The sequence below is a fragment of the Salvelinus namaycush genome, chromosome 11 (assembly GCF_016432855.1).
Source record: "Salvelinus namaycush isolate Seneca chromosome 11, SaNama_1.0, whole genome shotgun sequence".
NCBI lineage: Eukaryota > Metazoa > Chordata > Actinopteri > Salmoniformes > Salmonidae > Salvelinus > Salvelinus namaycush.
The window spans coordinates 32,469,417-32,581,734 of record NC_052317.1 but is presented as its reverse complement, the minus strand read 5'-3'; the positions used below and the strand labels follow the sequence as shown (position 1 = coordinate 32,581,734).

At 44.8% G+C, this 112,318-nt stretch overlaps 1 protein-coding gene and 1 long non-coding RNA gene across 2 annotated transcripts; one reads left to right on the top strand and one right to left on the bottom strand.

Annotated features, from left to right (window-relative positions):
• Positions 1–17,649: 17,649 nt before the first annotated feature.
• Positions 17,650–20,614, bottom strand: LOC120055615. The gene is made up of 4 exons (XR_005477705.1): positions 20,452–20,614; positions 19,595–19,789; positions 18,281–19,207; positions 17,650–18,206 (listed from the first exon to the last, which is right to left on the bottom strand). It is a non-coding gene; the product is annotated as an uncharacterized LOC120055615 (long non-coding RNA).
• Positions 20,615–22,827: 2,213 nt separating this feature from the next.
• LOC120055356 (semaphorin-6B-like) lies at positions 22,828–60,206 on the top strand. Its single transcript, XM_039003224.1, has 16 exons — positions 22,828–22,933; positions 27,867–27,978; positions 28,240–28,300; positions 28,642–28,704; positions 42,556–42,654; positions 42,741–42,831; positions 43,360–43,479; positions 47,395–47,483; positions 47,796–48,013; positions 48,224–48,355; positions 48,452–48,601; positions 48,751–48,930; positions 49,424–49,564; positions 49,642–49,719; positions 49,810–49,868; positions 59,194–60,206. Exons 1-16 carry the CDS (start codon positions 22,828–22,830, stop codon positions 60,204–60,206), a joined length of 2,712 nt encoding a protein of 903 aa, XP_038859152.1.
• The last annotated feature ends 52,112 nt before the right edge of the window (positions 60,207–112,318 follow it).

Here is a 112,318-nt window from a genome sequence, read left to right as displayed (position 1 = left end):
ATCTTTGAAATTGTTGCATGTTGCGTTTATATTTTTGTTCAGTGTAGTTCCAAAGGCTTATGAACCATCACATAACCTCTATTCCATCGTCCATTCTGAGGGTACCTTCTCCTAGGGGGATCAACGCCAATACACCCCACAATTTCCTGTAATCTCCCCTCCCCCTACATCATTCCCCTGTAATCTGGTGTCACTCTGATTGCTTTCGCTCTTTTGCTTGTCTTTCTGAGTTTACAATGTGTATGTGTGCATGCATCCAATAACTGCTTATTAACTTAGCAATGAATCAATGTACCTTTCAATGTTCCATACTGTCTCTCCAATTACTGTTTTTGAGGGAGGGTGGGGAATGGAGGTAGGGAGGAGAGAGGAGGAGGGGGGACATGATAGGGGAGAGAGGAGGGGGGACATGATAGGGGGATGGAGAACATGATAGTGGGAGGGAGGAAGGAGGGGGGGACATGTTAGGGGGATGGAGGACAGGAAGGGGGGGAGGAGGAGAGGGGGGGACATGATAGGGTGAGGGAGGAGGGGGGGGACGACAGGGAGGAGGGAGGAAGGGCGACACGATTGTGAGGAGGGAGGAGGGGGGATATGACAGGGAAGAGGGAGGAGGGGGGATATGACAGGGAGGAGGGAGGAGGGGGGATATGATAGGGAGGAGCGGGGAACATGATAGGGAGGAGGGGAGAGACATGATAGGGGGAAGGGGGATTACTGAGGTGAATCAATATGATTTGAACAACATAAATATTGTGCTCTTATAGACGGGTTGGTTGTTTAGCAACTATGAGGCAAAAATGACGGGGTTGGCTTAGACTGTAAACTATACTTTGTCTCTAAATGTTTATTGAAAACATAAATAAATTTGCACAATGAGCCCTTGTCTTTCAAATACATACTGTAGTTACAGTTGTTGGTTAGCTAACTAGCGAATATTTACCATATTAGCATAGACATGACATCAGTCAAAGCAACTCAACTCAAAACAAGACATTTACATTTACATTTTAGTCATTTAACAGACGCTGTTGTCCAGAGTGACTTACAGTTAGTGCAGTCATCTCTCTGGGATGTGTGGGACGCTAGCGTCGACAACAGCCAGTGAAATTGCAGGGCGCCAAATTCAAAACAACAGAAATCCCATAATTAAAATTCCTCAAACATACAGGTATTTTACACCATTTTAAAGATAAACTTCTTGTAAATCCAGCCACAGTGTCCGATTTCAAAGAGGCTTTACGGCAAAAGCACACCAAACGATTATGTTAGGTCAGCACCTAGTCACAGAAAACCATAAAGCCATTTTCCAGCCAAGGAGAGCCCTCACAAAAGTCAGAAATAGCGATTAAATTAATCACTAACCTTTGATGATCTTCATCAGATGGCACTCACAGGACTTCATGTTACACAATAAATGTGTGTTTTGTTCGATAAAGTTAATCTTTATGTCCAAAACCTCATTTGAAATTGGTGTGTTATGGTCAGAAATGCATTGTCTCAAACAAACATCCGGTGAAAGTGCAGAGAGCCACATCAAATTACAGAGATACTCATAATAAACATTGATAAAAGATACAAGTGTTATGCATGGAAATATAGATAAACTTCTCCTTAATGCCACCGCTGTGTCAGATTTCAAAAAGGCTTTACGGCGAAAGCACACCTTGCGATTATGTTAGGTCAGCACCTAGCCACAGAAAAACATACAGACATTTTCCAAAGAAGGAGAGGTGTCACAAAAGTCAGAAATAGCATTATAAATATTAACTTACCTTTGATGATCTTCATCAGAATGCACTCCCAGGAATCCCAGTTCCACAATAAATGTTTGTTTTGTTTGATAAAGGCCATCATTTATGTCCAAATACCTCCTTTTTGTTTACGCGTTTAATTCACAAATCCAAACTCACGAGGTGCGGGCAAGTCCAGGCGAAAGTTCAGACGAAAGTCATATTACAGTTGCCAGTCCGGGTCTCCGGCCCGGAGCCTCCAGAGTCGCCCTTCGGCCTGGAGCCTCCAGAGTCGCCCTCCAGCCCGGAGCCTCCAGCGAAGCCCTCCGGTCCGCAGCCTCCAGCGAAGCCCTCCGGTCCGCAGCCTCCAGAGTCGCCCTCCGGTCCGCAGCCTCCAGAGTCGCCCTCCGGTCCGGAGCTTCCAACAAGGGTCCCCAGTCCGGCCCCCACAACGAGGGTCCCCAGTCCGGCCCCCACAACGAGGGTCCCCAGTCCGGGGCCCGCTACGAGGGTCCCCGTCCCGCACTACGTCCCGCACCAGAGCCGCCACCGCGGTGAAATGCCCACCCAGACCCTCCCCTATAGGTTCAGGTTTTGCGGCCGGAGTCCGCACCTTTGGGGGGGGGGGGGGGGTACTGTCACGCCCTGACCTTAGAGATCCTTTTTATGTCTCTATTTTGGTTTGGTCAGGGCGTGAGTTGGGGTGGGCATTCTATGTTTTGTGTTCTATGTTTTCTATTTCTGTGTGTTTTGCCGGGTGTGGTTCTCAATCAGAGGCAGCTGTCTATCGTTGTCTCTGATTGAGAACCATACTTAGGTATCCTTTTCCCACCTGCGTTTTGTGGGTAGTTGTTTTCTGTTTTGTGTTTCTGCACCAGACAGAACTGTTTCGGTTTTGTTCGTTCTCTTTGTTGTTTTTGTTATTCAGTGTTCAGTTTTATTAATAAATCTTGAACACTTACCACGCTGCGCTTTGGTCCACTTCTTCATGCAACGATGGCCGTGACAGAACTACCCACCACCAAAAGAGGACCAAGCAGGTCAGGGCGTGACAACCTTATGATAAGTTGTAGACCCCACTATCAACCATGAGAGTTCTCATATATATTATTCGTAGCCGTCTATTTACCACCACAAACTGATGCTGGCACTAAGACCGCACTCAACAAGCTGTATAAGGCCATAAGCAAACAAGAAAATGCTCATCCAGAAGCGGTGCTCCTAGTGGCCGGGGACTTTAATGCAGGCAAACTTAAATCCGTTTTACCTCATTTCTACCAGCATCTCACATGGGCAACCAGAGGAAAAAAACTCTTGACCACCTTTACTCCACACACAGAGCTGCATACAAAGCTTTCCCTCGCCCTCCATTTGGCAAATCTGACCATAATTCTATCCTCCTGGTTCCTGTTTACAAGCAAACACTAAAGCAGGATGTACTAGTGACTCGCTCAATATGGAAGTGGTCAGATGACGCAGATGCTACGCTACAGGACTGTTTTGCTAGCACAGACTGGAATTTGTTCCGTGATCCATCCAATGGCATTGAGGAGTATATCACCTCATTCACCGGCTTCATAAATAAGTGCATTGACGACGTCGTCCCCACAGTGACAGTACGTACATATCCGGGACACTAATCCGGACGCTTATAAGAAATCCCACTATGCTCTTAGACGAACCATCGAACAGCCAAAGCGTCAGTACAGGACTAAGATTGAATCCTACTACACTAGCTCTGACGCTCGTTGGATGTGGCAGCGCTTGAAAACTATTATGGACTACAAAGGGAAACCCAGCCGGGAGCTGCCCAGTGACGCGAGCCTACCAGACGAGCTAAATGCCTTTTCTGCTCACTTCGAAGCAAGCAACACTGAAGCATGCATGAGAGCACCGGCTGTTCCGGACGACTGTTTGATCACGCTCTTCGTAGCCGATGTGAGCAAGACCTTTAAACAGGTCAACATTCACAAGGCCGCGGGACCAGACAGATTACCAGGACGTGTACTCAGAGCATTCGTGGACCAACTGGCAAGTGTCTTCACTGACATTTTCAACCTCTCCCTGACCGAATCTGTAATACCCACATGCTTCAAGCATGCGAAGGTAACCTGCCTAAATGACTACTGCACCGTAGCACTCACATTGGTAGCCATGAAGTGCTTTGAAAGGCAGTTCAATTTGCATACCGCCCCAAAAGATCCACAGATGACGCAATCACAGTCACAATCCATAGTGCCCTTTCCCACCTGGACAAAAGGAACACCTATGTGAGAATGCTGCTCATTGACTACAGCCTTCAACACCATAGTGCCCACAAAGCTCATTACGAAGCTAATGACCCTGGGACTAAACACATCCTTCTGCAGTTGGATCCTGGACTTCCTGATGGGCCGCCCTCAAGTGGTAAGGGTAGGTAACAACTCATCTGCCACACTGATCCTCAACACCGGGGCCCCTCAGGGGTGCATGCTTAGTCCCCTCCTGTACTCCTTGTTCACCCATGACTGCGTGGCCAAGCACGACACCAACACCATCATTAAGTTTGCTGACGACACAACAGTGGTAGGCCTGATCACGGACAACGATGAGACAGCCTATAGGGAGGTCAGAGACCTGGCAGTGTGGTTTCAGGACAACAACCTCGACCTCAATGTGAGCAAGACAAAGGAGATGATCGTAGACGACAGGAGATGGGGGGCCGAACAGGCCCCAATTAACATTGACGGGGCTGTAGTGGAGCGGTTTGAGAGTTTCAAGTTCCGTGGTGTCCACATCGCCAACAAACTATAATGGTCCAAACACACCAGAACAGTTGTGAAGAGCGCACGACAACACCTTTTCCCCCTCAGGAGACTGAAAAGATTTGGCATGGGTTCCCAGATCCTCAAAAAGTTCAACAGCTGCACCATCGAGAGCATTCTGACCCGGTTGCATCACTGCCTTATATAGCAAGAGTCAGAAGTGGAGCGGGGTCCACGTCCCTCACCGGAACCGCCACCGCGGAGTAATGCCCACCCAGACCCTCCCCTATAGGTTCAGGTTTTGCGGCCGGAGTCCGCACCTTTGGGGGGGGGGGGGGGGTACTGTCACGCCCTGACCATAGATTGCTTTGTATGTTTCTATTTTCTGTTTACTGTTTGTTGCACCTGTCAGAACTGTTCCGGTTATTCCTTTTGTTATTTCGTATTCAGTGTTCAGTTTCGAAAAAATAATATGCACCTTGGTCCTCACCTTCTTCCGATGAATGCCGTTACAAACAAACAATAGTTTTGGCAAGTCGGTAAGGACATCTACTTTGTGCATGACAAGTAATTTTTCCAACAATTGTTTACAGACAGATTATTTCACTTATAATTCACTGTATCACAATTCCAGTGGGTCAGAAGTTTACATACACTAAGTTGACTGTGCCTTTAAACAGCTTGAAGAATTCCAGAAAAGGATGTCATGGCTTTAGAATCTTCTGATGGGCTAATTGACATCATTTGAGTCAATTAGAGGTGTACCTGTGGATGTATTTCAAGGCCTACCGTGAGATGAACGTACTTTGTTGCAAAAAAGTGCAAATAAATCCCAGAACAACAGCAAAGGACCGTGTGAAGATTCTGGAGGAAACGAGTATGAAAGTATCTATATCCACAGTAAAACTAGTCCTATATCGACATAACCTGAAATGCTGCTCAGCAAGGAAGATGCCACTGCTCCAAAACCGCAATAAAAAAGCCAGACTACGATTTGTAACTGAACATGGGGACAAAGATCGCACTTTTTGGAGAAATGTCCTCTGGTCTGATGAAACAAAAATAGAACTGTTTGGCCATAATGACCATCGTTATGTTTGGAGGAGAAAGGGGGAGGCTTGCAAGCTAAAGAACACCATCCCAACCGAGAAGCACGGGGGTGGCAACATAATGTTGTGGGGGTGCTTTGCTGCAGGAGGGACTGGTGCACTTCACAAAATAGATGGCATCATGAGGTAGGAAAATTATGTGGATATATTGAAGCAACATCTTAAGACATCAGTCAGGAAGTTAAAGCTTGGTCGCAAATGGGTCTTCCAAATGGACAATGACCCCAAGCATACTTCCAAAGTTGTGGCAAAATGGCTTTAGGACAACAAAGTCAAGATATTGGAGTGGCCATCACAAAGCCCTGACCTCAATCCTATAGAAAATTTGTGGGCAGAACTGAAAAAGTGTGTGCAAGCAAGAAAGCCTACAAACCTGACTCAGTTACACCAGCTCTGTCAGGAAGAATGGTCCAAAATTCACCCAACTTATTGTGGGAAGCTTGTGGAAGGCTACCTGAAACGTTTGACCCAAGTTAAACAATTTAAAGGCAATGCTACCAAGTACTAACTGAGTGTACGTAAACTTCTGACCCACTGGGAATGTGATGAAAGACATAAAAGCTGAAATAAATCATTCTCTCTACTATTATTCTGACATTTCAAAATCTTAAAATGAAGTGGTGATCCTAACTGACCTAAGACAGGGAATTTGTACTAGGATTAAATGTCAGGAATTGTGAAAAACTGAATTTAAATGATTTTGGCTAAGGTGTATGTAAACTTCCGACTTCAACTGTAAAAGCTGGAAGTGGTCGCTTAAATATTGTTGTCCATTAGTTTACTCCAATTAGGGGAAGGGTGGTAGGGTTAGGGGAAAATAATAAATAATATATATAATTACAAAAAACTATGTATGGGGGATTGGTTAATGATGCAGACAGTTACATTGATAGAAGCCACAATCTATCTGCAATATTAAAGCTGATCTACCCCCTAAAAAAATAAAAAAATAAAAATACTAGACAACCAAATTATGAAAATGCAGATGGGTATGGTGGGCTTTTGGTGCTCAAGCTTAAACAATCTGAACGTCTAGCCTCTATCGACACCAGCAAAGGAACCTTATGCTCTTCACCCTCCCAAATGACAGTTAACAGGTGTTTTCTCAATGTTACTCTAATCTTTACAAACCCAAACCTTCTTTCCATCCTGATCTACTAACCTCTTATCTTAACTCCTTGAGAGTTATATATATATATATATCTCTCATCACAACAAGCCGAAAAACTTGAATGTCCCATGATTATCCATGAATTGAAATTGGCCGCCTTATCTACGCAGAAAGAATGTCCTCAGGCCTGGACGATATCCCGTCAGAACTCCTGTTAGCTCATTGGGATTTAATTGGCCCATTACTTTTAAATTCAATAAACTACTCTTTAAAAATTGTTTCTTTCCACCGGGACCAAAAAACAGTCCTAATTTCTCTTCTTCTTAAGAAGGATAAGGAACCTCTTGAATGCTCAAGCTATAGGCCTATAGCACTTTTGAACAGCGATTTTAAAATCTATTCCAAAGTCCTGGCAAAGAGATTGGAGAAGCATGTTTATGGTTTGGTCCATTTTGATAAGACAGGTTTCATGAGAAGCAGACTTGCCTCCGATAATATCCAAAGACCTTTTCTTATTATCGACTCAGCTCGGCGACCAAAGAATCATCAAAATCAAATCAAATGTATTTATATAGCCCTTGTTACATCAGCTGATATATCAAAGTGCTGTACAGAAACCCAGCCTAAAACCCCAAACAGCAAGCAATGCAGGTGTAGAAGCACGGTGGCTAGGAAAAACTCCCTAGAAAGGCCAAAACCTATGAAGAAACCTAGAGAGGAACCAGGCTATGAGGGGTGGCCAGTCCTCTTCTGACTGTGCCGGGTGGAGATTATAACAGAACACGGCCAAGATGTTCAAATGTTCACAAATTACCAGCATGGTCAAATAAAAGTAATCACAGTGAACAGGTCAGGGTTCCATAGCCGCAGGCAGAACAGTTGAAACTGGAGCAGCAGCACGGCCAGGTGGACTGGGAACAACAAGGAGTCATCATGCCAGGTAGTCCTGAGGCATGGTCCTAGGGCTCAGGTCCTCCGAGAGAGAGAAAGAAAGAAAGAGAGAAAGAGAGAATTAGAGAGAGCATACTTAAATTCACAAAGGACACCGGATAAGACAGGAGAAATACTCCAGATATAACAGACTGATCCTAGCCTCCGACACGAAAACTACTGCAGCATAAATACTGGAGGCTGAGACAGGAGGGGTCAGGAGACACTGTGGCCCCGTTCGATGATACCCCCAGACAGGGCCAAACAGGCAGGATATAACCCCACCCACTTTGCCAAAGCACAGCCCCCACACCACTAGAGGGATAACTTCAACCACCAACTTACCATCCTGAGACAAGGCCGAGTATAGCCCATAAAGATCTCCGCCACGGCACAACCCAAGGGGGGCGCCAACCCAGACAAGAAGACCACGTCAGTGACTCAACCCACTCAAGTGACGCACCCCTCCTAGGGACGGCATGGAAGAGCACCAATAAGCCAGTGACTCAGCCCCTGTAATAGGGTTAGAGGCAGAGAATCCCAGTGGAGAGAGGGGAACCGGCCAGGCAGAGACAACAAGGGCGGTTCGTTGCTCCAGTGCCTTTCCGTTCACCTTCCCACTCCTGGGCCAGACTACACTCAATCATAGGACCTACTGAAGAGATGAGTCTTCAATAAAGACTTTAAGGTTGAGACCGAGTCTGCGTCTCTCACATGGGTAGGCAGACCATTCCATAAAAATGGAGCTCTATAGGAGAAAGCCCTGCCTCCAGCTGTTTGCTTAGAAATTCTAGGGACAATTAGGAGGCCTGCGTCTTGTGACCGTAGCGTACGTGTAGGTATGTACGGCAGGACCAAATCGGAAAGATAGGTAGGAGCAAGCCCATGTAATGCTTTGTAGGTTAGCAGTAAAACCTTGAAATCACCCCTTGCCTTAACAGGAAGAATCTTCGTGCAGTGCTATCCCTTGATGCGGAAAATTTTGACATAGGAACTGCAATTTGAGTCCTAAGTCAATGGATACTGTAATGGCATTGAATAGAAAACTACAAAATCACCAAAAAAAACTACTTCCAGAATGGATTTTTCTCAGGTTTTCGCCTGCCAAATCAGTTCTGTTATACTCACAGACACTATTTTAACAGTTTTGGGAACTTTAGAGTGTTTTCTATCCAAATCTACCAGTTATATGCATATCATATCTTCTGGGCCCGAGAAGCAGGCAGTTTAATTTGGGCATGCTTTTCATCCAAAATTCCAAATGTTGCCCCCTACCCTAGAGAAGTTAAAGCGTTTTGGGTTTGGCTCCTCTTTCATTCACATGATTCAAACTCTCTACAATGAGCCTTTTTCTCAAGTTCTCACTGGTAACGATACTTCTCCGCAGTTTAGGGTGCAAAGAGGCTCAAGACAAGGTTGTCCCTTATCCCCAACTCTATTTGCCTTGTCTCTTGAGCCTCTTAGTCTAAGACTAAGTCCAGAGGTCTGTCCTATTAGTATTAAAGGTACTGCCCATCATATTTCCTTGTATACAGATGATGTTCTAATTTTCTTATCAGATACTTATAACTCTATACCTCATGCTCCTAAATTATTTGAGGCTTTTGGATTCTCTTTGGGATATAAGGTAAATTGGTCCAAGTCCATATTAATACCCCTAAATCCTGCAGCTGAGGAGTCTTCTCTCCTTACAACACTCACTCTCCAATCAAATCCAATGGGTTTCACCTAACTGGGGATCAAAATCCACCCAATTTTCCACCTAATGTAAAAGACAATTGCTCATCTGCTATTGGGAAAATTAAAGAGGACTTGGCCCATTTGTCTCCCTTACACATTACACTCCAGGGTAGAATTTTCAGTGACTGAGATGAACATTCTTCTTTGCTTACATTTTTTATATGCTTCCCATTTCCCCCCCTTTTTCAATATTTCAAAGAAATGTATACATTGTGCATGAAAGACAAATGACCCAGAACACCCTGCAGTGCCCTGACCCATTTGGTGGACTCGCTCTAAATCATTTTTAATCATATAACTTTTTTTTCAATTTGAGATTTCTGAAAATCTGTCTATATCCCACTAATCAGGCTGCATGGCATCCCATTGTTGAGGGTTTAATAAAACACAATCGTCTATCAGATTTCTTATTCTCTGGCTGTAAACAAAAATCTATACTGTGCATTCGGAAAGTATTCAGACCCCTTGACTTTTTCCACATTTTGTTACGTTACAGCCTTATTCTAAAATGTATTAAATATTTAAATATTTAAATTAAATATTACACAATACCCCATAATGACAAAGCGAAAACAGTTTTTTAGAATTTTTTGCTAATTTCTTACAAATAAAAATCATAAATACCTTATTTACATAAGTATTCAGACCCTCTTGCACTCTTGGTTCAGTCGGGACCTATGTACATATGTTTTGGGAATATCCAGTGGTCTCTGATCTCTGGACATTATTACACCTTTATTTCAACAAGGAACACAGACTGAGACCAAGGTCTATTTTACAGCTGGGCCCTGCGTATACATGTTTACACATACAATTTAGGTATAATGATTAAGAAACTACACAAGACAAACAAAACGATCACAGATCACACAAAAAATACAGCAGCAGATTGTTACATTTACACATAGGTTACTCCCCTAACAACACAAGAACTTGCAGTACCTGAAACCGTTACAAGCAATACAAAAATACAAATCCTCCAATAAATGTTTAAAATGGGAAAGGGGGACAAGTCTCAAGTTTAAATTTAGTCTGCAGGCTATTCCATAAGCAAGGAGCGTAACAGGAAAAGGCAGCCATACCCAACTCTGTGGAAATCGCATGGGCCTCAAGTGTAATCCATGTTGAGACCTAGTTTTAGGAATTATAATTCTAATATTGATGAGTGATGATAAATAAGAAGGTAGTTTATTCATACAGTACCAGTCAAAGGTTTGGATACACCTACTCATTCAAGGGTCATGAAGCTGGTTGAGAGAATGCCAAGAGTGTGCAAAGCTGTCATCAAGGCAAAGGGTGGCTACTTTGAAGAATCTCAAATATAAAATATATATACAGTGGGGAGAACAAGTATTTGATACACTGCCGATTTTGCAGGTTTTCCTACTTACAAAGCATGTAGAGGTCTGTCATTTTTATCATAGGTACACTTCAACTGTGAGAGACGGAATCTAAAACAAAAATCCAGAAAATCACATTGTATGATTTTTAAGTAATTAATTTGCATTTTATTGCATGACATAAGTATTTGATACATCAGAAAAGCAGAACTTAATATTTGGTACAGAAACCTTTGTTTGCAATTACAGAGATCATACGTTTCCTGTAGTTCTTGACCAGGTTTGCACACACTGCAGCAGGGATTTTGGCCCACTCCTCCATACAGACCTTCTCCAGATCCTTCAGGTTTCGGGGCTGTCGCTGGGCAATACAGACTTTCAGCTCCCTCCAAAGATTTTCTATTGGGATCAGGTCTGGAGACTGGCTAGGCCACTCCAGGACCTTGGGAAGCATCTCAAGGTCCTGTTTCTCCTATCTGCTGCCAAAAGGCAATTCTAAAAAATGTATTTGAATTCTTCCTGTAAAATTAACTTTTTGAACATTATTATTCTAGAGAAATCTACAGCTAAGCTGCATGGCACAACTATAAAACCTCTAGTGGGCTGGTCAAATGCCACCTCCACCATCAAAGACCTTTGTTAGGTACCCCTCATGTAATATTATTTCTTAATTGTTGTATCTTGAACTGCTGTATCAGTCCCCCCTTCTTGCTCATGTTTTGTTTGCTGTGCAAATCATGTGACTGCTATCTCTTGTTTGATTGACATTGATAGAAAAACCCAATATATACACTGAACAAAAATATATTTGCAACATGCAACAATTTCATAGTTGCAGTTCATGTAAGGAAATCAGTCAATTGAAATAAATAAATTAGGCCCTAATCTATGGGTTTCACATGACTGGGAATACAGATATGCATCTGTTGGTCACATATACCTTAAAAAAGTAGGGGTGTGGATCAGAAAACCAGTCAGTATACAGTGTGACCACCATTTTCCTCATGCAGCGCGATACATCTCATTCGCATAGAGTTGACCAGGCTGTTGATTGTGGCCTGTGGAAAGTTGCTGTATATTGTCTGGAACTGGAACACGCTGTCGTACACGTTGATCCAGAGCATCCCAAACATGCTCACTGGGTGATATGTCTGGTGAGTATGCAGGCCATGGAAGAACTGGAACATTTTCAGCTTCCAGGAATTGTGTACAGATCCTTGTGACATGGGGCCGTGCATTATCATGCTGAAACATGAGGTGATGGCGGCGTATGAATTCACCACAATGGGCCTCAGGATCTCGTCACGGTATCTCTGTGCAATCAAATTGCCATCGATAAAATGCAATTGTGTTCGTTGTCCGTAGCCCATACCATAACACACACTACCACCATGGAGCACTCTGTTCACAATGTTGAAATCAGCAAACCGCTCACACGACGCAGTTGAATCCAGGATTAATCCGTGAAGAGCACACTTTTTCAGCGTGCCAGTGGCCATTGAAGAGGAGCATTTGCACAGATCAAGGAGTCAGATCAAGACCCTGGTGAGCACGACGAGCACACAGATTAGTTTCTCTGAGAGGGTTTCAGAAAGTTTGTGCAGAAATACTTTGGTTGTGCAAACCCACAGTTTCATCAGCTGTCTGGGTGTCTGGTCTCACATGACCCAACAGGTGAAGAAGCCAGATGTGGAGGTCCTTGGCTGGCATGGTTACACGGTTGTGAAGAAGGTTGGACTTACTGTCAAATTTTCAAAAGCGACATTGGATGAAAATTATTAAAGAGAAATTAACATCAAATTCTCTGGCAACAACACTGGTGGACATTCCTGCAGTCAGCATGCCAATTGCATGCTCCCTCAAAACTTTAGATATCTGTGGTATTGTGTTGTGTGACAAAACTGCACATTTTAGAGTGTACTTTTATTGTCCCTAGCACAAGGTTCACCTGTGTAATGCTTATGCTGTTTAATCAGCTTCTTGATATGCCACACAGGTAGATGGATAATCTTGGCAAAGGAGAAATGCTCCTTGTAAACTAATTTGTTCACAACATTTGATAGGCATAAGCTTTTTGTGCATATGGAACATTTCTGATATATTTTCTTTCAGCTCATGAAACATGGGATCAACACTTTACATGTTGCGTTCATATGTTTGTTCAGTATACACACACACACACACACACACACACACACACACACGCACACACACACACACACACACACACACACACACACACACACACACACACACACACACACACACACACTGCATTCGGAAAGTATTCAGACACCTTGACTTTTTGTTACATTACAGCCTTATTCTAAAATGGATAAAAATATTTGTCCCCCTCATCAATCTACACACAATACCTCAATGACAAAGCAAAAACAGGTTTTCAGAAATGTTTGCAAATGTATAAAAAATAAAAAGCAGAAATATTACAGTTACATAAGTATTCAGACCCTGTACTCAGTACTGTGGTGAAGCACCTTTGACAGTGATTACAGCCTTGAGTCTTCTTGGGTATGACGCTACAAGCTTGGCACACCTGTATTTGGGGAGTTTCTCCCATTCTTCTCTGCAGATCCTCATAAGCTCTGTCAGGTTGGATGGGGAGAGTTGCTGCACAGATATTTTCAGGTCTCTCCAGAGATGTTAGATTGGGTTCAAGTCCGGGCTCTAGCTGGGCCACTCAAGAACATTCAGACACTTGTCCCGAAGTCACTCCTGCGTTGTCTTGGCTTTGTTCTTAGGGTCGTTGTCCTGTTGGAAGGTGAATCTTCGCCCCAGTCTAAGGTCCTGAGCGCTCTGGAGCAGGTTTTCATCATGGACCTCTCTGTACTTTGCTCCTTTCATCTTTCACTTGATCCTGACTAGTCTCTTGACTAGTCTTCCTCCCGACGTGACCCTTGGCATTCAGGCCAAAGAGTTCAATATTGGTTTCATCATTGTCCTTCTGGAAGGTTCTCCCATCTCCACAGAGGAACTCTAGAGCTCTGTCAGAGTGACCACTGGGTTTTTGGTCACCTCCCTGACCAAGGCCCTTCGCCCCCGAATGCTCAGTTTGGATGGGCGGCCAGCTCTAGGAAGAATGTTGGTGGTTCCAAACTTCTTCCATTTAAGAATGATGGAGGCCACTGTGTTCTTGGGGACCTTCCATTCTGCAGAAATGTTTTGGTACCCTTTCCCAGATCTGAGCCTCGACACAATCCTGTCTCGGGGCTGTACGGACAATTCCTTTCAACCTCATGGCTTGATTTTTGCTCTGAGATGCACTGTCAACTGTGGGACCTTATAGAGACAGGTGTGTGCATTTCCAAATCATGTCCAATCAATTGAATTTACCACAGGTGGACTCCAATCAAGTTGAAGAAACAGCTTAACTTCTCTGCACTACGGATCCCTTTTACGGGATAATTTTCCTAAACAACCGCTGAATTGCAGGGCGCAAAATATTACAAAAAATATTTGTAATCATGCAATCACAAGTGAAATATACCAAAACACAGCTTAGCTTGTTGTTAATCCACCTATCGTGTCAGATTTTGAAAATATGCTTGACAGAGAAAGAAATCCAAGCTTTTGTGAGTGTATCAATCAATGCTAGAACAGGTAGCCCCAAATTAGCATGGTCACGAAAGTCAGAATAGCAATAAAATTAATCGCTTACCTTTGATAATCTTCGGATGTTTGCACTCACGAGACTCCCAGTTACACAATAAATGTTCTTTTTGTTCGATAAATATTACTTTTATAACAAAAAAACGCCATTTGGGTTGCGCGTTATGTTCAGAAAACTACAGCCTCGTTCCGGTCCTGAAAGGCAGAAGAAAATTCCCAAACGTATCAGATTCAAAAATATTACTAAAAAGATTTATAATCATGCAATCACAAGTGAAATAGACCAAAACACAGTTTAGCTTGTTGTTAATCCACCTATCATGTCAGATTTTGAAAATATGCTTGACAGAGAAAGAAATCCAAGCTTTTGTGAGTGTATTAATCAATGCTAGAACAGGTAGCCCCAAATTAGCATGGTCACGAAAGTCAGAATAGCAATAAAATTAATCGCTTACCTTTGATAATCTTCGGATGTTTGCACTCACGAGACTCCCAGTTACACAATAAATGTTCTTTTTGTTCGATAAATATTACTTTTATAACAAAAAAACGCCATTTGGGTTGCGCGTTATGTTCAGAAAACTACAGCCTCGTTCCGGTCCTGAAAGGCAGAAGAAAATTCCCAAACGTATCAGATTCAAAAATATTACTAAAAATATTTATAATCATGCAATCACAAGTGAAATAGACCAAAACACAGCTTAGCTTGTTGTTAATCCACCTATCGTATCATATTTTGAAAATATGCTTTGCAACGAAAGCAATCTAAGCTTTTGTGAGTGTATCAATCAATGCTAGAACAGTTAGCCTTATATTAGCTTGGTTAGCTTGGTCACGAAAGTCAGAAAAGCAATAAAATTTATCGCTTACCTTTGATAATCTTCGGATGTTTGCACTCACGAGACTCTCAGTTACACAACAAATGTTATTTTTGTTCGATAAATATTACTTTTATAACAAAAAAACGCCATTTGGTTTGCGCGTTATGTTCAGAAAACCAAAGCCTCGTTCCGTTCGACGAAAATTCCAAAAAGTATCCGTAATGGTCGTAGAAACATGTGAAATGTTTTTTATAATCAATCCTCAGGTTGTTTTTAACAAACATAATCGATAATATTTCAACCGGACCGTAACCTATTCAATAAGAGAGAAAAAGAAAATGGAGAGCTACCCTCTCGCGCGCAGGAACTAATCAGAGGACACCTGACTAGTTTTGAAAAATCGCGCTCATTTTTCAAAATAAAAGCCTGAAACTATGTCTAAAGCCTGGTCACAGCCTGAGGAAGCCATTGGAAAAGGAATCTGGTTGATACCCCTTTAAATGGAAGAAAGACGGGCCAGGAAACACAGATTAAAAAATAAAAATCACTTCCGGGTTAGATTTTCTCAGGTTTTCGCCTGCAGAATCAGTTTTGTTATATGTTCTAGCATCTGTAAATTATATGCATATTCTACGATCTGGACCTGAGAAATAGTCCGTTTACCTTGGGAACGTTATTTTTAAAATTTAAAAAAATCTGACCCCTAGCATCAAGAGGTTTTAAGGATGATCAATGGAAACAGGATGCACCTGAGCTCAATTTCGAGTCTCATAGCAAAGGGTCTGAATACTCGTGTAAATAATGTTCTGGTTTTTATTTGAAATAAATTTGCAAACATTTCTAAAAATCGGTTTTTGCTTTGTCATTATGGGGTATTGTGTGTACATTGATGAGGGAAAAAATAATTTAATACATTTTAGAATAAGGCTTTAATGTAACAAAATGTGGAAAAAGTCAAGGTGTCTGAATACTTTCCAAATGCACTGTATAAAAATATGTTTTTAAAGAAACATATGAGCTGAAACGAGCCACCTACAATTCCCAACATGGCAGCTTCTTGTCATTGTTGCTAGTTATCTGACCGTTCTGGATCATAATAACGCACGCTTTCCGGCCACATCGATGCGCAGATCATTTTCCTGATGTTGTCAGCCAACCCGTTTATATGCCTCTTTTTCTTATCGTATCGCTCTATCCACACTTCCATCACGTTCTCATAAAAATTCAAGATATTTTCTACCCCCTCTCCTTCCCTCCACTCTTTTAATTTCCTTTGATGTCCTCTCTTTTCCTCTCCTCTACTCTTTTCTCTCCTTTAATTTCCTTTCCTCCCCTGTCCTCTCCTCACATCCTCCCTCCTCCCTCCATCTTCCTCCATCGTCCCTCCTATAGTGCCTTCAGAAAGTATTGATACCCCTTGACTTATCCCACATTTTGGAGTGTTACAGCCTGTTTTCAAAATGTATTAAATATATTAAATGTTTCACCAAACTACACACAATAGCCCATAATGACAAAGTAAAAACATATTTTTAGACAGTTTTGCAAATATATTGAAAATGAAATACAGAAATATCTCATTTACATACAGTACCAGTCAAAAGTTTGGAAACCCCTATTAGTTTTTCTTTATTTTAACTATTTTCTACATTGTAAAACTATGAAATAACACATATGGAATCACGTAGTAACCAAAAAAGTGTTAAACAAATCAAAATATATTTTATATTTGAGATTCTTCAAAGTAGCCACCCTTTCCCTTGATGACAGCTTTGCACACTCTATTGTCTGTAGGCTAGTGAGAGAAAAAAACTCAATTTAATCTATTTTAAATTCAGGCTGTAACACAACAAAATGTGTAAAAAGTCAAGGGGTATGATAACTTTCTGAAGGCGCTGTATATCCCTCAATTATTATCCCCAGACATAGAGAAGTTGTTATTTTCATAGCACTGAATCCTTGTCCAGTCATGGTACAGGCGTGAAACAGCCTGGTGAGAACTGTTGTAGAGTAAGTGGAGCTGTAGCTCTGTGCAGGGCTGGGGTCACCTTCATTACAATAGGCTCTATGCATTATACCGCCTCCAACGTTCTAATTTACTTCCGATCGGGTTGATGACTTCCGGAGCGAGTTCTGCTATTGTTTTTATCATTAGCTTACGAGCTATCATCGATGCATTTCTGACTGAAATAGTTCGCAATGACTACGTTTAAATTACAGCCCCGCAAAGGAGGTGCTAATGAACATTGTTCAGTGCCTCTGTGTTCAGTTCCTTCCAAATGTAATGGTATTGTGAGCTTCCATCGTTTCCCAGTTGATGTAGAGCTGAGAAAAAGGTGGTTGGTGGCAGTACGTCGTGACAACTTTTCTGTCACCAAACACACAAAGGTGTGTAGTACACATTTCGTCAAAAGTGACTTTGTTTAGGGAAAAATTGGGGGCGACAATACCTAAAAAGAGGTGTTGTTCCTACTGTCTTCGCGTGGAACTGGCACATTCAAAAGAGACCTGGTGTTTGGGAAAGAAGACTGAAACCTCCTGCTCCGACTGAGGGGGATGAAGAACAAGGTGCGCTGCCTATGGACTGTGCCGTCTCTGATCCGGTCCAGAGCATGGGCCAAGCCAGTGTAAATGTACATGTGTTTATTTGCTAGTAGCAAAATAATAATTTGTTTATCTACGACATGTATCAATCATTTGTGTTGTAGTGAATATCAGTTTGTGTGGAGCTTGTATTGGCTTTAATTAGGCACTGAGTAACAGGGGTGGGGTAAAGAAATCAAGTAAACACAGAATAGCCAGAATGCAAGATTGAATACAATGTAGAGATGTGTAATTGATTAACTGAACTGTTGAACATTTGCTGAAATATATATTTTTTCAACAAATCTATTCTACTGTAGATTTCTTCACAAGAACATCAATACTTGTTTTTCATAAAACCACTCAACTTGGCACCCATGCAGGGGATCCATTCAGGTGCGAGAGACACTTCTGCAAGTAGTGGTAAAAATAAAAGTGGTCAACCTTCTCTCTTATAGTTTTTGAAACCTGTAGATCTTTATATATCCTTTCAACTAGGATGTCCTCCTGTGCGCAGATGACAAAGTCACACCAGCTACAACCTGTAGATCTTTATATATCCTTTCAACTAGGATGTCCTCCTGTGCACAGATGACAAAGTCACACCAGCTACAACCTGTGAGAAGGATTTGACCTTGCACCTGCCAGTAGTAGGCATGAGATCTCTTCAACTTCAGCTCTCCATTCTGTATCTTCAGGTAAGGGCAGTCAACATAACTTGGTACATTTGGGCACTTGAGCTCTAAGAGTCCAAAGTGTGGTCTCACACTGGGATCAAATATGATGCCATCTGGAGAGGATCCTAACCACGGAGCATCTGGGTGCACTACGAAGCCACACGGAAAGAACTCAGTACTCCTGTACAGCCACTGGCTCCATGGCTAGCCCCCTCTTCATCTCCATGGTCTGCATACCAGATCCCTTGACCATCCGCTCAGCTAGGTGGTCAGCTGAGGTCTCTCCCCGGACATGGCAAACCTCTCGGAAACGAGAGGATGTTATTCTCATTTTCCTGAGCTGATGCCATTCCGGGCTGCTGCTCTGCTCCCTTGTAGCAACCTCGACTTTGTGTGACATCTCGTAGGTTGTCAGGAATGCCTTGAGGTGGAACTGCTCCTGATGGCTAAGGATGTAAGCACACTGGGAAGACTGAAGCCTTGCCATCTAATGGAAGTATTGGTGGAGAAGGGGCATCGGCAATCTTCACAATTTCACTGGTCTTTGTTCTGTGGAAGCTAATAGGACAGAACACTGCCGGCTTGCACTGGCCCAAAGGCGGACTCAACCAGGGCCACGTCAGCTGACAGAGAAAGAAATCCAAGCTTTTGTGAGTGTATCAATCAATGCTAGAACATTACATTGTTGTCACAAGAGGGGCAGTAAGTGAAGAAAAGTTGGCATACGTTTCTGAGACGCGGAGAAGGTCCATGTCAGGCATGTATCCACTGAGTGCTTTGTAGAGAGAACTTCTGCAAAGCATTTTAAAACCTTAACATCAGGTTGGAGAGATTACTATGACAAAGACTCATGTAACTTTTCCAGAAACAGCACAAGCCCGAAAGTTCAAATACAATTAATTAAAATATACAGATTTATAGATTATATATTTACCCCCAGTCTTTGTCCCAAAAATGTGTCATTATCATCTGGATACAATCACAAGAAAATGTTTTCTAAAATGTTCCCATTCTAGGAACCTCCAACTTTCCTTATTCCATCAGCACACGAGTTAGTAGGTTTACTGAACTCTATCCCATCAACCGGACCTGGTTTCACACCCTAATTAACAAGGATTTACTGTTACATAGGCTGGATACTTTTCAGGTGCATTTTTTTATGGATATTGATGGACTCACAAGTGTTCTTGGCTTGTGCCAACGCTGTTCTGTGTCTGTGCAGCTGTGAACTGGTGGTGCAGCAGGAATGTTTAGTTGAGAGTAGTGTGCTGTCTGGTAAAGAAGAGCCACCAGATGATTGCACAGAGCACTTCCTGCAACACAGGAGCAGTGGCTTTGGACCACTATCACTGGTACGGAGTGCTGAAACACCATCTGTGAAGATAAGTGTGATGAAAGACTGAAGTGAGAAACAAGAATGATGCGGCCCATAAATAACAATAAACATAGTAGTGTCTAGTCTTCTTAACTAGGGGCTCATTTAACTATACAGGAATACAATGTGTCTCAGTAACACAATTACCAAACACTGCATCAACAGATCTTTACCAAATAACCTGTTAACTGGGCAATTCTAAATTGGGATTGGGACCCATCATTAATATCTATCTACTGATAAGATTAAACGTTGACACTGTCTCCAACGCATTTTGACCATGATGACAGTGTCTCACAGGAGATGTTTAACAAGGTCCCTAGTAGCTATCTATAACCTTTCCCTACTCTCATGCTGTGCTGTGCGGCTTTTCACTCTTCCTCATGTACCTGTGACAGGCAGCCCTCACGGTGATCTCCCCTGTCAATGTATCTTTGTTAGATACTGTGTAGAAGACATGAATAACAATTATTTTTAGCTAGCAAATATAGCTAGCAAGCATAACTTAACCAAGCTAACGAAAATACACACATTCTCAGGTAGATTCTGTCAACGTTCCATCATTTTACGAAGTAACTAACTAGCTACAGTTAATAGTTAAATTAGCTAGCTAATGATTGTAGCTAGCTAACGTTATATCTGTCACTGACTTGGTACTCACCTTCATAGTTGTCTATGGAGCTTCCTATATACATCTTGAACCCCTTTTCATTCTTGCTAGCTGGAGTCTCGGAGGCTGAGTTAACAATTCGATGTACATCATTAATATTAATTTGAGGCAAGTCCTGAAGACACCACTGTGACATAGTGGTAGTAACGTTATATCGTCGATAACAACTAGACTGACCGGAAATTGCCACACCGATAGGAAGTGTGTTTAGAACGTTCGATCATGGAATGTGCATAAGGGCTATTAGAGAAAAATCATTCATGAAATTAAATGTCTCTACTATTTTCCCTCGATAAAGTTTTTCATAAAGAATTTCAATAAAATTCTTGAATTGACTGAGTTGAAATGGATCTGAGCCCAACCCTGCGCCCGATACCTTAGCTAAGAGAGTGTCAGCCAATCTCTCTCATTATTTATGTGTGGCAGTAAGTCAGCTCTTGTTTTATAAAGAGCAATCTGTTGATTGATGCATTGCTGGGTGGATGCCCACATTTCACTGTTTCACCCCTGCAGTGTGTGTGAGCGTGCGTGAGCGTGCGTGCGCATACGTGTATGTGAGAGAGACGGGAAAGAGAAGTTTGTCCGGATAAGAGCCTCAACTGAATGACTAGTATTGTTGTGCATTACCAAGCATTGGGCTCTATAGAATACATTACAAAGCATTGGGCTCTATAGAGTACATTACCAAACATTGGGCTCTATAGAGTACATTACCAAGCATTGGGCTCTATTGAATACAGTACAAAGCATTGGGCTCTATAGAGTACATTACCAAGCATTGGGCTCTATAGAGTACATTACCAAACATTGGGCTCTATAGAGTACATTACCAAGCATTGGGCTCTATTGAATACATTACCAAACATTGGGCTCTATAGAGTACATTACCAAGCATTGGGCTCTATTGAATACATGACAAAGCATTGGGCTCTATAGAGTACATTACCAAGCATTGGGCTCTATTGAATACATTACAAAGCATTGGGCTCTATAGAGTACATTACAAAGCATTGGGCTCTATAGAGTACATTACCAAACATTGGGCTCTATTGAATACATTACAAAGCATTGGGCTCTATAGAGTACATTACCAAGCATTGGGCTCTATTGAATACATTACAAAGCATTGGGCTCTATAGAGTACATTACCAAGCATTGGGCTCTATTGAATACATTACAAAGCATTGGGCTCTATAGAGTACATTACCAAGCATTGGGCTCTATTGAATACATTACAAAGCATTGGGCTCTATAGAGTACATTACCAAGCATTGGGCTCTATAGAATACATTACAAAGCATTGGGCTCTATAGAGTACATTACCAAGCATTGGGCTCTATTGAATACATTACAAAGCATTGTGCTCGATAGAGTACATTACCAAGCATTGGGCTCTATAGAATACATTACAAAGCATTGGGCTCTATAGAGTACATTACCAAGCATTGGACTCTATAGAGTACATTACCAAGCATTGGGCTCTATAGAATACATTACCAAGCATTGGGCTCTATAGAATACATTACAAAGCATTGGGCTCTATAGAGTACATTACCAAGCATTGGGCTCTATAGAATACATTACCAAGCATTGGGCTCTATAGAGTACATTACCAAGCATTGGGCTCTATAGAATACATTACCAAGCATTGGGCTCTATAGAGTACATTACCAAGCATTGGGCTCTATATAGTACATGGAGATATTGTCCAGCTTATCTGTGACTTCCCTCAGCTTGTCTGATGTTCTCCAGCTGCCTTCAGTCTTTCACCTTTTTGGAGGGTTTGCTATAGGGCCCAGCTTCTCTGTTATATAGGATGTTATGGTGTATGGCCCTGTAGGGATCCCTCTATAGCAGTAGCCTCTTCTCTCTATATAGGACTCTGGGGTGGTATATGGCTTAGGTCACCGTGTTAAGGTGTATGGCCCTGTAGGGATCCCTCTATAGCAGTAGCCTCTTCTCTCTATATAGGACTCTGGGGTGGTATATGGCTTAGGTCACCGTATTCAGCTGGAAATGCTCTACAATGTGTAGCCATTCTAAACAATAGGGCACATTGCATTTCATTTGGCACAATGGTCACTGCGCTAAAGCCAGATTGGTGGCATCATTTAGTCTCCTGCTCCTCTGATGCAGCCTTCTCCCCAGTCTACGCTGCTCTGTGGACCATACTTTAGTGCCAGGTCATTTGTGCCTGCCTGCATACATGTGTGTGTGCCCGTGTATGCAACCTATTGCAATCAATATCTCTCTACACCACCTATATAATGTACGGTGTGATTTGCAACTATAGGACTGGTCACTGATTATTCTCTCTTCTCTCTCTCCTCTCTTTCTTTCCCTTTCTAGTGCCCGTGCTGTGCTGCCATGACAACCATGGCCCCTCCCCTCACGTTTCTCCTCCTTCTCCTCCGATTGGCTCACAGTTCTTTCCCAGAGGAGCCCGGTCCGCTCAGCTACGCTCCCTTAGAGGGTATGTGTCCTTCTCATTGTGTGTGTGTGTGTGTGTGTGTGTGTGTGTGTGTGTGTGTGTGTGTGTGTGTGTGTGTGTGTGTGTGTGTGTGTGTGTGTGTGTGTGTGTGTGTGTGTGTGTGTGTGTGTGTGTGTGTGTGTGTGTGTGTGTGTGTGCGCACATGTATACTGAGTATACAAAACATTAAGGACACCTGCTCTTTCTATGACAGACTGACCAGGTGAATCCAGAAGGATTTTTAATCCTTGAGACAATTGAGACATAGATTGTGTATGTGTGACATTCAGAGGGTGAATGGGGAAGACAAAAAATGTAAGGGCCTTTGAACGGGGTATGGTGGTAGGTGCCAGACGCACCGGTTTGTGTCAAGAACTGCAACGCTTCTGGATTTTTCACGCTCAACAGTTTCCCGTGTGTATCAAGAATGGTCCACCACCCAAACGACATCCAGCCAGCTTGACACAACTGTGGGAAGCATTGGAGTCAACATGGTCCAGCTTCCCAGTGGAATGCTTTCGACACGTTGTACAGTCCATGCCTTGAAGAATTGAGGCTGTTCTGAGGGCAAAAGGAGGGGTGCAACCATAGCTGCGGGAAGTAGGGGTGCTGCAGGACCCTCTGAAAAAAATCGGAATTAAAAAATATTTACATTTTTTTCTCACAAAAGTGGTGTACTGGGCCTTTACTAGTATTAGCAGACCAATGTAGATGTCTGTAGTACGGGCCAAAACTATTTCTCAGCATCTCCGCTTTAGCAAGAAAGGTACTTGTATAATTAAGAACAGTATCTTGCAGGATTCAATAGTTGGAATTGTAAGAGTTGTTGCTATGTCCCTTTCTCTGTGATTCTGTCATTCTAATGGAATCCAGAAAGAACAAAACCCTGTTCTCAAACATTTACATCAAAAGGTGCAAATTTATGGGCAAAGACACAAAACATCCACATCAAATTAAATATTTTTCTTGATCAAATAATATGGAAAACAACCACTTTTTGTGCATTATTCATTTAGCGTCCTTACAAACCACTTAATGTAAATGTACATTACTGTATTGTACATAGGCTGGTCATCTAGGTTTGTACCTGTAGACTTTTCATCACCATGAAGAAATGACCAATACAGTAATTGAGTACATTGAGGCATCAAGTGGTTTGTGATGATATGAAATGTTGATATGGCTCAGTTGGTAGAGCATGGTGATTGCAATGCCAGGGGTGTGGGTTTGATTCCCACGAGGGAGAAGTATGAATATGTATGCACTCACTACCTTAAGATGCTCTGGATAAGTGTCTACTAAAAAGGAATGAATAGACCATTTCAGTTTTCACATAGAAATAAGTTCCATTTGCAAAGTATTTCAAGAAACTGGAAAACATATGAAGCAAGTATTTGTTAATTCCACAAGTATTATCAGATTAACTGTTTTGTACAGATAATTATCAAACTCAAATGACAAATGCTGGTAAACACTCAAATACATTTAGTTTTTTTTTAAATCCCAAAAGTGCTCTGGCCCTTTACTAGTCCTGAATTAGCGGAGCGATATAGACGTCTTCAGCACGGTCATTATTTTTTGCTCGTCCCCCCATCAAAAACAACGCAGCACCACCACCACCCAACTACGTCCTGCAGCTATGGATGCAACTCAATATTAGGAACGTGTTCTTCATTTTTCGGTATACTCAGTGTGTGTATGTGTTTCTTTGGCCTGCATGCGTTTGTGTATGTATGGTATCCGTGCTGAATGACCCTTGGTGGATCTCAGTATTCCATCAGGACAGAAAGGTCAGGGGTCACAGCCTTGGTCTGGAGCTGTTTTCACAAGAAACAACCGTGTCACAGAGATAGATTGCAGAAGCACTGGGAAATGTGTTTCTCCTTGAGTGTGTGAACAAAAGATGTAATGCTCTCCCCTCCTCCTCTCCTTTGATTTAATATTATGGAGCTGCGATCTGAGGTCATTGCTTTGTTTCTGTTTTACTGCATATCTGATTGAGCATCAACCTAGTTCAAGGGGAGGGGGGTGTGAGAGGTGGAGAGGGAGAGAGTGAGACATGGGAGGACAGAGAGAAAAAGAGAGCGATCGAAGGAGGGAGGAGGTTTGGAGATATGTAGATGGATGGATGTGTATTATGTCGCTCCCTGCAGTCAAGGACAATGAGAAAGGGATCCCACTCAATCTCCTGAAGAGGAGTCCGTATGGTGATGTCACTGTGTCCTCTCCACCTTCCCTGCAGTGTGTCCTGCCTGTCCTTCCATACTGTATGTGTCTGATCTTTCCTCTCCTCCCATCCCGCAGTGTGTCCTGCCTGTCCTTCCATACAGTATGTGTCTGATCTATCCTCTCCTCCCCTCCTGCAGTGTGTCCTGCCTGTCCTTCCATACTGTATGTGTCTGATCTATCCTCTCCTCCCCTCCTGCAGTGTGTCCTGCCTGTCCTTCCATACTGTATGTGTCTGATCTATCCTCTCCTCCCCTCATGCAGTGTGTCCTGCCTGTCCTTCCATACTGTATGTGTCTGATCTATCCCCTCTTCCCCTCCTGCAGTATATCTTGCCTGTCCTTCCATACTGTATGTGTCTGATCTATCCCCTCTTCCCCTCCTGCAGTGTGTCTTGCCTGTCCTTCCATACTGTATGTGTCTGATCTATCCCCTCTTCCCCTCCTGCAGTGTGTCCTGCCTGTCCTTCCATACTGTATGTGTCTGATCTATCCCCTCTTCCCCTCCTGCAGTGTGTCTTGCCTGTCCTTCCATACTGTATGTGTCTGATCTATCCCCTCTTCCCCTCCTGCAGTGTGTCTTGCCTGTCCTTCCATACTGTATGTGTCTGATCTTTCCTCTCCTCCCATCCCGCAGTGTGTCCTGCCTGTCCTTCCATACAGTATGTGTCTGATCTATCCCCTCTTCCCCTCCTGCAGTGTGTCCTGCCTGTCCTTCCATACTGTATGTGTCTGATCTATCCCCTCTTACCATCCTGCAGTGTGTCCTGCCTATCCTTCCATACAGTATGTGTCTGATCTATCCCCTCTTCCCCTCCTGCAGTGTGTCTTGCCTGTCCTTCCATACTGTATGTGTCTGATCTATCCCCTCTTCCCCTCCTGCAGTGTGTCCTGCCTGTCCTTCCATACTGTATGTGTCTGATCTATCCCCTCTTCCCCTCCTGCAGTGTGTCTTGCCTGTCCTTCCATACAGTATGTGTCTGATCTATCCCCTCTTCCCCTCCTGCAGTGTGTCCTGCCTGTCCTTCCATACTGTATGTGTCTGATCTATCCCCGCTTCCCCTCTTGCAGTATGTCTTGCCTGTCCTTCCATACTGTATGTGTCTGATCTATCCCCTCTTTCCCTTCTGCAGTGTGTCCTGCCTGTCCTTCCATACTGTATGTGTCTGATCTATCCCCTCTTCCCCTCCTGCAGTGTGTCTTGCCTGTCCTTCCATACAGTATGTGTCTGATCTATCCCCTCCTCCCCTCCTGCAGTGTGTCCTGCCTGTCCTTCCATACAGTATGTGTCTGATCTATCCCCTCTTCCCCTCCTGCAGTGTGTCTTGCCTGTCCTTCCATACTGTATGTGTCTGATCTTTCCCCTCTTCCCCTCCTGCAGTATGTCTTGCCTGTCCTTCCATACTGTATGTGTCTGATCTATCCCCTCTTCCCCTCCTGCAGTATGTCTTGCCTGTCCTTCCATACTGTATGTGTCTGATCTATCCCCTCTTCCCCTCCTGCAGTGTGTCCTGCCTGTCCTTCCATACAGTATGTGTCTGATCTATCCCCTCTTCCCCTCCTGCAGTGTGTCCTGCCTGTCCTTCCATACTGTATGTGTCTGATCTATCCCCTCTTCCCCTCTTGCAGTATGTCTTGCCTGTCCTTCCATACTGTATGTGTCTGATCTATCCCCTCTTCCCCTCCTGCAGTGTGTCCTGCCTGTCCTTCCATACAGTATGTGTCTGATCTATCCCCTCTTCCCCTCCTGCAGTGTGTCCTGCCTGTCCTTCCATACTGTATGTGTCTGATCTATCCCCTCTTCCCCTCCTGCAGTGTGTCCTGCCTGTCCTTCCATACTGTATGTGTCTGATCTATCACCTCCTCCCCTCCTGCAGTGTGTCCTGCCTGTCCTTCCATACAGTATGTGTCTGATCTATCCCCTCTTCCCCTCCTGCAGTGTGTCCTGCCTGTCCTTACATACTGTATGTGTCTGATCTATCCCCTCCATCCTCCTGCAGTGTGTCCTGCCTGTCCTTCCATACTGTATGTGTCTGATCTATCACCTCTTCCCCTCCTGCAGTGTGTCCTGCCTGTCCTTCCATACTGTATGTGTCTGATCTATCCCCTCATCCCCTCCTGCAGTGTGTCCTGCCTGTCCTTCCATACAGTATGTGTCTGATCTATCCCCTCTTCCCCTCCTGCAGTGTGTCCTGCCTGCCCTTCCATACTGTATGTGTCTGATCTATCCTCTCCTCCCCTCTTGCAGTGTGTCCTGCCTGTCCTTCCATACTGTATGTGTCTGATCTATCCCCTCTTCCCCTCCTGCAGTGTGTCCTGCCTGTCCTTCCATACTGTATGTGTCTGATCTATCCCCTCCTCCCCTCCTGCAGTGTGTCCTGCCTGTCCTTCCATACAGTATGTGTCTGATCTATCCCCTCGTCCCCTCCTGCAGTGTGTCCTGCCTGTCCTTACATACTGTATGTGTCTGATCTATCCCCTCTTCCCCTCCTGTATCACTATCCTTGTCTGTCTCCATCTTTCTGTCCATCTTACTATCCTTGTCTGTCGCCATCGCTCTGTTTCTCCCTCTTCCGCCTTTCTTACTTTTTCACTCTTCCCCGCCTTGCTTTTTTTCCCTCCATCGTTCCTGTCTTTCTCTCTCCGTCCCCTGTAATGTAATGATAGAGTATAAACAACCCTGTCTTTCGCTCTCTCATCCTTTTTCTCAGTGGTGAGGAGGTATCCTGTGTTTGTGGGTAGAGCTCATCATTCCTCTCAGAGACAGGAGCTGCACATTCAGACAGTGCTCCAGGTCAACCGCACTCTCTACATAGGAGCCAGGTAATAATCAGAAACTGCCTGTATCCTACCGCACAGACTATACACAATACCCTACCGCACACACTATACACAGTACCCTACCACACACACTATACACAGTACCCTACCACACACACTGTACACAGTACCCTACCACACACACTGTACACAGTACCCTACCACACACACTGTACACAGTATATAGTTGTTTCATGATCAGATACTCTGTAAAAGACTGAAAACGTCTTTGTTTTTCTCCTGTTGTCTGTGTTTGTAAAACAGAGATGATCTATACAGAGTGGAGCTGGACAATATGTCAGGGGATGAAATGTTCTACAGCAAGGTGAGACAGACAGACAGACAGACAGACAGACAGACAGACAGACAGACAGACAGACAGACAGACAGACAGACAGACAGACAGACAGACAGACAGACAGACAGACAGACAGACAGACAGACAGACAGACAGACAGACAGACAGACAGACAGACAGACAGACAGACAGACAGACAGACAGACAGACAGACAGACAGACAGACAGACAGACAGACAGACAGACAGACAGACAGACAGACAGACACTAAGTGTATGACCTCACTGATGTAACAAACACCTCTGATTAAATCAGATCCCAGTATGACTGTAACCCTGTGGTCATGTCATTTTGTGGTCCTCTGCTAGAAGCGGACGTGGGAATCCAATAAGAATGACATTCGAGTCTGCAGGATGAAGGGCAAACATGAGGTTAGTTCCCATCTCTAGCCCAGAGGGCAGCGTACGTCAGTGGTTACTCACAGAAAAAACAACTTTAGACTACAGTGTGTTGTTGGGTGTGCTGTGGGGTTATCCATTCTAGTAATCCCAATGACATGTTGTCCTGCAGTGAGAATGTGATACCTGCAACTGATCTGAGTGATGAGTAATATGGGGTGATACGATCAGTGAATAATGGAGGCCTAAGAGATAAAAGAGAGAGGGAGGATAGAGAGCGAAAGATTTTACTTTTATCTGTCTTATTGGCAGAGAGGGGAGAAAGAAAGAGAGTCAGGGGAAAGAGAAGAGAGAGATAGTGAGGGGAAGAGAAGACAGAGTGAGAGAGTGAGGGGAAGAGAAGAAGTGGGGGAGGAGGAGAGAGAAAATCGGGGAAGGAGAAAAGACAGCGAGAGAGAGATAATGAGATGGTGGTGTCACACAGCCCTGGGGTAGACCATGGAAATCAGGATGGAAGGGAGGGAGATAGGGAGAGAGCGATCAGTGGAGTAAGCAATTGAGATATATAAATAGAGGTAGAAGACCAAACAGTCACAGATAAAAGGAGAGATAGAGACAGATTGGAGGTAAAGAGGAAGAGCGTGGGAGAGAGAAAGAGTTGTGTGACATTAAGGTTGACAGATGAAAGGGAAAGAAAGAAAAAGAGAAAGTAACAACATCAAAGGTTTTTGACATCAAAAGTGGAGAGAGAGACAGACAGAGAGTTTTGAGTTTTTATAAAAACCTTTATTTTATACTTAATAATGAACACAAATAATGGCACACTGTGCCTTTTCAGAAATTAAGCAACAAATGTGTCATTCCTAAATAAAAATGTATTAAATAAAAAAAAAGATATATATATACGTTCAACTCATTTCATCGACAAAAAATGGTTTGCCCTCCTCCACAAAACAAACCGCTCCTTCATAAGCCCACTTCTCCTCAAACAATGGGAGATCTTTTACAGCCGAGAAGAACTCAAAATCCACTTTTATGCTCACTTTGACTAATCAGTTAAAAACACATCTTACAACCTGCTCATAACCCGTGTCTATCTTAAGTTTCCTACTCAGAACAATAGCCATCTTAGCTTGTCCCTGTCACGTGTGTTCCCTCTCCGGCCTCTAGGTCACCAGGCTGCTCGTTATGGCGCACACCTGTCACCATCGTTACCTGGACTCCATCACTTCCCTAATTACCTTCCCTATATATGTCACTCCCTTTGGTTCCTTCCCCATGCGTCATTGTTTCTGTTTCATGTCTGTGTGTTGTTCGTGTTTTCTTGTTTTGTATTATGTTCTGTTTATTTATTAAAACACTCACTCCCTGAACATGCTTCCCGACTCTTAGCTCACTCGTTACTCTTAGTCCCCCTGTTACGTTCGTTTAGAGATGGATTGGACCAAGGTGCAGCGTGGTAGGCGAACATCTTACTTTTAAAATGAACACTGAAAAAACAACAAAATACAAAACGAACGTAAAGTTCTGCAGGCTACACAGCAACTATACAAAATCAAGATCCCACACACTAAGGTGGAAAAAAGGCTGCCTAAGTATGATCCCCAATCAGAGACAACAATAGACAGCTGCCTCTGATTGGGAACCATACCAGGCCAACATAGAAATACAACATAGATTGCCCACCCTAGTCACACCCTGACCTAACCAAATAGAGAATAAAAAGGCTCTCTAACGTCAGGGCGTGACAGTACCCCCTCCCTCAAAGGTGTGGACTCCGGCCGCAAAACCTGACTCTAGAGGGGCGGGGGGGTATGCCTTATGATTAACGAGACGTGGTGTGATCATAACAACATACAGGAACTCAAGTCATTCTGTTCACCTGATCTAGAACTCCTCACAATCAAATGTCGACCGCATTATCTACCAAGGGAATTCTCTTCGATTATAATCACAGCCGTATATATCCCCCCCCCAAGCAGACACAACGATGGCCCTGAACGAACTTTATCTGACTCTTTGTAAACTGGAAACCACACACCCTGAGGCTGCATTCATCGTAGCTGGGGATTTTAACAAGGCCAATCTGAAAACAAAACTCCCTAAATTCTATCAGCATATCGATTGTGCTACCGGGGCTGGTAAAACCTTGGATCATTGTTACACTAATTTCCGCGACGCATATAAGGCCCTCCCCCGCCCTCCTTTCGGAAAAGCTGACCACGACTCCATTTTGTTGCTTCCAGCCTACAAACAGAAACTAAAACAACAAGCTCCCTCGCTCAGGTCTGTTCAACGCTGGTCCGACCAATCTGATTCCACGCTTCAAGACTGCTTCTATCACGCGGATTGGAATATGTTCCGCATTGCGTCCAACAACAACATTGACGAATATGCTGATTCGGTGAGCGAGTTCATTAGAAAGTGCATTGACGATGTCGTACCCACAGCAACGATTAAAACATTCCCAAACCAGAAACCGTGGATTGACGGCAGCATTCGCGTGAAACTGAAAGCGCGAACCACTGCTTTTAACCAGAGCAAGGTGACCGGAAACATGACCGAATACAAACAGTGTAGCTATTCTCTCCGCAAGGCAATCAAACTAGCTAAGTCCCAGTACAGAGACAAAATTTAGTCGCAATTCAACAGCTCAGACACAAGAGGTATGTGGCAGGGTCTACAGTCAATCACGGATTACAAAAAGAAAACCAGCCCCGTCGCGGACCAGGATGTCTTGCTCCCAGACAGGCTTAATAACTTTTTTGCTCGCTTTGAGGACAACCCACGGCCCGCTACCAAAACCTGCGGGCTCTCCTTCACTGCAGCCGCGGTGAGTAAAACATTTAAACGTGTTAACCCTCGCAAGGCTGCAGGCCCAGACGGCATTCCCAGCCGCGTCCTCAGAGCATGCGCAGACCAGCTGGCTGGTGTGTTTACGGACATATTCAATCAATCCTTATCCCAGTCTGCTGTTCCCACATGCTTCAAGAGGGCAACCATTGTTCCTGTTCCCAAGAAAGCTAAGGTAACTGAGCTAAACGACTACCGCCCCGTAGCACTCACTTCCGTCATCATGAAGTGCTTTGAGAGACTAGTCAAGGACCATATCACCTCCACCCTACCGGACACCCTAGACCCACTCCAATTTGCTTACCGACCCAATAGGTCCACAGACGACGCAATCGCAACCACACTGCGCACTGCCCTAACCCATCTGGACAAGAGGAATACCTATGTGAGAATGCTGTTCATCGACTACAGCTCAGCATTTAACACCATAGTACCCTCCAAACTCGTCATCAAGCTCGAGACCCTGGGTCTCGACCCCGCCCTGTGCAACTGGGTCCTGGACTTCCTGACAGGCCGCCCCCAGGTGGTGAGGGTAGGTAACAACATCTCCACCCCGCTGATCCTCAACACTGGGACCCCACAAGGGTGCGTTCTGAGCCCTCTCCTGTACTCCCTGTTCACCCACGACTGCGTGGCCATGCACGCCTCCAACTCAACTCGCCTCTTCAACCTCAGGAGGCTGAAGAAATTCGGCTTGTCACCAAAAGCACTCACAAACTTCTACAGATGCACAATCGAGAGCATCCTGTCGGGCTGTATCACCGCCTGGTACGGCAACTGCTCCGCCCACAACCGTAAGGCTCTCCAGAGTGTAGTGAGGTCTGCACAACGCATCACCGGGGGCAAACTACCTGCCCTCCAGGACACCTACACCACCCGATGTCACAGGAAGGCCATAAAGATCATCAAGGACAACAACCACCCAAGCCACTGCCTGTTCACCCCGCTATCATCCAGAAGGCGAGGTCAGTACAGGTGCATCAAAGCAGGGACCGAGAGACTGAAAAACAGCTTCTATCTCAAGGCCATCAGACTGTTAAACAGCCACCACTAACATTTAGCGGCCGCTGCCAACATACTGACTCAACTCCAGCCACTTTAATAATGGGAATTGATGGAAATTATGTAAAAATGTACCACTAGCCACTTTAAACAATGCCACTTAATATAATGTTTACATACCCTACATTACTCATCTCATATGTATATGTATATACTGTACTCTATATCATCTACTGCATCTTGCCATCTCTATGTAATACATGTATCACTAGCCACTTTAAACTATGCCACTTTATGTTTACATACCCTACATTACTCATCTCATATGTATATACTGTACTCTATACCATCTACTGCATCTTGCCTATGCCGTTCTGTACCATCACTCATTCATATATCTTTATGTACATATTCTTTATCCCTTTACACTTGTGTGTATAAGGTAGTAGTTGTGGAATTGTTAGGTTAGATTACTTGTTGGTTATTACTGCATTGTCGGAACTAGAAGCACAAGCATTTCGCTACACTCGCATTAACATCTGCTAACCATGTGTATGTGACAAATAAAATTTGATTTGATTTGATTTGGGGGAGGGTCCTAGTGGGCATCTAGCCTCGGTGGCGGCTCCGGTTGGGGACGTAGACCCCGCTCCACTTGCGGATCCCTCCGCTTCCGTGGAACCGGACCGTGGATCGCCGCCGGAGGCTCTGAACCGTGGATCGTCGCCGGAGGAACCGAACCGTGGATCGGCGCCGGAGGCTCCGGACCGTGGATCGTCGCCTGAGGCTCCGGACCGTGGATCGTCGCCTGAGGCTCCGGACCGTGGATCGTCGCCGGTGGCTCCGGACCGTGGATCGTCGCCGGGGACTCCGGACCGTAGATCGTCGCCGGGGACTCCGGACCGTAGATCGTCGCAGAGGGCTCCGGACTAGGAACCCCCGCTGGAGTCTCCGGACTGGGAACCGTCGCTGCAGGCTCCGGACTGCAGACCGTCGCTGGAGACTGGACTGCAGACCGTCGCTGGAGACTCTGGACTGCAGACCATCACTGGAGACTCCGGACCTTGGATTGTCTCTGGAGGCTCCGGGCCATGGATCATCACTGGAAGCTCCGGGGCATGGATCATCACTGGAGTCTCCGGGCCATGGCTCATCACTGGAGGCTCCGGGCCATGGATCATCACTGGAGGCTTCGGGCCATGGATCATCACTGGAGGCTCCGGGCCATGGATCATCACTGGAGGCTCCGGACCATGGATCATCACTGGAGGCTCCGGGCCATGGATCATCACTGGAGGCTTCGGGCCATGGATCATCACTGGAGGCTTCATGTGTGGAGCAGGCACAGGACGTACCAGGCTGGAGACACTCACTGGAGGCCGGGTGCATGGAACTGGCACAGGATATACTGGACCGTGGAGGCGCACTGGAGGTCTGGAGCATAGAGCTGGTACAACGCATCCTGGACAAAGGACCACCTTCGCATGGCAAGTGCGGGGAGCTGGCACAGGACGCACTGGGCTGTGGAGGCGCACTGGAGACACGGTGCGTAGAACCGGCACACATTGTACCGGAACGGTGACACACACCTCAGGGCGAGTGCGTGGAGGAGACACAGGACGTACCGGACTGGGGAGGCGCACTGGAGGCCAGATGCGTGAAACTGGTGCATATGACACCAGACTGGTGTCACGCTCCTCAGCACGCCTGCTCTGCAGCACTCTCAACGCCAAAACCTCTCTCCGGGAATCTTTCGTCGAGTTCCTCACTCGACTCCCTGACTGGCTCTGGTTCACCCCTCGGCTCCGCCGACCACTCCGTGTGCTGCCTCTCGGGCTTCCGTCGTGGTTGCGAACCCCGGAGTCGTCGTTGATCCTCCTTCGCTGCCTCCGCCTGCTTCCATGGCAGGGTTTTGTCCCCTGCCATAACCTCCTCCCATGTCCATGATGTCCTCCACTCCCTTTTCTCCCGGGCCCAGGATCCCTGCTCCTCCTGGCCACGCTGCTTGGTCCTTTGGTGGTGGGATCTTCTGTTTCGTTCGTTTAGAGATGGATTGGACCAAGGTGCAGCGTGGTAGGCGAACATCTTACTTTTATTAAAATGAACACTGAAAAAACAACAAAATACAAAACGAACGTAAAGTTCTGCAAGCTACACAGCAACTATACAAAATCAAGATCCCACACACTAAGGTGGAAAAAAGGCTGCCTAAGTATGATCCCCAATCAGAGACAACAATAGACAGCTGCCTCTGATTGGGAACCATACCAGGCCAACATAGAAATACAACATAGATTGCCCACCCTAGTCACACCCTGACCTAACCAAATAGAGAATAAAAAGGCTCTCTAACGTCAGGGTGTGACACCCCCAAAAATGTTTTAACAGTTGACATTTTATTTTCTGTTGCTTACTATAGTGAAACCCCAAAATAACAACAGTGTTATTGAAAATCTCCCCTACAGCTGTAAACAAAGACTCCAGTATTTCAAAGAGGCTTTATCCTCTCACACTCCATAAAACAGTGAAAAAGTGTTTCTCTTATGTTACTAAAAGGACATCCATCTCCAATATCTGAGTTAATAACAGATACAAAAGCATTAACTGCAATGATGCCATGCAAAACCCTCTATTGCATGTCACTAGTGGCCTTTTGTAACGGTGGCTTGTACAGTGCTCTCCATGCTGGCTTTACCTTGTCACCAATACCCAGTTTTACCCTCCAAGGAGTGTCTTTTCTATTCTTCAATTTATCTTTATTCAAATCCTTGACACACCCCCTATATAAGTCTGTCCTGTTCACCTCATCCAAACCCACCTCTTCCAACCCTCTCAAATCCAGCAATAACGCCTTTCTTTCTGACTCTGGGATATTGGGTGTAATCCCTAGTCTTGGAAATGGGATTTATTCATCTTGTGCCTTCTTCTTATGATTAAGCATACACCACTCTTCTACTGACAGAGCCTTCCTGCAGCTTTACAGCAGTTGTCCGACAATTCTTTCCGACCTCAACCCCAAATATTCAGCCACCCGTCAGCCCTCCATTAAGGTGGGCCCAGCCATGGCCATTAACTGTTTTAGGCTGAGGATTTTGCCCTTCACCAGAATCTTGGAGAAATGTGGAACAGCTGCAGTTGTACAATCCAGTCTTGCCCCATACACCAGAGGTTCCTCCAGCAGCCAATGCTGGAGTGCGTCTGAACTCCGTTATTATGCTCCAAACCCTAAGAAGGCCTTTGTAAAACAAAGGTACCCCCCCCCCCCCCCCCCCCCCCCCTTGAAATCTGGCTACTATCAACCTAAAATAAATCCTTCTTTAAACCTAATCCCCCGACCTGCTGTAATACAGGACCTGCCACCCCTCTCCAAACCACATTTTCCGGTCCATAAAGCAACCTTTGAATAAACTAAAACCGGAAAGCAGCAGCCCTCCTAGCAAGATGTACAAAACCTTGTCCCCCCCTCCTCTTTTGACAAATACAAAACACTTTGTGGAACCCATGATATTTATCCCAAAATAAATCTACAATAATTGCCTGTATCTTGGCCAGAAGGCCAGATGGTGTCTCTTAACATGACAACCGATGTCACGGTGCAGAGGCAACCACATTGTGAACAATAATAGTGCACCCCCTGTATGACATACGAGATAACAACCACAGCCATCTCCTCATCCTCCCTTCCACCATTTCAAGCACCCCATTCCAATGTGTTTCCATTGTCCCCTCATCCCCTATGTACACTCCAAGATACTTAAAACCTCCCTTACACCATTCCAGCCCCCCCTGGCAAAGCAATGATCCCTCCAGACCATTTTCGAATCTGTAAAGCTTTTTTTCCCAATTTACCAGAGGATATTCCCCTAAACCGATCAACCGATTTTCATTCCAGACTCACATTAAGCATCTCCAATCCAAAATTAAATCTAGAATCGGCTTCCTATTTCGCAACAAAGCATCCTTCACTCATGCTGCCAAACACACCCTCGTAAAAACTGACCATCCTACCAATCCTCGACTTCGGCGATGTCATTTATAAAATAGCCTCCAACACTCTCCTCAACAAATTGGATGCAGTCTATCACAGTGCCATCCGTTTTGTCACCAAAGCCCCATATATTACCCACCACTGCGACCTGTACGCTCTCGTTGGCTGGCCATCGCTTCATACTCGTCGACAAACCCACTGGCTCCAGGTCATCTACAAGTCTCTGCTAGGTAAAGCCCAGCCTTATCTCAGCTCACTGGTCACCATAGCAGCACCCACCCGTAGCACGCGCTCCAGCAGGTATATCTCACTGGTCACCCCCAAAGCCAATTCCTAATTTTCCTTCCAGTTCTCTACTGCCAATGACATTTACATTTACATTTAAGTCATTTAGCAGACGCTCTTATCCAGAGCGACTTACAAATTGGTGCATTCACCTTATGATATCCAGTGGAACAACCACTTTACAATAGTGCATCTAAATCTTTGAAACTGAAACGAACTGCAAAAACCACTGAAGCTGGAGACTCTTATCTCCCTCACTAGCTTTAAGCACCAGCTGTCAGAGCAGCTCACAGATCACTGCACCTGTACATAGCCCATCTGTAAACAGCCCATCCAACTACCTCATCCCCATACTGTATTTATTTATTTATCTTGCTCCTTTGCACCCCAGTATCTCTACTTGCACATTCATCTTCTGCACATCTACCATTCCAGTGTTTAATTGCTATATTGTAATTACTTCGCCACCATGGCCTATTTATTGCCTTGTATATAGACTTTTATTTTTCTTCTACTGTATTATTGACTGTATGTTTGTTTATTCCATGTGTAACTCTGTGTTGTTGTATGTGTCGAAGTGCTGTGCTTTATCTTGGCCAGGTCGCAGTTGCAAATGAGAACTTGTTCTCAACTAGCCTACCTGGTTAAATAAAGGTGAAAAAAACAACCACAAAAAAACATGAGACTCAAACTATCCACCTCTGCCTGATTTTTCAATAAAATAGCTACATCATCAGCATAGGCTGAGAGACGAATAGGAGGAATATCCTCTGAAAGGTACACCCTGTCACGGCCGTTGTGAGGAGGAGACCAAGGTGCAGCGTGGTATGCGTACCTTCTTCTTTATTTAAGAATGAACACTGAACAAACAAACAAAATAACAAAACGAACAGTGAAGCTAATATGAGTAGTGCAGACGGGCAACTAAACATAGAACAAGAACCCACAAACACCAAAGGGAAAATGGCTACCTAAATATGATCCCCAATCAGAGACAACGATAAACAGCTGCCTCTGATTGGGAACCATATCAGGCCACCATAGACATACAAATCACCTAGACCTACAAAAACCCTAGACATACAAAACACCCTAGACAATACAAAAACTAACGTACCCACCCTAGTCACACCCTGACCTAACCAAAATAAAAATAAAACAGAGATATCTCAGGTCAGGGCGTGACACACCTCTTCAATGCGATGTCTAATGCTATTTAGTAGTGGCTCTATAATGGTGGCATTTAACATTCCTGACAAAGAACACCCCTGCCTAAAATCTCTACATACTTTAAAAGGAGCACTCAAGCCACCGTTAAATTTCAGCACACTTTCAATGTCACCATATATCACCCTAATCATGGCAATAAAACCAGAGCTGAAACCAAATGCCTCAAAAGTGTGCCATAACTATTGATGTTCAACTCGGTCAAATGCCTTTTCCTGATCAATTAAAATTAGACCAGCATCCAACCCAATAGCCCTAGAGACGTCCCAAAAATCCAGAATCAGGGAATGTTATCTGCCTGCCGGGAACACAGTAGGACTGCTCGGCCTCCGACCGCAAGGCACTACAGAGGGTAGTGCGAACAGCCCAGTACATCACTGGGGCCAAGCTTCCTGCCAACCAGGACCTCTATACCAGGCGGTGTCAGAGGAAGGCCCTAAAAATTGTCAAAGACTCCAGCCACCCTAGTCATAAACTGTTCTCTCTGCTACCTTACGGCAAGTGGTACCGGAGCGCCATGTCTAGGTCCAAAAGGCTTCTAAACAGCTTCTACCCCCAAGCCATAAGACTCCTGAACATCTAGTCAAATGGCTACCCAGACTATTTGCATTGCCCTCCCCCCTCCATACCACTGCCACTCTCTGTTATCATCTATGCATAGTAACTGTAATAACTCTACCTACATGTACATACTACCTCAACTAACCGGTACCCCCTCTGTATATATTGTTATTTTACTGCTGCTCTTTAATTACTTGTTACTTTTATCTCTTATTCTTATCCATATTTTTTTTTACCTGCACTGTTGGTTAGGGGCTTGTAAGTAAGCATTTCACTGTAAGGTCTACACCTGTTATATTCGGCGCATGTGACTAATACAGTTTGATTTGATTTGATAAACAATGATCAGAACATCCCACTGGGGTTATTACACTTGATTTACAGACCTGAGATTGATGCTCAAAACAATAAAACCTATCTAACCTGGTCAGAGAGATGGTGTCTCTCACCTTAGACCATGTGTTCTGTCTCGTACCTCCATGTTGGCTCCAAACATCACACAGTGTTACAATAAAACCTATCTAACCTGTCCAGAGAGATGGTGTTCTCGCTCACATTAGACCATGTGTTCTGTCTCGTACCTCCATGTTGGCTCCAAACATCACACAGTGTACAATAAAACCTATCTAACCTGGTCAGAGAGATGGTGTTCTCTCTCACATTAGACCATGTGTTCTGTCTCGTACCTCCATGTTGGCTCCAAACATCACACAGTGTACAATAAAACCTATCTAACCTGTCCAGAGAGATGGTGTTCTCTCTCACATTAGACCATGTGTTCTGTCTCGTACCTCCATGTTGGCTCCAAACATCACACAGTGTTACAATAAAACCTATCTAACCTGTCCAGAGAGATGGTGTTCTCTCTCACATTAGACCATGTGTTCTGTCTCGTGCCTCCATGTTGGCTCCAAACATCACACAGTGTTACAATGAAACCTATCTAACCTCTAGATGGTGTTCTCTCTCACATTAGACCATGTGTTCTGTCTCGTGCCTCCATGTTGGCTCCAAACATCACACAGTGTTACAATGAAACCTATCTAACCTCTAGATGGTGTTCTCTCTCACATTAGACCATGTGTTTTGTCTCGTGCCTCCATGTTGGCTCCAAACATCACACAGTGTTACAATAAAACCTATCTAACCTGTCCAGAGAGATGGTGTTCTCTCTCACATTAGACCATGTGTTCTGTCTCGTACCTCCATGTTGGCTCTGCCAAATATCACACAGTTCATGCATTACAATAAGGCATTTTAAAAAAGTCCTTGAGGTTTTGTGGTTTCTATCTAAATCACTGACTGCAGTTAAAATCCCCAGCAAGAAATAAATTATCCTCAGTGTTACATTTCTCAATGGTATTTGATAATGTCTCTAAAAAAACATTCCCTCTCAACTGCCACCACTGGGGCATATAAATGTATTCAACACATAGTGATGTTTTCATACATAACCTTTAATAACCTCCCCTCAACTACCTCTTCAACCTCATATGACAAAGGCAAAAACCCTTTTGAGAACAGGATAGCCACAACCCCATTTTTTTTTTTTTAGCTTTTATGACTACACACCACTGCTCCCCCTCTACACACTCCTTTTGCCACATAACTTCATTTTCAATATTACTATGCGTTTCTTGTAGAAAACTTCCCTTACCCTTCATTAAGTCATACTGTCGCCCCATTTACATTTAAAGAAGAAATCTTAAAACTGCTCATGGCTGAGAGAAAAAAATACAGAGGAAGAGACAGAAAACATCTCTTTACAGAGTTAAGGCTGCGACTGAACTCTTTCGTTTCCTTTAGAATTTAAATCACTTGTCACTCTCGTGACAACTTTCTTGAGTGTAGCGATTTCAGGGCTTGTCAAACCCCCGTTATTTTTTTACATCAGAACGTTTGCTGATTCAATAAACAAATCACTTTCAGGAAGAAAAAAATATGTTACACTATAACCTGCATATATTTCTTCCCTTTTGTCAATTTCAGAAATGATTTTATCAATCCCATACCTCCCTTCCACCCCATTTATCTCGCTATTTTGTTGTGATGCGTAAAATGACTCACTCTCGCTACCCTCGTCAGAGGAAAACCCACCATCTCTACTATCTGTTTATCCTCAACTGATTTATCAATGTCTACCTTCAACACCCCTTAAATTCTTCCTCTTAATCCTGGGTACTTTGAAACATCTGCTCATTTTCCATTGTTTCAAACTCCTCTTGAACTCTACTTTCATTTTCCAGCACCGACTCAACGACCCCAGTCGCAGTCACACCGGCTTTTTACCCTCCCTCTTAACTCTGATCCACCACAATTTCCCGCATTAGCTGCACCAACGCTAGAGCTGCTACCGGGCTCTGCGCGATCGTTCTCGGGACAATAACGTACCAAATGCCCCTCTTCCGCAGCCAAAGCATTTCATTTATTTATAGAAGCTATAACACAATCAAATCTGTGAATATTAAAACTGAAAGCTAAATTCAGTTTGTCAGTATCCTTCTGTAAAAAGATTGTGCTCTTGTCTCCTATGAGACAAGACATCCCAAAATAACCTTTTTTTATTGTAGATACAAGTTGACCATGACGAGATAACTCGCTCCAACACTTAATCTCTAACAAATGGTGGCACGTTTGAAAGTATAACTTTCTTCGCCGGATTCATAAAATGAAATACCGACGTCTGTGTATCCCGCAATACAACACCACTCTCAACTATGGAATTCACCTTTTCAGTGGAATCTAAGAATATCACTACACTTGAGGCTGATTTTATGCTATTTTACCCAATGCTAGCGCCAACAGCTGAGCTACGTTCTTCCACCGAACATCCTACTGCCGTAGCAGGAATCTTTACTCCATGCCACCGACTAAGTTTTTCAAACCCCAACCCTCCGTGTGGCCATTGCAACCAGCCCCACACGCTGGTTTTGCATTCGAGAAAAACAACCTCAACGATCACACCACCCCTATACATGGACTGCTTAGTGACTGTGAGACAAAGATAACTTTAAAACAACTAAAGTAATCAATATATGTATACACACTGGGACGGCAGGTAGCCTAGTGCTTTGGGCTAGTAACCGAAAGGTTGCTGGATCGAATCCCAGAGCTGACAAGGTACAAATCTGTCATTCTGCCCTTGTGCAAGGCAGTTAACCCACTGTTCCCCGGGCGCCGTTGATGTCGATTATGGCAAGCCCCCCCACCTCTCTGATTCAGAGTGGTTGGGTTAAATGCAGAGAACACAATTCAGTTGTACAGTTGTGCATTCCCAATAGAGTGAAAAAAATAAATCAGTTGCTTCCTTGACTCATATAGCCATAATATGGCATTTGAAATGTCTATATTCTTTTGGATCTTCTGAGTGTAATGTTTACTGTTAACTTTTATTGTTTATTTCACTTTTGTTTATTATCTACTTCACTTGCTTTGGCAATGTTAACATATGTTTCCCATGCCAATAAAGCCCTTAAATTGAATTGAATTGAATTGAATTGAGAGAGAGAGAGAGAGAGAGAGAGAGAGAGAGAGAGAGAGAGAGAGAGAGAGAGAGAGAGAGAGAGAGAGAGAGAGAGAGAGAGAGAGAGAGAGAGCGAGAGAGAGAGAGAGAGAGAGAGACTAGAACATGGAGAGATTATTCTAGCTCCCATGATGATCCCCATGGGAACTGCTAAAGAGGGAATGTTGTGGTGAGTCATGCTAGAAGATGTGTAGAGTTATACAGTACCTCCCTTTTAAAACACAGAGATACAGCTGAACAGTGTGCTGTGTGTAATTTCCTTAAGGCTTTCCTGAGTGGTTATTGATGACTATTGTCATATGGATATGACATTAAACGTATTTCTCTGCCTAACCCTTTGAGGAGTGGGTTTGAAAGATAAACATACTTGTATGCACACACACACACTTACAGTACTTCTCTGACTCTCCCTTCATTTCTCATCCTTTCTTATCTCTTTCTTCAGGAGGAGTGTCGTAACTTCATCAAAGTGTTGTTGAGTCAACATGAAGGACTGTTTGTGTGTGGAACCAACGCCTTCAACCCTTTGTGTGCCAACTACACTGTGAGTATCTGTCTATTCAATTCAATTCAATTAAGCTTTATTGGCATGTGTGTACGTGTTCGTATGGACAATTGTGTGTGTTACAGAGAGACTCTTTGGAGATGGTGGGAGAGACGGTCAGTGGGATGGCTCGGTGCCCGTATGACCCCAGACACGCCAATGTGGCTCTGTTCGCAGGTACAGTAGTTTCTCTCTCTCTTTCTTTCTTTCTATCTTTCTTTCTTTCTTTCTAACTTTCATTATTTTTCAATATATTAGGAAGTAATGACATAGGTATTTATTAGGAAGTAATGACATAGGTACTAGGACTGTAATGTTCAGGGGAAATCATTCAGATGGAAAATCAATCTAGACTGGAGCTGTGAGGAGGAACTTGACTGTGCTTGTACTCATGAAAAATACATGTTCTGTATGTTCTCTCTTTCTCTCTCTGTCTCACTCTCTGTGTGTCTGTATGTCTCTCTCTCTTGCTCTCTGTCTCTCTCTCTTGCTCTCTCTGTCTCTTCCTCTCTTGCTCTCTCTGTCTCTCTCTCTCTTTCTATCTGTCTCTCTTTCTCTCTCTGTCTCTCTTTCTCTCTCTCGCTTTCTCTGTCTCTCTTTCTCTCTCTGTCTCTCTTTCTCTTTCTCTCTCTGTCTCTCTTTCTCTCTCTGTCTCTCTTTCTCTCTCTCTCTCTCGCTTTCCCTCTATCTCTTTCTCTCTCTCAGAGGGCAGTCTCTTCACTGGTACTGTAACAGACTTCCTGGCGATTGATGCTGTGATCTATCGTAGCCTAGGCGACAGCCCCGCTCTTCGCACCGTCAAACACGACTCCAAATGGTTCAGAGGTACACTGAGATGACGTGCTTGCATGTGAGTGAATGGGCCGAACACTTCTCCACAGGTGAAGAACTCACAATGTTTCCTTAGATCACATAAACACTGCGGGCTAACCCAAACACTCTACCTTTCCTATCTAAATCCTTATATTCTAGGATTGGATACATTAAAGCGGTATGGACTAGCTATACTTCAGCTGCGGGCCAATTGTTTCTTGAGTGGATGGTTGGGGGGCCGGAACATAATAAAATAAAAAATGTAGATTGCAAATTCACCGCAAGAAGGCCAAACAGATATAATTTCTGACAAAAACATAACAATTTCAAACCTTTCTTACATTTGTATACGATCACATACATTGCCTTCAGAAAGTATTCACACCTCTTGACTTATTCCACATTATGTTGTCTTACTGTCTGAATTAAAATAAATATTCTCACTCATCTACACACAATACACAATAAAGTGAAAACATGTTTTAGAAATGTTAGCAAAATAATAGAAAATTAATTACATAAATATCTCATTTACATACAGTTGAGGTCGAAAGTTTACATACACCTTAGCCAAATACATTTAAACTCAGTTTTTCACAATTCCTGACATTTAATCCTAGTAAAAATTCCCTGTCTTAGGTCAGTTAGGATCACCACTTTATTTTAAGAATGTGAAATTTCAGAATAATAGTAGAGAGAATGATTTATTTCAGCTTTTATTTCTTTCATCACATTCCCAGTGGGTCAGACGTTTACATACACTCAATTATTATTTGGTAGCATTGCCTTTAAATTGTTTAACTTGGGTAAAACGTTTCGGGTAGCCTTCCACAAGCTTCCCACAATAAGTTGGGTGAATTTTGGCCCATTCCTCCTGACAGAGCTGGTGTAACTGAGGCAGGTTTGTAGGCCTCCTTGCTCACACCCGCTTTTTCAGTTCTGCCCACACATTTTCTGTAGGATTTGAGGTCAGGGCTTTGTGATGGCCACTCCAATACCTTGACTTTGTTGTCCTTAAGCCATTTTGCCACAACTTTGGAAGTATGCTTGGGATCATTGTCCATTTGGAAGACCCATTTGCGACCAAGCTTTAACTTCCTGACTGATGTCTTGAGATGTTGCTTCAATATATCCACATAATTGTCCTACCTCATGATGTCATCTATTTTGTGAAGTGCATCAGTCCCTCCTGCAGCAATGCACCCCAATAACATGATGCTGCCACAGTGTGCTTCGCGGTTGGGATGGCGTTTTTTGGCTTGCAAGCCTTCCCCTTTTTCCTCTAAACATAACGATGGTCATTATGACCAAACAGTTCTATTTTTGTTTCATCAGACCAGAGGACTTTTCTCCAAAAGTACGATCTTTGTCCCCATGTGCAGTTGCAAAACCGTAGTCTGGCTTTTTATGGCGGTTTTGGACCTGTGGCTTCTTCCTTGCTGAGTGGCCTTTCAGGTTATGTCGATATAGGACTCGTTTGACTGTAGATATAGATACTTTGGTACCTGTTTCCTCCAGCATCTTCACAAGGTCCTTTGCTGTTGTTCTGGGATTGATTTGCACTTTTCGCACCAAAGTACGTTCATCTCTAGGAGACAGAACGCGTCTCCTTCCTGAGCGGTATGATGGCTGCGTGGTTCCATGGAGTTTATACTTGCGTACTATTGTTTGTACAGATGAACGTGGTACCTTCAGGCGTTTGGAAATTGCTCCCAAGGATGAACCAGACTTGTGGAGGTCTACAATTTTTTTTCTGAGGTCTTGGCTGATTTCTTTTGATTTTCCCATGATGTTAAGCAAAGAGGCACTGAGTTTGAAGGTTGGCCTTGAAATACATCCACAGGTACACCTCCTATTGACTCAAATTATGTCAATTAGCCTATCAGAAGCTTCTAAAGCCATGACATAATTTTCTGGAATTTTCCAAGCTGTTTGAAGGCACAGTCAACTTAGTGTATGTAAACTTCTGACCCACTGGAATTGTGATGCAGTGAATTATAAATTAAATAATCTGTCTGTAAACAGTTGTTGGAAGAATTACTCGTGTCATGCACAAAGTAGATGTCCTAACCGACTTGCCAAAACTATAGTTTGTTAACAAGAAATTTGTGTAGTGGTTGTAAAACGAGTTTTAATGACTCCAACCTAAGTGTATGTAAACTTCCGACTTCAACTGTAAGTATTCACATCCCTGAGTCAATACTTTGTAGAAGCACCTTTAGCAGAGATTACAGCTGTACCTTTTTCTGGGTAAATCTCTAAGGGCTTTTTACACCTGGAATGTGCCCAACATTTGCCAATTATTCATTTCAAATTCTTATCGTTCTTTAAAATTGGTTGTTGATCATTGCTAAACAACCATTTTCAGGTCTTGCCATAGATTTTCAAGCAGATTTAAGTCAAAACTACCACTCAGGAATATTCAGTGTCTTCTTGGTAAGGAACTCCAGTGTATATTTGGCCTAGTGTTTTAGGTTATTGTCCTGCTGAAAAGTGAATTCATCTCCCAGCGTCTGGAGGAAAGCAGACTGAACCAGGGTTTCTCTAGGATTTCCCCAAAACATAACCCTTTGTATTCAGGACAAAAAGCTAACTGCTTTGCCACATCTTTTGAAGTATTACTTTAGTGCCTTGTTGCAAACAGGATGCTTGTTTTTGAATTATTTTTTTCTGTTCAAGCTTCCTTCTTTTCACTCTGTAATTTAGGTTAGTAGTGTGGAGTAACTACAATGTTGTTGATCCATCCTCATTTTTCTCCTATCACAGCCATTAAACTCTGTAACCGCTTTAAAGTCACCATTGGCCTCTTGCTGAATTCCCTGAGCGGTTTCCTTCCTCTCCGGCAACTGAGTTAGGAAGGACGCCTGTATCTTTATGTAATTTATAACTTCACCATGCTCAAAGGAATATTCAATGTCTGCTTTATTATTTTTACCCATCTATCAGTAGCTTCTCTTCATTGCGAGGCATTGGAAAACCTCTGTGGTCTTTGCGGTTTTATCTGTGGTTGAAATGCACTGCTCAACGGAGGAGTACAGAGATGAGGCATTCATTCAAAAATCATGTTAAACACTATTATTACACACAGAGTGAGTCCATGCAATTTATTATGTGACTTGTTAAGCACATTTTTATTCCTGAACTTATTTAAGGTTAACATAACAAAGGGGTGCACTACTTATTCCCTCAAGACATTTCAGATTTTCATTTAATTTCATAATTCATTTTAGAAAATGTATGAAAATATGATTCCACTTTGACATTATGGGGTATTGTGTGTAGGCCAGTGACAAAAAAAACAAATCTAAATTTAATCAAGAAAATGTGGAAAAAGTCAAGGGGTATGAATACTTTCTTAAGGCACTGTACTATATGTCTCTCTCTATTATGCGTGGGAATACATGGGAACAGATTTCCTGGTGTTTTTACAGTATTTTATGTCCAACAATGATTATTATTATTTTAATAAAAAATTTATATAAAACCACCCGGGGGCCAAATTCGGGCTGCGGCCTGCCAGTTGGTGAACCCTGCTGTAGGTGCCAGGTTAGATGTACTGTTTTCTGTCAAATCAGAGAGGACGAGACCAACGGATCTAGGACATAAAATCTCCTTCAGAGTAAAACATAGTGTGGAACCCTGGAGGTCAGAGACAGAGACAGAGATTAATAAATAACTGCTCTGTCCTTGGCACTGATGATAAATTAAACAGGACATGAATGCTTAATGGCTGACCCCAGAGAGCGGCGACCATATTGATGTGCTGCTTGTTGGTACAGAGGTGTAAATATGGAGCTGTGTTGGTGCGCTCCCTGAGGGATTCATCTGTAGTATGTGTGGAAGGGGTGTGTGTGTGTCTGTGTGTAACGGTCTGTATGTGCGTGCGTGTATGTGTGTGTAACGGCATATCCCTGTTCTGTCTCTCAGAGCCCTTCTTTGTGAGTGCAGTTGAGTGGGGGCCTCACGTCTACTTCTTCTTCAGAGAAATGGCCATGGAGTTCCATCACCTGGAGAAGGTACACACACACACACACACACACACACACACACACACACACACACACACACACACACACACACACACACACACACACACACACACACACACACACACACACACACACACAGAATTCCACTTCCTTGAGGGGATAAGGTGGAGAGAATCCATGGGATTTGTACATTATACAGTGCATTGCCTCTTATTGTGTGTGTGTGTGTGTGTGTGTGTGTGTGTGTGTGTGTGTGTGTGTGTGTGTGTGTGTGTGTGTGTGTGTGTGTGTGTGTGTGTGTGTGTGTGTGTGTGTGTGTGTGTGTGTGTGTGTGTGCAGGTGATGGTATCTCGTGTGGCGCGGGTGTGCAAAGGGGACATGGGTGGCTCTCAGAGGGTGTTGGAGAAACAGTGGACATCGTTCCTGAAGGCCAGACTGAACTGTTCTGTCCCAGGAGACTCCCACTTCTACTTCAACCTGCTCCACACCACCAGCCCCATACTCAACATGAACGGCAGAGACGTCATACTGGGACTGTTCTCTACACCGCCCAACAGGTACACACACACGTGTGCACACGCACCCAGTCATGCATGAATGCACCCCCCCCCCCCCCCCCATTTTCTGATACGTATTTAATCATCTTTAACCCTGTCCCTCCTCTCTCTGTCTCTCTGTCTCTCTGTCTCTCTCTCTCTCTCTCTCTCTCTCTCTCTCTCTCTCTCTCTCTCTCTCTCTCTCTCTCTCTCTCTCTCTCTCTCTCTCAGTATCCCGGGGTCTGCAGTGTGTGTGTTTGACATGCAGCAGTTGGCCAGGGTGTTTGAGGGAAGATTCAAGGAGCAGAAATCTCCAGAATCCATCTGGACACCCGTGCCTGACGAGCTTGTGCCCAATCCCAGGTATGCAGTACATTGGACTTGTACTGATATTGATTGTGTAACTGACTGGTTCTTCCTGATTCTGATCCTTTTTTGGACTGTCTCCTCTCCCTGTAGGCCGGGTGGCTGTGCGGTGCAGGAGTCTCCGTTCAGCTCATCTAAATCTCTGCCAGATGAAGTGCTGAACTTTGTAAAGACTCATCCCTTGATGGACGAGACCATACCCTTGGTTGGGCACAGACCTTGGGTCGTCAAGACTATGGGCAGGTATGGCTAAGGATACCCATAGCTACCACTGATTGTTCACTGTTTGTCCTACGTTCTGAAATTGAGCTCCCCTCCCTCCCTCCCTCCCTCCCTCCCTCCCTCTCTATTTCTCTCTCTATTTCTCTCTCTCCGTCCGTCTCGCTCTCCAGGTACCAGTTGACCGCAATGGTGGTGGACACAGAGGCTGGTCCCCATAGGAACCATACAGTGTTGTTCCTGGGCTCCACGCGAGGGACCATCCTGAAATTCCTCATCCTCCCCAGCGGAGAAAACTCTCCCACACACAGCAGTGTGTTTCTGGAGGAGGTGGAGGGATTCAACCCTGAGAAGTGAGTACAGGAAGGGAGTTTGGCCACGATCCCTTGTGTTCGCTGCAGTCCGGTGTTTTGTCAGTTCATTATTGAGGAGATTAACTGTTCTACTCACAATGCTTGTTGCTGCATTGTTTTCAAAGTCTCTCTGATGTGATCACCCTGATGTGAATCCCTACATTTCTCTGTTGTAACAATAGAAATCAATGAAAATACTCTAAGGATCTCTTTTTCTCTGTCTCTCTGTATCTGTCTCTCTCTCCTTCATCCCTCCCCCCCTCTATCTCTCCCCCTCTCTCTCTCTCTCTCTCTCTCTCTCTCTCTCTCTCACTCTCTCTCTCTCTCTCTCTCTCACTGCCTCTCTCCCGCTCTCTCCCTCCCTCTTTCCTCTCTCCTTCCACCCCTCTCCCCCTCTCTCCTTCCTTCCATCCCTCTCTCATTTCATCCATCCATCCCTCCCTCCATCTATCCCTCCCCATCTCCCTCTCTCCCTCCCTCTCTCTGTCTCTAGATGTGGAGAGGACTCTGTCCAGGCCAGACAGTTGTTGTTTCTGTCTCTGGATCGTCCAAGTCACACTCTGCTGCTGGCCTTCCCTTCCTGTCTGGTCAGACTGCCCACAGCACGCTGCCACCTACACTCACGCTGCATGAAGTGAGTAAAACACACACACACAGACCATCTCAACCATCTCCATCAGGCTGATCAGATCTCCGTGTGTGTGTGTATAGGAGCTGTCTGACCTCCAGAGATCCCTACTGTGGCTGGACCAGAGGCAGCACCTGCTCCTTCCTCAGACCAGGCACACGGTGGGACAGCTCCCCGTAGCTTTATCCAATTGAATGTGTGTTCAACTGTAGATGTCAGTCTGATAATCTGTTATGTTTGTTCTATTACAGGCTTCCTTTTCAACAAGACAGTGAGTACGGCAACTTCTCCCATCATGGAGACTGTGATGGTAGGTACCTTGCCTTTACCCTGTAGCTCTGTTCTTTCTTTCACTCAATCCATGCTCCACCTAATAGCATAATCATGCTCCGCCTAGTGGCATTACCATGCTCCACCTAGTGGCATTACCATGCTCCACCTAGTGCATAATCATGCTCCACCTAGTGTATAATCATGCTTCACCTAGTGGCATAATCATGCTCCACCTAATGACATATCGTGCTCCACCTAGTGCATAATCATGCTCCACCTAGTGGTATAATCATGCTCCACCTAGTGGCATAATCATGCTCCACCTAATGACATATCATGCTCCACCTAGTGGCATAATCATGCTCCACCTAGTGGTATAATCATTCTCCACCTAGTGTATAATCATGCTCCTCCTAGTGGCATAATCATGCTTCACCTAGTGTATAATCATGCTCCTCCTAGTGGCATAATCATGCTTCACCTAGTGTATAATCATGCTCCACCTTGTGACATAATCATGCTCCACCTAGTGTATAATCATGCTCCTCCTAGTGGCATAATCATGCTCCACCTAGCGTATAATCATGCTCCACCTAATGACATATCGTGCTCCACCTAGTGGCATAATCATGCTCCACCTAGTGACATAATCATGCTCCACCTAGTGTATAATCATGCTCCTCCTAGTGGCATAATCATGCTCCACCTAGTGGTATAAGCATGCTCCACCTAGTGGCATAATCATGCTCCACCTAGTGGTATAATCATGCTCCACCTAGTGGCATAATCATGCTCCACCTAGTGACATAATCATGCTCCACCTAGTGGTATAATCATGCTCCACCTAGTGATATTATCATGCTCCACCTAGTGACATAATCATGCTCCACCTAGTGGCATAATCATGCTCCACCTAGTGGCATAATCATGCTCCACCTAGTGGTATTATCATGCTCCACCTAGTGACATAATCATGCTCCACCTAGTGTATAATCATGCTCCACCTAGTGGCATAATCATGCTCCACCTAGTGGCATAATCATGCTCCACCTAGTGGCATAATCATGCTCCACCTAGTGGTATAATCATGCTCCACCTAGTGGTATTATCATGCTCCACCTAGTGACATAATCATGCTCCACCTAGTGGCATAATCATGCTCCACCTAGTGGCATAATCATGCTCCACCTAGTGGTATTATCATGCTCCACCTAGTGACATAATCATGCTCCACCTAGTGTATAATCATGCTCCACCTAGTGGCATAATCATGCTCCACCTAGTGGCATAATCATGCTCCACCTAGTGGCATAATCATGCTCCACCTAGTGGTATAATCATGCTCCACCTAGTGGCATAATTATGCTCCACCTAGTGGTATAATCATGCTCCACCTAGTGACATAATCATGCTCCACCTAGTGGTATAATCATGCTCCACCTAGTGGTATTATCATGCTCCACCTAGTGACATAATCATGCTCCACCTAGTGGCATAATCATGCTCCACCTAGTGGCATAATCATGCTCCACCTAGTGTATAATCATGCTCCACCTAGTGGTATTATCATGCTCCACCTAGTGGTATTATCATGCTCCACCTAGTGACATAAGCATGCTCCACCTAGTGGCATAATCATGCTCCACCTAGTGACATAATCATGCTCCACCTAGTGGTATTATCATGCTCCACCTAGTGACATAATCATGCTCCACCTAGTGGTATAATCATGCTCCACCTAGTGGTATAATCATGCTCCACCTAGTGGCGTAATCATGCTCCACCTAGTGGTATTATCATGCTCCACCTAGTGACATAATCATGCTCCACCTAGTGGTATAATCATGCTCCACCTAGTGGTATAAGCATGCTCTACCTAGTGACATAATCATGCTCCACCTAGTGGCATAATCATGCATTACAAGAGTTTGCGACAGATGTTAAAGGGTCATTTCAAAACTTAATTTTCATCATCTCCAGCACTACCCTAACATCAACATGTTTGATAATGGCTGTTTCTATGTTTTGTATTAAAAAGATAAAGGAAGATAAGTGTTTCCAATGACATCATCAACCAATGAGTAGACAACTAGTAGGCAATTAATATTTGTATTTTTTTTAACCCTTATTTAACTAGGCAAGTCAGTTAAGAACAAATTCTTATTTTCAATGATGGCCTAGGAACAGTGTGTTAACTGCCTTGTTCTGGGGCAGAACAACAGATTTTTATCTTGTCAGCTGGGGATTTGATCAATCTTGCAACCTTTCGGTTACAAGTCCAACGCTCAAACCACTAGGCTACCTGCCGCCCAAATGCCTTCTCATAATTCGTTAAAATCACATGATGCACACCGATGATGTCATTGGAAACACTTATCTTCCTCTATCTGTTTTACTACAAAACCTAAATGAACACAATTATCACATATGTTAATGTTGGGGTGGTGCTGAAGATGATGAATATGAAGTTGAAAACATTAGACATTTCCCTTTAATGCACATTGAACAAATTAAAATGCTAATGTAAGGGAATGTCTTTGGCAACATATTCACTTAAAATGTTTGTTTTTGCAAGGTACAGTTTTTCTTTGTCATGGCATCAATTAAAAACCCAATCACATCCCCAATGCACATACAGTTGAAGTCGGAAGTTTACATACACCTTAGCCAAATACGTTTAAACTCAGTTTTTCACAATTCCTGACAATTAATGCTCGTCAAAATTCCCTGTATTTTGTCAGTTAGGATCACCACTTTATTTTAAGAATGTGAAATGTCAGAATAATACTAGAGAAAATGATTTATTTCAGCTTTTATTTCTTTCATCACATTCCCAGTGGGTCAGAAGTTTACATACACTCAATTGGTATTTGGTAGCATTGCCTTTAAATTATTTAACTTGGGTCAAACATGGGTCAAAGCTTCCCACAATAAGTTGGGTGAATTTTGGCCCATTCCTCCTGACAGAGCTGGTGTAACTGAGTCAGGTTTGTAGGCCTCCTTGCTCACACACGCTTTTTCAGTTCTGCACACATATTTTCTATGGGATTGAGGTCAGGGCTTTGTGATGGCCACTCCAATACCTTGACTTTGTTGTCCTTAAGCCCTTTTGCCACAACTTTGGAAGTTTGCTTGGGGTCATTGTCCATTTGGAAGACCCATTTGCGACCAAGCTTTAACTTCCTGACTGATGTCTTGAGATGTTGCTTCAATATATCCCCATAATTTTCCTACCTCATGATGCCATCTATTTTGTGAAGTGCACCAGTCCCTCCTGCAGCAATGCACTCCCACAACATGATGCTGCCACCCCCGTTCTTCACGGTTGGGATGGTGTTCTTCGGCTTGCAAGCATCCCCCCCTTTTCCTCCAAACATAGCGATGGTCATTATGGCCAAACAGTTCTATTTTTGTTTCATCAGACCAGAGGACATTTCTCCAAAAGTACGATCTTTGTCCCCATGTGCAGTTGCAAACTGTAGTCTGGCTTTTTTATGGCGGTATTTGAGCAGTGGCATCTTCCTTGCTGATCGGCCTTTCAGGTTATGTCGATATAGGACTCGTTTTACTGTGGATATTGATACTTTTGTACCCATTTCCTCCAGAATCTTCACAGTTCTTTGCTGTTGTTCTGAGATTAATTTGCACTTTTCGCACCAAAGTACGTCTCTAGGAGACAGAACACGTCTCCTTCCTGAGTGGTATGACGGCTGCGTGGTCCCATGGAGTTTATACTTGTGTACTATTGTTTGTACAGATGAACGTGGTACATTCAGGCGTTTGGAAATTGCTCCCAAGGATGAACCAGATTTGTGGAGGTCTACAATTTGTTTCTGTGGTCTTGGCTGTATTCTTTTGATTTTCCCATGATGTTAAGCAAAGAGGCACTGAGTTTGAAGGTTGGCCTTGAAATACATCCACAGGTACACCTCCAATTAACTCAAATTTTGTCAATTAGCCTATCAGCAGCTTCTAAAGCCATGACATAATTTTCTGGAATTTTCCAAGCTGTTTATAGGCACAGTCAACTTAATGTATGTAAACTTCTGACCCACTGGAATTGTGATACAGTAAATTATAAGTGAAATAATCTGCCTGTAAACAATTGTTGGAAAAATTACTTGTGTCATGCACAAAGTAGATGTCCTAACCGACTGTCCAAAACTATAGTTTGTTAACAAGAAATGTGTGTAGTGGTTGAAAAACAAGTTTTAATGACTCCAACCTATCACATTCGACATACCGTTCATTTATATTGGTTGTTTGTGTTTATGTGTGTATTGTATTTGCATTTACAGTGGTGACAGAAAATTGCAATGTTTTTCAGTCCGCCAGTAATGGGATTAGCTAGTGTGAAATGTCAGGGCTTTGAATTACCTCTCCTAAGATTAGTGTCTGTCAGAAGCCTCCCTGTAACGGCTGTCTAATTCCTCCTCCTCGGATGAGGAGAAGGAGTAAGGGTCGGACCAAAACGCAGCGTTGAATGAAGACATAATGAATATTTATTAACGACAAGACGAACACGAAAAAACACTTGGAAAATACAAAACAACAAAACGACGTAGACAGACCTGAACTTGAGAACTTACATATACACGAAGAACGCACGAACAGGTACAGACTACACAAACGAACGAAAACACGAAACAGTCCCGTGTGGTGCATACAGACACAGACATAGGAACAAAACACCCACCAACAAACAGTGAGAACAGTTTAATATGGTTCTCAATCAGAGGAAACGTCAAACACCTGCCTCTAATTGAGAACCATATCAGGCAACACATTTAACCCAACATAGAAACACATAACATAGAATGCCCACCCCAACTCACGCCCTGACCAACTAAACACATACAAAAACAAGGAAAACAGGTCAGGAACGTGACAGAACCCCCCCCTCAAGGTGCGAACTCCGAGCGCACCACCTAAAGTCTAGGGGAGGGTCTGGGTGGGCATCTGTCCACGGTGGCGGCTCCGGCTCCGGACGTGGTCCCCACCCCACCATAGTCAAACCCCGCTTCTGTATCTTCCTCCAAATGGCCACCCTCCAAATTAACCCCACTGGATTAAGGGGCAGCACCGGACTAAGGGGCAACACCGGAATGAGGGGCAACACCGGAATGAGGGGCAGCTCCGGAATGAGGGGCAGCTCCGGACTGAGGGGCAGCTCCGGACTGAGGGGCTGCTCATGGCTGGCTGACGGCTCTGGCTGCTCATGGCTGGCTGACGGCTCTGGCTGCTCATGGCTGGCTGATGGCTCTGGCTGCTCATGGCTGGCTGACGGCTCTGGCTGCTCATGGCTGGCTGACGGCTCTGGCTGCTCATGGCTGGCTGACGGCTCTGGCTGCTCATGGCTGGCTGACGGCTCTGGCTGCTCATGGCTGGCTGATGGCTCTGGCTGCTCATGGCTGGCTGACGGCTCTGGCTGCTCCTGTCTGGCGGAAGGCTCTGGCTGCTCCTGTCTGGCGGAAGGCTCTGGCTGCTCCTGTCTGGCGGAAGGCTCTAGCGGCTCCTGTCTGGCGGACGGCTCTAGCGGCTCCTGTCTGGCGGACGGCTCTAGCGGCTCCTGTCTGGCAGACGGCTCTGAAGGCTCAGGACAGACGGGCAGCTTTGAAGGCTCAGTACAGACGGGCGGCTTTGAAGGCTCAGTACAGACGGGCGGCTTTGAAGGCTCAGTACAGACGGGCGGCTTTGAAGGCTCAGTACAGACGGGTGGCTTTGAAGGCTCAGGACAGACGGGCAGTTCAGGCGGCGCTTGGCAGACGGACAGCTCAGACGGCGTTGGGCAGACGGGCAGTTCAGGCGCCGCTGGGCAGACGGCAGACTCTGGCCGGCTGAGGCGCACTGTAGGCCTGGTGCGTGGTGCCGGAACTGGACGTACCGGGCTAAGGACACGCACCTTCAGGCTAGTGCGGGGAGCAGCAACAGGACGCACATGACTCTGGAGACGCACAGGAGGCTTAGTGCGTGGTGTAGGCACTGGCGGTAATGGGCAGGAGACACGCACCATAGGGCTAGTGCGTGGAGGAGGAACAGGGCTCTGGAGACGCACAGGAGGCTTGGTGCGTGGTGCCGACACTGGTGGTACTGGGCTGGGGCGGGGACGTGGCGCCGGATATACCAGACCATGCAGGCGTACTGGCTCCCTTGAGCACTGAGCCTGCCCAACCTTACCTGGTTGTATGCTCCCCGTAGCCCGACCAGTGCGGGGAGGTGGAATAACCCGCACTGGGCTGTGTATGCGAACCGGGGACACCATGCGTAAGGCTGGTGCCATGTATGCCGGCCCGAGGAGACGCACTGGTGGCCAGATGCGTTGGGCCGGCTTCATGACATCCGGCTCAATACTCAATCTAGCCCTGCCTGTGCGGGGAGGTGGAATAACCCGCACCGGGCTATGCACACGTACAGGAGACACCGTGCGCTCTACCGCATAACACGGTGTCTGCCCGTACTCTCGCTCTCCACGGTAAGCTCGGGGAGTTGGCGCAGGTCTCCTACCTGACTTCGCCACACTCCCTTGTAGCCCCCCCCCAATAAATTTTTGGGCTTGACTCACAGGTTTCCAGCCTCGCCTCCGTGCTGCCTCCTCATACCACCGCCTCTCGGCTTTAGCTGCCTCCAGCTCTTCACGAGGGCGGCGATATTCTCCTGGCTGTGCCCATGGACCTTTTCCGTCCAATATTTCCTCCCATGTCCATGAATCCTGAGATCGCTGTTGCTTTCTCCCACGCCGCTTGGTCCTTGGTTGGTGGGTGATTCTGTAACGGCTGTCTAATTCCTCCTCCTCGGATGAGGAGAAGGAGTAAGGGTCGGACCAAAACACAGCGTTGAATGAAGACATAATGAATATTTATTAACGACAAGACGAACACGAAAAAACACTTGGAAAATACAAAACAACAAAACGACGTAGACAGACCTGAACTTGAGAACTTACATATACACGAAGAACGCACGAACAGGTACAGACTACACAAACGAACGAAAACACGAAACAGTCCCGTGTGGTGCATACAGACACAGACACAGGAACAAAACACCCACCAACAAACAGTGAGAACAGCCTACCTTAATATGGTTCTCAATCAGAGGAAACGTCAAACACCTGCCTCTAATTGAGAACCATATCAGGCAACACATTTAACCCAACATAGAAACACATAACATAGAATGCCCACCCCAACTCACGCCCTGACCAACTAAACACATACAAAAACAAGGAAAACAGGTCAGGAACTTGACACTCCCAGCATGACAATAAATGCATTTTGATTGGTTGACAAAGGAGCGAACGTCTTGATCAGCGAATTAAAGCCCACAGGACTGAGACTTATTCTGAGACAGTGTTCTGCTGTCATCGACAAGTACTTGCCAGAAAAATATGTACAAAAGAAAAATGAGGACAAAACTCTGTGCGCAGTGCTCAAAACTGAGATTCTGGCAGGGCATAAGAGAACGTCTTTAACTTTGATACGTTTATGGGCTCCTAACAAACACACCTCAAATCTGTCTCTGTCTCAATTAGGATGTCTCTGCTTTTCATCAGCAAACTGTTCCAGGACCTGCAATCTGTTCCAACTCCAATTATACACTGCAATCTAATCTGTTTGATCACAGATCTATAATCTAGGGGGTGTTCTGATTCCAGAACATTACAACCTCATCTATTTTATAGAACCTGCAATCTCCAGAACTTGCTGCTCCAGTTTCAACTGTTCTGCCTGCGGCTGCGGCTATGGAACCCTGACCTGTTCACCGGACGTGCTACCTGTCCCAGACCTGCTGTTTTCAACTCTCTAGAGACAGCAGGAGCGGTAGAGATACTCTTAATGATCGGCTATGAAAAGCCAACTGACATTTACTCCTGAGGTGCTGACTTGCTGCACCCTCGACAACTACTGTGATTATTATTATTTGACCATGCTGGTCATTTATGAACATTTGAACATCTTGGCCATGTTCTGTTATAATCTCCACCCGGCACAGCCAGAAGAGGACTGGCCACCCCTCATAGCCTGGTTCCTCTCTTGGTTTCTTCCTAGGTTTTGGCATTTCTAGGGAGTTTTTCCTAGCCACCGTGCTTCTACACCTGCATTGCTTGCTGTTTGGGGTTTTAGGCTGGGTTTCTGTGCAGCACTTTGAGATATCAGCTGATGTAAGAAGGGCTATATAAATACATTTGATTTGATTTTGATTTGATTTGTTCCAAAGTCCATAATATCCCATCTATAATATCTATCATAAATCTATAACCTCTAACCTGCAATTAATACATTCCTTTGCCAGAACATTGCAATCTCATTTGTTATTTATCACTCTTTAGAACCTGATCTGTTCTAGTTGCAGAGCTTTAGCTTTCTAACCCGGATATAGGCCCGTTTACTGCAGAGCCGGGCTGTTTAGTGGAGAGTGGTGAAAGCATAGAGCCAGACCCAGAACTAGGTCCAGGGCAGACATGTGCTGTGTCTGTGCAGATGGGAGTGATTAGAGCGGTGGAAATCATTAACTGAAATATATGATGTGTTTTAGGGAGAAACTCACTGGCTTGCCCAGAGTCCTCCTAATTACAGAATGGGAACACTGAGAAGAGTTGGTCTGTTTTATTGTCTTCCCCTCTTTACTGATCACTAGTGCAGATTCCAGCCCAGCCAGCAGAACCCCAAGGCTGTGCTGGAGAAAACACTGGTTAAGGAAAAAGAAAAGGAGATGCCCATCTGTTGCCGTTATGAAATGTTATGGTAGATTACGGTAATAGAGAATAAGATTCAACTCTTGGGTAATACAATATAGCAATATAATCCTTGACATCACGCAAATAATGTTTAGGTACTGAAGGATAAAACATCTAAAAATGTGACAATAACAAAAGTGGAGAGATTTATAAAGGAGAATGAATACACAGAGGTAGAGGAGAATAAAGGAATGAGAGAACTGGTTTACACTGTAATGTTAAGCGTTTTTATATTCTCTCTTGCCATTAGCCTTATCTTTCGGGGACAGACGCACGGAATGGAAATGGTAGTAGCATCTGTCAACTGTGGGATACAACGACTAACAAGGAACTTTGTTCCGGTACGCTGATTCTTTGTCACTGATCATTTGGACAAATCACAATTTCACAGGTGCTCGCATCGTTTTGAATTTCCAAAGGGGAGGTGACATTTGGCCCATAGCTTGGCCGAAACTGGCTGACAGTTTTCATTGAGTGGGGTGGAGACTTATCTAGTCTCGTTAGACTTAACACGTCTCCACTAAGAACTTAATCGAGCATCTGATGCAGTTACACAAGCTTTTAGTTCTAGGTGTCCGAGATTAGCCTTGTGATTCCTTTCTCTTGTCGTCTCTCTCCCCTACAGGTGTCGTACAGCAGAGTCTGCTGATCGAGCCGGAGAGCCTGGTCTCCCTCAACCTGCTGGTGGCATCTGCAGTCTCAGCCTTCACCATCGGTGCGGCGCTCTCGGGCCTGGCTGTCTGCTGGATTATGGCCCACAAGCCTGGCAACCGTCGCCACGGCAACAACACCCCCCAGTCCACTATCCAGCGCCAGGAGAGGGGGATGTTGACGTCAGGAGGAGGGATGGGGGGATCGGTCCTCAGTGTGACCCGTCAGGGAGGAGGCGATAGACCCTGCTCTCAGGGCGGGGAGACCCTGTTTGTGATGCCCAACGGCTGGGGGAAGTCAGGGGAGCTGGACCCAGGGTTCCTGCCTACTCCGGAGCACACGCCCCAGCAGAAAAGACGCGGGCTCAGGCTGTCCGATTCTGGATCAGGGGGGTGGGATAACAGCCAGACCTACCTGGGAGGGAGTACCATGGGGCTGGCGTCTCCCTGCCCTCTCCCTTGCCCCCCACACCCCTCCACCGCCGTCTACCTGACCACCAGACTATTTCAGGGGGGAGGAGGAGGGAGGCACGGGGGTGAGGAGCGAGGAAGAGGAGGGGAGACGCCTCGCCAGCACTACGTGTGCCTGAGCAAGCCCCGGGGGGAGAAAGGCAGAAGTGGGACACCAAAGTCGGCACTTCGTAAGTCGGCAGGGGAGTACGTGTACCCCATGACCCCCCAGGATTCTCCGGATAGGAGGAGGGTGGTGTCAGCCCCCAGCGCCCCTATGGAGTTTGGGGAGCCCCTGCCACTCCGCTGGCCTCCCCAGGAAGGCTACATCCTCAGCAGCCAGGGCATGGTCCCTGTACCTCCATCCTCCATGCCCACCCCCAAAGGCCAGCAGTACGTGGCCCAGCACCACACCCCCGGGCCGGGCAGGTCTCAGCTGAGATGGGCCTTGGGGAGAGGAGAGCTGGGGGAGCTGGTGGATCTCAGCCAGCTGCTGAGTAAGAAGAGTTCCAATGAGAGGACTCACAACGGGCAGTGATCAAGCAGGGAAACCATGTCTCTTTCTACATCTTTCTCTTTCTGTCTGTTCTACCTTTTCTCTCACTCTCTCTTTCTCTCTGACCTCTTTCTCTGTCATTGTCATTTAGTCCTCCCGATATCTCTGTATCTCGCTGGCAGACTCCCGAGGCTGTTCTCACTGGTGGACTCCTGAGGCTGTTCTCACTGGTGGACTCCTGAGGCTGTTCTCGCTGGCAGACTCCTGAGGCTGTTCTCACTGGCGGACTCCTGAGGCTGTTCTCGCTGGCGGACTCCCGAGGCTGTTCTCACTGGCGGACTCCTGAGGCTGTTCTCGCTGGCAGACTCCTGAGGCTGTTCTCACTGGCAGACTCCTGAGGCTGTTCTCGCTGGCAGACTCCCGAGGCTGTTCTCGCTGGCAGACTCCCGAGGCTGTTCTCGCTGGCAGACTCCCGAGGCTGTTCTCACTGGCAGACTCCTGAGGCTGTTTTCGCTGGCAGACTGCTGAGGCTGTTCTCGCTGGCAGACTCCTGAGGCTGTTTTCACTGGCGGACTCCTGAGGCTGTTCTCTCTGTGACTGGTTGATGCTGCTATCACTCATACCCTGCTTGGCTGTGATTGGTCAGTGAAAGTGAGGTTGTTGCTGTGTCTGCATTGCAGAGCTGCCTCTCCCCTCTGGCTGCTTAGGGAGGGGAGAGAGAGGAGGAGAGAGAGATAGAGGGATTGAAAGAGGTGAGAAAGAGGGATGGAGATGGAAAGAGAAAAGGGAAGGAAGAGTTTGCTAGACAGCAGAATTCTTTCAAAAGAACACATTAAGAGAGAACCATAAATAGGAAGGAACATGCAAAGAGACCCAGAGACAGACACTTCCCTGTACAGCAAACAGGGCAACAAGGACTGACCGAACAACATGGCCCCAGAGCCCACTGTCAGGTGTCAGAAGACGAGACCCAGTGGACATCACTCCTAAACAATGTACTTTGTCCACCTTCCAGTGCAGACTGATTGGCACTCTGACAATAAGACAATGGAGGACACTGAAACATGAATTGTAAACACATTACTTTGAAGCATCTTGCTGCAGGTGAATGAAGCAGACACGCCCCTGGGCTCACACGTCAGTTCAACGTCTACTTTTGATTTACACTTGATTTACAACTCAACCAAAACTCTGATTTAGTTCGTAATAATGTGAATTTAATGTGAAATCAACAATGAAAAATGTCACCAGGTCATTGGATTTAGGTGAATAGTTGGGTGAAAAAAATACCAAATGCCCTTACGTTGATTCAATGTCATCACATAGATTTCTGGGGTTGAAATGACGTGGAACCAACGTTGATTCAATCAGTTTTTGCAGAGTGAGACTGTTCTCTCTCAGTGACACTGAGGTCATTCTGACTCTGACTCTGAACGCCACGAGATTATCTGATGAAGAGTGTCGAAAGGAAGCGGCAATGAAGATTTAATAGCCTGCCCTCCAGCTGCCTCCCCAACACACACACACACACACACACACACACACACACACACACACACACACACACACACACACACACACACACACACACACACACACACACACACACACACACACACACACACACACACACACACACACACACACTTACTTACAGGTCAGTTTTAATAAACCCACCCTGCAGGGGACCAGTCCTTGGTATCGTGGACATTGATTCCCAGTGTATGTGAGTCGAGAGGGGCGTACAGTACCGCTCTTAACCCGTCTCACTGGGCCGTACAGTACCGCTCTTAACCTGTCTCACTGGGGCGTACAGTACCGCTCTTAACCTGTCTCACTGGGCCATACAGTACCGCTCCTAACCTGTCTCACTGGGGCGTACAGTACTGCTCCTAACCTGTCTCACTGGAGCGTACAGTACTGCTCCTAACCTGTCTCACTGGGCCATACAGTACTGCTCCTAACCTGTCTCACTGGGCCATACAGTACCGCTCCTAACCTGTCTCACTGGGGCGTACAGTACCGCTCCTAACCTGTCTCACTGGGCCATACAGTACCGCTCCTAACCTGTCTCACTGGGGCGTACAGTACTGCTCCTAACCTGTCTCACTGGGGCGTACAGTACTGCTCCTAACCTGTCTCACTGGAGCGTACAGTACTGCTCCTAACCTGTCTCACTGGGCCATACAGTACTGCTCCTAACCTGTCTCACTGGGCCATACAGTACCGCTCCTAACCTGTCTCACTGGGGCGTACAGTACCGCTCCTAACCTGTCTCACTGGGCCATACAGTACCGCTCCTAACCTGTCTCACTGGGGCGTACAGTACTGCTCCTAACCTGTCTCACTGGGTTGTACTGTACTGAAATCACCCAATGCTCTACCCTTCTCTCAACACATTGCGTCAGCTCTGAAATGACTGGCCATTAAAAAGTACATGGAGTGGAAGGGATGGAGTGATGAAGTGAAGGAATGGACGGATGGAGGGATGAAATGGTGCTATGTCATTAGAGAGAATGCCTGGCTGGCAGAAATAGTGCTGACATTCCAGTCCAGCTCTCCTCCAGCTCAGTGAGGGTGAGTTATAGTCCCATGGTGGCAGTGAGACAAGTTAGGAGCAGTACTGTATGGCCCAGTGAGACAGGTTAGGAGCAGTACTGTACGCCCCAGTGAGACAGGTTAGGAGCTGTACTGTACGGCCCAGTGAGACAAGTTAGGAGCAGTACTGTACGGCCCAGTGAGACAGGTTAGGAGCAGTACTGTACGGCCCAGTGAGACAGGTTAGGAGCAGTACTGTACGCCCCAGTGAGACAGGTTAGGAGCAGTACTGTACGGCCCAGTGAGACAGGTTAGGAGCAGTACTGTACGCCCCAGTGAGACAGGTTGGGAGCGGTACTGTACGCCCCAGTGAGACAGGTTAGGAGCAGTACTGTATGGCCCAGTGAGACAGGTTAGGAGCGGTACTGTATGGCCCAGTGAGACAGGTTAGGAGCTGTACTGTACGCCCCAGTGAGACAGGTTAGGAGCTGTACTGTACGCCCCAGTGAGACAGGTTAGGAGCTGTACTGTACGCCCCAGTGAGACAGGTTAGGAGCTGTACTGTACGGCCCAGTGAGACAGGTTAGGAGCAGTACTGTACGCCCCAGTGAGACAGGTTAGGAGCGGTACTGTACGCCCCAGTGAGACAGGTTATGAGCTGTACTGTACGGCCCAGTGAGACAGGTTAGGAGCGGTACTGTATGGCCCAGTGAGACAGGTTAGGAGCAGTACTGTATAGCCCAGTGAGACAGGTTAAGAGCGGTACTGTACGGCCCAGTGAGACAGGTTAAGAGCGGTACTGTACGGCCCAGTGAGACAGGTTAGGAGCGGTACTGTATAGCCCAGTGAGACAGGTTAGGAGCAGTACTGTATGGCCCAGTGAGACAGGTTAGGAGCGGTACTGTACGGCCCAGTGAGACAGGTTAGGAGCGGTACTGTATGGCCCAGTGAGACAGGTTAGGAGCAGTACTGTATAGCCCAGTGAGACAGGTTAAGAGCGGTACTGTACGGCCCAGTGAGACAGGTTAAGAGCGGTACTGTACGGCCCAGTGAGACAGGTTAGGAGCGGTACTGTATAGCCCAGTGAGACAGGTTAGGAGCAGTACTGTATGGCCCAGTGAGACAGGTTAGGAGCGGTACTGTACGCCCCAGTGAGACAGGTTAGGAGCAGTACTGTACGGCCCAGTGAGACAGGTTAGGAGCTGTACTGTACGACCCAGTGAGACAGGTTAGGAGCAGTACTGTATGGCCCAAGGAGACAGGTTAGGAGCAGTACTTTACACCCCAGTGAGACAGGTTAGGAGCAGTACTGTACGCCCCAGTGAGACAGGTTAGGAGCAGTACTGTACGCCCCAGTGAGACAGGTTAGGAGCAGTACTGTACGCCCCAGTGAGACAGGTTAGGAGCGGTACTGTACGCCCCAGTGAGACAGGTTAGGAGCTGTACTGTACGCCCCAGTGAGACAGGTTAGGAGCGGTACTGTATGGCCCAGTGAGACAGGTTAGGAGCGGTACTGTATGGCCCAGTGAGACAGGTTAGGAGCAGTACTGTACGCCCCAGTGAAACAGGTTAGGAGCGGTACTGTACGCCCCAGTGAGACAGGTTAGGAGCGGTACTGTACGCCCCAGTGAGACAGGTTAGGAGCAGTACTGTACGCCCCAGTGAGACAGGTTAGGAGCGGTACTGTACGCCCCAGTGAGACAGGTTAGGAGCAGTACTGTATGGCCCAGTGAGACAGGTTAGGAGCAGTACTGTACGCCCCAGTGAGACAGGTTGGGAGCGGTACTGTACGGCCCAGTGAGACAGGTTAGGAGCAGTACTGTATGGCCCAGTGAGACAGGTTAGGAGCAGTACTGTACGCCCCAGTGAGACAGGTTGGGAGCTGTACTGTACGCCCCAGTGAGACAGGTTAGGAGCTGTACTGTACGCCCCAGTGAGACAGGTTAGGAGCTGTACTGTACGGCCCAGTGAGACAGGTTAGGAGCTGTACTGTACGACCCAGTGAGACAGGTTAGGAGCAGTACTGTACGGCCCAGTGAGACAGGTTAGGAGCAGTACTGTACGCCCCAGTGAGACAGGTTAGGAGCAGTACTGTACACCCCAGTGAGACAGGTTAGGAGCTGTACTGTACGCCCCAGTGAGACAGGTTGGGAGCGGTACTGTACGCCCCAGTGAGACAGGTTAGGAGCAGTACTGTATAGCCCAGTGAGACAGGTTAGGAGCAGTACTGTATGGCCCAGTGAGACAGGTTAGGAGCAGTACTGTACGCCCCAGTGAGACAGGTTGGGAGCGGTACTGTACGGCCCAGTGAGACAGGTTAGGAGCGGTACTGTATGGCCCAGTGAGACAGGTTAGGAGCGGTACTGTATGGCCCAGTGAGACAGGTTAGGAGCGGTACTGTACGCCCCAGTGAGACAGGTTGGGAGCGGTACTGTACGGCCCAGTGAGACAGGTTAGGAGCTGTACTGTAAGGCCCAGTGAGACAGGTTAGGAGCAGTACTGTACGCCCCAGTGAGACAGGTTAGGAGCGGTACTGTACGCCCCAGTGAGACAGGTTAGGAGCAGTACTGTATGGCCCAGTGAGACAGGTTAGGAGCAGTACTGTATAGCCCAGTGAGACAGGTTAGGAGCAGTACTGTATGGCCCAGTGAGACAGGTTAGGAGCAGTACTGTACGCCCCAGTGAGACAGGTTAGGAGCGGTACTGTACTTCCCAGTGAGACAGGTTAGGAGCAGTACTGTATAGCCCAGTGAGACAGGTTAGGAGCAGTACTGTATGGCCCAGTGAGACAGGTTAGGAGCAGTACTGTACGCCCCAGTGAGACAGGTTGGGAGCAGTACTGTACGGCCCAGTGAGACAGGTTAGGAGCAGTACTGTATGGCCCAGTGAGACAGGTTAGGAGCAGTACTGTATGGCTCAGTGAGACAGGTTAGGAGCGGTACTGTACGGCCCAGTGAGACAGGTTAGGAGCAGTACTGTACGCCCCAGTGAGACAGGTTGGGAGCGGTACTGTATAGCCCAGTGAGACAGGTTAGGAGCAGTACTGTATGGCCCAGTGAGACAGGTTAGGAGCAGTACTGTATGGCCCAGTGAGACAGGTTAGGAGCGGTACTGTACAGCCCAGTGTACGGCCCATTCAGACAGGTTAGGAGCTGTACTGTATGGCCCAGTGAGACAGGTTAGGAGCAGTACTGTATGGCCCAGTGAGACAGGTTAGGAGCTGTACTGTATGGCCCAGTGAGACAGGTTAGGAGCAGTACTGTATGGCCCAGTGAGACAGGTTAGGAGCAGTACTGTACGGCCCAGTGAGACAGGTTAGGAGCAGTACTGTACGGCCCAGTGAGACAGGTTAGGAGCGGTACTGTACGCCCCAGTGAGACAGGTTAGGAGCGGTACTGTACGCCCCAGTGAGACAGGTTAGGAGCAGTACTGTACGGCCCAGTGAGACAGGTTAGGAGCTGTACTGTACGACCCAGTGAGACAGGTTAGGAGCAGTACTGTACGGCCCAGTGAGACAGGTTAGGAGCTGTACTGTACGACCCAGTGAGACAGGTTAGGAGCAGTACTGTATGGCCCAGTGAGACAGGTTAGGAGCAGTACTGTATGGCCCAGTGAGACAGGTTAGGAGCGGTACTGTATGGCCCAGTGAGACAGGTTAGGAGCTGTACTGTACGGCCCAGTGAGACAGGTTAGGAGCGGTACTGTACTGCCCAGTGAGACAGGTTAGGAGCGGTACTGTACGGCCCAGTGAGACAGGTTAGGAGCTGTACTGTACGACCCAGTGAGACAGGTTAGGAGCAGTACTGTACGGCCCAGTGAGACAGGTTAGGAGCTGTACTGTACGACCCAGTGAGACAGGTTAGGAGCAGTACTGTACGGCCCAGTGAGACAGGTTAGGAGCAGTACTGTACGGCCCAGTGAGACAGGTTAGGAGCAGTACTGTACGCCCCAGTGAGACAGGTTAGGAGCAGTACTGTACGACCCAGTGAGACAGGTTAGGAGCAGTACTGTACGGCCCAGTGAGACAGGTTAGGAGCAGTACTGTACGGCCCAGTGAGACAGGTTAGGAGCGGTACTGTATGGCCCAGTGAGACAGGTTAGGAGCAGTACTGTATGGCCCAGTGAGACAGGTTAGGAGCGGTACTGTACAGCCCAGTGTACGGCCCAGTCAGACAGGTTAGGAGCTGTACTGTATGGCCCAGTGAGACAGGTTAGGAGCAGTACTGTATGGCCCAGTGAGACAGGTTAGGAGCTGTACTGTATGGCCCAGTGAGACAGGTTAGGAGCAGTACTGTATGGCCCAGTGAGACAGGTTAGGAGCAGTACTGTACGCCCCAGTGAGACAGGTTAGGAGCTGTACTGTACGCCCCAGTGAGACAGGTTAGGAGCTGTACTGTACGGCCCAGTGAGACAGGTTAGGAGCAGTACTGTACGGCCCAGTGAGACAGGTTAGGAGCAGTACTGTACGGCCCAGTGAGACAGGTTAGGAGCAGTACTGTACGGCCCAGTGAGACAGGTTAGGAGCAGTACTGTACGGCCCAGTGAGACAGGTTAGGAGCAGTACTGTACGCCCCAGTGAGACAGGTTAGGAGCGGTACTGTACGGCCCAGTGAGACAGGTTAGGAGCGTGTCGTGGTAATTTCCTTTATTACTCAATGATGAGAGAGCTAACCACACACAAGTCAGAGTTATATTATAAAGTCCATCTTTAATCATATATGAGCTTCACCATAGCCGTTTTTGACTCTCAGATCAATTCAGTGTCTATAAATTAATTCTCTGAGAGTCCCTATAAAACAATTCTTAGTATAATTTATAGACAAGACACACCCCTCTCAACTCACATGACGAACAACAGATCTTAGGAACATTACAAATAACGTTTTACTTGAAAGAGGAGTATCCCATAGCTAGATAGCATTAGCTATAAATTATCGTTCAGTTTGGTCTCTTTAGACGAGGTTCCAATCTCGTGCTTGGTACCAAAACATTACCTCATCCAATGGCATATATCAATTGTCAATTCTAGATACCCTCCTCTCAAATACACCCCATCCTGGACAAGCTCAGAAAAGACAGTGAGCCTCTTAGGTCATATACTAGGTAGAGATAAGGGCAACCTCAGAGGGGACATACAATAGTTACAGACACATTCCCATAAGAAGACAAGCCTCCATTCTGTCCTCCTCCCCTTCTGATATTCTTCATAGCATCACATGGTTTAACAGACACATTGACATATGAAGACAAGCCTGACCTCTCCCCTCTCTGGGCCCCAACTGACTAAGCCCTAGCTGAGAAGGGATAACTGCAACTGCCAACAGTATAGTCCAAAAGAAGACATTCTAATGACAAGAATAAAATAAAACATCTTATTTATCTATGTTACCTAACTAATTCTGATTCAGCCACGACAAGCGGTACTGTACGCCCCAGTGAGACAGGTTAGGAGCAGTACTGTACGCCCCAGTGAGACAGGTTAGGAGCGGTACTGTATGGCCCAGTGAGACAGGTTAGGAGCAGTACTGTATGGCCCAGTGAGACAGGTTAAGAGCGGTACTGTACGGCCCAGTGAGACGGGTTAAGAGCGGTACTGTACGCCCCTCTCGACTCACATACACTGGGAATCAATGACCACGATACCAAGGACTGGTCCCCTGCAGGGTGGGTTTATTAAAACTGACCTGTAAGTGTGTGTGTGTGTGTGTGTGTGTGTGTGTGTGTGTGTGTGTGTGTGTGTGTGTGTGTGTGTGTGTGTGTGTGTGTGTGTGTGTGTGTGTGTGTGTGTGTGTGTGTGTGTGTGTGTGTGTGTGTGTGTGTGTGTGTGTGTGTGCAGATGCACTGGCTATGCGTGTGATTGATAGTCACTATGGTTGTGATTTAAACGACTGTCCTGACTCTTACTCATCCATGTTAATCGACATTTTCCCAGAGCTCAAATGGGACCATACATTCTACCCGTCAAAGTGTCTAATGACAGACTTTCCATTACTTTAAGTGATCATGGAGAGAGGGATAGATAGAAAGACAGAGAGAGAAGAAGAAAGGCAGGAGGACCGAGAGAGAAACAGAAAGGTAGAGTGAGAAAGAGAGAGACAACACTGAGACAAGGAAGAAGATGTGATCTGTCATTCCCAAGTCATCAGAGCCACAGCTCCAGTCACATCCAGAAGGAAAATCAGTTCAGCTCTGTTGTGAACCTGAGCAGTAATGACTTGTATATAAAGACCCAACCCCAGTCAGATGTTTGTGTTACCGTTGAAGGAGCACAATGATGACATCACACATGGGGTGTTGTTTCAAGACCGAGCCACAGTTACAAGACACTCATAATCACACCATGCCGATGACTTTTCACCCTTTGTTGTCAATACAATATTATGTGCCAACATTCTAAACTGTACTTTTGGGTGACATACGGACCACAGAAGCAAAAAGGAAACATTTCAAGTGCCATAAAAACCGTGTCAGTACATTTGATTCTTTATACATTTGATACTGTGATGTTGTATAATTTGTTCAAATGTGTACAGTTCCTGTGTACAATGAGGAACTTCACAATGTTGCCTTCAGATAGCACACTGAACATTGATTTTCTTTCAGAACTATTTTGCGTTTGCTGCTCTTATCCATTTGATGAAGTTGGTGACACTGACAGTCTGTTTATAAACCACTTAGTAGTACATCATTTAGGTCAGTTTTTCCTGAAATACTCTAGCAAAGTATTGATTGTTTTCCTCCACACCAACAAACTGTCATACTGAGGAACCTTAAAGTCAAAGGCTACTTCCTGTTCATAATACTGTGCAGTAATACATCATGGAAAAGCACAATAACTTTTATTTTTCTTATTTGAACAGTAGTTGTACTGTAACGTTATCTATGTATATTTGTGTAAATAATCGATTTGAAGGTATCTTATCCATGTGGTTTTAAGGTTGTTGTTTTCTCATCCTTGACACAGGCCTTTGACGTGTTGCTTTTGGTAGACTATGATATGAATGAGATATAACAGAGCAGGCTGGTGGGAGGAGCTATAGGAGGGCGGGCTCATTATAATGGCTGGAATGGAATGAATGGAACGGTGTCTGACTTATGTTTTCTATATGTTTGATGCCGTTCTATGTGATCCATTTCAGCCATTACAATGAGCCCGTTCTCCTATAGCTCCTCCCACCAGCCACCACTGAGATGCAAGTACAGGAATTACAGTATTTACCTTTGGCTGAAAGCTGAGGGTAGCTGTTTCCTTTCTAAAAAGAGTAGAATCGCAGGCTTGTCCTGCTGAGCTGAATGAAAAAAGTCTCCAGATTATTTGATTTATGATTTACGGCTGTACACACACACACACACACACACACACACACACACACACACACACACACACACACACACACACACACACACACACACACACACACACACACACACACACACACACACCCTCACACAATAAACACTTAATGTGAGAGGATACAGCAGTCAGTTAATATGGACAACCCTGTCAATATATTCTTTATTATTCTAATAAACAATGAATATGTATTCATCTTTGTTGTATCTTTATGGATTGTTCATTTGACTGTTATGTTATACAGTAGGATTCTTTCAAGCAACCATTTCCATCACCACTAGATGGCGGTGGAAACTAGTCTTTGCAGGTGAGGAAAGAGCAATCGGTGAGATTGGCCTTGTTCTAGAGCAGGGGTGTCAAACTCATTCCACGGAGGGCCTAGTGTCTGCAGGTTTTTGGTTTTTCCTTTCAATAAAGCCCTAGACAACCAGGTGTGGGGAGTTCCTAACTAATTAGTGATGTTAATTCATCAATCAAGCACAAGGGAGGAGCGAAAACCCGCAGACACTCGGCCCCCCGTGGAATGAGTTTGACACCTGTGTTCTAGAGCATCAAAATGACTGCAGGCGACTGCCGACTGACTGATCTACAAATCACCTTGCATCATAAATAACGACTGATAATTATTTGTAGATCAGTCAGTTAGTCACAATTTACCCATGATACATTGTGTTTATGATCCTCTCGAACTCGGCCAATAACTCCATGGGTGCGTCTCAGCGTTCTACCGTGGCGTCCTCTCATCTCTTTACCTTCAGATGCACCGATATGAAAGAAGTGGACAGCTCACAGTTGGAATCTAACACATTCTCATGTATCCTGGGTTTTCAGATCAAGGCAGATTCATTGAAAGACCAGTAGAGGAGGCCACATTATCCTATTGAGACATACACGCTATGTGATTCCACTGTTGCCAAGGAGGTCACATTATCCTATTGAGATACATACACCCTATGTGATTGGGTGGTGAATCATTGCTTGTCAGATGTGATATCATTAACAGCTGGGGCATTGCCTTTGTGTTAGAGTGCTGCTTGAATCAGTCTAGACACCTTTATGTTTTACATGAGTACAGTAATATGTCTTTACGCCAGCGGTGATCAACTCTGATCCTCGAGGGGGCCATAATGTGTGCAGGCTTTTGCTCTAGCCCTGCACTAACCATTCTAAGTCAAATCAATGAATTACAGTACATGTGTTGTCTCTAGACTGCAATTAGTTTATTCAGATGTGTTTGAGCCCCACACATTGAACCCTCAAGATGCTGAGCTGCCCATCCCTGCTCTATGGCTTGGCTTGATATCAAGTTTATACTGCAGCTTTGATGACATAACAGACAGAATTTTGCACCTACTGAGCAGACTGAAACAAGCCTCTCCAGACCTCGCTGTGGTAGAACATCTTGCCCATCTAAAAGGTCAACTTAAGCTCATGTCCATGTAAATAGTCTATTTATATCATTCATGGTACATTCATTATGTGTTCATATTGACAACCACAAACGAACAGACACATCTATCTCTCTCTCACACACACAAACACACCCACGCACACAAGTACTCTCGCTTGCATACACACACTCCATTTAATACATTATTTTAATGAAAGAAATGTTGCCAAAAACATGATGACATTATTGTGGCGGTGTAGAACATGAAGGGAGGGGTATGATGACTCATTGTCGGTCGTGTGTGTTCACTGCTGATCTGCTGTTTTCAAAGTAAAACTGTTTCAACAGAAAGTAATAACTAATGGAATCCAGGAAGCAGTTTGTGGTAGCGATCCATTCACAAACCAGCCAAAAATCACGCACTAATTCGAAAGATTCCCATTTATTTTTTTGGGAAAGGAATCTCAGCAGAAACCCAAGATGGATGGGTGTGTAGCAGACCACAAAGACGATCAGGTTGGCTGTTACTATGCCAATGATATTCCTCTTCTCCACAGTGGTGTCCTCCTCCTCCTCCTTATCCTTCATTAGAACCCTTATGGTCTGTGTGGAACAGAACACTAAAATCAAAACTGGCAGAAGATACCCCAGCACCTCTAGAACCACAAGGAACTCAACTGACAAGGTGCTTTTTTGAGATACTTCATAACACGTAATCAGTTTGCCAGGATCGTTGTCTTTTCTGAACACGGCACATATCGTTACTACGGTGACCCATATGGTCCCACACACCACCGCAGCCACCTTCTTTGACCGCCATGTTCTGGTGTGGAACGGGTACTTGATCGCCAGGTAGCGGTGGATGCTGATGGCGGTGACGGTGAGGATGCTGGCGTACATGTTGATGTAATGTGTGGAGATGAGGAAGGTGCAGAAGTGTGTTCTGTCTAGACGGTGGAAGGCGTTGTAGATGCGGAAGGGGAGGAAGAACACGAGGGAGCAGTTGGCTGCTGCGAGGTTCAGCATGTAGATGTGTGTGTCGGTCCACATGGCTCGTTTGGCGAGGAAGACGCGTAGAGCCGCCATGTTGAGTAGCAAGCCCACCAGGAACACAGGAAGGTAGCCCACGGCTTGGAGGATCTCCACTTCACAGGTATTGTTGTTGTTACACATAGCTACCTGAGGAGAGGACATGACTCAGGCAAGCTATTACAAATATAACATTGTGTCACATGGGTTTTTACAAGATTTAAGCAGAATGAAGTCCTTGATCATGGGTCTTGATCTACATAGTCTGAAATAGTTGTCCCTCCTCACCTGTCCTTCACTTGGTCTAATGTGAAATAGTTGTCCCTCCTCACCTGTCCTTCACTTGGTCTAATGTGAAATAGTTGTCCCTCCTCACCTGTCCTTCACTTGGTCTAATGTGAAATAGTTGTCCCTCTTCACCTGTCCTTCACTTGGTCTAATGTGAAATAGTTGTCCCTCCTCACCTGTCCTTCACTTGGTCTAATGTGAAATAGTTGTCCCTCTTCACCTGTCCTTCACTTGGTCTAATGTGAAATAGTTGGAGTAGAACTTTTGCCACATTGCTTTCACCTCTTGCAATTTTTTTTAAAGATTAGTGCGGAAGACAAGGATAAAATTCATTTGAGACTACTAGGCTAGTGGCTAGTGAGTTTTTGAGATACCCTTACCCCAGATAGAACAAAACACAAACATGTTTTTTCACATCTCTAATGACTCCCAATTCTCAAATGGATGGTTGTGAAAAAATATTGTACTGCAAAGATGTTACATTTATAGATATTGTGACCCCCTCCCCTCTTCCAAAGCGTGCAGAATAATGCCTTGTGACCCCCGCCCCTTTTCCAAAGCATGCAGAATAATGCCTTGTCACCCCCGCCACTCTTCCAAAGCGTGCAGAATAATGCCTTGTGACCCCCGCCCCTTTTCCAAAGCATGCAGAATAATGCCTTGTCACCCCCGCCACTCTTCCAAAGCGTGCAGAATAATGCCTTGTGACCCCCGCCCCTCTTCCAAAGCATGCAGAATAATGCCTTGTGACCCCCGCCACTCTTCCAAAGCGTGCAGAATAATGCCTTGTGACCCCCGCCACTCTTCCAAAGCGTGCAGAATAATGCCTTGTGACCCCTGCCCCTCTTCCAAAGCGTGCAGAATAATGCCTTGTGACCCCCGCCACTCTTCCAAAGCGTGCAGAATAATGCCTTGTGATCCCCGCCCCTCTTCCAAAGCATGCAGAATAATGCCTTGTGACCCCCGCCCCTCTTCCAAAGCGTGCAGAATAATGCCTTGTGACCCCCGCCCCTCTTCCAAAGCATGCAGAATAATGCCTTGTGACCCCCGCCCCTCTTCCAAAGCGTGCAGAATAATGCCTTGTGACCCCCGCCCCTCTTCCAAAGCGTGCAGAATAATGCCTTGTGACCCCCGCCCCTCTTCCAAAGCATGCAGAATAATGCCTTGTGACCCCCGCCCCTCTTCCAAAGCGTGCAGAATAATGCCTGTAGATACATTAGGTGGAAATATCAACAATTCATATTTATGGTGAATCTAAGCTTTACTTTTTGGTAGCTGATTAATAGACAACTTTACAAGTCAAGTGGGCTCTCATTCAGTGGTGTATGTACCTGCATGACAAAAATACATAGAGTTATACAGTTTTTTTATGTTGTGGCCATAGCTGCGGCAAGTAGGGGTGCTTAGGTTGCTGCAGAACCACCTGATAAATCTGAATAAAAAATATATTAATAAAAAATATGAATATCTTTTTTTATCAATTTTTTCCACAAAAGTAGTGCTGTATTAGTGGACCGATATAGATGTCTGTAGCACGGGCAAAAAAGTGGTTGTATAATAAAGAACAGTATCATGCAGGATTCAATAGCTGGAATTGTAAGAGTTGTTGCTATTGTAACGGTAGTCCTCCTCCTCTTCATCCGAAGAGGAGGAGCATGGATTGAACCAAGGCGCAGCGTTGTGAAATGACATGATTTATTTAACAAGACGAAAAAACGAACTACACTTGAATAATAAACAAAACAAATAAACGATGAAGACAGACCTGGACGACGAACTTACATGAAACACGAAGAACGCAATAACAGGAAAACTGACTACACAAAAACCGAACGAACAAACATACCGAGAACAGTCCCATGTGGTGTAACATACAGACACTGACACAGGAGACAACCACCCACAACAAACAGTGTGAAAACACCTACCTTAATATGACTCTCAATCAGAGGAAATGAAAAACACCTGCCTCTAATTGAGAGCCATATTAGGTACCCATTAACCAACATAGAAACAGAAAACATAGACTGCCCACCCAAACTCACGTCCTGACCAACTAACACATACAAAAACTAACAGAAAACAGGTCAGGAACGTGACATAACCCCCCCCTTAAGGTGCGAACTCCGGGCGCACCAGCACAAAGTCTAGGGGAGGGTCTGGGTGGGCATCTGACCACGGTGGTGGCTCAGGCTCAGGGCGAGGTCCCCACCCCACCATAGTCAATCCCAGCTTACATCTCCCCCTTAGAATGACCACCCTCTTTCTCCACCCACCTAATATAAGGGGCAACACCAAGACAAGGTAGCTCAGGACAGCGAAGTAGGTCGAGATAGAGAGGTAGCTCAGGATAGAGAGGTAGCTCAGGATAGAGAGGTAGCTCAGGATAGAGGGGCAACTCCGGACTGAAAGGCAGCTCCGGACAGAGAGACAGCTCTGGACTGAGGGGCAGTTCTGGATTACTGGCAGCTCCGGGCTGGCTGACGGCTCTGGACGCTCATGGCTGGCTGACGGCTCTGGACGCTCATGGCTGGCTGACGGCTCTGGACGCTCATGGCTGGCTGACGGCTCTGGACGCTCATGGCTGGCTGACGGCTCTGGACGCTCATGGCTGGCTGACGGCTCTGGACGCTCATGGCTGGCTGACGGCTCTGGACGCTCATGGCTGGCTGACGGCTCTGGACGCTCATGGCTCACTGGCGGCTCTGGACGCTCATGGCTCACTGACGGCTCTGGCAGATCCTGTCTGGTTGGCGGCTCTGGCAGATCCTGTCTGGTTGGCGGCTCTGGCAGATCCTGTCTGGTTGGCGGCTCTGGCAGATCCTGTCTGGTTGGCGGCTCTGGCAGATCCTGTCTGGTTGGCGGCTCTGGCAGATCCTGACTGACGAATGGCTCTAGCGGCTCCTGACTGACTAACGGCTCTGACGGCTCGGGACAGACGGGCGGCTCTAATGGCTCGGGACAGACGGATGGCTCAGACGGCGCTGGGGAGACGGATGGCTCAGACGGCGCTGGGGAGACGGATGGCTCAGACGGCGCTGGGGAGACGGATGGCTCAGATGGCGCTGCGGAGACGGATGGCTCAGATGGCGCTGCGGAGACGGATGGCTCAGATGGCGCTGCGGAGACGGATGGCTCAGACTGATCCTGTCTGGCGGAAGGCTTTGGCTGCTCCTGTCTGGCGGAAGGCTCTAGCGGCTCCTGTCTGGCGGAAGGCTCTAGCGGCTCCTGTCTGGCGGAAGGCTCTGTAGGCTCATGGCAGACGGGCGGCTTTGCAGGCTCATGGCAGACGGGCGGCTTTGAAGGCTCAATACAGACGGGCAGTTCATGCGGCGCTTGGCAGACGGACAGTTCAGGCGCCGTTGGGCAGACGGCAGACTCTGGCCGGCTGAGACGCACTGTAGGCCTGGTGCGTGGTGCCGGAACTGGAGGCACCGGACTGGAGACACGCACTTTAAGCCTAGTGCGGGGAGCAGGGACATGACACACTGAGTTCTCAAAGCGCACTATAGGACTGGTGCGTGGTACCGGGACTGGTGGTACCGGGCTGAGAGCACGCACCTCAGAATGAGTGCGGGGAGAAGGAACAGTGCGTACAGGACTCTGGAGACGCACAGGTGGCTTAGTGCGTGGTGCCGGAACTGGAGGCACTGGGCTGGAGACACACACCATAGGAAGAGTGCGTGGAGGAGGAACAGGGCTCTGAAAACGCACTGGAAGCCTGGTGCGTAGTGTAGGCACTGGTGGTACTGGGCTGGGGCGGGGAGGTAGCGCCGGAAATACCGGACCGTGCAAGCGTACTGGCTCCCTTGAGCATTGAGCCTGCCCAACCTTACCTGGTTGAATGCTCCCCGTCGCCCGACCAGTGCGGGGAGGTGGAATAACCCGCACCGGGCTATGTAGGCGAACCGGGGACACCATGCGTAAGGCTGGTGCCATGTAAGCCGGCCCAAGGAGACGTACTGGTGGCCAGATATGTAGAGCCGGCTTCATGACACCTGGCTCAATGCCCAATCTAGCCCTACCAGTGCGGGGAGGTGGAATAACCCGCACCGGGCTATGCACACGTACAGGAGACACCGTGCGCTCTACTGCGTAACACGGCGTCTGCCCGTACTCCCGCTCTCCACGGTTAGCCTGAAAAGTGGGCGCAGGTCTCCTACCTGCCCTTGGCCCACTACCTCTTAGCCCCCCCCCCAAGAAATTTTTGGGGTTTCTTCATGGGCTTCCGTGCTAGCCGCGTACCTTCATAAATCCGGTTTTGAGCTTCATTCTCCGGTTTCCAGCCACGTCTCTTTGCTGCCTCCTCATACCACCGCTCTTGGGCTCTCGCTGCCTCCATCTCCTCACGAGCGCGGCGATATTCCCCAATATGTGCCCAGTGTCCTTTTCCCTCCAAGACTTCTTCCCAAGTCCAATAGTCCTGATCTCTTGGCCGCTGCTCGAACTTGCGCTGCTTGGTTCTGGATAGGTGGGTGGTTCTGTCACGGTGTTCCTCCTCCTCTTCATCCGAAGAGGAGGAGCAGGGATTAAACCAAAATGCAGCGTCTTGAGTTGACATGATTTATTTAAAGAAAAGACGAAAACACGAACTTCACTATAAACTAACAAAACAACAAACGGAGTAGACAGACCTGGACGACGAACTTACATTAAACACGAAGAACGCATGAACAGGAAAAATGACTACATAAAAAAACGAACGTACAAACAAACCTAGACAGTCCCGTATGGTGCAACACACACTGACACAGGAGACAACCACCCACAACAAACAGTGTGAAAACACCTACCTTAATATGACTCTCAATCAGAGGAAATGAAAAACACCTGCCTCTAATTGAGAGCCATATTAGGTACCCATTAACCAACATAGAAACAGAAAACATAGACTGCCCACCCAAACTCACGTCCTGACCAACTAACACATACAAAAACTAACAGAAAACAGGTCAGGAATGTGACAGCTATGTCCCTTTCTTTGTGATTCTGTCATTCTAATGGAATCCAGAAAGAACAAAACCCTGTTCTCAAACATTAAATCAAATTAAATATTTTTCTTGATCAAATAACATGAAAAACAATCACTTTTTGTGCCCCATAAATTTACCATCCTTACAAACCACTTAATGGAAGCCTCTCCAACGTAATCCAGGTAGAATCCGGAATTCCCCAGGGCAGTTGTCTAGGCCCATTACTTTTTTCAATGTTTACTAATGACCTGCCACTGGCTTTGAGTGAAGCCAGAGTGTCTATGTATGCGGATGACTCAACACTATACATGTCAGCTACTACAGCGACTGAAATGACTGCAACACTTAACAAAGAGTTGCAGTTAGTTGGGTGGCAAGGAATAAGTATATCTAAAACTAAAAGCATTGTATTTGGGACACATCATTCTCTAAACCCTAAACCTCAACTAAGTCTTGTAATAAATAATGTGGAAATTTAGCAAGTTGAGGTGACTAAACTGCTTGGAATGACTCTAGATTGTAAACTGTCATGGTCAAAACATATTGATAGCTAAGTAGCTAAGATGGGGAGAAATATGTCCATAATAAAGCACTACCTTCTTATTAACAGCACTATCAACAAGGCAGGTCCTACAGGTCCTAGTTATGTCACACCTGGACTACTGTTCAGTCGTGTGGTCAGGTGCCACAATAAAAGGACTTAGGGAAATTGCAATTGGCCAAGAACAGGGCAGCACGGCTGGCCCTTGGATGTACACAGATAGCTAATATTAATAATATGCATGTCAAATCTCTCCTGGCTCAAAGTGGAAGAGAGATTGACTTCATCACTACTTGTATTTATGAGAGGTATTGACATGTTGAATGCACCGATGCATATCCCACAAGACTTGCCACAAGAGGTCTAGTCACAGTCTCCAGGTCCAGAACAGACTATGGGAGGCGCACAGTACTACATAAAGCCATGACTACATGGAACTCTATTCCACATCAAGTAACTGATGCAAACAGTACAATTAGATTGAAGAAACAAATAAAATACACCTTATGGAGCAGTGAGTACTGTGAAGCAACACAAACATAAAAAAACTCCAACTACAGGTCAATTAAGTGTTGGAAATATCTAAGGGCCGGTCTGTTTGAGACAGCCCTTTCACAGACTTTCCTTGACAACCATTCCACTACTGGCGTATCCCCAGCATCATTCAGGCTGAGATAACATTCCAGTTAGTCAATGGGTCTCATTGGCATGCAAGCTTAATGTGCTGAGGGCCTGCTCCCAACTGCTGTAGAAATGGAAACTGATCACCAACACAACCCCAATACAGCGCCAGTCATACAGAAAGGAAACTGCCCTTATCGCTGCAGCTTGCCCAGAATGACCAGCTAGTTGTGCAACATGGTCAGGCCCCAGAACTACAACCACTACCCCAGAATGACCAGCTAGCTGTTCAAACTGATCAGGCCCCAGAACTACAACCACTACCCCAGAATGACCAGCTAGCTGTTCAACCTGATCAGGCCCCAGAACTACAACCACTACCCCAGAATGACCAGCTAGCTGTTCAACCTGATCAGGCCCCAGAACTACAACCACTACCCCAGAATTACCAGTTAGCTTTGCAACCAGGTTCGGCCCCAGAACTACAATCACTATTGGCTACTTTTTCTCCTCACCCTGATAGGAACCACTCATGTCCTGGGCACCTCAAAGACTTGGAATCAACCTCACACACTTAGTTTCAGTGGGGAAAAGAGGGGCAATGTTAGAGCTGTACACATACACTACTAGAGTGGCCGACTGTTGTATTACAGGTTTATTTCCTGTAACTTGGTTACGCTACTATGTGCTTGTGTAGTGGACAACATGAACACACATTGAAAAGATAGTTGGCTTCAGCTATTCAAACACAACAGAGGCATGGCAGTGCCACTCATAATCCTAGTTATACCAAAAGCTATTTTATTTATTTAACCCTTATTTTACCAGGTAAGTTGACTGAGGACACATTCTCATTTACAGCAACGACCTGGGGAATAGCTACAGGGAGAGGATACAAAATAAATCAGGGAATTTTATATGCAGGCGAAGGCCTAGCTAAATGAAGGTGAAATAAAATAAATAAAAGGTGTCTGAGTGTAATTATGTTGGCCATAATGGATTCAAAATACAACTGATTTACACAAAAACAGTCTTTATGGACATTTAAAAAATTACTCTCATCTACAAAATTCATATTTGCACGTGATTTGACCTCTATCAAATGGTATTATGGCAGCCATCTTGGATTTTGGACGCCATCTTGGATTTGAGGCATAATCCAGGCTGGCCTCAAAAATAATCTATGCTGACTCCCTGACTAAATTGCAAGAGTAGGGGCAATGGTGTAAAGTACTTAAATACAAATACTTTAAAGTACTACTTAAGTCGTTTTTTGGAGTATCTCTACTTTACTATTTATATTTTTGTCAACTTTTACTTTTACTTCACTATATAACTAAAGAAAATCATGCACTTTTTACCACATACATTTAGCCTGAGACCCAAAAGTACTCGTTACATTTTGACAGAAAAATGGGCCAATTCACACACTTCAAGAGAACATCCCTGGTCATCCTTTTTGCCTTTTATCTGAGGGACTCACTAAACACAAATGCTTAGTTTGTAAATTATGTCTTACTGTTATAGTGTGCCCCTGGCTATCCGTCAATAAAAAAACAAGAAAATTGTGCCGTCTGGTTTGCATAATATAAAGAATTTGAAATGTTTTATACTTTTACTTTTGATACTTAAGTACATTTTAGCAACTCCATTTACTTTGATACTTAAGTATATTTAAAACCAAATTACTCAAGTAATATTTTACTGTGTGACTTTCACTTTTACTTGAGTCATTTTCTATTAAGGTATCTTTACTTTTACTCAGGTATGACAATTGAGTACTTTTCCCACCACTGAGTAGGGGCTAAAAATATTAAAATCATTCAAGGAACCTTGGACCCCAAAAAATATAATTTCGATATCTGAGTCCAATTGTTTTCCTTAGAACAGATTACAATAGCCACACCATCAAAAAACATTTAACTGTATGTATTTTTTGTCAGGCAGGACCACACACCACTGAATGAAAGGACGTTTGACTTGGAAAGTTGTCTATTAAACTTCTTATGGCTGCTAACGGGATCGATATGACAACAGCCAGTGAAAGTGCAGGGCGCCAAATTCAAACAACAGAAATCTCATAATTAAAATTCCTCAAACATACAGGTATTTTATACAATTTTAAAGGTAATCTTGTTGTTAATCCCACCACAGTGTCCAATTCCAAAAAGGCTTTACAGCGAAAGCACCACAAACGATTATTTTAGGTCACCGCCAAATCACAAAAAACACCGCCATTTTTCCAGCCAAAGACAGGAGTCACAAAAAGCAGAAATAGAGATAAAATGAATCACTAACCTTTGATGATCTTCATCAGATGACACTCATGGGACTTCATGTTACACAATACATGTATGTTTTGTTCGGTAAAGTTCATATTTATATAAAAAAATCTCAGTATACATTGGCGCGTTATGTTCAGTAGTTCCAAAAACATCCAGTGATTTTGCAGAGAGCCACATCAATTTCCAGAAATATTCATAATAAACGTTGATCAAAGATACAAGTGTTATACATGGAATTTTAGATCCACTTCTCCTTAATGCAACCGCTGTGTCAGATTTCAAAAAATCTTTACGGAAAAAGCAAACCATGCAATAATCTGAGGTCGGCGCTCAGAGCCCAATCAAGACAAAAAGATATCCGCCATATGTGCAGTCAACAGAAGTCAGAAATAACATTATAAATATTCACTTACCTTTGATGATCTTCATCAGAATGCACTCCCAGGAATCCCAGTTCCACAATAAATGTTTGATTTGTTCGATAAAGTCCATAATTTATGTCCAAATAGCTACTTTTGTTAGCGTGTTTGGTAAACAAATCAAAACTCACGAGGCGCGTTCACTAGTTGCAGACGAATTGTCAAAAAGTTCCGTTACAGTCCGTAGAAACATGTCAAACGATGTATAGAATCAATCTTTAGGATGTTTTTAACAGAAATCTTCAATAATGTTCCAACCGGAGAATTCCTTTGTCTTCAGAAAAAGCAAATGGAACGAGAGCTACCTCTCATGCTAGACCTCTGACTCAATCCCCTCTCATTCAGCCCCCCTTTACAATAGAAGCCTCAAACAAGTTTCTAAAGACGGTTGACATCTAGTGGAAGCCTTAGGAAGTGCAACATGACCAATATCCCACTGTATCTTCAATAGGGGCTGAGTTGAAAATCGACCAACCTCAGATTTCCCACTTCCTGGTTGGATTTTTTCTCAGGTTTTTGCCTGCCATATGAGTTCTGTTATACTAACAGACATCATTCAAACAGTTTTAGAAACTTCTGAGTGTTTTCTATCCATATATACTAATAATATGCATATATTAGCAACTGGGACTGAGGAGCAGGCAGTTTACTCTGGGCACCTCTGGGCACCTTATTCATCCAAGCTACTCAATACTGCCCCCAGCCATATACCAAAAAAAGCTTACATTCATCATAAATATTAATAGCTGATATGTCCACCTCTTGTATCTCTGTGTTTACAGGTCTGTATTTCCAAGATGCATTAAGATATCCTAATGTTTGTTTGTGTATGTTGGCCAAACCACTGACTACTTGTATTGCACATTTTAGCGATATCAGAGCTTGCAATATTGGGTTACATGAGCTTATATGGCCCGACCCTCCTACAACCAGGCATTATTATGCACTTTTAGAGTTTAGGGGTTGTGTCAGAATATCTATATATTTTACCACTTTTGCAGTCAAATATTTTTACACAACCATCCATTTCATAAACGCGGAGACATTAGAAGTGAAAAAACATGGTAGGGGTATCAAAAAAAAAAAATTGAAGCCTTGCCACTAGCCTATACTGAGATGCACCCATAGTAATAGACTCTAATCACGTCTAATCAGAGTATTTCTGTGTATCAGGTCAACAGGAACAGTGTGGTTCCTCATTGAAAAAATATACTTTATTTGGACAGACAGTCATATATAAAGAATCATAATCATACCTTGTGTTATTTCCCACTCTCCTTTCTCACTCAGTGACTGATGCGATCTATCTCCTTGCAAAGAAAATGGCTTTAGAATAAGTCGTTTTTTTACTTATTTTTGTCAGTATCAAGGTTAAACGGCAAACAAGTCATCTAGAGTTAAAAGGAATAGTGAATTCTGTATTGAACGGATTCCTGTGGGGTTACCACTAACTGAGTAGTTCATCTGCAAAGCTACTAAGAGATTTTCCCTTTCTATTTTTTTCACCATTACAGTCTTGCACGGTAAAATACATTATTGATAAATGCCATCAGATTATCTAAATATTGTCAGTACATTGGATTATTGCAATATATTGTTATTGAAGTTTGACATTTATCAAACATTCTCCATGTCTGTGGCCTACACATAATTTAATATGTTTAAGATCAATCATTACTCACCGTTCAATTTAACTTTTCTTGATTTAGAAGATTGCGCCGAAAATCAGGTGTAAATTCAAATTTGACATGCATTGATTGCTATATGCTCTTTTGAAACTGCTGTAAAGTAGTTTCTATCTCAACTTTAATAGAGGAAGTATATGTCAGTCAAATAAAAAGACTGTCTGGGGTAGCTCAATTTGCATGTTTAGCTTTGTAATTATGTGATAGGGCCCCTTACATCAGCCCTTCTCTCTGTTGTCACGGAGATAGCATTGTTACCATGTCAACAGGGCAGCAGTGGGAGTGTGACTTATATAACTAGGCCAAGACATAAACCACATGCTAGCAGTGTACTGGCTGCTCTCTGTGTTCAAGCACAGTAATGAAAGTACTGAGGTTTGGAGGGTGTTCTTTCACCAGAGTATCTTCAGACGACAAAGGTGACTTGACTGAACTCCTTCCTCTGAAACTGAAATGGTTGAAATAATCACTCTGAAAAGTGTAACAGTTTTTTGTGTTTAGGTGGTCTACATGTAAATGTAAGACGTGGTAAAATATGTGTGACATATTGCAAAGCTGCATTTTCATCTCAACCATCTCACCTCTCCACATTCAGGATTTTTTCTTCCATTCCTTTTTGTCTTATGCAATATCTCCTAAAGGGACCATTTCCATCAGGAGTGTTGAAGTGGAAAAACAGGTCAGCGGAGAGACCGGGGTAGAGGTTGAATCTTGCCCCAATCATCCCCAACAGCAAGGTTGTTTATATTACAGTTTTTCCCAGTTTGTTAAAACATGTTTGCTGAAACAACATCTCAGGCACTCAAAACTCTAAACACAAAACATAAAACAGTTAGCATATTTCCCCAAATTCCACAGACATCTTGCAATATGAAACACAGCAATCAAAATAATGTACTCCCTGCACGAAATGAAACTCTGCTTACTAATGAGACACACACACACATCAAATTAATCTAACTTAGTGACAACCGAGATCACACTGATGTGATACATTCAAAACACTACTATCAGAAGCTATTTCAGTGTAAAGACTAAGGTCAAATCAAATTGTATGTCACATGCGCCGAATACAACAGTTGTAGACCTTACAGTGAAAGAAATGCTTACTTACAAGCCCTTAACCAACAATGCAGTATTTAGAAAAAATAAGTGTGAAGTAAAAAAATAGATAAAAATAACAGTAACTATAATTAAAGAGCAGCAGTAAAATAACAATAGTGAGGCTATATACAGGGGGTACCGGAACAGAGTCAATGTACACCGCGGTACAGAGTCAAGAGAGCTTCTGTTGAATCTGACAATTAATCTTGATGGTTGATCAGTCGTCTCAAATAAAACTGTGAAGGACCTCGGCATTACTCTGGACCCTGATCTCTCATTTGACGAACATATCAAGACTGTTTCAAGGACCGCTTTTTTCCATCTACGTAACATTGCAAAAATCTGAAACTTTCTGTCCAAAAATGATGCAGAAAAATGTATCCATGCTTTTGTCACTTCTAGGTTAGACTACTGCAATGCTCTACTTTCCGGCTACCTGGATAAAGCACTAAATAAACTTCAGTTAGTGCTAAACACGGCTGCTAGAATCTTGACTAGAACCAAAACATTTGATGATATTACTCCAGTGTTAGCCTCTCTACACTGGCTTCCTGTTAAGGCAAGGGCTGATTTCAAGGTTTACTGCTAACCTACAAAGCATTACATGGGCTTGCTCCTACCTATCTTTCCGATTTGGTCCTGCCGAACATACCTACACGTACTCTACGGTCACAAGACGCAGGTCTCCTTACTGTCCCCAGAATTTCTAAGAAAACAGCTGGAGGCAGGGCTTTCTTCTATAGAGCTCCATTTTCATGGAATGGTCTGCCTACCCATGTGAGAGACGCAGACTCGGTCTCAACCTTAAAGTCTTTCTTGAAGACTCATCTCTTCAGTAGGTCCTATGATTGAGTGTAGTCTGGCCCAGGAGTGTGAAGGTGAACGGAAAGGCAATGGAGCAACGAACCACGCTTGCTGTCTCTGCCTGGCCGGTTCCCCTCTCTCCACTGGGATTCTCTGCCTCTAACCCTATTACAGGGGCTGAGTCACTGGCTTACTGGTGCTCTTCCATGCCGTCCCTAGGAGGGGTGCGTCCCTTGAGTGGGTTGAGTCACTGACCTGGTCTTCCTGTCTGGGATGGCGCCCCCCCCCCTTGGGTTGTGCCGTGGCGGAGATCTTTGTGGGCTATACTCAGCCTTGTCTCAGGATGGTAAGTTGGTGGTTGAAGATATCCCTCTAGTGGTGTGGGGGCTGTGCTTTGGCAAAGTGGGTGGGGTTATATCCTGCTTGGTTGGCCCTGTCCGGGGGTATTGTCGGATGGGGCCACAGTGTCTCCCGACCCCTCCTGTCTCAGCCTCCAGTATTTATGTTGCATTTATGTTGCATGTGTCGGGGGCCTAGGGTCAGTCTGTTATATCTGGAGTATTTCTCCTGTCTTATCCGGTGTCCTGTGTGAATTTAAGTATGCTCTCTCTAATTCTCTCCCTCTTTCTCTCTTTTTCTCTCTTTCTTTCTCTCTTTCTTTCTCTCTTTCTTTATCTCTCTCTCGGAGGACCTGAGCCCTAGGACTATGCCTCAGGACTACCTGGCATGATGACTCCTTGCTGTCCCCAGTCCACCTGGCCGTGCTGCTGCTCCAGTGTCAACTTTTCTCCCTCCGGCTATGGAACCCTGACCTGTTCACCGGACGTGCTACCTGTCCCAGACCTGCTGTTTTCAACTCTCTAGAGACAGCAGGAGCGGTAGAGATACTCTGAATGATTGGCTATGAAAAGCCAACTGACATTTACTCCTGAGGTGCTGACCTGTTGCACCCTCGACAACCTGTGATTATTATTATTTGACCCTGCTGGTCATCTATGAACATTTGAACATCTTGGCCATGTTCTGTTATATCTCCACCCGTCACAGCCAGAAGAGGACTGGCCACCCCTCAGAGCCTGGTTCCTCTCTAGGTTTCTTCCTAGGTTCTGGCCTTTCTAGGGAGTTTTTCCTAGCCACCGTGCTTCTACACCTGCATTGCTTGCTGTTTGGGGTTTTAGGCTGGGCGTCTGTGCAGCACTTTGTGACATCAGCTGATGTAAGAAGGGTTTCATGAATATATTTGATTGAATTTGATTGATGTGCAGGGGTACAGGTTAGTCGAGGTAATTGAGGTAACATGTACATGTCGGTAGAGTTAAAGTGACTATGCATAGATAATAAACAGAGAGTAGCAGCAGTGTAGAAGAGGGGGGGGGGGCAACGCAAATAGTCTGGGTAGCCAATTGATTAGCTGTTCAGGAGTCTTGTGGCTTGGGGGTAGAAGCTGTTAAGAAGTCTTTTGGACCTAGACTTGGCGCTCCGTACCGCTTGCTGTAAGGTAGCAGAGAGAACAGTCTGTGACTAGGGTGGCGGGAGTCTTTGACAATTTTTAGGGCCTTCCTCTGACACCACCTGGTATAGAGGTCCTGGATGGCAGGAAGCTTGGCCCCAGTGATGTACTGGGCCGTACGCACTACCCTCTAAAGTGCCTGACGGTTGGAGGCCGAGCAGTTGCCACACCAGGCAGTGATGCAACCATTTAGGATGCTCTCGATGGTGCAGCTGTAGAACCTTTTGAGAATCTGAGGACCCATGCCAAATATTTTCAGTCTCCTGCGGGAGAATATGCTTTGTTGTGCCCTCTTCACAACTGCCCTGGTGTGTTTGGACCATGGTAGTTTGTTGGACACCAAGGAATTTGAAGCTCTCAACCTGCTCCACTGCAGCCCCGTCGATGAGAATGGGGCCGTGCTCGGTCCTCCTTTCATGTAGTCCACAATCATCTCCTTTGTCTTGATCACGTTGAGGGAGAGGGTGTTGTCCTGGCACCACACGGCCAGGTCTCTGACCTCATCCCTATAGGTTGTCTCATCGTTTTTGGTGATCAGGGCTACCAATGCTGTGTCATTGGCAAACTTAATGATGGTGTTGGGGTCGTGCCTGGCCATACAGTCATGAGTGAACAGGGAGTACAGGAGGGGACTGAGCACGCACCCCTGAGGGGCCCCCGTGTTGAGGATCAGCATGGCGGATGTGTTGTTACCTATCCTTACCACTTGGGGGTGGCCCATCAGGAAGTCCAGGATCCAGTTGCAGAGTGAGGTGTTTAGTTCCAGGGTCCTTAACTTAGTGATGAGCTTTGAGGGCACTATGGTGTTGAACTCTGAGCTGCAGTCAATGAATAGCATTCTCACATAGGTGTTCCTTTTGTCCAGGTGGGAAAGGACAGTATGCAGTGCAATAGAGATTGCATCATCTGTGGATCTGTTGGGGCAGTATGCAAATTGGAGTGGGTCTAGGGTTTCTGGGATAATGGTGTTGATGTGAGCCATGACCAGCCTTTCAAAGCTCTTCATGGCTTCAGATGTGAGTGCTACGGGTCGGTAGTAATTTAGGCATGTTACCTTAGTGTTCTTGGGCACAGGTGGTCTGTTTGAAACATGTTGGTAATACAGACTCAGTCGGGGACATGTTGAAAATGTCAGTGAAGACACTTGCCAGCGTACATGTCCTGGTAATCCGTCTGGCCCAGCGGCCTTATGAATGTTGACCTGTTTTAAGTCTTACTCAAGTCGGCTACGGAGAGCGTGATCACACAGTCATCCAGAACAGCTAATGCGCTCATGTTTCAGTGTTACTTGCCTCGAAGTGAGCATAGAAGTAATTTAGCTCGTCTGGTAGGCTTGTGTCACTGGGCAGCTCGTGGCTGTGCTTCCCTTTGTAGTCTGTAATAGTTTGCAAGCCCTGCCACATCCGACGAGCGTCGGTGCCGGTGTAGTACGATTCAATCTTAGTCCTGTATTGATGCTTTGCCTGTTTGATGGTTCGCCAGAGGGCATATTGGGATTTCTAATAAGCTTCCGGGTTAGAATCCTGCTCCTTGAAAGTGGCAGCTCTACCCTTTAGCTCAGTACGGATGTTGCCTGTAATCCATGGCTTTCCTGTTGGGGTATGTGCGTACAGTCACTGTGGGGACAACGTCATCGATGCACTTATTGATGAAGCCAGTGACTGATGTGTACTCCTCAAAGCCATCGGAAGAATCCCAGAACAGATTCCAGTCTGTGCTAACAAAACAGTCCTGTAGCTAGGCATCTGCTTCATCAGACCACTTTTTTATTGACCGAGTCACTGGTACTTCCTGCTTTAGTTTTTGCTTGTAAGCAGGAATCAGGAGGATAGAATTAGGGTCAGATTTGCCAAATGGAGGGCGAGGGAGAGCTTTGTACGCGTCTCTGTGTGTGGAGTATAGGTGGTCTAGAGTTGTTTTCCCCTCTGGTTACACAGTTAACATGCTAGTAGAAGTTAGGTAAAACGTATTTAAGTTTCCCTGCATTACAGCTTTTCCCAATTGTTAACATACTACATCTCAGGTACTCAAAACTCTAAACACAAAACACAAAACTGTTAGCCAATTTCCCCAAACCCCACAGACATCTTGCAAAATGAAACACAGCAATCAAAATCATGTACTCCCTGCTCAAAATGAAACTGCATACAAATGAGACACACACACACATGAAATTACTCTAACTTGGTGACAACCGAGATCACAATTCTGTTACATATTAAAAACACTACTATCAGAACCTATTTCATTGTAAAGACTAAGATGATGTTGTTATACTGTATTGTTTGTGTATTCAAACAAGAAACATTTTAGTTTTATATTTCAACATGACTCAATACATGTCAAACAGCATACTTTAAGCACACAAACAGTAAAAATGCAAACATACAGTAAATATATTTTGCATATGCAAAAGAAGAAAAATAGGCATATTTGTACTACAGTACCGTATGTTAGATAAATTGTAGGCAATAGATAAAGAGAAATACAGTATAAGTACAGTAAAATCTAAATCATAAGTCAAGAAACAAATACTCCATTGCGTAAATAAAATCAGTCATGTCTTGAGTTTTGGTCCGTCTAGAGATTTTCACCTTCACCTCCACCTCTACCTCAACCTCCACCTCTAGCTCCACCTCCACTTCTACCTCCAGCTCCACCTCTACCTCCATCCCACCTCCACCTCCTCCTAGACCTCCACCACCTCCACCTCTACCTCAACCTCCACCTCCATCTCCACTTCTACCTCAACCTCCACCTCCATCTCCACTTCTACCTCCACCTCCACTTCTACCTCCAGCTCCATCCCACCTCCAGCTCCACCTCCAGCTCCACCTCCAACTTCTATCTCTACCTCCAGCTCAACCTCCATCCCTCCTCCATCCCACTTCTACCTCCACCTCCAGCTCCACCTCCATCCCACTTCTGATCCACCTCTACCTCCACCTCCAGCTCCACCTCCACCTCCATCCCACCTCCACTTCTACCTATATCTCCACCTCCACTTCTACCTCCACCTCCACCTCCACCTCCAGCTCCACCTCCACTTCTACCTCCATCTCCACCTCCATCCCACCTCCATCTCCATCTCACCTCCACTTCCACGTCTACCTCCACTTCCATCCCAACTCCACCTCCACCAAACCTCTACCTCCAGCTCCACCTCCACTTCTACCTCCACCTCCATCCTACCTCCAGCTCCAGCTCCAACTCCATCCCATCTCTCTCTACATATACCTCCACCTCCACTCCAGCTGGAGGTGGAGGTAGAAGTAGAGGGGGAGGTAGAAGTGGGATGGAGGTGGAGGTGGATGTGGAGGTGGAGGTAGAAGTGGAGGTAGAGGTGGCGGTGGGAAGGAGGTGGAAGTGGGATGGAGGTGGAGGTAGAAGTGGGATGGAGGTAGAGGTAGAGGGAGAGGTAGAGGTACCTCCACCTCCACCTCCAGCTCCACCTCCATCCCATCTCCACCTCCACCTCCATCCCATTTCTACCTCCACCTCCATTCCCCCTCCACCTCCACCTCCATCCCACCTCCACCTCTACCTATACCTTCACCTACATCCCATCTCCACCTATACCTCCACCTCCACTTTTCCATTCCACCTCCACCTCCACCTCCACCATCCCACCCCCACCTCCACCTCTACCTCCACCTGCCAAGTTTGCTTCTATTGTTCTCCAAACAAAGGAGCACTCACCTTTGGCCTTTTTATCCATACCAAAGGTCTGATTGCAAAATGAACATTTACGCATGTTTGCACATATGAAAGTGAACAATTGCTAATTGAGCTTAGCTTGTTAAAACCTGTTGTTTTTCATTTGCACACAATATATTTTTGTTGTGAAGGCTATGCCAAAGGTAGAGAATTGTGTGTTGTGTTTTGCCAAATGTTTGTTATGTAATTGCAATCTGAATGTAAAAGAAAGCATGTGCCAATAGTATTGCAGATGTGGTTCTGGTTCTGCTAAATGAGTTAAAGGTTTGGGTGATTGTGCCTCATGGGCCAGTAGTATTGCAGATGTGGTTCTGGTTCTGCTGAATGAGTTAAAGGTTTGGGTGATTGCGCCTCATGGGCCAGTAGTACTGCAGATGTGGTTCTGGTTCTGCTAAATGAGTTAAAGGTTTGGGTGATTGTGCCTCATGGGCCAGTAGTATTGCAGATGTGGTTCTGGTTCTGCTGAATGAGTTAAAGGTTTGGGTGATTGTGCCTCATGGGCCAGTAGTACTGCAGATGTGGTTCTGGTTCTGCTAAATGAGTTACAGGTTTGGGTGATTGTGCCTCATGGGCCAGTTTCAGTGGGGAAACAACTGGGAAAAACAGTACATGGATCAGTGTTAAATTTAGGGTAATGAAAATAATTAAACGTTTTAGTTTCAAGATTTAAGTTTGCACAAGTACAGTGAAATGCCTTTCTTTCAAGCTTTAAACCCAACAAAGCAGTAATCAATATAAATGTAGTACTAAAATAACATAAGGTAGATCAAAAAAACACCCAAGAAATAAAAAAAACAAGAACATGAGAAAGTAAGTAAGCTATATGCAGGGTCAATACCAATACCATATTTACAATGTACAGGAGGGATACATGAGTGATGGTTGTAGATATGTATAGGGTAAGGTGACTAGGCATCAGGATATATGATAAAACAGTAGCAGCAGTGTATAGGATGATTGTATGTGAGTGTGTGTGCGTGTGTGTAGAGTCAGTATAAATATGTGTGCATGTTATGTGTCTTTGAGCATATTAAGTGTGTGTGTGTGTGTGTGTGTGTGTGTGTGTGTGTGTGTGTGTGTGTGTGTGTGTGTGTGTGTGTGTGTGTGTGTGTGTGTGTGTGTGTGTGTGTGTGTGTGTGTGTGTGTGTGTGTGTGTGTGTGTGTGTGTGTGTGTGTGTGTGTGTGTGCATAGAGACAGTGTAAAAATGAAAATTCAGTCTGTGTCCATTTTGTTAGCTATATAGTGAAGTAAATTGCTGTTTTAGCAATTGGAGTGAAAATTGGACGGATAAATTACCTGTGACAAGCAGCCTTGAAGGAAATAGGTCCTGCTCTCAAAGTGTGTCACTCAGTGGCATGTATTCATGGGTGCCAAGGGAAGCCAGGCTTCCCCAAATATTTGACCAATAAATACATCCAAATTATTAAATAATTTCGCTTTCATCTCTCTCTGTGTTTTAATAATTTTCCGTCAATAATTTTCCTCTCTCAGTATGTGTAGCCCATGTATCTGATGATGTCTGGACCAATAGAGTACAAGATATTGCCGCCGTAGCATTTGATAGATTGATGCCAGCAAGTATTTGGCCAATCAGCGTTGATCTGAGCTCGAATGTGGGTTGTCCTGGCGCAGCAAAATGCCCCCCCAAGGCAGGCCAGTTTGGATTTGGCTTCAGACCAATCAAATCAATTGCCTTGCAAAATGTCATTTTCAGAAAAACGTTCTGTTTGTGTTGATGTCCTTCAGTAGCTAGCTTGCTAAATCGGCCCTTTCCTAAGCCATGGATGGAGATGGGGATTTGGACTTGTGGTTTTGACTTAACTCTCTGTACAGGCCAATGATAATGACTGTGATTCTGATCAACCATAAATGAATATGTTGTGCCACTGGCCTGAGATGATTGAAGTTCGATATGTAGCCTACATGTAGCCTAGTAGGCTCATGTTAACTAGCTAGCTAACTTAGATGGTTCACTGTTGTAAATGCGAGGAAGTTAGGCTAGCAAGCATTTTATCTAGGTAGCCTATGACAACAAAAACTAAAGTGTACTGTATGATAGAGACATAGACTGTTTAGCCAACATGAAAGAAAGGAGGATGGCATTGACGATCAACTAGTCTACAAGCAGGGTGAGTCAAAACATTTTTTACTTGCAAACACACACACACACACACACACACACACACACACACAAATACACAAACACAGAGAAATCAGTACCATGTTATTTAGCAACATTGATTGGACTAAATAATTTTTGGTATCTTTAAGTTTGTTTTCAGTGTATTAAACTAAGCATTAAGCCTTGTCGACTTGACGATGTTTAAATGTTTATGTTGAAATTGTGTTGAAATAGTGGAGACAGTGCTCCTGTTGTCTTTGTGCTGTTTTGCGGTAACTCTCTGTGGTTCTAAGTCAATAGTTGTTAAGTAAACTGTCAGAAACACTGACTTGCGTGATTGTCACGTTCGTCACAACGAGGAGACCAAGGCGCAGCGTGAGATGTATACATTCTTCTTTATTAAAACGAAGAACACTAAACAAACTAACAAAAATAACAAAACGAACGTGGCGCTATAAACACGAGTGCTGACATGGAACTACACATAGACAATAACCCACAAAACCAAAATGGAAAATGGCAACCTAAATAGGATCCCCAATCAGAGACAACGATAAACAGCTGTCTCTGATTGGGAACCAATTCAGGCCACCATAGACCTACATTTACCTAGACAATACCAAAACCCCATAGATATACAAAAACCCATAGACAAAACAAAAACACCCATACCACCCTCTTCACACCCTGACCTAACTAAAATAATAAAGAAAACAAAGATAACTACGGTCAGGGCGTGACAGTGATCATGCTGCAGGCTATATAACTGTTTGCTACATGCAATATTTGCTTTGTGGACTCCACCTGACAGATGTTGCACTCCGGTTCTGTGATGAAACAAACATTATGTGTAGTTGAATTTATTCTGCCACTGTGTGTCTTTTTGTTGTCACGGCCTTATTGTATATCACGGTGACGTGTGAAGAAATGGGTTATAGCTCAAACCACGCAATTATCAAAACAGGTTGTAACATGGCTTGGCTTGGCTTCCTCAGTCTTTTCCCCCCACACACCGCTACTGGTGTCACTGTGTAATCTTCTGTCCCTTTCCCTCTCTACCACTATTTCTTTTTCTCTCTCTCTCTCTCTCGCCCCCGATCCATGTATGGTTCGTTCAAATCATATCCGAACTTAAACAACGGAAAATGATAATCATTTCGACTGCATGAATTCATTTTTCTGTCGTCCACAATATTGAATTAATGAACAGAGACGTATGGGCACAGATAGAACAATGAGCCAGATATTTCACCGGATGTATAAATGTGAAGCACCCGGTTGGCGTTTCCACTCACTACCAAATATGGTATCTAGAGAAAACCCAGCGGCCGGCAGTGGGAGAGGATGGAACGAGATGGATTTTGGCCGACATTCTGGACATTTTCTCATCGATGAAACATTTCATCTCTGTACAGTTTTCTGTTTCCAAAACTAGAATCTGTAGCAAGCAGTGTGGACTGCGTTTTGTAGACTTTACCCTTTGCCAAAGTTTTTTTTTAAGTGCGCTGTTTAGAAGGAGTGCAATGGCAAATTCCCGAATGGAAATATGTGAATAAATGCTAGAACGTGCCAATAGGATCTCATTAGCTTATGCTTAGCTCTGCCCACCTCTTTTCTTGTTTTACCCACTATGATTAATTTGCTCCCATTTGAAACGACAGGCTCTGGTCTATCTTGGGTTAGTAAAATCTTTGGTGTGGTCGTGGAGAGGAGGGGCTGCCACAGGATGCGTGTTCTACTTTGCTGATCATTGCTCCAGCCAGCTAGCTTTCACCGGGTTAGTTAAACAATAAGGGCCAACAACAAATAATGTTAGTTAGTTAGCCAACTAGCTATAGCTGCCTTCCTTCAATGCTTGGTAGCTTTACTGACAGACAAGACAGGAGGGGTTACTAAGCTGACACATGGAATTGTTTTAGGATGGTCATACTATGGATCATTGAGCTATTTGATTTGACATTTTACAACCCCTTTAGGTATCAAAAAATAATATATATTTTTTTGTATAAAATATTGAATTTGGCCTTTACTACTATAGCCCATAGAAATACATTGAATAACACATTCAGAAACGGCAAAACATGTATCATAAGGAATAAGATTTTAAAAGGGCCATCCTATATCTAGGAGATAAGAAAGCTCAGGAAATATTTATGTTTTTTTTGGCACATATTTAAGTAACCATACCAAATGTAATATTTCATACTAATTAGTGTCCCGGATTTACATTTATTAGGTTTTGTCTAGTCTGTGAGACCAGGCTAGTAATGTGCATGCCCACTGGCATGTGGACACGCCCAACCACTGCCCCCAGCTATGGGTTAATAGCCAGTTAAAGAGCTCCAAGCATCAAAGGGTGGAATACAATGGCCGGAAGCAAATGTCAGGAGGATCTGTTCCCCCTGATCTACTCTGATGCTCCAGGACTTGGGGAGATTGAGGGGGGAAAAGACGGTAACTGTTACCCTCTAGTTTTCCAATTGTAAAAAGTATCAATTGTCCTTCTTTATTCCTATCCTTATAGCCATTTATATGCCTTGTTTCTATCAGTTATCATTCATGTTTGTTTTGGTCTGTTTTAAGCTGCGGGGAGGAAGAGGCCTCTTCCCTCAAGAGGGTTTAGAGCAAGATAGAGTAAGTGGTTCTTGCAGCTGACTCCCTTCCTGCAGTGGTGGCCTCTGTGTGTAGGTCACACTGTAATCTTTTGTCATTTATGTTTAATTTAGCTGATAGTCCTTGTACATCCAAAAGGACATGTGTTAAAAACACAGATTTAGCAACATTAGAGACAAGAACTATAGAAAGTACAGTACTTTACTCCCTTGTTCAGCTTCCCAAGACAGGCCTGTGGTCCTAAATCATTTGTGGTCGAATCAGAGGAAAAGGTTCAAATTTAATGGACACCTAAACCATGTTGTCCTGTCTTATTTGGTGAAAGCCAGTTGAAAGTAGGCTCAGCAAAGTATTGCATTCAGAAACCAGATCATACAGGCATAGTGTTACATTAACTTAGAACTTTATCCTTACAAATGTGTGGGGTGATCACATCAGAGCCAAAGCAAACTAGCAATACACTCATGGATAAAGTTCTTAACAGAAAAAGAGTGGAAAATATACAATTCATTAAATAATAAATGTTATTTTATTCCCACCAACTGTAACTCTTGCTGTTGCTATCGCAACAGAGTTGATTGGTATTTGTTTCAGTGCAGCTCATACAAACAAAAATAGTAGGCAGTTAAAACAGTATCACAAAATAAAATACAAAACATCCATAAAAACAGAAGAGTATTGTCCTCACTAATGTGCCTGTGAGAGGAAATTACTAGACTATTGAGACACAGCCACTGTGTGTATCCTTCACGTTAAGTCATGTTGGAAACTTAGGGGTCAGTGGTTTAAGAGTAAGGGGCTAAGGTGAGAGTAGGGGGTAATGGTAGGGTGTAGGGAAAGACTCATTTGTCACCTTTCTGTCCAGGGACTTGCATCTACATGTCCTCCTCCCACACTAGATCACTCTTCAGAAAACACTGGCTTATCATCCCTCAGCTCTGACACACAACACACATACACACAAACATGGAAATAGGGGAACATTACTAATAGTGTGTGTGTGTCTGTGTGTGTACCTGTGTACCTGTGTGTATTTGGGGCGGGAGCACCAAGAGCCTTATGTTGACGGGAGAGCCCACCTGCACTCGGCTGGCCAGGTGCCTAAACAGGAACAGGATATGACATCACCCGGTTGTCCTGGGTTTCTCTGGTGTAAAATAACTTTGTGACAACTGCTGATGTAAAAAAGGCCAGATGGGACTCGTCTGAAGGCAACCTATACAAACGAATGCAAACGAATGGAAGTATGGTGGTAGTTTTGTGCCAACAAAAATAAGGGGTTAAAGGATTGGACCCTTTTTTTCAATTTCCGCCTAAAATGACATACCCAAATCTAACTGCCTGTAACTCAGGACCTGAAGCAAGGATATGCATATTCTTGATACCATTTGAATGGAAACACACTGAAGTTTGTGGAAATGTGAAATTAATGTAGGAGAACATAACACATTAGAGCTGGTAAAAGATAATACAAAGAAAAATACAAGGGTTTAAAGCTTTTTTTATCATCTTTGAAATGCAAGAGAAAGGCCACCATGTATTATTCCAGTTTAGGCACAATTAACATTTTAGCCACTAGATGGCAGCAGTGTATGTGCACAGTTTAGACTGATCCAATGAACCATTGCATTTCTGTTGGTTTGGTTTGTTAATACATTTTCAAGTTCATAACTGTGCATTCTCCTCAAACAATAGGATGGTATTCTTTCACTGTAATAGCTACTGTAAATTGGACAGTGCAGTTAGATTAACAATAATTTAAGCTTTCTGCCCATATCAGATATGTCTATGTCCTGGGAAATGTTCTTGTTACTTACAACCTCATGTTAATCACATTAGCGCACGTTAACTCAACCGTCCCGCGGGTGGGGGGGGGACACCACTCCTGTAGAGGTTGACCCTTTTAGCTAACCCTTCTCCTATGCCTTACCTTAACCCTTTAACCAAAATCCTTAACTTAACCCTAACACCTAACCCCTAAACCCTAACCCCTAGCCTAGCTAAAGCTAGCCATCTAGCCACCTAGCTAGATTTTGTAAGATATCATATGTTTAGAAAATTCGTAACATATACTACGTGTTGCAAATTCATAACATATTGTATGTTTTGCAAATTCGTAACATATCATACGTAATGGGTGTGGTGGAAATGTAATATTCAGTACATACTGTACTGTTTTATAAGACCTACTATGCTGTTTCTACTTAGGGAATTGTCCATTGTTACATGTTAGTATTTTTTGCTGATACAGGCTTCTCTTATGTGACTTAGTCATAAGTCGGGGTGTACAGATAAGAGCCGTTTGGGTGCGACCTCAGTATGTGGGCTCCCGAGTGGCGCAGCGGTCCAAGGCACTGCATCTCAGTGGAAGCATCACTACAGTCCCTCATTCGAATCCAGGCTGTCTCACATCCAGCCGTGATTGTGAGTCCAATAGGGCGGTGCGCGCCCAGCGTCGTCCGGGTTAGGGGTAGGCCGTCATTGTAAATAAGAATTTGTTCTTAACCGACTTGCCTAGTTAAATGTAAAAGGTCTTTATAAACACATTTGATTGATTGGAGGTGAGGAGGCAGACTCTCCTTGAAGGAAGGCATCCAGCTAGTTTGCTAACTGACTACTTGTTGGTGGCCCGTATTATAACTAACCTGACGAAAGCTAGCTAACTGGAGTGATGGTCAGTTAACATTAGATAGTGAAAACTGTTAACACATGTATCCTGTTGCAGCCCCTCCTCTCAAGGCCCACACCAACTGTTCATTAATTCAATCTTTTGGACTACATTAGAAAAATGGATTAATGCAGTCAAAATGATTATCCGTTGTTGTTTAAGTTCGGATATTGATTGAACGAATGGTACACGGATCAAAAATAAACCCTTTAATATACATACATTCTTGTGAATTGTTGCGTTATAAAGAGTGTAGTATGGTTTGGTTGCGTTTATAAATAAATAATAGCGTGTGAGACTATGGGTGCTGATCTAGGATCAGTTTTGCCTTTTATAGTAGATCATGATGAATAACATTACATGGACAGGGGGGACCTGATCCTAGATCAGCACTCCTAAACTTGAATACAGGTCTTAAGCTCCTCTCCCTAGTCAGTTTTGGCCTTATGCTGTTCATTTTAACAAGAAGGCAATTAGAACCAGGAGAACACAACAACAACAACAACAACAATAACAACAACACATTAGAGAATCTCTCTCTCTCTTCCCCTCTCTCGTATATGTGTGCAGGCAGTGGTGGAAAAAGTACCCAATTGTCACACTTGAGTAAAAGTAAAGATACCTTAATAGAAAATGACTCAAGTAAAAGTGAAAGTCACCCTGTAAAATACTACTTGAGTAAAAGTCTAAAAGTATTTGATTTTAAATATACTTAAGTATCAAAAGTAAATGTAATTTCAAAAATATACCTAAGTATCAAAAGTAAAAGTATAAATCATTTCAAATGCCTTATATTAAGCAAACTAGACTGCACCTGTTCTTTATTTAGGGATAGCCAGCAGCACACTCCAACACTCAGACATCATTTACAAACGAAGCACGTGTGTTTAATGAGTCTGCCAGATCAGAAGCAGTAGGCATAACCAGGGATGTTCTCTTGATAAGTGCGTGAATATGACAATGTTTCTGTTCTGCTAAGCATTCAAAGTGTAACGAGTACTTTTGGGTGTCAGGGAAAATGTATATAGTAAAAAGTACATTATTTTATTTAGGAATGTAGTGAAGTAAAAGTAAAAGTTGTCAAATATATAAATAGTGCAGTACAGATACCCTAAAAAACTACTTAAGTAGTAATTTAAAGTATTTTTACTTAAGTACCTTACACCACTGTGTGCAGGTCTCCTCTCCACATGTGTACATATAAACATAGTCAGCCCTGAGGTGTTGTTTGTGGACATGCAGGTAATTGCCACTCCCCGTGTAAACCGTTTTATAAAGCATTTAGAGACTGTTTAGATACATGGACAATATAGACACATGGACACGAGCCTTGGTATGGTGTGCTGTAGATATATGGACCTTACCCCTTCATTTAGGTCACATCAATGTTCCTGGAAGTATTACCTCAGGCCAAACCACTGACTGTGAGCTCAAAGCCAACTTCATTAGGCTTTCTACTATTCTGTTTATGTGTCGGTGCTTATGTGTGTACTCTATATGTGTGTGTGTGCACATGGAATACACCCCAAGGGAATCGAGGTTTAGCTACTGTAAGTGTTTCATAATGTAAGCTGGTAGCTTTTACTGTACTTGACACTGTCCGGCTTTAGGATGTGTGACTGGCTCGATTACTTTAAACCCTGCAGCACACTTACTCTCTTGCCCTGTTTATACCTGGCACTAACATGCATATTTTGTCTTGATCTTGTCCACATTCTGATTGAGCACACATTTTCAGGTATGCATCTACACATGGTATTAAAATGTGTCTCTTATCCCTCCACTGTGTCTGCGTTGTGACCAGATTTCCTGGTCCCTCCCTGTATGCAAATTATTTGACAGATATTCATTCTAAATAATATGAATGTATTTATTTTAAGATGCGTATTGATGTCATCAGTCAATGGTGAAGCCTGTCAATGATTTTAGAAGGAGGGATACTGATGATTTCAATGGTTTCCCTCTCTAGATCCGTCTACACTTGTAAGATATCCAGACAAAATGTGTGTTTGACTACCGTCAAAGGTGGTCAGGAAGATTTGATCACAATGAGATCATAATGTGTACAGTGCATTCGGAAAGTACTCAGACCCTTTGACTTTTTCCACATTTTGTTACATTACAGCCTTATTCTAAAATGGATTAAAATGTTTTTTCCCCCTCATCAATCTACACACAATACCCCATAATGGCAAAACAAAAACAGGTTTAGACATTTCTGCTAATTTATAAAAATAAAAAACTGAAATAATACATTTTCATAATTATTCAGACCCTTTACTCAGTACTTTGTTGAAGCAGCTTTGGCAGAGATTACAAGCTTGGTACACCTGTATTTGGGGAGTTTATCCCATTCTTCTCGGCAGATCCTCTCAAGCTCAGTCAGGTTGGACTGGGAGCGTCGCTGCACAGCTATTTTCAGGTCTCTCCAGAGATGTTCATAATGTGTATTTATATCGTCAACACCTGTCTACAAATGTGGGCACAATCAGGATTTGGACACAATCAGGACAAAGGGCACATGTTTGCACCAGACATAAATGAAGCTTCTGTGTGTTACAGGTCAGGAGGTTAGTTACCGTGGATGAGCACGGCAGGGTGCTCCAACTCTCGTCCTGGAGAGCTATACTACTGGGTTTGTCCTCGTAATGCACATCTCAGGGACAGTGACAGTGAGGGAACGGATAGATGTAGGGAGAGAGGGGTGGGAACAGCGAATGAGAGGAGGAGAGGACAGATTTTGGGAAGGAGAGAGTGGTGCATTTAGGAAGTAAGGGGAAGAGTGGATTTAGTTAGAAAGGGATGAGAGGAGTGCAGTAGAGGATTGAGATTATTGGATGATGGTGTGCCTTGGCTAGTACAATACAGTGGAGATTAGGATTATGACAGGGTGTGTTGCTGCAGGATTTTAGGAGTTTATAATGACGTAACAACAATCACAATAGGCATCATCACACTGTAGCAGATGGCAGTTTGTTGTTACTTAATCTCTAAACCAAAGATTTTCTCTTTCCCCAACAGCATAAGAACAAACGTATCAATGGCATTCAGTAAGACTTTCAAATCAAATGTTGTTTTATTTTTCACGTGCTTGGTAAACAACAGGTGTAGACTAACAGTGAAATGCTTACTTACGGGCCCTTTTCCAAATATGCAGAGTTAAAGATAAATATAAGAGACAAATTAAAGTAAAGATAAAAAATATCAAATTAAAGTAAAGATAAAAAATCAATTGGAAATAGAAATAGCGACATGAGGAATACAAATAACATGGCTATATACAGGAAGTAGAACAAAACATGGCTATATACAGCAAGTAGAACATAAAATGGCTATTGACAGGGAGTAGAAAATAACATGGCTATATACAGGAAGAAAAAAGAAGCAAAAACATTTGGTGTTCGCCAAAAGGCATGTGGTAGACTCCCCAAACATATGGAAGAAGGTACTCTGGTCAGATGAGATTAAAATTGAGCTTTTTGGCCATCAAGGAAAACGCTATGTCTGGCGCAAACCCAACACCTCTCATCACACTGAGAACATCATCCCCACAGTGAAGCATGGTGGTGGTAGCATCATGCTGTGGGGATGTTTTTCATCGGCAGGGACTGGGAAACTGGTCAGAATTTAAGGAATGATGGATGGCGCTAAATACAGGACAATTCTTGAGGGAAACCTGTTTCAGTCTGTTTCAGTCTTCCAGAGATCCACCTTTTGCAGCAATTACAGCTGCAAGTCTCTTGGGGTATAAGCTTGGCACATCTAGCCACTGGGATTTTTGCCCATTCTTCATGGCAAAACTGCTCCAGCTCCTTCAAATTGGATGGGTTCCGCTGGTGTACAGCAATCTTTAAGTCATACCACAGATTCTCAATTGGATTGAGGTCTGGGCTTTGACTAGGTGAACCTCCACCCCAGTCTCAAATCTCTGGAAGACTGAAACAGGTTTCCCTCAAGAATTTCCCTGTATTTAGCGCCATCCATCATTCCTTAAATTCTGACCAGTTTCCCAGTCCCTGCCAATGAAAAGCATCTCCACAGCATGATGCTGCCACCACCATGCTTCACTGTGGGGATGGTGTTCTCGGCGTGATGAGAGGTGTTGGGTTTGCGCCAGACAAGGCGTTTTCCTTGATGGCCAAAAAGCTCAATTTTAGTCTCATCTGACCAGAGTACCTTCTTCTATATGTTTGGGAAGTCTTCCACATGCCTTTTGGCGAACACAAAATGTGTTTGCTTATTTTTTACTATAAGGAATGGCTTTTTTTCTGGCCACTCCCATAAAGCCCAGCTCTGTGGAGTGTACAGCTTAACGTGGTCTCATGGACAGATACTCCAATCTCTGCTGTGGAGCTTTGCAGCTCCTTCAGGGATTTCTTTGGTCTCTTTGTTGCCTCTGATTAATGCCCTCCTTGCCTGGTCCATGAGTTTTGGTGGGCGTCCTTCTCTTGGCAGGTTTGTTGTAATACCATATTCTTTCCATTTTTTAATAATGGATTTAATGGTGCTCCGTGGGATGTTCAAAGTTTCAGATATGTTTTATAACCCAACCATGATCTGTACTTCTCCACAACTTTGTCCCTGACCTGTTTGGAGAGCTCCTTGGTCTTCATGGTGCCGCTTGCTTTGTGGTGCCCCTTGCTTAGTGGTGTTGCAGACTCTGGGGTGTATATATACTGAGAACATTTGACAGATCATGTGACACTTAGATTGCACACAGGTGGACTTGATTTAACTAATTACGTGACTTCTGAAGGTAATTGGTTGCACCAGATCTTATTTAGGGGCTTCATAGCAAAGGGGGTGTATTCATATGTTTTTTATTTTTAGAATTCTTTTAAACAACTTATTTTTTTCATTCCACTTAACCAATTTGGAATATTTTGTGTATGTCCATTACATGAAATCCACATAAAAATCTATTTAAATTACAGGTTGTAATGCAACAAAATAGGAAAAACGCCAAGGGGGATGAATACTTTTGCAAGGCACTGTATAGAGTGAGCAATCAACAACTTGAAGGTGCCCAGGTGAGTCCAATGAGTGCAGATGTGCGTAATGATGGTGACAGGTGTGTGTAATGAAGGGCAGGCATGAATACTACCCCCCCACCCCAGGGGCGCGACCCGGCGTCCCACCTGGGCGAGCCTGGTGGGCCTTCCGAAGCATGGGCGCTGGACTAGCCAGCTGAGGCATGGGAGCCCGAAAAGCCAGCTGAGGCTTGGGAGCCCGACGATCCGACTGAGGCGTGAAAGTCTGATTATCCCTCTGAAGCGTGGGAGCCTGACGATCCGGCTGAGGCGTGGGAGTCTGATGAGTCGGCTGAGGCATGACGTGGGATGGGAGCCTGCCGAGCCAACCGAGGCAAAGAAACCTCTCGAGCCAGCTAAGGTGTGGAAGCCGGATGAGGCAGCTGAGGCACCCCCGGTTCCATCGGCGGCGGAACCCAGACCTGACGTCACCACCAAAAACCAAATACAAGAACTCCCTGATACTTCAAATAGTGGTGTCAGCATTCTGTGAGGACCGACGCTGGAGACGATAAGCAAGTACAGGGAGTGACATTTAATGGAACAACGGACATATAACAAAACAAGAACAGCGTCTGGACACACGGGGAACAAAACTGAGGAACAGACAGATATAGAGGGAGCAATCAACATCGTAAAGGAGTCCAGGTGAGTCCAATGAGCGCAGATGGGCGTAATGATGGTGACAGGTGTAATGAAGGGCAGCCTGGCACCCTGGAGCGCCAAAGGGGGGGAGTGGGAGCAGGCGTGACATATAGATTGCATTTACAATGGTGTTTGTTCTTCACTGGTTGCCATTTTCTTGAGGCAACAGGTCACAAATCTTGCTGCTGTGATTGCACACGGTGGTATTTCACCCAATCGACATGGGAGCTTATCAAAATTGGATTTGTTTTCAAATTCTTTGTGGGTCTGTGTAATCTGAGGGAAATATGTGTCTCTAATATGGTCATACATTTGGCAGTTAGGAAGTGCAGCTCGGTTTCCGCCCATTTTGTGGGCAGTGTGCACATAGCATGTCTTCTCTTGAGAGCCAGGTCTGTCTTCGGCGGCCTTTCTCAATAGCAAGGCTATGTTCACTGAGTCTGTACATAGTCAAGGACTTCCTTAATTGTGTGTCAGTGACAGTGCTCTGTTTTTTTGTTAATTCCTTCCAATGTGTCAAGTAATTATCTTTTGTTTTCTCATGATTTGGTTGGGTCTAATTGTGTTGCTGTCCTGGGACCCTGTGGGATCTGTTTGTGTTTGTGAACAGAGCCCCAGGACCAGCTTGCTTAGGGGACTCTTCTCCAGGTTCATCTCTCTGTAGGTGATGGGTTTGTTATGGAAGGTTTGGAAATTGCTTCCTTATACAGTATGTGGTTGTAGAATTTAACGGCTCTTTTCTGGATGTTGATAATTAGCTGGTATCGGCCTAATTTTGCCCTGCATGCATTATTTTGTGTTTTACGTTGTACACAGAGGATATTTTTGCAGAATTCTGCATGCAGAATCTCAATTTGGTGTTTGTCCCACCTCACAACCATAAAGGGTTTATGGGTTCTATAACTGATTAGAGTATTTTTCGGAAAATCCTAATTGGTATGTCAAATTTTATGTTCCTTTTGATGGCATAGAAGGCCATTCCTGCCTTGTCTCTCAGATCATTCATAGCTTTGTGGAAGTTACCTGTGGGCGCTGATATTTAGGCCGAGGTATGTATATTTTTTGGTGTGGTCTATGGAAACGGTGTCTAGATGGAATTTGTATTTGTGGTCCTTACAACTGGACCTTTTTTGGAACACCATTATTTTTGTCTTACTGAGATTTGTTGTCAGGGCCCAGGTTTGACAAAATCTGTGCAGAAGATCTAGGTGCTGCTGTAGGCCCTCCTTGATTGGTGACAGAAGCACCAGATCATCAGCAAACAGTAGACGTTCAGATTCGAGTAAGGGTGAGGCCGGGTGCGGCAGACTGTTCTAGTGCCCCTGCCAATTCGTTGATATATATGTTGAACAGGGTAGGGCTTAAGCTGCATCCTTGTCTCATCCCCCGGCCCTGTGGAAAGAAATGTGTGTGTTTTTTGCCAATTTTAACCGCACACTTGTTGTTTGTGTACATGGATTTAATAATGTTGTATGTTTTTTTTTCTCTCTCGCTCTCCTCCTCCTCACTCTCGCTCCCCTCTCACTCTCCTCATGTCTCTCTCCCCTCTCCCCTCTCTCTCTCCTCCTCCTCTTTCTTTCTCCCCTCTCTATCTCTCTTCCTCCCCTCTCTCTCTCTCCTCCTCTTTCTCTCTCCCCTCTCTATCTCTCCTCCTCCTCTCTCTCCCCCCTCTCTCTATCTCCTCCTTCTCTTTCTCACTCCTCTTTCCCTCTCCCCTCTCTCGCTTTTCACTCGCTCTCCCCCCTCTCTCTCCCCCCTCACTCTCTCTCTCTGGCTGTTTGATTGTCTGTCTTACCGTCAGTCTCTCCCTGTGGCTTTGATTTTCTCTCTCTACAGTATCGACCTGTGTAACTATCTATTAATAGGACTGTTTTTTTTTTGTCAATATACATTTTATTTCATCAATATATTTGTCACTCAGTGGAGGGGGGCGTCAACTGAGACACACCGCTGTATCTAGGTCAGTTGAGACACAGCCCACTCTCCCCTTTCTGTGCCTCTTACCCTCCCTTTCCTTTTCCCCTTCTTTCCCCTCTTTCTCTCCCTCTCTCCCCATTTTCTCAGTTCGCTGACTCTGACACAATGCAGACCTGCTGCAGAGTCACGATTCTTCATTTTCTTCTCTTTCTTTACTTGCTCAATCACAATAATGTAAACTAATATTTTATTTAGTTCAGTTAACCATGCTGCAACTGACGACGTAGACTTTTCAAAACAATCTTCTATAAAATGCACATTTAGAACCCTTTCGAAAAGCGTTAGTCATTTACATCCAAACTTCTCCTGTATTTCCAGTCTATTTTTGTAAAGTAAAAAAATTACATAATCTCCTCCCATCATCCATATTACATAATGGTGTGTTGGGGGTTGCTGTTTCTGGACAGACTCAGAGAGCGAGAGGGGAGAGAGAGAGATGGGAGGAGAGAGAGAGAGGGGGAGAGAGAGAGAGCAAAAAGAGAGAGAGTCGAAGGGAAGGTCAAATGCAAACCTCAGAAAGTTTGTCAATCACTCCTATTGTGTTTGGCCCATATTCCTTTAGGAGACTCCTTGTGTGTTGTGGCCGCATACCCTTTAAATTCACCACTCAAAGGCCATAATGGCAGATATTGAGAAAACAGTTGGAAGCGCATCTAAAACAATACTGCTTATTGACACATGTAGATGTTGGTGTAATCTATTGAACGTACTCAGTTATCTAACAGATAAATATTGATCATAACATATTACGTAAGCATTGGGTGTCATTTCCACTCACGACCACTAGGTGTCTCTATTTCCCCCTCTGTTACAGCCAAACGAGCTGCACTGTCAATCAGTCTATACATCCATCTAAATAAGATTCCAAGCAGAAATAAAAGGGGCCTTTATCAATAATCTGTGAATATACAATGTATGCAAGCATACAGAGTATATAGTGAACATGTGGTATATTCTGATTGTGAATGTGATGTTTGGAGAGAAATAGAATATCCGTCACACTGTCACACAGATTTAAACGTGGTATTGGAGGGATTGATGAAAGATAATAGTGAATGGATTAGACTGTGGACACACAACTGAAAAATTGAAAGTGAAGCTTCAGCAAGTTGAAAGTTTCAGCAAAGAAGATGGAGCGATTTAAAGAGCTGTGAGGGACGAGGAGTCCATTTTCTGTCTCTGTGACAAAAAAAAGACAAAATGGCATACAGAAAACTACTGCAGGAGAGCAGATTAAAGAGGGAAAGATGGAGAGATGAGAATATAAAATAATAGAGTCTGTATGTTGTGTCTTGTGATGCCCTGAGGGGGTGGAATGGGGGAAACATCAGATGTAGGTCATCACTCAGCAGGAGAGAGAGAGAGAGAGAGAGAGAGAGAGAGAGAGAGAGAGAGAGAGAGAGAGAGAGAGAGAGAGAGAGAGAGAGAGAGAGAGAGAGAGAGAGAGAGAGAGAGAGAGAGAGAGAGAGAGAGAGAGAGAGAGAGAGAGAGAGAGAGAGAGAGAGCGCAAGAGAGCGCAAGAGAGAGAGAGCACAGTGAGCAGTCTGGCTATAGAGACCGGTCATCACAGGCAAACCTGGCTGCCCAGAAAGGACAGGCTGTGCTCACTCTGCTCCAGGGGAGAGGTAGAGACAGAGCTGCATTTCCTATTACACTGTGACAAATACTCAGAATCTTTCTTTCCCAAAATTATCATTCAGTACAAAGAATTTGAAACGGTAAAAGATGAAGAAAAAATCAAATATTTAATGGGTGAAAATCCAAAATGTGCAGTTTTGGCAGCCAAATATGTGTCCTCCTGCCACAACCTGAGGGACAGCCAGTGCAAACTGTTTTGGCTTCCCTACCATGTCATGTGGCTTCTCAGTCAGGTTGAGACTGGTCTACAACTATTGCTTTCATGTATTATTATTATTAATATTGTTGGAGCTGCTGTTAATGGTAATCCCATTTCCACTAAACTATTATTATTGCTGTTGGTCCCACCATTTTTGTTGTATGTATACTTTGACAACGGAAGTAATTTAACTTGCCATGTTAAAAAAAGTATATTGAATTAAAATTGAATTGAGAGATAGACAGAGAGAGAGCTGGAGAAGGAGAGAGACAGAAAGAGAAAGAGAGAGAAAGGGGAGAGAGAGGGGGAGAGAGAGAGAAAGAGAGAGAAAGGGGGAGAGAGAGAGAGAGAGACTTTTTACCAAATTATCGTACGACAGACCACGTATTCATCCTGCACACCCTAATTGACAAACAAACAAACCAAAACAAAGACAAAGTCTTCTTGTGCTTTGTTGATTTCAAAAAAGCTTTTGACTCAATTTGGCATGAGGATCTGCTATACAAATTGATGGAAAGTGGTGTTGGGATAAAAAACATACAACATTATGAAATCCATGTACACAAACAACAAGTGTGCGGTTAAAATGGGCAAAAAACACACACATTTCTTTCCACAGGGCCGGGGGGTGAGACAGGGATGCAGCTTAAGCCCCACCCTCTTCAACATATATATCAATAAATTGGAGAGGGCACTAGAACAGTCTGCAGCACCCGGCCTCACCCTACTCGAATCTGAAGTCAAATGTCTACTATTTGCTGACGATCTGGTGCTTCTGTCACCAACCAAGGAGGGCCTACAGCAGCACCTAGATCTTCTGCACAGATTTTGTCAGACCTGGGCCCTGACAGTAAATCTCAATAAGACAAAAATAATGGTGTTCAAAAAAGGTCCAGTTGCCAGGACCACAAATACAAATTCCATCTAGAGAAAACAAAAAGATAATTACTTGTCACATTGGAAATAATTAACACAAAATCAGAGCAAACTAGAATGCTATTTGGCCCTAAACAGAGAGTACACAGTGGCAGAATACCTGAGCATAGCCTTGCTATTGAGAAGGGCCGCTGTAGGCATACATGGCTCTCAAGAGAAGACAGGTTGTGTGTACACTGCCCACAAAATGAGGTGGAAACTGAGCTGCACTTCCTAACCTCCTTCGAAATGTATGACCATATTAGAGACACATATTTCCCTCAGATTACACAGATCCACAAAGAATTCGAAAACAAACTCAATTCTGATCTACTGGGTGAAATACCACCGTGTGCCATCATAGCAGCATGATTTGTGAAAAGGGCAACCAGTGAAGAACAAACACCATTGTAAATACAACCCATATTTATGTTTATTTATTTTCCCTTTTGTACTTTAACTATTTGCACATCATTACAACACTGTATATAGACATAATACGACATGAAATGTCTTTATTCTTTTGGAACTTCTATGAGTGTAATGTTTACTGTTAATTGTATTGTTCATTTCACTTTTGTTTATTATCTTCTTCACTTGCTTTGGTAATGTAAACATTTGTTTCCCATGCCAATGAAGCCCTTAAATTGAAATTGAATTGAGAGATAGAGATAGAGAGAGGGCGAGAGGGAGACGGAGCGACGGAGAGAGAGAGAGAGCGGGGGAAAGGCAGAGAGACAGAGAGAGACTGTCTCCATGTTATCGTTTCAAGGTAGTCTGGACAGAGGGGAGAAAATAAGGGTGTGTTGTTCTATATGGTGTTGCCTTGTTCACGTCTGACTAGAGGGCTGTAGGTTACCTGTTTGAGGTGGGTTTATTACTATATAAATGCTGTTAAACTATAGAATACATTGGTTACCACAATCTAGGGACTAGATTGGGCTCCCGAGTGACACTGCGTTCTAAGGCACTGCATCTCAGTGCAAGGGGCGTCACTACAGACCCTGGTTCGTATCCAGGCTGTATCACATCCGGCCGTGATTGGGAGTCCCATAGGGTGGTGCACAATTGGCCCCGCGTCGTCCAGGTTTGGCTGGGGTAGGCCGTCATTGTAAATAAGAATTTGTCTTTGAAAGACTTAGTTAGGTTAAATAAAAAGTAAGAATTATAGGCCTACTTACTCCGTTGTACACTATAACTAGTTGTACAATGTGTTGTTATTGATATTTACTGTGTAGTTAGTTTCATGTTAGTTACAATTTAATCTAACTGCATGGTATCTGTGCAATTTGGAGACTGAAAGCAACCATAACAGTAGTGATTTGTGTGAAATAATAATGAAGCAATCACTGCAAGGCCTTAGTTTGGATAGGTAAGCACAGTACCAACTCTCCAGTCCAATGATCAAAACATTGTCGTTTGTCATATAATGTTTGTAATAAAAAAAACTATTTTCAGGAGAGTAGCAGTGTGGGGACACTGTGTTCTCTAGCTGTGTGTGTGTGTGTGTGTGTGTGTGTGTGTGTGTGTGTGTGTGTGTGTGTGTGTGTGTGTGTGTGTGTGTGTGTGTGTGTGTGTGTGTGTGTGTGTGTGTGTGTGTGTGTGTGTGTGTGTGTGTGTGTGTGTGTGTGTGTGTGTGTTATATTGATGAGAGTTTGTGTTCCTACTGAACTCAACCACATCCATCTGATAAATCTTTACAATGGAACACTGAGTCACTGAGGAAAGAGAGAGGAAAATTGGAAAGAGAGGAGGGATATATGAAAGAGAAGGAGGACGAGAGGAGAAGGACTGCAGAGTTAGAGCAGCTGAGGAAAGGAAGGAGGAGTGGAGTGCGTAAATTAGAGATGAAGAAGAAGAGAAGAGAAAATATGGGAGAGGGATTAACAGAATGAGAAAGAACTGGGAGAGGGATTAACAGAATGAGAGAGAAGTGGGAGAGGGATTAACAGAATGAGATAGAAGTGGGAGAGGGATTAACAGAATGAGAGAAAAGTGGGAGAGAGATTAACAGAATGAGAGAGAAGTGGGAGAGAGATTAACAGAATGAGAGAGAAGTGGGAGAGGGATTAACAGAATGAGAGAGAAGTGGGAGAGGGATTAACAGAATGAGAGAAAAGTGGGAGAGGGATTAACAGAATGAGAGAGAAGTGGGAGAGAGATTAACAGAATGAGAGAGAAGTGGGAGAGAGATTAACAGAATGAGAGAGACGTGGGAGGGATTAACAGAATGAGAGAAAAGTGGGAGAGGGATTAACAGAATGAGAGATTAACAGAATGAGAGAGAAGTGGGAGAGAGATTAACAGAATGAGAGAGAAGTGGGAGAGAGATTAACAGAATGAAAGAGAAGTGGGAGAGGGATTAACAGAATAAGAGAGAAGTGGGAGAGAGATTAACAGAATGAGAGAGAAGTGGGAGAGAGATTAACAGAATGAGAGAGAAGTGGGAGAGAGATTAACAGAATGAGAGAGAAGTGGGAGAGAGATTAACAGAATGAGAGAGAAGTGGGAGAGAGATTAAAAGAATGAGAGAGAAGTGGGAGAGAGATTAACAGAATGAGAGAGAAGTGGGAGAGAGATTAACAGAATGAGAGAGAAGTGGGAGAGAGATTATACCCCTGCGGATGGCAGGATCCTGACATAATCTCTGTGCAATATACTCCCCAGAGTTCTGTTTGTGTGCGCGTGTGTGCGTGTGTGCTCAAACCAGTTCAAAACATTGCACCTTCCATTCCTTAAAGAATGTTCACCTACTTTTCACCACCCAATTCAAAACTCTTTCCCATTTGTCTAATGCAGCATCAGTGAAATTTCAATAAAATTGTTTGTCTCCTGGGATATGGAGAGGTCACTAAAAAAGAGAATATTAAAAACTCCAGACCCCTAAAATGGGATGTGATCATGAGCCCTTAGCAGTTCTATCGCTGTTATTCATTCATTCTCTATAGATATAGTTCTGATATAGGCCATTGTCTACACATGATTTCATTCCTGATTTAAACTGATGGACAGACAGACAGAGCGACAAACAGACAGACAGAGCGACAGACAGAGCGACCGAGCTCTCTCTTCTCTGTCTCCATACAGTATCAAGCTATGCATCACTCAGTACTGGCATCACTAAGTACTGGCATCACTCAGTACTGGCATCACTCATCTGTTTATGTGATATCTGTTTTCCCTGTGACTGTCTGTCTGTCTGTTTGTCGGTCGCTCTGTCTGTCTGTTTGTCGCTCTGTCTATTTGTCTGTCGCTGTCTATTTGTCTGTCTGTCTGTCGCAATGTCCATCTGTCTGTCTGTCGCTCTGTCTGTCTGTCGCTCTGTCTATTTGTCTGTCTGTCGCAATGTCCATCTGTCTATCTGTCGCTCTGTCCATCTGTTTCTCTGTCGCTCTGCCTGTCTGTTTGTCACTCTGCGTGTCGGTCTGTCTCTCTGTCTGTCTCCCTGTCTGTCGCTATGTCCCTATGTATGTCTGTTTGTTTGTCTGTTGCTCTGTCCGTCTGTTTATCTGTCTGTCTGTTGCTCTGTCTGTCTGTCTGTTTATCAGTCTGTCTGTCGCTCTGTCTGTCTGTCTGCCAAATACGTCAGTGTCTGTTCTGTTTGGGTTATTTTGCAGCTGCTGATAATCTTCAAATAACACTCCCCCCCTCTCTCTCTCTGTCCTTCTGGTTCACTCTCTCTATCTCTCTCTCTCTCTGTCCTTCTGGTTCACTCTCTCTCTCTCTGTCCTTCTGGTTCCCTCTCCCTCTCTCTCTTTCTGTCCTTCTGGTTCCCTCTCTCTCTCTCTGTCCTTCTGGTTCACTCTCTCTCATTTTCTATATTTTCTCTCTCTTTGCATATTTCTCCCTGTTTATTTCACTCTCTTTCTCTCCTTTTCAACAGACTAGAAAAACATGTCTGCTTGCATGCCTCCCAGCCATGTTGGAGACATCTCCCTCCCTCCCTCCCTCCCGCCCTCCCTCCCGCCCTCCCCCTCTAACTGAGTTGTTATGTGGTTATGTAAGTCTTCAGAACAGTGTGTCACCACGGTTGTCAAGGGAGACAGAGAACAGAGGGGCTATGGAAGAGGGTCAGGAGAGAAGGGAGA

Coding starts and splice junctions, on each gene's coding strand:
- LOC120055356 (XM_039003224.1), top strand. CDS start 22,828: ATGACAACCATGGCCCCTCCCCTCACGTTTCTCCTCCTTCTCCTCCGA. Junction 28,705..42,555: donor GGATGAAGGGCAAACATGAG/GTTAGTTCCCAT, acceptor CTCTTTCTTCAG/GAGGAGTGTCGTAACTTCAT. Junction 48,356..48,451: donor GAGCTTGTGCCCAATCCCAG/GTATGCAGTACA, acceptor CTCTCCCTGTAG/GCCGGGTGGCTGTGCGGTGC.